Consider the following 140341-nt stretch of genomic DNA (forward strand, 5'->3'; position numbering starts at 1 on the left):
GCTTTCTGATGGTCAGACCAAGGTGCAGCTGCCTTAGCCAGTTCCTGCTTCAACTGGCAAGGCTCACTTCCTGCGAGACATCCATGAGGAGAAGCCACATGGACCTATCCTGATGCAGCCCTGGGTGCTGGAGCAGCCGTGTGGAGACCCCTGCCAGTGCTGAGATGTTTACACACTCACTGACTCAGCTTTCCTCATGCAGTTGGCATCATTGCATCTGTTTTGTGAGATGGAAGATGATTTTGTAGATTAGTGTTGGACATACGGGTTAAGGTTGGACTTGTGGGCTTCGGTAGCACTGGGTTGGGATGTTTTCTTGATATGCACTTAACCTTTATATAAAACTCTTTCTTATACATGAGTTTCTGTGGATTTGTTTCTCTAAATACCAAGACTAATACATTCTGGTACCTTGGGAGTGGGGTACTGGAGAAACAAATCATATGATGGAGAGTAGATGTCTGTTTGACCTCTCCCTCGTGGTAGTTTTTCTAGTCTAGCCAGAGGTCAGATAAAGCCACACTTTACTCGGTTGTTTTCTGGGGAAAATAGAAATTTTGTAAACCCACTTGCTTTCAGCCATTCATATGTGATCTTTAGATGGGTTTAGGCTATGCCTTCAAAGAAAGCTTTGAAAATATATGTCCCACACAGTGCTTTGGAGTACTCAGGAACCAGTAGTCTTTGTCAGAAGCTGGAAAAAGTCTGTAACCATGAAAAAAACTCTCCTCTAGGATTGAATGTTAAAGGGAGGCTGAGAGCAGGCTGAAAGGCTTGCTAGGTGACCACCTGGATCTACTTGTTGAGTGGAAGTGGGAGAAATGCAGCAATAAAGAGACGGGTTGAGTTTGGCCACTGACACCTGTGGACTTGGTTTACAGGAACAAAAGGAGAAGATGAGAGCGGGTTGACCTAGCACAAAGGGCTATGCTTGTTGAGTTGGTGAGAGCCCATGGTCTAAAGGAAAGGAGACCAATGGACACCCTGTTGAGGCTGAGTGAAGCAGCCCACATTGAGTTGACCAAAACTCGACTAGATGGAGCTTTTCGAGCCTGTGAACTGGTGCATATTTTTGCTGACTTCATGGATGATCTGTCCGGATTTGACTGTTTATGGAAGCAGACTTCACAAGGTTCCAACTGGAATGAAGACTCTTCATTTCAAAAAACATGATTGTCTTCTCAGAGCACTTGGTTGATGTAAGTGGGCAGTATATAAATTGGATACTCAAAACTGGGGGGATAAAGACATGAAGTGGTTGGCTTACAAACTTTCATAGGTGGGGGAACATATTCACAGGGTTATTGGGTTAAGGTGTAGGTGTTATTTAATTTCAATCGTGAAGCTAAAGGATTATGTACAGGTGCTAGGTTGGCAAGGGGTGGATTGAAGGTAGTTAGCTTATTGTGCCAACCTAGCCGATAACCACATGTGGGGTTAATTGAAGGGCAGAGGGATAAATGTCTCAGTGAGCCTTGCCTTTCTAGTTCTCGGGTCTCTTGCGTTCTGATGGACAGACCTGGGTGTAGCTGCCTTAGCCAGTTCCCTGCTTTAGTTGGCAAGGCTCACTTCCTGCAAGACATCTCTGAGGAGAAGCCACATGAACTTACCCCAATGCAGCCCTGGGTGCTGGAGCAGCCATGTGGAGACCCCTATCAGCACTGAGATGCTTACACATTCACTGACTCAGCTTTCCTCCTGCAGTTGGCATCATTGCGTCTGTTTCATGAGATGGAGGAGGACTTTGTGGATTGGTGTTGGATATAAGGGTTAATGGGTTAATACTGGACTTGTGGGCTTGAACAGGCCTGGGTTGGGATGTTTTCTTGATGAGCACTTAACCTTTATTTAAAACTCTCTCTTATACATGCGTTTCTGTGGATTTGTTTCTCTAAAGTATCCAGACTCACACAGTTCCCAGAGGAAGGAACTCTAGATCTAGGAACTTGCGAGGAAGTAGGTACAAATGTAAAGAAAGCACACGGGGGTGGGGGTGGGGTGGGGTGTGACGACAGAATATCCCCCTGGAAGCCTGGTCTCTATGGGCTCAAGTTAAGGTGGTTTTAGAACCTCTACAGACAGAGCAGGAGAGGAAAGAGGAACATCAATGTCAGGAAAGGCCACAAGCAAACTACCCAACATTACAGAAGCAGGCCAAAGTCATCCAAAATGAGTATCAGGCAGATGAAAGGATGTTAGACAGACCTGAGAAAACTAAGCCTGAATCAGAAGGGGATATCACAGTAAAGGTACGTGCTCCACTTCTGGAATACAGTGCAGAAAAGCCTAAGATCGTAAAACAATAAAGGAAGCCAGTGCAGGAGATAAAGATGAAAAAATTAGCACCTGCTGACCGGAGAGCCTTGACTACAACATGCCTCTCTCCTTCGGAATCTTTGCAGTATCAGACCTGGGAGAATGAACCAGCGCATGCACAAGCTCCTAGAAATACGGAGGATGGAATAGATACAAGAACTCATCAGTTGCTGCGGGATGAGAGTTGTATCACAGATGAGTCACAACTACAGCTTACTGAACTGGCATTCACACTAGGACTCAAGGTTTGCCTAAGGGCCTGGGGGGGGGGGGGCGGATAATACCATCAGGAAAGAGACGGCCTGGTTACACTGCTTTATGGCAACAGAATGATGAGTCCTATACACACTTTGTGTCCCAACTAGAGAATGCTGTGTGCAAAAGTGTTAGAAATGCACACGCAGTGAAAGATCTAGTTCACCAACTATGGTATCTTATGATTACTCTAGTGAGGACTGTGGAAATTGCCTTACAGGGAAGAGGGCACGCTTTTAGATTATCTTAGAATATGCAGAAATGTGGGGACAAATGAATACAAGGCAGAACTACTAGCTGCTGCTGCTGCTATGACCAACTACACCAGGCCTAACGCGAAATGCTTTGAGCTGCAGGAAGATAGGTCATTTTCAAAGAGAGTGCAGGCAGCGCAGGCCAATCAGCCTGGCCAAGAAAAACTAGCTGCAGCCTGCACCAGAGCACCTGCACTGGCCTGCACCTAGATGAAGTGTAAAAGAACCCGGACTTCGCCCTTACTGCAGGAAGGGTACTCCTTGGGCAAATCAATGTTGCTCAAGATTCAGCAGTAAGGGATTTCCATTACTGCAGGGAAATAGGGGACAGAACTTGCTCCAAGCCCCACCCAACAGAGCATGGGAGGCAAGGCTTCTGCCTAACTCAGTGGAGGAAACCTTAAGGAACAATCAGAGGTATCACCCAGCCTCACAACAAGAGACCACACTTAACCAAGCTTGCAAAAGCCCACCCTTCCTCCTTGCTGCAGTGAGTTTGACTAGCCAAGAACAAACTCAGGAGCCCTCACCGCAGTCTGCTGATACTTAAAAGCAGGAGCCTCTTCTCGAAAGAGTAATACAGCTTTTATCAGGGAAATTTAACTTAAGTTCTCAAGACATTCTGACTGAAACTGGAGTTATTGATCAGGATTATGCAGAAGAAATTAGGGCAGTGATTAAATCTGATGCACCATGGTTTATAAAGAAGGAAGATCGCTTAAGCCAATTTTTGCTTCTTTGCATTTCTAGTGTTTAAATTTATACCTATCAGGAATGAGCATCTTAGAAGTCTGACCATCCTATGAATCAGGGAGGGATTTGTAATGCTGTTGTGGGGAAGCAACAGCACCCCCACATGGAATTAGAAATTGAGGGGGAAAGGTTTTTCAATTCTGGATATAGGGCATTTGTGAGGGCCCAAGACCTGCCCACTAACTTCCCCTAATTCCAGTATAGAAGGAATAAGAGAAATTAACCAAGACAAAATATTGCAAGATTGTCTGTTTTATAAGTTAGTTCAAAAACAGCTAAGCAAATTTATAAGAATTTTTCAGTCTTTCAAATTATTCTGAATGTGTTAAGAAGCTTCCTCTACAGCTAATGAGCGATCTTGATTCTCTCTCCTATCCTCTGTGACTTTACTATGATCTTTATATATTTTAAGCGTACAATTGTGCCTATGGACCCTTCGGTTATTACAGGCTGACAACGCGGTTTCCTAGGACAGACTGCTCGCTGGAGGAAAGTGGCAGTGACGTCAGTGTGGCCTCTGAGCAGTTGGGTTGGTCCACCTCCAGGAGCAGCAGAGGGCTGAGGAGTGGGAGGTGCTCCTCCTTAGTAGGGGGAGATCCCCACATCCAAAGGTTGGCCTCAGAATTGGGTCCATCTCGGTCTGGATTGGGTTTTATGGCCAAAGGTATGGGTGGGGGCTCAATTATCTGGAGTCTGTATCTGACCAGTCTCTGCTCAGCAAGGGCTGGGTGCATGGTGACGGTGGCCAGGAAGCCCTCCTTCCCCCGGTCCCAGTCCAACAACCCTGGGTCCTGGCCATGGAGGCTGTCCCAGAAGTCCGGAGTGAATGCATTTCTATTTTGATTGGCCTTACTGCTCTCAAGGTCCTGCATGCAAAGAAAAGAACACTAGAATTCACCTGGTTCTCATCCGATTGTAAATACCTTTTATTACACAATTCATTGTTTCAAATGCTTGCAATACATCGTTAGGATAAATTACAATGATATCTGTGAAAGGTAATGATAGGTACACATTTCTATCAGCTGAGGTACAAAGAGGCGTCAGTGAGCTTACTAATATTTGCCCAGAGGTGCATTATACTCAAAGACAAAGACATGCATTTATACTTTTGGGGTTCAGACTCATTCCATCATACCCACTTTTCAACGCTGAAGAAGTTTCTGAAAATGTCCCTCCTGGAGGCCTAAATACAGAACAATGTTTCTTGCTGTACCCTTCTTCTCCAGACTATTAAAGAAGTTTAGCATTCAGACTTCAGCCACTCCGCTTCTCACTGCAGGTAGTGAGGTGGTGATGTGTGCATTTTTGAGAGACCACTCTGGTTGGCAACGGGAAAATGAGTTAGGACGAGGAGGGAGAGAGCTATTTGGATGCCATTGCAGTGGTGCAGGCAAAGAGGCAAAAGATGTCTGGGAGAAGGGGAAGTGGTGAGATGCAGTGACATTAGAGATGAAGATGGACAGCAGGCAGCAGTCACAGGACTTAGAAGAGGTGGGTTCAGGTGGTGTAAATGGTTTTCACTCAATTGCTGGCTTAAGATTGGGGGTTTGACCCCCAGGAAGAAAGGGCTAGAGATCTGCTTTCATACCGATGACAATCAGGGAGACCCTGTAGAGCGGAGCAATTGCGCAACACATGGGGTCCTGAGTCCCAATGGACTGGACGACAGTTGGTTTATCTACTTGTTTGCAATTGTTTGGAGATGGGCGAGGTTCGTGGTGATGGCAGAGAGTGGTGGGAAGAAGCATGTCTGGCTTGAGTAACTGGGGTGATGGGGAGGCCCGTCGCTAGGAGACAGGCAGGAAAGGAGAGGAAGTGTGAAAGTGGAAGTCCAGAGAAAATCTAGAAGTAATTTGATTTTGAAATATATTACAAAGTTCATGGGGTTGAATGAGGTATATTGTGATATGTTGATGGCAAGGGATCTTAATGGGTGAAAGGAGGTGCTTATGAGGAGGCTTCTAAATTGTTTGTGTGGGGGTGGTAAGTGGAGTTAAAGGATAATAGAAATTGTCCACAAATTTTTGAAGTTTCCTCTTATGTTGCTTGTTTCCCCATGATAGTAGAGTTTATTATTATTAGTTTTTCCCAACAGGTTTATTGACACACAATTCAATAGTTCAATTGTTCAGTCACATCAAAGGGTATTGCACAGGCATTACCACATCCATTTTTAGAGCATTCCCCAGTCCTCCCCCGACCCCATGGTTAAATCACCTTTAAAACACAGTCCCTTCTAGTGCTCCCTTCCCCTCCTTATGATTGGTTTTCCAGAAGCAGCCAGGCCTTGCTTTCATTAATTTCACTCCCCCTTCTCACCCCCCCAAAGCATGTTATTAGGAGCGAATCCAGACATCATACCATTCCACAGTTCAGTCATGTTAAGTAAGTCATGTTGTACAATTGCTGCCACAATCCGTTCCATAGGCTTTACTTTTTTAAGCAACTTCACTGTTGCTGTTGGTTCCTGTCATTGCTTGGTCCTGCGTCATCTTCATGGTCATTGGCATGGAAGTGATTGTGTCATCCATATCTCACTGAGGGGCCTTCATGTTTGTTGGTGCTTGGCTTTACCAGCCAGGAAATCCTCTCCCAGCAACTGGCCCTTTCCCGATGACTAGCTCATAAAGGCCAGCTAAAGTCTCCCCATCCCAATTTCTAAGAAATATTCGGGTCGTATGTCATCTATGGCTGATTGGTTCATTGCTCTGGCAGTCCACAGCCACATGGGAACTCTGTAAATTGTGGACAATTGTTTCTGTAAACCTAAAACTACTCTGTTGAAAACCTGTAGACAACAATAAAATAGCTTCAGGTTTTTTCCAAGCAACAAGCTACCGTGACTTCTGAATGGGAGCAACTGAGGCAGTTAAATTCAAGGCAGAGAGATCAGCAACTGATACTCTTACTAGATTCTCCCGTAGGACGTCGGATGGCCACAGGGACTGTGTTAGTCCAGGTTGACTAGAGAAACAAATCCAGAGACACTCATATGTGAGTGAGAGAACTTTATATCAAAGAACAATTACATATTAAGAAAACATCCCAGCCCAGTCCAGTTCAAGTCCATCAATCCAATATTAGCTCATATGTCCAGTCTATAAATTCCTCTTCAGACTCACTGAACACATGCAGTGATGCCGAGTGAAGGAAGATGACGGGCCGGTGTGTGGGAAGTCTTGTGGGTCCAGTGGCGGCGGGAGCATCTCAGCACTGGCGTGGGTCTCCATGCGGCTCCTCTGGCTCCAAGACTCTTGCTGCCATCAGCACAGTTCCATGTGACTTGTCGAAGAAGAGAAAGTGTGTGTCCCCCACCTCCCAGGAGGAAGAGAGGAGCTCCCCGGAATGCTCAGGAGAAGGCCATGCCCACACAGAGGTCCCATTGGCTATGACCCTATTGGCAGGCTAGATTCCACCCCTTCACAAGTTGACAGGAGATTATGTAACTGCCACAGGAACTTACTAGGAAGAAGTTGCTTGTTTTCCATTGAAAACTGCGCTGGTGAGAAAAAGGCCAGGACAATCACACTGGGGTGTTTTCCCCCATTAAAACAATGCACCTGCTCAGCTGTCTTAGGAGAATCTTACTGGGAAACTTTACTCCTTCTACGCTACAGCTCTAATCTTGCCTGTCACACTTCTTAAAGGAACATAACTTGAGTCCTTCCATGACACCCACATGGCTGTTTTGTTGTGGTATAATCAAAGAATGGAGAGTTCTTTGGGGGATGGTTGGAGAGATGAAATCACCACTTTCAGAACTATGCAGCAACATATGACACAATAATAACAATTTATGAATTATGAAGGGTTCATGAGGTAGGGGGAGTGGGGAGGGAGGGAGGAAATGAGCAGCTGATATTAAGGGCTCAAGTGGAAGGCAAATGTTTTGAGAAGGATGATGGCAACAAATGTACATATGCGCTTGACACAATGGATGGTTGGATGGATAGTGATAAGAATTGTATGAGCCCCCCCAAAAATGATTTTTTAAAAAAAGAAATATGCATAACTATATGGAGGACAGGGACCCCTGTGGTGTAGTGGTTATGCTCTGGGCTGCAGTCTGCATGGTCAGCCTTCAGGAAAAAGACTGGCCTTTCTACTCCTGTAAACAGTTCGTAATAGTCTCAGAAACCCACGGCCACTATGAGTCAGCCCTGACTCGATGGCAGTGAGTTTTGAGGGGGTTTTGGAAATGGATGATATGTTAAGAAATAATAGCTTTACACTTGGACTTTTTGTTTTAAAAGCTTCTGTTACAGTGGGAGTAGCGTTATCATTAGAGTAGGGGAATGACCGGGAAGGGGGAGCCCATCACAAGGTTGGATATATAGCCTCCCCCTGAAGGGCACAGATAACAGAAATGTGGGTGAGGGGAGACAATGGACAGTGTAAACTATGAAATAATAATAGCAATATATAATGGGTTAAGGCTTCATGAGAGTGGGAGGGTGGGGAAGGGAGGGGAAAAAAGAGGAGCTTATACCAAGGGCTCAAGTAGAAAATGTTTGGAAGTGATGATGGACGGCAACATATGTACATATATGCTTGATACAATTGATGTATGGAATGTTATAAGAGCTGTAAGAGCCCCCAATAAAACGATTCTATTATTTGTAGCAATACTTTAAAATTTATCCTAATACTTAAGGTCCACTGCTGTCCAGTTGCTTTTGACTCATGGCCATCCCACAGGACAGAGTAGAACCGTGCCACGGGATTTCCAAAGCTGGAGATCTTTAGAGAAACAGACTCACATTTTGTTCTCAGGGATCTGCTGATGGATTTGAACCACGGACTATTTGGTAGCTGCCAAGAACTTTCGCCCCGCAGGATCGGGACTCCCGTATTTATGAGAGAGGTTCCAAAAGTCTGCCGAAAAGTAGATTTAAAAGATAATCAGATTTTCCCACAAACTGTGCGAAGACCTCGCCTACAGCTCGGCGATCTTTTTCACTTACACCGGAACACTGTGAACATTTTGTGGAGCATTCAGGTTTAGGGATGCAGTTTCTGCTTCTGGGCATTGGTGCATGCTGCCATCTGGTGGGAGCCTGTGTAATTGCATTAATTTGAAGAACCCGGTCTCATCCCACCTAGCCCAGCACTAGGGAGACCCCTAGTATAGGATATATGACCACCACCCCACTCCCCCCAAATAAAATAATAACGGGATAAAACCTCTGGTGGGCGAGCGTTCAGAGAACCCATCATTCCATGTAGGTGAGCATCAAGCACCTCGCTCTGAGTTAGTGCACCCAGTGGCGTTGCCTGGGAAGATTCTCAGTGAAGGTCACAGTGAATTTTTTTCATAAATGCAGGTTTGCTCAAACCTCGTTTTGTTTGTTTGTTTGTGATGGTCAATTTAATAGAACAGCGTGTGGCTGTGAAATTTCATTTCCTGCTTGGGAAAAATGCTGCAGAAACTGTTGTGCTGTTGAACACAGCTTACAGGGACTGTGCTATGGGCCAGTGGTTGTTTACAATGAGATGCTGTTCCTTCTCTGACTTCCTGCTTTGTCGGGGAAAGCCAGCCCCTAACACATTGTTACGGGTCCGGTAGGCGATATTGTACAGCGATAATAAGTAAAGATCATAGTAAAGTTATAGAGAGCATGAGAGATAGAAGTGAAGTATTTAAATGAATGGAGTCATTCACGATTCATGGTAGCATGCTCACCTCAGCCCCACCTGATGGTCCACGTGGAGGGAGAAAGAGATATTTAATGCTAGCCCAGGCTTTTTATATTCTCTGGGGACGTGCAAGCCCCCTAATTACAGGTGAGGACAAACGTCACAGGAAGGGGTTGTGCTATAGGTAATACAGTGATGAGAGGGGGTGGTCTAGGGACATACACGCAATAGGAAGAGGAGGGATTGGGGGTATACAAGTGACAAGATTGGTGGATCCTAGTTTTAGGATGGCAGCTTAACTTTGACCTGTACTCTGGATCTCCATAGGAACCATTATCAGTAGGGTGTAAACCCCGCCTTCAGGAACCAAATAGATGACTGCAGGCGTCCATTGTCCTTAACAGCAGGGAGTGGGGCCACTGCAGCCTGGCAACTGTTCACCCTCAGGGAGGATGCCTGTGAGCATCTGACCTCCTCTCACACTGCTGTTGAGAAAGGTGTTTGACAGTAACTTTCCTCCACCTACCATATAATAATAGTTTGTTGATGGTCTCTCTCTCTCTCTCTTTTTCTTCTTCTTCATCATCTTCTTCTTCTTTAATCGTTTTATTGAGGGCTCTTACAGCTCTTACAACATTCCATACATCAATTGTATCAAGCATATTTGTACCTATGTTTCCATCATCATTTCCAAAACATTTTCTACTTGAGCCCTTGGGATAAGCTCCTCTTTTTATCCCCTCCCGACCTTGTGAATCCTTGATCAATTATATAGTGCTATTATTATTTCATAGCTTACACTGTCCATTGTCTCCCCTCACCCACATTTCTGTTATTCGTGCCCTTAGGGGAGAGGCTACATATCCAACCTTGTGATGGGTTCCCCCTTTGTCGCCTTTGTCCCCTTCTCCTCCCCATCATCTCCCTACGCTCATGGTATGCCAGCCATCTAGGAGGGAAGCAAATAAGCCCACATGGAGAAGCATACCAACCTGTGTGATCATGAGGTGTCAACATGATCAGGTATCAATTGATCCAAAACAAACAACTGTATCGATGTGAAAGAGGTGGGTTGGAGTGGAGACCCAAAACCCATCTGTAGACAACTGGAAATCTCCCCACAGAAGGCTTATAAGGAAGGGACGATTCAACCAAGATGTTTGTACACATATCATTCCTCTAGTTCCTGAATGCTTCCTCCCCCCACTACTATGACCCAGTTCTACCTTACAAATCCGACTAGACCGGAGAACACACAGTGGTCCAGGTGAGAGCTCTGGACACATGGCATTCAGGGCAGATCACCCCCTCAGGAACAGTAGGGGGCGTAGCACCTAATCTTTTCTGAGAGCAGCGTGCCAGAGATGGGGCTGAGACCATTACATGGCTTCTCTTACGGAATCCTCACAACAACCCCGAGTGGATGTTACTGTCTCCCTTGTTCAAGGTAAGGAAATAGGCTTAGAGAGGTGACGTGCCTTGCCCAAGGTGGGGGCCTTTCTTTTCATCCCCTACCTGGGAACCTTAGGAGGACAGGGATTATGGAACCCCAAAGCCTAGCACTGTGCATGACTCTGGTAATCACAAGATGCTGGATGAGGTGCATTTGAATGCCCTCCTCGTCTTTTGGCTGTTGCTTTGGTTTTGCTGTTGGTGCGTATCTTTGGAGACCCCTGGTGTTACAGAGGAGAGCTGCCCCTTTGGGTGTTCTTGGTGGTATTCCCTCCGGAAGCAGATTGCCAGGCTTGTTTCTTCCAAGGGGTTGCTGGTGGGGTTCAGACTGCCAACCCATTTCACGACCACACAAGTGCAAGCACTGGTGTTACCAGGGACCTTGCCTATGTGTGAATTTTAAAACAACTTTATCCAATCATGCAACCCCTCCACCTAAAGCGTACAACTTCGGGATTTGTTTGTTTAAGTACATTCAGATGTATTCAACATCACCACCGCTATATCTAATTGTATGACATTTTTGTCAATGCGTGTATTAGAAATCAATGCCTATTTGCCTTCTCCTGGGCAACCACTGTGGCAGTCACCTAATCTGGTGTCCATTTAAGGACTCAGAGTGTAGGGGTGGAGTCTAGGCTGTCAGTCTGGAGATAGCCAATGAGACTTCTGTGTGGGCATGGCCTTCTCCTGAGAATTCTAGGAAATCGGGTACTTTCTCCTTGGAGGCGGAAGACAGTGTTCTCTCTCTCTCTCTCTCTCTCTCTCTCTCTCTCTCTCTCTCTCTCTCTCTCTCTGCTACCCCCTGGGAGACATTGCAGAAGACAAGCCACATGGACGCAACCAGACCTCAGAAGCTGGAGAAGCCACAGAGACCCCTGCCTGTGCTGAGATGCTTATAATGCCACTGGACCCAAAGACTTTCTACCCCTGGCTTGTGATCACCCTGCATATGATTCGTTGCATGTGTTTCCTGAGTCTGAAGAGGACTTTATAGATTGGTATTGGCTATATGGGCTAATATCAGACTATGACCTTGGATTGGACTGGGTTGGGAGGTTTTCTCAATGTTCAAGTCCTCTTGTATATAAAACTCTTTCTTATACACATCTGTGTGTCCGTGGATTTGTTTCTCTAGTCTACCCAGACTAACACAGCCACCAATCTACTTTCCATCTCTGGGGATCTTCCGATTCTGGACACTGCACATCAATGAAATCACGTTTGGCTTTGTTTACCTCACGCAATGCTCCCAAGGCTCAGTCATGCATATCAACACATTATTTCTTTTTATGTAGGAATGATATTCCATTGTATGGCTGTCCTGTTTTGTGTAACAGCAGTGTTTATCATATTATTTTGCTCTCCTATGTTTCTTCTTCTTCTTTTTTTTTCATTTCACAATGTCAACCGCACAGCATATGCATCGAAAGAACCAAAGGGCTGAAAGGCAGTAGAACAAAGTACTGATAGTGGAGTGGCTATCTGTGGGTACTAGAATGAAGGACTTTTGTCTCCAAAATGTCTACAGTGGAAAGGGGAGGGGACCACTTTAGAAAAGGGGGTAAAAAAGATAGAATCAACCATTATTATTTTTAAAACCCTGTAAGTGTGGGATATGCAGAGATAAAATGGGAACTTCAAGGGAGAAGGGAGAACATGAAACGACACCACAAAGTCATACTAAGTCCAGTGCAGAGCATGCTACAGTAGAATTCACTGTCTGTCCAATAGCTAAGGGGCATGTGTAACGCCTTGGTGGTGGTGGTGGAAGAGCTGTCAAAGAGAAACTCAAGGGACAAACACACAAGTGTAATCTGTAGACGTGCAGGTCCTGGCTGTACAGTCACTGGCAAAAGGCGGGTTCAGGAGAAGGGGAGACTGAAGTTCCCTGGTTATTAGGTAATTGCTGTAGACAATCGTGGAATCGCAGCGACGTTCTGCATTTTACGTGCCCACTGTCGGGCTATTGGTTCCGACTCATAGGGGCCCGCGCCACGGAGTAGAATGGGCTCGTGACTTTCCAAGATGGCAACTCCTTACAGGGGCAGCGAGCCGCATCCTTCCCGTAAGGAGCAGCTGATGGTTTGAACCCTGACCTTAGCAGCCCACTCTTAACTGACTATATCACCAGGGCTTCTTGTATTTTGTTTGTATCATGGAACCACCTAGCAGAAAAGCAACAAGCCCACATGGAAGAAGCACAGTGGCCTGTGCGATCGTGTGGTGTCCATGGGATCGGGAAACAGGCATCAGAACAACACAAACAAACAAACAAAAACATATTGTTGAGAATGAGGAGTCGGAGCCAAGACCCCCAAACCCATCTGTGGACAATGGAACACCCCCTCACAGAAGGGCCACAAAGAAGGGATGAGTCAACTAGGGCGCAGTATAGCACTGATGAAACACACAATATTCCTGTGGTTCCTTGAGGCTTCCTCAACCCCCCCCACCCCCACTCCTCCCAGTCCTGCCTTCCACTGCGGGCTAGATTGGAGCCTGTACAGTTACAGATAAGAGCTCTCAACATACGGAATGGAGGTCAAATAAAGCCCTCAGGAACAGAAATGGGAGAAGCGATACCAGGAGGGTAGGTGTAAGAAGGAGAAAAGAGGGGAGGAAGGGGGAACTGATGGCAATGATCTACACATAACCCCACCCCATCCCCCACTCCCCAGGGGGACGGACAACAGAAACCATGGGGGAAGAGAGACAGCGGTTGATGTGAGACATGAAAATAATGATAATTTATAATTTATCAAGGGGTCATGAGGGAGAGAGGGAGGAGGGAGGGGAAAAAAGGAGTTGATACCAAGGGCTCAAATAAAAAGTAAATGTTACCTGATGCAAGGGGCTTAAGCGGAGAGCAAATGCCTTGAGAATGATTGGGGCAGGGAATGTATGGATGTGCTTTATACAATTGATGTATGTATATGTATGGATGGTGATAAGAGTTGTATGAGTCCCTAATAAAATGTAAAAAAAGAAAAGAGGAGAAAAAAATGATTAGGGCAAAGACTATACAGATGTGCTTTATACAATTGATGTATGTATATGTATGAACTGTGATAAGAATTGTATGAGCCCCTAATAAATTGTTAAAATTATTAAAAAAAATGCCATAAGATAAAATATAAAAATCTTGGTTACAAAAAAAAAGAAAAGGGAAAAAAAAGAAAAGAAAATGATTAGGGCAAAGAATGTACAGATGTGCTTTATATAATTGATGTATGTGTATGTCTGGATTGTGATAAGAGTTGTATGAGCCCCTAATAAAACGTTAAAAAATTACAAATAATATTTACAATAAAAAAGTAAATGTTTAGAATATAATGATGGCAATATATTTATAAATATGCTTGATAAAATTGATGTGTATGAATTGTTATAAGAGCTGTAAGAGCCATAGAGCCACAAACTCCTTGTAACCTTGTGTGTGTGGACCTTTACATTTGTTCAAATGATGTGGTCTGTAAATTCTGTTATTAACTTTTTTCTTTAAAAGTTCTAGAAGTTAAATAAAATAAAGTTCTACAGGTTAAGAAAAGTTGAAATGTGCAAATGTCTATTTTTATGAATTTCAGAATCGAGTCATGGAAGGGGAGGAGGAAGTGATAAGCAAAAGGCAAAGGATCTGGCTAGCTATGAAGTTTATTATTATTATTATTATTATTATAGAAAGCAGGGCAGGTCAAATCCCCAAGTACCAGGGAGAACTGACAAAGCTAACACCCTTGAAAATTCCCCACCCCCCAAAAAAGTGACAAGCCACAAAGAAAATCAGGAGGACGACTCATTTAAATGAACTCAACACAGGGAGTTACCTTACATCTATGGGAGACCAAATAATGAAAAGAATGGAAGAATATCAATACAATACTGTTAGACATGATTAGAGTTAAGGGGAAAGCATACATAAAATCTAAAAGCAAGGGAAAATGTAAGACTAAAATGAAGAACTTATTTTTAAAAAGAAATCAAACAGAAATAACGCAACTGAAAAGGATAATAACTGAAATGAGAAACACAATGAAAGGATTTATTTTATTTTTATCATTTTATTAGGGGCTCATACAACTCTTATCACAATCCATACGTACATCAGTTGTGTAAAGCACACTTGTACATTCATTGCCCTCATCATGCTCAAAATATCTGCTCTCAGCTTAAGCCCCTGGCATCAGCTCCTCATTTTCCCCCTCCCTTCCTACTCCCCCCTCCTTCATGAACCCTTGATAATTTATAAATCATTATTTTGTTACATCTTGCACTGTCCGATGTGGCCCCTCACCCACTCCTCTGCTCTCTGTCCCCCATGGAGGAGGTTATATGTAAATCCTTACAACCGGTTTCCCCTTTCCACCCCACCGTCCCTCCATCCTCTCTGTATCACCACTCTCACCCCTGGTCCTGAAGGGATCATTCATCCTGGATTGTCTGTGTTTCCAGTTCCTAGCTGTACCAGTGTACATCCTCTGGTCTAGCCAGACCCACAAGGCAGAATTAGGATCATGATAGTGGGGGAGCAGGAGAGGAAGCATTTAGGAACTAGAGGAAAGTTGTATGTATCATCGTTGCTACACTGCACCCTGACTGGCTCGTCTCCTCTCCGCAACCTTTCCTTTCCGGAAGGGGATGTCCAATTGCCTACAGATGGGCTGTGGGTCTCCACTCCATACTTCCCCTCATTCACAATGATATGATTTTTTGTTCTTTGATGCCTGATACCTGATCCCTTTGACACCTCGTGATCCCACAGGCTGGTGTACTTCTTTCTTGTAGGCTTTGTTGCTTCTCAGCTAGATGGCCGCTTGTTTACCTTCAAGCCTTTAAGACCTCAGATGCTTTATCTTTTGATAGCCCGGCACCATCGGCTTTCTTCATCATATTTGCTTATGCACCCACAATGAAAGGATTTAATGACACGTTTTAATCAGGTAGAAGAAAGAACTAGTGAGTTAGAAAATAAGATCTGCAAAAATTACAGAGGCTATAAAGCAACAAGGAGGAATGAAGATCGTATAATGCGGATCACAGGTTAATGAAATTATGGGACAAGTAACCTAGTATATACATCAGGTGAATTTCATATGAGAGAAAGGGGCAGAAAGAATTTTGAAAAACAATAGCAGATATCAACTGGGCTTAATATTAAAATAAACATGTTTTTTTTTTAGTGGCAGAAATTTCACAAGTCTGATGAAGGACTTGAATCTACAACAAGAAGCTCAAAAAATGGTTAGGTAGTTAGACGAGGGCAGAGGGTGTCCAGTACACATGCTCAGACATGTGAGCTCCAGGCCAGAAAGGGGTGGTACACCTAGGTGGATGGTACACGTGTACTGGCCCATGTAGGCCAGGTGAATTAAATTCAGTCAATGGGGTTGACCAGTACAGTTGACCACACTTCCCAATGGGCGGGGTGGGGTGGAGGTGAGGGGCTGAAAAGCCAGAAGGGTGTGTGTGTGTGTGTGTGTGTGTGTGTCCCATGCGCGTGCTATCCTAGCAGCGACACACAGCTCAGCCCAGCTGTGCCGAGGTCTCTCTGGCATGTGTTCTGTTTACTGTAACACCTGAAACTCTGCTATCCTTTATGGAACTCACTTGGATCACCAACCAGGCTTTGGCGTAAATTCTTTCTTTTGGGAAGCCAAGGACCAAGGCATTTCTCCCACGCGAGATCTAACAGAACCCCAAGCAGGATAAAGTCAAATCATCTACCCTGAGACACATCAAAATTAGGGTCTCAAAGAGGAAGAATAAAGACAGAATCCTGAAAGTAATGAGAGGAAAGCAAATGACATCCTAAGGATTCTCAACAAGTCAGCCTAAGTGTGTAAGCCTGTGTGAATCCTATGTTCCAAGCAGGAGAAAGGAGGGTTGGAATAAATAAGAATGTCCTCCTTTGGGACCAAGCTGTCTGTGGGCCAAAGCAGTGATGATCAAAGTTCTGGAAGAGATGGAATTCCATTTAGGGCGACAGCGTAAGGGATACATCTTCCCAGAGACCAAAACCAAAAGTGTCCGGTGGGGTGGGGGAGGGGTAAGAGTGGGGATGGAGGGTTGATGTCTTTTGGATCTAATCAGGGTGACTTCATGGTGCTCCTTGGGGACTCCCTGCAGCTCTGCCATTTGTGGAGGGTCCTGCAGGGAGCTGGGCTGGAGTAAAGGAATCCACCGGAGAGGTCAACAGGGAGAAGAGGGCGATGCAGGAACCAAGAAGGTGATTTCCAATGTGAGAAACCCCCTACTGGTGGTCATGGCCGCCAAGAGCTGTCCCAATCAGCCAGCTCCTGGGATGGGTAAATGGGAGCTAGTGTCCCAGGGCCAGATACTGTGGGTGCAGACAACCACCTCCTTACCCCAGTGCTGAGAGCTTTAGGCGAACGAAATCCTTCTGCTACCATGTCCTCCACTCCAAGTGCCTGGTATATCTTTTCATTTATTTAGATTTTCTTTCATGTCTTCCAGAGAGGCTTGATCAATTTTTTTCCACAAAGGGCTTACGCATGTAGTGTTAGGTTTATTTCTATTGTGTTGCAAATGGTGTATTTGTTATATTTTTGAGGTATCCAAAAGGAACACAGATCATGGACACAGCTTAGGTTTTACATATGTACATTTCTATGCAACCAACTGGCCTGTTTTTGAAGTGACATTTTCTAACTGTTGATTGTTGATAGGAGTGCAATTGATTTTGTGTGTTGATTTTTCCATATTGATTTTGTACCCAGCAACCTCGCTAAGTTCACTTATCAATTCTATCTGCATTATTTTAAGGTTGCTACATGTGCAATAAGCTGCAAACACTGGCATTCTTGTTTCTTCCCAATATTTCCATATCTGTTAATGTTTATTAAACCAGCTAAAACATCAATAACGGTATTGACTAGAATTGTTCAAAGCAGACATCGTTGCCTTTTCCCTTATTTTAAAAGAAGCGTTGTTGATATCTCACCATTATTGTGATGCTTACTGTAGAATTTGTAGAGATGTTCTTTTAAAAATATCTTTAATATCTGATGTATGTATATGTATGGATTGTGATAAGAGTTGTATGAGTCCCTAATAAAATGTAAAAAAAGAGGGCAAAGACTGTACAGATGTGCTTTATACAATTGATGTATGTATATGTATGAACTGTGATAAGAATTGTATGAGCCCCAATAAATTGTTAAAAAAATATCTTTAATATCAATGGATACTGGACAATTTAAGTGTTTTCCTTGTGCATGGAGTGAGAAGAATTCCTTGTTCTCCTCAAATGTGCTGATGAATCCCTAGTTCTCTCAATCTGACTTTGTATGTGCTTTCTTTACATCAACAGTTTAATAGCAAAGGTCATATACTTCACACTGTATCTCATTCTATTTCCCCATTCTGCTTCTCTTTTATAAAAAATCATTTTACACCAAGTCTTGACGATATTCCCGCTCAGAGCAGCCAATCCACAGAGGCCATATGGCTGGCCCCAGTATGAGACACGACATCCCTCTCTGACCCATAGCCCTACAGAGGACAACAATGGAGACACAGTGTGGGAATTGCACCTGATCTGATCCCACCACACCGAGGCAAAACACTAACAGTGTGGGAATTGTGCCCGATCCGATCCCACCACACAGAGGCAAAACACTAAGGGTGTGCAAGAGAACAGTAAGGGGAACAGAGCAATGAAGTTCCCAGGGAATACCAAAAATAGACTATGGGGCCAGGGCTTGGCACCCCATCAGACTCGACCAGAAAACACTCCTAAAGGACAACAAACAGTCCTTGAACTAACTACAAGCTTTTCTTTCTTGTTGTTGTTTTGTGGGGCTTTTTTTGTCATTGGCTTTTTGTTGTTGTTGTTTTGTTTTCTTTTGTTGTTCGGTTTTGTGCATGTTATTATCTCTGCAGGTATGTCTAAATAAGATAGGCTGGATGAACAATCTGGAGGAGAAAACAATGGGACCGACAGTTCCGGGGGACATGGGAGAGGGGAGGTGTGAGGAAAGGAAGTGGTGTTAACAAACCCAGGGACAAGGGAACAACACAAGTGATCCAAATCGGTGGTGAGGAGGGTGTAGGAGGCTTGGTAGGGTGTGATCAAGGGTAATGTAACCAAGAGGAATTACTGTAACCCAAATGAAGAATGAGCATGATAGTGGGACAAGAGGAAAGTAAAATGAAATAGAGGAAAGATCTAGGAGGCAAAGGGCATTAATAGAGGTCTAAATAAAGGCATGTACATATATAAATATATGAGGATGGGATAATAGATTTATGTGCATATATTTAAAGGTTTAGTATTAAGATGGTAGATGGACATTGGGCCTCCACTCAAGTACTCCCTTAATGCAAGAATACTTTGTTCTATTAAATTGGCATTCCATGATGCTCACCTTCCCAACATGATCGCTGAAGACAAATGGGTGCATAAGTAAATGTGGTGAAGAAAGCTGATGGAGCCCAGCTGTCAAAAGATACAGCATCTGGGGTCTTAAAGGCTTGAAGGTAAACAAGTGGCCATCTAGCTGAGAAGCAACAAAGCCCACATGGAAGAACACACTAGCCTGTGTGGTCACGAGGTGCTGAAGGGATCAGTTATCAGGCATCAAAGAACAAAAAGATCATATCATTGTGAATGAGGTGGAGTGTGGACCCAAAACCCATCTGTAGGCAATTGGACATCCTCTTACGGAAGGGTCCCGGGGAGGGCATGAGTCAGCAGGGTGCAGTATAACAACAATGAAGCATACACCTTTGTTCTACTTCCTAAACACTTCCTCTCCCAAGAGGAAAGTAAAAGGAAATAGAGGAAAGAATTAGGAGGCAAAGGACATTTATTGAGGTCTAAATAAAGGCATGTACATATGTAAATATTTTATATATGAGGATTGGGTAATAGATCTATGTGCATATATTTATAGGTTTAGTATTAAGACAGCAGATGGACATTGGACCTCCACTCAAGTACTCAATGCAAGAATACTTTGTTCTATTAAATTGGCATTCTATGATGCACACCTTCCCAACATGATCACTGAAGACAAATATGTGCATAAACAAATGTGGTGAAGAAAACTGATGGTTCCCGGCTATCAAAAGATATAACATCTAGGGTCTTAAAGGCTTGAAGATAGACAAGCAGCCATCTAGCTTAGAAGCAACGAAGCCCACATGGAAGAAGCACACCAGCCTGTGTGACCACTAGGTGTCGAAGGGATCAGGTATCAGGCATCAAAGAACAAAAAATCATATATTGTAAATGAAGGTGAGTGCAGAGTGGAGACTCAAATCACATCTGTAGGTAACTGGATACCCCCTTACTGAAGGGTTGTGGGGAGATGATCCAGCCAGTGTGCAGGGTAGCAAGATGAAATGTATAACTTTCCTCTAGTTCTTAAATGCTTCCTCCACCCCACTATCATGATCCCAATTCTACCTTACAAATCTGACTAGACCAGAGGATACACATTGTACAGATAGCAAAGGGAAACACAAGGAATCTAGGATAGATGATCCCTTCAGGATCAGTGGGGAGTGTCGATACCTGGAGGGTGGAGGAAAGGTGGGGTAGAATGGGGGAAGTGATTACAAGGATCTACATATAACCTCCTCCATGGGGGATGGACAACAGAAAAGTGGGTGAAGGGAAATAATTTATGAATTATTAAGTGTTCATGAGGGAGGAGGACAGGGGATATGAGGAGCTGATATTAAGGGCTCAAGTAAAAAGGAAATGTTTTGAGAATGATAATGGCAACAAATGTACAAATGTGTTTGACACAATGGATATATGGATTGTGATAAGAATTGTATGAACCCCCAATAAAAGGATTTAAAATAAAAACTTTCTCCCCACTATCATGATCCCAATTCTACCTTATAAATCTGGCTGGACCTGAGGAAGTACACTGGTATAGATAGGAACTGGAAACACAGAGACTCCAGGATAGATGATCCCTTCAGGACCAGGGGTCAGAGTGGCTACACCGGTAGGGTGGAGGGAGGGTGTAGTAGATAGGGGGAACCGATTACAAGGATCTACATATAACCTCCTCCCTGGGGGACGGACAACAGAAAAGTGGGTGAAGGGAGACGTCGGACATGGTAAGATACGACAAAATAATAATTTATAAATTATCAAGGGTTCATGAGGGAGGAAAGAAGAGGGGAAGGAGGGGGAATAATGAGGAGCTGATGGCAAGAAATGATTTTTTAAAATTCATTTTATTGGGGGCTCATACAATGCTTATCACAATCCATACAGACATTCATTGTATAAAGCACATTTGTGCATATGTTGCCATCGTCATTCTCAAAACATTTTCTTTCTACTTGAGCCCTTCGTATCAGCTCATTTCCCCCCTCACTGCCCCCTCTCCCTCAGGAACCCTTGATAATTTATAAATTATTGTTTTCATGTCTTACACTGTCCAATGTCTCCCTTCACCCACTTTTCTATTGTTCACCCCCCTGGGAGGGATTATATGTAGATCATTGTGATTGGATCTGCCTTTCTACCCTACCTTCCTTCCACCCTCCTGGTATCACTACTCTCATCATTGGCCCTGAGAGGTTTATCTGTCCTGGATTCCCTGTGTTTCCAGCTCTTATCTGTACCACTTTACATACTCTGGTCTAGCCAGATTTGTAAGGTAGAATTGGGGCCATGATAGTGGGGGTAAGAAGCATTAAAGAACTAAAGGAAAGTTGTATGTTTCATTGGTGCTATATTGCACCCTGACTGGCTCATCTCTTCCTTGTGAGTTGATGTCCAATTGTCAACAGATGGGCTTGGGGTCTCCATTTAGCCCTCCCTCTCATTCACATCGATATGGTTTTTTATTCTGGTTGTTTGATGCCTGACACCTGATCCCATCGACACCTCATGGTCACACAGGCTGTTGTGCTTCTTCCATGTGGGCTTTGTTGCTTCTCAGCTAGATAGCTGCTTGTCGTAGTTACTAATTTGGTGTCAATTTAAGGATTAAGAGTGCAGGGGTGGAGTCTAGACTGTCAATCAGCATATAGCCAATGAGGCCTCTGTGTGGGCATGACCTTCTCCTGAGGATTCTGGGAACTCCTGTATTCCCTCCTTGGAAGCAGGAGACACACTCTTTCTCTGTTCACTCCCTGCGAAAAATCCCTGTGGAGAAGCCACATGGAGACCCGTCAGCGCTGAGATGGTCACATCACTGGATCCAGAAGACTTTCCACTGTCTGGCCTGTGATCTTCCATCATTCCGAGTCATTGCATGTGTTTCATGAGTCTAAAGAAGACTTTATAGCTTCGTATTGGACATAAGGGCAAATACTGGACTTATGGACTTGATCTGGACTGGCCTAGGGTGTTATCTCAATGTTCAACTGCTCTTGTATATAAAGCTCTTTCTTATACACATGAGTGTCTCCGGATTTCTCTCGTCCACCCAGACGAACGCACCACTTGTTTATCTCCAGGCCTTAAGACCCCAGATGCTGTGTCTGCCCTTTGTGGCTTACGCTTCACAGCAGTCTATCCATTTCTTCTCAGGTCTCGGCACTCTCTTCTTTGCGCTCCTTCATAGGCATCCATTTGGTTGGTCTCCTGTTGGCTTTTCTGTCCATCCCTTCTCATTCTCTCACCTCAGTCTCTTGAACTTTGTAGGTTTCCTAGGATATCATAAGTGAAGTGCTGACAACAGGGTTTTCTGATAGTTTAAGTATTTTTCTGCCATCAGCCTTCTCTCCACTGGCAGGTTTGAGTTACAGTTGGGGATTAGAAGACAGGTACCTGGGGTTCTAGTCCTGCCAGTCTCCAACTGTGCACCAAGAAAATGAGATTCCTTGTGTTCCCCGCTTTTCAGTCTCGTAAATAAAACGTGCTCTGCTTACCGCAGCATGGATTGAAACATGCGTGAATCAAGGTCACTTTGCAAACTAGTATGGTACTCACATTAAGAGGTGGTTGTCTTTCTTACTAAGACCGTTAGAGACAGCACCTGGGCAGAGGGAGGCATGGACTGATTATCGTCTGGCTCTCCCCTACAAATCCACCAAGGAAAACGTGCTTAGCTTTGAGACAATATGAACTGGGGAGCAGAAGACAGCCACAGGGGATTACAGACAAGAATATGGCAGGAAAATCCTTCTCCTACCACTCCTACCCCGTGATCCAAGGAAGGGCGATGAGTACGTTGTCCTGTCATTTGGTGCTCTCATAAGAAGAGATGGGCAGAGTCCAACCTATGAATCAGGTCACAGCCTATGGAGGTCTCCTTGGGGGTGTGGCCTATTTATAAGAGACTATGGAGACCTGGTCTCTTCCTCTCTCGCCCCTCTCATTTCTTGCTTCTGGGGTCTGTAGCCCTTGTGGCCGGCTGACCCTGTAAGCTGTCGGTGCTCTGCCATCTTCCTGTTGACCTTGGATCCATGAAACTCTGTACCCACTGACCTGTGGAAATGCTTGCACAACTTGAACAATGTAATCCATGTCAGGGCATTGTATGAGAGGACTTCAAAGAGTCTGGAAAATTCTATTATCTTTTAATTCCATTTTCCCTAATAATAAAACCCCCCACTCTACCGTGTATACTTATCAACAACAATTCTATCTAGTTTATTTTTTTTAAACGGTTGTTTGAGAGAGTGGAGGGTAAGAAGGATAAGAGAAATAGTTCGGATTTAGAAGCTAGGGGAATCTAGATCCAGTTACACCAGGCTGTGTGAACTTGACCTTGTTATTTAAAAATCCTAAAGCAAAGCACTGTCATAGAGTTGATGACAGTGAGCCTATGTAGGTCTCCACGGCTCATCTTTCTCCGGCAGTCTCTGGCTAGTGAGTTTAAATCATTGACCTTGCTGCCAGCAGCACAACCTGACAGTCACTTGTCGCTTGACCTTCGTAAAATTTCATCTATGTCACAAATAATATATGCAAAGCGCATTATATGGGCTCAGCAAATTTTCTAATTAAATGATTCGGTAATTGACAAATCTAAGAAGCATCAACTCTTCCATTAAAGGAAGTAGCACTTCCCCTATCTGGACACGGTCAGCTGCAAGTTACAATGCTTAGAAAGTCCAAACCAGTTCCCCAAGGAAGGTTTGCGTCCCGCCCCCCGCCCCACCCCTGTGCAGTAGGCTGTGAAGAGGGATTTCATTCAACTCATTCACTGCCATTGAGTGGATTCCGACTCACAGTGATCCAAGAGGATTTGGTAGAATTGTCCCTGCGGTTTCCGAGACTGTAACTCTACGGGAGTGGAAAGCTTTGACTTTCCCTTGTGGAGCGGCTGGTGGTTTCGAGCAGCTGACCTTATGGGTCGCAGCCCAACGCGTACCAACAGGGCCCCATATGAGGGGGAAGCCTAGAGGAAATTCGTCGGCTTGTCAACCTTTTCCTAGCATGGCGAAGCACATCGTGCCCAAACACACGAGCCCGAAGGCTCACAGCTGCTCCCGACGGCTTTGGAGACTGGAGTCGCTGGGGGAGACTGCGGCCGCCAACGCTTATCCCACAGCGCCACCAGGCTCCTTAATCCATCCAGGGACCCTGCATTTGGTAAGAAATGCCGAAATAACTGGGGAATAAGCTGACCCACCACTCCGCTCGCGCACCGGCTCCAACCTCCACGGTCACGGCCAATTCCAATGTGGAGAAAAGTCAGGGGGTGGCACCGCCTTGCGCCCCTCGCACGGCGGTCCAGTTCCGCCTTCTCGGGGCACTTCCTATTGCAACCCCTAGGGGGCGCCCTTCTCGCCCCCTCCCCCGGAAGGAGTTCTCGTTTGCGCACGCGTGATTTCGCTCGGCCGCCGCCGCCGCCCCTCCCTCTTTTCTCCCCACCTACGCGAGTAAACGTTCCTGCCGCGTCCCTGGCGTACTGGGGCGCCTGGGAGCGGAGCGGAAGTCGAGGGCGTTTCGTGCGTGAGTGGCAGCGGCGTGAGAGAAGGAAAAGCCAGCTCCGGATCCTTGCGGGGGGCGGGGCGGGACGGTGAAACAGGAAGCAGAGGTGTTAGCTCGGTGGGTGGGGCCTTGACTGGCGGAGGGCGTTGCGATTGGTCCGCGGATGTGGCGACGCCATCGATTGGCCCCTGCGTGGCGACCGTTTGTGTTCAAAAGTGGCGGGTGTGCCCGCGGAGCTGGTGGACCCGTGAGGCCGTGTCGCCGGTGTTCTGCGTCGCGAGCGGGCGAGACAAGCTGGGTTCGCGCGCCCTGCCCTCTTCCATTGTGCCCTTCAGGCGTGTGTGAGACGGAGTCGGACATGGAACAGCAAGTGAGTAGGGGCTGGCGGAGCTCTCCCCCTCGGGAGCCGGGCCCGGCCGCGCCCTCCCGCCCGCGGGAGCGACGGCAAACGTCCGTGCCCGGCCGCGGCGCGGGGAGAGTGGAGATGGAGGGCAGCCGCTCCGAAGGCTGAGGGCGCCGTCGGCCTGTCTGCCGTGGGTCATGGAAGCCCCTGAGCCCGTCGTCGCTCTCATGTCAGGAGCTCCTAATTTCGAATGCTCAGGCCTGTCCGACACGTTTCCGTCTCCGAACTGCGCCCCACGGTTGCAGTGTGACCGCTGGGTGAGATTGAGGGGGCGTGTTCTGAGCAAACAGTGCGAGGCCACGGGCCTGCTGCTTTGTGATCTCTGGTGCCACTCCGCTGCTTTAGACGTAAGAAGGGGAGAGTGGAAGTGGAGGACGTCTGGCCTGAAGGACTCCCTTGCCCCAGGGGCTGCTGGATAGTTCCTTCTTTTATCGTTGCCTCCCTGCAACCTCAGTTACCTCTGGAGCCAGATCAAGTGCTACCTGGATCCCCTGTGACAGAGTGGCATTGCCCCTCGGGATTTCTAGGCGGTAGTCTTGGCAGGAGTGCTGTGATTGGCTAAGCGCAGTTATTCAAACCCACCAGCAGTACTTCAGGAGCAAGCGGTGGCAATCTGTCTGAGATCACAGCCTTGGGAACTGTGGGGGGCAGTTCCCTTGGGTCTTGTGGGAATTGATTTGACAGCAGCGTGTGGGTCGTCCTGTCAGACACAGACTGCCAGGTCTTTTCTTCTGCTGCATGGTTCAGACCAGGTGCTATTGGATTGGTCAGCTTTCCAGCAGCTTAACCAGTATATTACAGGGCTTCTTCGGGGTAGAGTGATGCTTTGAGAGCCTGCCTGTTGGGAATGGGTTTAGGAGATAAATTCGAAACAAATATAAATCAAACCCTCTACCATGGAGTTGATTCCAAGTCGTAGTGACCCGATAGGGCAGAGCAGAAGCGCGCCCCAGGGTGTCTGACACTGCAGATCTTTATGGGAGCAGACAGCCTATTCTTCCTTGGAGCGACTGGTTGGTTCTGACTGTTGACCTTGCAGCCAACTACGTCACCCAACTATGTCACCAGGCTCCCTCCCTCCCTTAGACATACACTCTATAGATTCCATTTTTCAGGAATGTTGCTGCTGCACAAGGTCTCAAAGAAATAGAATCACAGTGGGAAGAAATAGAAAACCCAAACTAAAAATGAAACAAAAGCTATTGTTGTGAAGCGGGTTCCACCTCAGAGCAACCCTATAGGACCGACTGTCGGGGCTGGTGGGGCCAAAAGAAGGGCTTTTTGTTGTTGTTTAGTGCCCTGAAGTTGGTTCCAGTTCATAGTGACCCAGTGTACAACCGAATGAAACACTGCCGGGTCCTGCGGCATCCTCACAATTCTGTTTGAGCCCATTGGGGCAGCCACTGTGTCCGTCCATGTCACTGGGGACCTTCCTCTTCCCCCCCCCCCCCACTTCCCTTCTACTTTACCAAGCGCGTTGTCTTTTCCTAGGGACTGGTCTCTCCTGATAACATGTCCAAAGTATGCGAGGTGAAGAATCCATCTCAGTTCTAAGGAACATTCTGGCTGTGCTTCTTCCAAGTCAGATTTGTTTGTTATCCTGGCAGTCCACGACACTTTCAATATTCTTTGCCAGCACCATAATTCAAGTGCATTCAGTGTTCCTTATTCATTGTCCAACTTTCACGCGCATACGAGGTCATCGAAAATACCATCGCTGTGGTCAGTTATACATCAGTCCTCCAAGTCAAGTGACATCCTCGCCCTTCAACCCTTTATGCAGCACATGTATCCAATCTAATGAATGGTTTGATTTCTGACTGCTGCTTCCATGAGCATTGGTTGTAAAGCCAAGTAAACTGAAATCCTTGACGCCTTCAAGCGATTCTCCACGTCTCATGCTGTTTTCTAGTGGTCCAGTCGAGGGCTTTGGTTTTCTTTACGTTGCAGTATAGTCCAAACTGAAGGCTGCAGGTGCTTAAGTCCTCCTCGCTTTCTATCAGCAAGCACGGGCCTTTTAGGTAGCAGGAAGTAATAGCATGCATTATATGTGAATGCAATGGTCCAGGAGAGAATGTCAATGGTTGGTGTTGAGAGGGGCAAATTTGTAATGTTGCTGAGGGAGTGAGAGCTAATGAATAAGCAGAAGGCACTTTTAGGAGCAAGCCAGCCATTTACGATCTTGGAGTGAAATGGACACACAAGGGGTTGGATTAATTGTTTTGAATGGAAGACTTGTTTCTCATGGTGGAAAAGTTGGAGAGGTCATTATGTCTAGCTTTATGGTTGGAAAAAACAGGAATATTGCACTTGTGGAATTGAATAAATAAACCTTGGACACATTCACTGGACCCCACATAAACTCAGAGGCAGAGATCTTTAGTAAATCCATGGAGGTAGTGCAGAGAGGAGAAAGGGCATGGGTTATAAACAAAAATATTTAGCATTTGACCTGGAAGTTCTTAAAGAAAATGTGCTTTTCAGACTACATTTGATTAAACTAAATTAAAATCTGCATTCTTTGTGTCCATTTCTGCAGGTAGCAGAAAAAGACTGCCCCTTCTATTTATTTATTAGCTTTTCTTTGGGTAGAAGTCAAGGGTGTGACTATATCACAGTATATTGAAGTATTCAGTACCCCTTCCAAAATGTGTGTTGATTCCTCCCATGTAATCGACATTGCCTTAGACCCTCTGACTACAGAGTTGTGAACACAATCACTGTGTCCTTGCGGCACTCACATTCTAGTAGAGGACAGACAATAAGCAATAAGTTCTAAAACATTTTGTAAACCACGGTGCATTAATAGAAGGTATCAGGTGGCTGAACATTGTTGCTATAATGTTGCTTTAAGAACCTCCTTGAACATAGATAGTTCTTTTTGCCGCTGGTAGCTCAAACTTACCTTCCCAAAATTGAATTTAGCATCTCTTCAAAACCAGCCCTTCGGATTCTCTGAATCTCCATATTATTTCTAACAACTGCTTGTGAATCTACTGGGATCTTTTTAAAAAGTTTAAGATAAACCAAGCCTGTCTTGTAGTCTTGGTCATCCATAGATCCATCCTTCTCACTCTCTGCCTGTCTGTCCTCAGCATTCTTTCCCCTTGACCTGCTCTTGATCGTTACATAGTCCATGTGCTCCTCTTAATCCCCACTTCCTGGTCTTATTTAGGCCCACCTAGGTGGCTCTGGGTTAGCTCTGAGCCTGTAACCATGAGGCCCACCTAGTTGGCTCTGTGGGTTAGCTATGAGCCTGTGTCTATAGGGCCCACCTAGGTGGCTCTGTGGGTTAGCTCTGAGCCTGTAACCATAGGGCCCACCTAGGTGGCTCTGGGTTAGCTATGAGCCTATAACCATAGGGCCCACCTAGGTGGCTCTGGGTTAGCTCTGAGCCTGTAACCATGAGGCCCACCTAGGTGGCTCTGGGGGTTAGCTATGAGCCTGTGTCTATAGGGCCCACCTAGGTGGCTCTGGGTTAGCTCTGAGCCTGTAACCATAGGGCCCACCTAGGTGGCTCTGGGTTAGCTATGAGCCTGTAACTATAGGGCCCACCTAGGTGGCTCTGTGGGTTAGCTCTGAGCCTGTAACCATGAGGCCCACCTAGGTGGCTCTGTGGGTTAGCTATGAGCCTGTAACTATAGGGCCCACCTAGGTGGCTCTGGGTTAGCTATGAGCCTATAACCATAGGGCCCACCTAGGTGGCTCTGTGGGTTAGCTATGAGCCTGTAACCATGAGGCCCACCTAGGTGGCTCTGGGTTAGCTATGAGCCTGTTCAAACCTCCAGGTACTCTGATGGAGACTCAGAAGTCTTATCACTGTGTTGGAATCTACTTGATAGCTGTGGGTTTGGGTTGTATCCTCAGATGGATTTTGGCTTAGTCCCAACCTCTCAACCCAGTTCCAGGAGAATTAAGCTCTAATGCCCCATAGCATCCAGCATGCTAAGAATCATGTAGCTCTCTGAGAGAGCTGCATAGATGATTTTCGGTAGGATTTAATTTCTTGCATTCTCCCAGTTTGGAAAAGCTGCCCTAGAAAATAAGCTCCGGGAGGGCGAGAGCTCTGGTAGCGTTCACTGTTCTTGCCGCAGGGCCTAGAGCACCTGCCACAGGCTAGGTCATCCACACACCTTTGTTGACTGAAGGAACGATGTCGGTTTTCTGCCTGGCGGGTGCTCTGTTGAGTTGGCTCTGACTCATAGCAACCCGACGTATAACAACAAAATGTTGCCCAGTTCTACACCTCAAGCCTCCTTTTCTGCCTTCAGTCATTCTTTATATTGCTCATGGTTCACTGTTGCTGCTTTATTGTGGTAAATATAAAACAACAAGCAATTCAACATCTTTTCCATGTACAGTTCAGTGGCTCTGATTGTATTTATCATGTTGTGCAACCTATCCATTTCCAAATCATTCCATTAACCAATTCATTAAAACTCAGTACCCCCTAAGCAATGACTCCACATTTCCTTCTCCCTCCTAGCCCAGGTTACCACTAACAATGCATTTCATATTTTCAGTACAAATCCAGTCATGTCATCCCCCTGATTAAAACACATCAAGGTCCCTCCTGCCTTCTGCAAACACCAGACACCCTATCATGGTGGACTGGCTGCCAAGATTCCTTTCTGTGTGGATTTCACCTTACTTGGCATCAGTACCTATGGAAGCTGAAGACAGCAAAGGAGTTATGCATGGGGCAAATCTGCAAACCACCTCGCAGGTGTTAAGAGCAGCGATGTCACTTCGTGGACTAAGGTGCCCTTGACTTAGCCATGGTGTTTCCAGTCACGGCATACATGTGTGAAAGCTGGAGGTGAATACGGACTCCTGAAGGATCGACGCATTTGAGCTACAGTGTTGGCGAAGAATACTGCAAGTACCATGGACCAGAAGAACCAGCAAACAGCCAGAACACTCCTTAGAAGGCAGATGATGAGACTTTGTTTTATGTACTTTGGACAAAGGGTCAAGAGGGGCCAGGCCCTGGGGAAGAACACTCTGCTTGGTAAAAAAGAAGCGAGCCTCAGGAAGATGGATGGACACAGTGGCTACAGCAATGACTTAAACGTAGCAATGATGTCATAGACCAGGGGTTCTCAACCTTCCTCATGCCCTGACCCTCTAATACAGTTCCTCATGTGGTAGGGACCCCCAACCATAACATTTTTGTTGCTACTTCATAACTAATTTTGCTACTGTTATGAATCGTCATGTTAAATATCTAATATGCAGGATGTATTTTCATTGTTACAAATTGAACATTATTAAAGCATAGTGATTAATCACAAAGATATGTAATGATATAGTGTTAAATATTTTTCTAATTAAAAATCAGTGAAATGTTGTCTTGAAGCATGGTGCAGCATGGGTAACAGTCTTCACGCCTGGTACTTGTCTGTGAGCGTATCTGCATGTGGGCGGACCCGCCTGGAGATGGATAGAGGAGCGGTGTCTCGGTTCCTAAGACCATCGGAAATATGTGTTTTCTGATGGTCTTAGGCCACCCCTGTGAAAGGATCATTTGACCCCCCAAAGGGGTCACGACCCACAGGTTGAGAACTGCTGTCATAGGCAGTGTTTCACTCTGTTATACATAGGGTCACTTTCCACTGGAACAGACTCAACAGTTCCTAGGAACTAAAACAATGAGCATTGCTCTGCATTATAGGCTCTGTATATGTCTTAGGTGATTAGTCCGAAACTAGCTGGCACTGCCTGGCATGCAGACGTAAAGCCCAAATTTTCCACAGCCTGATATCACAGGTCTAGTTATCAAAAACATAGTGTCTGGAACAAGACTATCCAGATTTTAACCCTGACTTTGCCTTTTACTAATTGATGACTTCTGAGTCTACTTTCCTTTATTTGCCAAATGGGAGTAATAATAGCCGCTGTCGTGGGCTGCTATGCAGATGAAGTACTCTGATACCAGTTGTGTTAGCTTCCATCAGAGCACCTCACCCTGGGTGGCTTCAAACAATAGAAGTGTATTGTCACCTGATACTGCAGGCCAGCCCTCCAAATTGAAGGTGTCAAGCTCTCTCTGGAGGCTTTAGGCCACAATCCTTTTATTTTTTTGACCTCTTCTTAATCTTGGGATTCCCTGGCTGGTAGCAGCATGATAGCAGATTTGCTTCTGCCTTCAAATGGCTACCTTCCCGCTGAGCCATTGTCCCTTTTCCTCTTTGTACCAACACATCAGCCGTATTGAATTAGGACTCACCTACTCCAGTGTGACCTCAAGCTAACATCAACGGTACTTTTAAACAAGAATATTCCCAAACAAGGTCACATTCACAGGTATCGGGGTTTAGGACATCCGCATATTTTCCCTTTTTCAGGACACAATCCAACCTATTCTACAGGCAGAGCACTGAAAACAGGCTCAGTAAACCTTAGCTGTTCCCAACCAGTCTTCAACCTTATTGCTCCTCAGTTCTCGCTCTGAATTTATGACCTCCGCTCCAGCTAAGCGTCTGTTGGTTTCCCCACCAGACCACGTGCACATGTGAATTCCTGTCTTCCACAAGGAGTGCCGGTTCCTGGTAGCCTGGAAGTTCGCAGAAGTCGAGCGTGTGAACAACTGCTCTCGTACAGATTGCCCATTACGTTTCACCTCACTGGTGCATTTGACTGGCACCTGATTTGTGATCCCCAGCTTTTGGCACAAGTGCACTCTGTGATATAGTTGGTGGTGATGTGGAGGATTGAGGCTGGGGCCAGGAGGGACTTGGGGCGTACTTGGGCTCCAAGATGTTGTGTTAAAGGTTTCTCTTTTCCCAGCAGAGGCCCCCACTGTTGGAAGTAAAAGGGAACAAGGCCCCTTCCCGACTGCCCGTTTCAGGAAGAAAGCTCAAGAGGGGGCCTGACCACATGGACAGTGCCCTGGAGCCTGAGAAGGTGAGAGAGAGAGAGAGAGAGAGAGAGAGAGAGAGAGAGAGAGAGAGTGTGTGTGTGTGTGTGTGTGTGTGTGTGTGTGTGTGTGTGTGTGTGTGTGTGTAACAAATGGAGGGCAGGGTTGTTATGGACCCCGTTCTTGTCTCTCCCCAGAAACGGATACGAGGCCTGGGCCCAGTGAACAAAATGATTACCATGTCCCGTTCCAAAGCACCCCCTCTGATGGCACTGCCACCGACACAAGGCCAGAGTGCAGGTTAGTAGGACCAAAGACTGGAAGTCCTCTGTGGCCCCGCTTACTCACTGCGTTCTTTCTTTCACTGTAGTCTGTTTGGAATAAGTCATACACTTCACCTGGTCGGAAGTTCAAAAGACATGGTTTGTTTTACAATGAAGTGTCCCCCTCCTACCTTCTTTCCCAACCCACGCCCCTCCCCGTTGCTCTCCCCATCTCCCCAGAAGTAATTGTACCCTAAGGTTACACTGGGCATTCTAGCAAATAGAGACCCATTCCCACCCTTGTTAGGTTTGTTTACATAGTTGGCAGCATACTTTCTCTAGGAGTCTTGCCTTTCCTCCCACCTCCTGCTTCGTTTTGGTGTAACAAATTGGCCACTTCACCCGGAAGTTGAATCTTCCAGTTGAAGTTCTGATCTTCAGGAAAGGCAACACTCCTGTTCTCGGTCCAGCCAGTGTATATGGCATCTTGAGAATGATTGTTCTACATTTCTCTCTTTCCCATCTTCCAACAGGCCAGAAAGTCCTCAAGAAAACAGTGCCACGGCATTCTACAGCTATAGCCCCAGGTAATTAATGGAATTTACAAGCTGGGCCTGAGAGGAGGGCATGAGGACTATGCGGGGCAGGGGGTGATGGCAGGAGGACTCCAATAATGCCCCATGTCAAACCCTTCCCTCCTAGTACCCAAGAGCAAGAAGCCAGTGGCAGCTGTTCCTGCCCAGAAGACTGATGGTAGGTGACAGATGTGACTATGGGGTGAGACGTTGGGCCTTAGGGAAGAGTGCCCAGGAAAATCCGTTTGGTCTTTTTCCTGTCTGGAAAGGAAGGAGATAGATGGAGGTTTAGGAGTGAGGGCCCCCAAATGCTAGGACTGTGCCCTTGTCGCTGATGTGTGTCTTTTCTACTCCCATCTTAGCATCAGCTGGCCCTCCCGTGATGGGATGGAAAAAGCCTAGCAAGCGTCCAGCCTGGGACTTAAAGGGTCAGTTAAGTGACCTAAATGTAGAGCTGAAACACTACCGTGAGAGGACTCAAACCTTGGACCAGGAGAACCAGCAGCTGCAGGCCCAGCTCAGAGAGGCCCAGCATCAGACCGCGGCCACGGGGGAAGAGTGCAGGACCCTGGCACATGAGTTAGCCAAGGTGCGAGTGCAGGCCGAGCAAGGCCAGCAGGAGCTGGGAAGCCTGCGCGCCCGTGTCCTGGAGCTGGAAGCGCAGCTGGACACACAGGAGGGCTTGGTGCAAGCGCTGCAGAAAGAACAGTTGGAGTTGCATGAAGTGCGGAGGGGACTGGCCGCCCAGCTAGAGGAGCAGGAGGTAAGGGCTGGGTTCTCACAAAATGCCAGTCCTCTTGGCAGAGGGTCTGTGCCCTGCTGTACCCCTTTCCAGATTCCCCTGAAGCCTCTTTGCGCTCAGAATCTCTGACCACCCACCTCTCCGTCTGTCTTCTGCCCACCTCTGCCCCACCCCACTCCTGGCTTTGCCTTGCTTGCTGCTCCCCCGCTCCCTGGTGTCACGCCCACCCGCGTCTGCGTCTAGCCTCGTCCTCCGTCCTCCACTTCCTTTAGGTCCCCATTTTGATCACAAGTCCCCAGGATGCTCTTCTTTCCCTCTCACTCTACCCGTTTGTCTCCTTCTTGGTGAGCACCAGCGAGACAAACTTAGGTGCAAGTCCCAGCGGTGACTGAACTCTCTCTTCTGGGCCTTTTGCATCTGGGATTCGGTCAGTCTGCAGTGTTCTCTTCTCCATCCTTCCTTGGGTTCATGCCTAACCTTTTTTTTTCCTTCACTCACATACTTTATTTTTTTTAACCATTAATGATCCTTTAATTGTTACCAGAAGATTTTAATTTCATTTTTAGTTCAGCCGCTTACAAACTATGTGAATTTAAGCAATGGATTTATCTCTCTTAGACAAAGTCTGTTTCTTAGTAATGAATTTAGAATAATTCTGCCTCCTTTATAGGCTCTCTAAAAGGATGAAATGGAATCACTCAAACCTCCTGCCGTCAAGTCGATTCCAACTTTTAGCAATCCTGCAGGGACAGGGTTGAGCCGCTTTTGTGGGTGTATGCGACTGTGAATCTCTATGGGGTTGATAGGCTCGTCTCTCTCCCATTCTACTCAGACACTGTTGAGACTGTGACTTCACTATTGATTCCTTCCATGTGCTCCTGCTGGGTCTTCCCCTGGCACTCCCCACCCTGGCACAGTCCTCTTTGTTAGCGCTTGGCCTCACTAGACTATGAGTTCACTGGGGGCAGGGGCCTGACTTCAACCTGTTTTGGCCCTGTGACTTGATCTCCTTCTTGGTCTTGTGTTCCCCCTTTCCATCGGCCCTGCTGTGGGCAGAGGAGGCTGAAGGCATCAGAAATGGCTCTGTCAAGCAGCCAGGCTGAGGTGGCATCCCTGCGCCAGGAGACTGCAGCCCAGGGGGCTTTACTGGCTGAGCGAGGAGACCGTCTTCACGGACTGGAGATGGAGCGCCGGCGACTACACAATCAGCTACAGGAACTCAAGGGCAACATCCGTGTATTTTGCCGGGTCCGCCCTGTCCTTCTGGGAGAGCCCATCCCACCTGCTGGCCTCCTCATGTTTCCCCCTGGCCCTGGAGGGCCTTCTGACCCTCCAACCCGCCTCAGCCTCTCCCGGTCTGATGAAAGGCGTGGGACCCTGAATGGGGCACCAGCCCCCTGCACCCGCCACGACTTTTCCTTTGACCGGGTGTTCCCGCCCGAGAGTGGACAGGAAGAGGTGTTTGAGGAGATTGCTATGCTTGTCCAGTCAGCCCTGGATGGCTACCCAGTGTGCATCTTTGCCTATGGCCAGACAGGCAGTGGCAAGACCTTCACAATGGAGGGTGGGCCTGGAGACCCCCAGGTAGAAGGGCTTATCCCCCGGGCTCTGCGGCACCTCTTCTCTGTGGCCCAGGAGCTGAGTGGCCAGGGCTGGATGTACAGCTTTGTGGCAAGCTATGTTGAGATCTACAACGAGACCGTCCGAGACCTACTGGCCACTGGGACCCGGAAGGGCCAGGGGACTGAATGCAAGATTCGCCGGGCCGGGCCAGGGAGCGAGGAGCTTACTGTCACCAATGCCCGCTATGTCCCCGTCTCTTGTGAGAATGAGGTAAGTGGCCCTTGGTACTGGGGGTAGGGGCGAGGTTGTGAGGCAAAGTGGCCACATTCTGTTTGGGGTGGTGGGTTCTCAGAGGTCTGCTTGAACAGGAGCAGGGGGTGGGGGGAGGGTGTGTGTGCCTCCGGCCTCCTGCCTGATGCAGATCTGACCTCACTTCCTGCTGCTCCCCATCTCCAGGTGGAGGCCCTGCTCCATCTGGCCCGCCAGAACCGGGCTGTAGCCTGCACAGCCCAGAACGAGAGATCATCCCGCAGCCACAGTGTGTTCCAGCTGCAGATCACTGGGGAGCATGCCAGCCGGGGCCTCCGGTGCGCCGCCCCCCTCAGCCTGGTAGACCTGGCCGGTAGTGAGCGGCTAGATCCCGCCTTAGCCCTTGGTGCTGAGGAGCGAGAACGACTCCGGGAAACGCAGGCCATTAACAGCAGCCTGTCCACACTGGGGCTGGTCATCATGGCCCTGAGCAATAAGGTGGGAATGTGTGGGTGTGGGCAGCTGGGGTGGGTGGGGTCAGCTCGCACTGTCCTATCAGTCCTGATCATCTGTACCCTGGCCGCCCTAGGAGGCCCACGTGCCCTACCGCAACAGCAAGCTGACCTACCTGCTGCAGAACTCTCTGGGTGGCAGTGCTAAGATGTGAGTGCAAGGGTTGACGGGAGTTGTGGGGTAGGAACTGAGACAGGCCAGGTATTTGGGGTGGGGCCGGGGGACTTGGAGGACTGTTCTAGGCTCTACCTAGCCACTGACATGGGCTTGGGCCCCCTCTTCTCACAGGCTCATGTTTGTGAACATCTCTCCCCTAGAAGAGAATTGCTCCGAGACCCTCAACTCCCTGCGCTTTGCCTCCAAGGTACGATGACTACTACACACAGGCGCTGTCAGGCCCCTGCATTCAGGCCTTCCTGTTCTCTGAGGTGGGGCGGGTACAATGTTCACCCAGTAAGGGTTTACATGTGATTCAGCCAGGTGTCTGGGACAGGCATTACCCACCTGGAGCCATGTGAATACGAGCTTTGGGGTGTTTGGGGTTGTTTTCATTAAGCTTTTAAAAGTAGGCAATTAAAAGGCTGAAATGATAGAGAAGGCTAATTAATACATAATAGATGAAATCTTACCATCACCGTTTTCATCGTTGTATTTATCCTACCAGCTTCTGGTTGCAAATACAAGCTGCTCTGTACATGTTCTTATTCTCCTTATGGAAGAGATCGCTTCCCCTCCCTCTAGTCACATGTGCGTACACTTCTCCGCCTGCTCTCTGAGCCCTGAGATGAGTCCCCTTCAGCAGAGTTCCTCAGGTCTAGCTCTCCACTGTGTGGGTGCACCAACACACTCGCCAGTTCCCCCTGCTGGACACTTGGGTTTATGCCATTCTTTTACAAACAAGACCACGCTAATGAACCCTGTATATAAGGCATTTTGTGTCTGTTAAGTTTAACACTTGAGGGAGAGAGTCCCAGAATGGAATTGCTAGACCCAAGGAGTTTTACAGGCCATGTGAATTCAGATTCTGAACTCCATGAGGGTCAGCTGGTGGCTGTCAGAGGAAGCCCGCCTCTTAACAACCAAAGGGTCACAGGCGCAATTGTACGGGTACAATCTATAAAGATTACAGTAAAGTCCTAGAGGATAGGAAAGAGAGTACAATAAAGGAGTCCGACACATTGTACAGTAGCATGCTCACCTCAGCCCCTCTTGGTGGTCCACACAGAGTGGGAGAAGAGAGCCTTTGGGGTATTTATAGGTAGCCATAAGACATGCATATTCAGTAGTTACACACATCACAAGGTGGGTGGAGTCTACAGGAAGGTCCCCGAGCTCACAGGTGAGGACACCTAATACCTGCATTGGGGGAAGGGATGAGGGGCTGGGAGACAAGGCGGAAAGAGATAGATGTCCGCTTCTGTAGGGCGATAACATCAACCATGTGCTCACCTTAAGGCAGCAGAGCTGTTAGGGGAGAATCTGGGGGACCGATATTTAATGTAGGATCATGTGCTTGGACTTTACCTCTAACTTACCAAAGCGGAGGGTTTCCTACCGTGGAACACCAGCTTTCCAGCTTATCCCTCAGTGATAAGTTAGGGAATACAGTCCTCATCATATTTCCCTGTGTTACATTCCCACGGGTGGCCATGGCAGCTGGAGACTTGTGCTCCCTCCAGCAGAGTCATATGGCACCGGACCAGAACCAGCTTCTGCTGAGCCCATATTTCCATATTTTGGAAGGGTAGCTTTTAGAGCACTGGGCTCTCATGGAAAAACAAACGAAACACAACTGTTCTTTTGGCTACTCTACAAACTTTCTCATCCCCCATCTGCCCACAGGTGAACCAGTGTGTTATTGGTACTGCCCAGGCCAACAGAAAATGAAGCTGGATCCAGAGCCTGTGGAGTGTCTGTCTGTCTATATGTGTCAACTCTTATACCGCTATCTGTTTGGGGACAGAGGGGTGTTGTATGGGGGGAGGGGGAGTAAAATAAAGATTTTTAAAGTAAAGGGATCATTCGTAGACACCCTAGGAGGAAATCATGTTTCACATTTCAAGAACTGCAGACTTGTCTACTTTGTCATATCATTGTGTTGTGGGATGAGGGCTGCCGTTTACACCGCACCCCACTGCCTGCTGAAGTCTGAAGAGGGCCTTCGGTGCTCTGGTTCTGAAGCCTGGCCCGGCCCATCCTTTGGAGGAAGTGCTCCCCTACCTAGCCACTGCTCCTCCGTGGCCGCCTTCACTGTTCACAGCCGGCCAGTCCGTCCCCCCAGTCCCTGGCAGGCGCACCCCTTTGGTGGGTGTGGGGACAGAAGCCGAGGGGCGGGGCGGGCGTGCACCGGGCCGACTGCGGGCTCTTCCCGCCCTTTCCCTGCCTTGCTGTTCGAATCGCCGGGTTCTGCCTCGCCGCCTTTCGTTGGCTGGCTGCCGGTGACGTCACGGCACGCTCCCGCCCGCGCTGGCCCGCGAAGCTCGGGGCGGCAGACCCGCGGGAGGCGGGAGCGCGCCCGCCGGTCCCTCGCCCACAGCCCACAGCCACCTCCCCGTGAGGGAGGGGCTCGGGCTTCCCAGGTGCCGCGCGCAGGCGGGGTGCACATGCGCAGAAGGGGGCGGGGGAGGGGTCAACTTGCCACGGGGAGGGCGGGGCCGGGGCAACAGCGGGAGGAGGGCGGGCCCTCGGGAGGAGGGCGGGCCGGGGCAAGGGGAAGGGTGAATGGGAGGCGGGGCCGTGAGGTCAGACGGGCGTGGGGGGCACTTTGAGTGACCTGGGGCCGGGGGCCAGTTAACGGATGTGGTATGGGGCGGGGGGCCAGACCCCAGGCGGATTGCCGAGAAGGGGGATTCCCTCCTGCCCCGGGGGCGGGTCTCCAGTCGGAGGAAGGGGCTGAGGGGATTCCCTCTCCTGGCGGGTCCAGCCGGCCGCGCGCCCCAGCCGCGCAGGAGGCGCCCTGCGCTGCGCGCCCTCCAGGATTGCCTGAGGTGCAGGAGGTGGGGTGAGGTGGTGCCAGCCCCCCCGGCTCCTCCCCCCCGTCCTCCCCCTAGTCAGTCCGTCCCTCCCCTCCCTCTTCCCGCCGCCGCCTCCTGCCGCTGCCTCGGCTTTGGCTGCTGCGTCATACGCCCCGGAGCCGCCGGGACGGAGGGGCTGGGCCTGGGGACCCCCTGGCCTTTCCCTACACGCCCTCAGACGCCCGGCCGTGCCCTCCGCGCGCGCGGGGCTCGCCCGGATTCTCCCACGGCTGCTCCTGCCCGGCGCCCGGCGGCCCCAGCTGTCAGCGGTAAGGGAGCGCCGGAGGCGCCGCCGGGGGGCGGGGGGCAGGGAGCCAGGGGTCGGCGCGCAGGGCGCGGGCTGGGGGGCCCACGCCGCCGCCGGGGTGTTGGGCTGGCCAGGCCGGCTCAGTGCCCTCTCGGACTCCCGCGTCGCCGGGAGTAGAGACCGGGATGGGACACGCCCCCCTTCGCGGGCACTCAGGGAAGTTATCTAACCCGGGGGGCTCGGAACCCCAAATTTCAGGCCACCGGGTGATAGCTCTGGATGAGGCACGAAGGCCCGGGGAGGCAGCTGTTTGTGAGAGACTCAGGGAAACCTCTCCAGCAAAGCTACCCAAACATCCCTGGACAGCCGAGCACCCCAATTGCGGTACCTTTAAACGCCATGGGAAGGCCACGGTAGAAACGGACTGTGTTAGGCCAGGTCGACGAGAGAAACAAATCCAGTGACACTCATACATGTATGTGTGAGACAGAGCTTTATAGCAAGTAGTTACATATCAGTAAAAACACGCCAGCCCAGTCTAACCTCAGGTGTCCATTAAGTCCAATACTGGTCCATAAGGATGATTGACATGCTGAATTCCACCCTTATCTTCTTACAGGTGCCATGTTGGCACCAAACCTAACAGTTACAGCCCACTCCTTGCCAACTTGGCTTTTGCACACAATTCTTTAGCCATATGTAATTTTTAAGCAAAACAATCATATTTGTACCTAACAGGATAAAACTAAAATGTATCAAGTGAAAATGTGCCACCCATTGAAATATAATAGTCTATAAATGAACAGAACAAATATTCTATGCCTAACAACTTCAGTTATGTGAATACCCACACTATAATCCTATCCGCATATTCCCCCACCCATGAAAGTTTGTAAGGCAGCCATTCCATGCTTCCCCCCCCCCCCGCAAATTTTGGGTATCCAATTTCTATACCGCCACTGAAATCATCCCACTGCTCTGAGGAGACAAGCATGTTCTTTGATGTGAAGAATCTTCATTCCAACTGGAACCCGGTAAGCCTCTATCCACGAGCAAAGTCAAATCAGATAGGCCATCCATAAAGTCGACAGCAATATGCACCGATTCACAGGCTCAAAAATCTTACCTCCATCTGGTTGGGTTATGATCAACTCAACGTGGGCTGCTTTCCTTAGCCTCAGCAGCATGCATGCCCATTGGCCACCCGCCTTTCGACTATGGGCAGGGTCCCAACTTCTCAACACCCCTAGTCCCCTTAGACTAGGTCATGCCGTGGGCTCAGGGTCCGCTCAACTCTTTACACATCAGATCAGGCAACCTGCTCTCGTCTTTTCTTCTAGTCCCTGTGAGCCAGGTCCACAGGTGTCCGTGGCCAGACTCAACCCTTGTCTCTATCGCTGCGTTTCTCCCTCTGGCACGCAACAAGTGGATCCAAGTGGTCACCCAGGGAGCATTTCAGGCTGCCCACAATTCCCTTTAACATCTAGTCTTTGGGAGGAGAGTTCTTTCTTGGCTCTGCACTTTTCCAGCTTCAGGTTCAAAATTCAAAAAGGCCAAATAGCTCCTTTTTCTTCTTCTGTCTGCCAACAGCTCTTTTAGCAAGTCATACCAAATGCAAATGGTCTAAATGGTCTAAGCGCCCCAGGCACTGGGTGGGGCTTACCTTTTCAAAGACACCTTTGTAGGCACTCCTATACCCATTTAAAGATCCAATTTAATGCTGAAGGCATACTCTTGTTTTCATACTCCCCCGTAAACATTTCTGTCACATTTTATCTGAGGATTGGCAGAAGAAAGAAGGATAACCCTAGTACAGTCATATCAACTTCATTCTTAAAACAGTCAAATTCAATCCTTAAACTTTTCCACTCATATGCAATATGGCCTTGGGCCTCTGGCTGCCTCAAGCAAGGGCCAGGCCTTCTGTCAGCCATTTTGACTAAGCTGCATCTGCTCGCAGAAGTTCAAGGGGCCTTTTAAAAACCCCAGCTCATTTATCACATTGATTTTTGCCTTTTCAGACAGAAATAACTAAAGAGAGGAATCCAAAGTAACTTCCCATGGTCTTTCCAGAAAACAACCCAGTAAACTGCAGGGCCATATGTGACCTCAGACAATCCTCTGCTCATCATGATTTGTTTCCCTTAAGGAACCATAAAGTGTTAGGCCGGATACAAATCCAGTGACACACATGTGTAAGAGAGCTTTATATCAAGAAGTAGTTACATATCGGGGAAACATCCCAGCCCAACTCAAGTTCATAAATCCAAGACTAGTCTGTAAGTCCCTCTTCAGACTCGTCAAGCCACATGCAGTGATGCAGAATGCAGGAGGATCACAGGCTGGTGGGTGCAATGTCTTGTGGTCTCCAGGGCTCTGGCATCCATCAGGGTCAGCAAACCAGAAAGTGAAAGCAGGAGGGGTAGGAGGAGGGGGTTATCAACCTGTGACTTCGTTGACAGGCTAAACCCCACCCTTATCTTCTTACAGGTGCCATGTTGGCACAAAACACTTAACTGTCACGCTGAGTAACCTTTGCTACATATAGCGGCTATGTATTTCTCCCAAAACCTGTGTACTACCACAGGGGAGCTGTAGAAATGGGGGGAACTAGAGAATTGGGTTGTAGAGCCTAATTAGGTTGTGGAGAGGTGCTAGGGAGAGAGAGGAGAGCCACACACCGGAGCTGGGAGTGCTGGAGTCAAGGCACTGGAGCTGGGTACCCAGGAGTCCTGTGACTTAGAGGCTTGGGGGCACAAAGCTGCTAGAACCCACAGCTGAGAAGTCGAGGGGGGAGGGTTTCTCAGTACTCTTAACCTTCTCTCTTCGGACTTCTGGTCAGGCCCCCACAGGATGCAATGGCGCAGCCCCCCCGGCCGAGCCGCTCTGCTGCCCCCTCACTTTGGGACCCAGCCTCCAGTGCTCCCACCTCAGGCCCCAGGCCTCGACTTTGGGAGGGTCAAGATGTACTGGCCAGATGGACGGATGGGCTACTATACTTGGGGACCATCAAAAAGGTAAGGAAGGTTTTGGTCTCGGATCTGTCACCATCTCCTCATCCCCTTTTTGTAATCCTGGTGCTCTTTTCATCCTCTGTGCGCACCGTTCCAGGTGGACAGTGCTCGGGAAGTATGTCTGGTCCAGTTTGAGGATGATTCCCAGTTTCTGGTTCTGTGGAAAGACATTAGCCCTGGTGAGACTGAAGAGGCAGCCTGTGGAAACAGAACCTTGGGGGCTGGGGTGGGAAAGGGGGCAGGAGGCCTGGCCCCCTGACACCATGTTTCCTCCCAGCCGCCCTCCCGGGGGAGGAACTCCTCTGCTGTGTCTGTCGCACTGAGACTGTGGTCCCTGGCAACAGGCTGGTCAGCTGCGAGAAGTGTCACCATGGTGAGAAGTCTGGTCCAACTTGCTTTGGGCCCCCTCGGCTGCTTTTTGCCCTTGCCTCCTGTGCTGCCTGCCCAGCCCCTAGGCCACCTGCAACCCCAGCTCACTCCTCCAGTCTCCCCAGCCCTCCTCGTTTTCCAACCCAGAAAGCCATGAGAGAGAGGAATGGGAGATGGTGTCGCTTTAAAAAATATTTTTTTTTGATGTAGCTTTTAATGTGGTTCAGCTGCACCCTTTCTGTGCCCATATGACCTTGGTCAAGTTCCTTAATCTCTGGAAACGTCTGTTCCCTTCACCTGTAAATAAAGAGAATAGCCATGTCTCTTGTCCAGCTGGACCAGGGTCAAAAGTTGAGATGGATAAGACTATTCTTATTCGGATGCCTAATCCACACCTAGTGCTGTATATTAATGGTCTGTTGCCCACATCTCTCATTATTTAGCATATCATCAGGACTGCCATGTGCCGAGGGCCCCAGCTCCTGGAGAGGGAGAGGGCCCATCTCCCTGGGTTTGCCGCCAGTGTGTCTTTGCCATCGCCACCAAGGTACTTCTTGTTACCCTTACTGAATCTTAAGGGTCAAGTTCCCTTTTTTGTGGTAGCTCCCAAAGGAAACCTGGTGGTGTAGTGGTTATGTGTTGGGCTGCTACCATAAGCTCAGCAGCTCAAAACCACCAGCAGCAGCTCCTCGGGAGAAAGGTAAAACTTCCCATTCCCATCAAGGATGCTCAGAAACTTCAGGGGCAGGCTACCCTGTCCTGTGGGGTCTCTGAGTCAGCATGGACTCGGTGGCGGGGAGTTTTGTTTTTCAGTGGGAGCTCTGGGGCCAGCAGGCTCTCCCCAGTTCTCTCCTCACTTGTCTGAAACCTCCTGCCTGTTCTGTCTGGGCAGAGAGGGGGTGCCCTGAAGAAGGGGCCCTACGCCCGGGCCATGCTGAGCATGAAGCTCTCCCTGCCATATGGACTGAAGGGGCTGGACTGGGACGCTGGCCATCTGAGCAACCGTCAGCAGAGTTATTGTTACTGTGGCGGCCCTGGGGAGTAAGTAATTCGGGAAAGGGGCTGAGCACTGAGTGAAGGGGGCAAGGGGGCAGCCCAGGGGGGAAGTAACAAGCTGCGTTTGGGGGCAGTTGGGAGGCCGGGCCGGATGGACACTTGTCTCCCATTCCCCACAGGTGGAACCTGAAAATGCTGCAGTGTGGGAGCTGCCTGCAGTGGTTTCACGAGGCCTGTACCCAGTGTCTGAGCAAGCCCCTCCTGTATGGTGACAGGTGAGATCAGGAAGGAACCGCCCAGCAGCTGAGGCGCTGACTTGATCAGTGCTCCACCTTCTCAGCTGTGCTCTTCTCTCCTCCAGCTGCTTCCAGCCCCCACCTCGTTGCCTGCTCCCTGCTGCAAGCCCTCTGCAGAACATAGTTTTCCAGCAGCAGACCCATGCTTGCTCTCTCTCTCTCTCTCTTGCCCATGCCCAGGTTCTATGAGTTTGAATGCTCTGTGTGTCGAGGGGGCTGTGAAAAGGTCCGGAGGCTCCAGCTTCGCTGGTGAGCTTGGTTCCCCCTCCCCCCCAATATTTCACCCTATGTGGGTTCAGCACTGTGCTGAGTTTATAAGGTCAGCGGTTCCAGCCAGCCAGGTTCTTGGAATGAGAGATGAGGCTGTCCGCTCCCATAAAGACTGACGGCCTTGGAACCCCTTGAGAGCAGTTCTGCTGTGTCCTAAATGGACTCCAAGGCAGTGGTCTTGGCCCCGGTTCTGTTCCCCCTCTGGTTTTGTAACGTTCTTGTGACCTTGACAGTCTTTCTGTGTTCCTCCAGGGTGGATGTGGCCCATCTTGTCCTCTATCACCTCAGTGTGTGCTGTAAGAAGAAATACTTTGATTTTGACCGGGAGATTATGCCCTTCATTTCTGAGAATTGGGACAATTTGCTCCTGGGGGAGGTAAGGGGTGGTGAAGCAAGCTGTGGAGCTTGAGCTGGGAGAGGGGGGTGGAGGAAAAGGGCGGGGAGAGCTGGTTGCTCCCCTGACCCTGTGTACCACCCCCACCCCTACTTCCAGCTGTCAGACACTCCTAAGGGAGAACGCTCTTCCAAGCTCCTCTCTGCTCTCAACAGCCACAAGGACCGGTAAGTTGGGAGAGGAGGCAGCATTAGTTGAGGCTTCCGAGAGAGCATGCTTTGGGAACCTGGGAGGGCGGGGTTGCAGCCCACCTGGAGGACCTCTCAGCAGGTGTGGGACCTTTAGCCTGGAGCACTGACCCTGTATCATTCTCCTTGCCCAGGTTCATTTCTGGGAGGGAGATTAAGAAGAGGAAATGCTTGTTTGGCCTCCATGCTCGGACCCCTCCCCCTGTGGAGCCCACTGGAGATGGAGCCCCCACCAGGTCACTGGTCCAGCGGGGATGGGGGAGTATCTGGGAGTAGTCTGGGGAATTATAGCCATAGAAAGCTGGTGGGGGTGGTCTTTGGGGTGACCGGGAGGGGGCTGGGGGGATAAGGAGGCCTCTTACAGCTTCCCTTCAGGGCAGGGCCCTGGGGGAGGGGTCTCACGGCCCCTGGGGAAACGCCGGAGGCTGGAGCCAAAGCCTCTGAATCGGAGGCAGAAGGGGAAAGTGGAGAAGCTGGGGCCCCCCTTGGCAGAGCAGGATCAGCCCGAGACCCTGGAGCAGAGGGAGCGGAGAGAGCGGGCTCGTCTGCAGAGGGCGCTGCAGGTACAGAGGTGGAACCCCTATAGGGCGAGTGGTAGGTGTCAGAAGACTCCAGGAGCCACTCAGTCTTTTGTTCCTTCGTCTAGGCCTCAGTGTCTCCACCACCCCACAGCCCTAACCAGAGTTACCAGGGCAGCAGCGGCTACAACTTCCGGCCCACAGATGCCCGCTGCCTGCCCAGGTGGGTCAACGCCTTCATCAGATGTGCTGTCTGGGAACTACTTCCTCCCATTGTTGAAATCCTCTGGACTTTCTTCCTCTTCCACATCTTCCTTCCCCCCCACCCCCCAATTCCTTGGCTATCTCCTATTTGTCTTCCAGCAGCAACCCTGGAGGGGGTGGTGTTTGAGCTGCCTTTCCTGGGGTGGGGGTCCTGTTCCCCTGCTTCAGATCCTGATGACATTCACCTTCCCAAACCCAGCAGTCCCATCCGGATGTTCGCTTCCTTCCATCCCTCTGCCAGCACTGCAGGGACCTCTGGGGATGGAGAACCCCCAGACAGGTGAGTGTCTAGCCTCCCTCTCCTGTGATCCGACCACACCTGTATGCTCACATCCGGTTCTGGTCAGCCCTTGTCTGCATCTCTTAGACTTCAAAATTGCCTTTTCTTCCCCAGGTCACCTTTGGAACTTCACATTGGTTTCCCCACAGACACCCCTAAATGTGCTCCCCACTCAATGACTGCCTCATCCTCCTCAGTCCAGGCCCTTTCCCCAGGTCTTCCTAGACGCACAGCAACCCCTTCTCCCCTCTGCCATAGTTTGTCTCCAGGGACCGGAGGAGGAGCCCGGGGTGGGGCTGGCACTGGCTACCTATCCCGAGGGGACCCTGTCCGGGTCCTTGCTAGGAGAGTAAGGCCTGATGGCTCTGTGCAGTACCTGGTTGAGTGGGGAGGCGGCAGCATCTTCTGAACACCCAGCAGCCTCTGCCCATCTCCCCATTCACACACACACACACACACACCGGCACTTTCATACCCTGACCTCACCTGCAGCTGGGATGTACCTGGGGAGGTAGAGGGGTGGGGCAGTGGGGAATTGGGGCTGGGGTGCGAGGAAGAGGCTCTCTTCGCTACCCCCCTTCATGATTCCTGATCACCACCCCTTCCCCCTTCCTTCTTCCCATTTTTTGATGTTATTTTGTTACAGCTTTTTAAATATTTTTAAAAATTATTATTTAACCCCTGGGAGTGGAGACTGAGGAGGGGAGGGGGGAAATGATAAGGGATCCCTGATTCTGTATGATTGAAATAAATCAAAACTAAACAACTCTAGCAACTGAGTCATTGGTGGGGGGAGGACGCACACTTGATTCAAATCTAATTTCTCGTCTTGCCAAACACGTTTGCACACATGACAAGAAAAGACAGTGAAAACTTGAGAGGGTTTAATAGGGGACCCAGCCGTCACCACACAATCATGGGGTCTTGGTGCTTAGGAGGGGGTCACAGTAGGGTGGTGATGGAAAGAACCTTTTGTGACCTGGTGCACCCAGTGCAGATATGGGGCGTTCCCCTGCTCCACAGGCAATGCTATCACTTCGGCGACTTCATAAGGGTGCACAGAACTGCAAACAGGTTTTGGAAGGCAAGGGTTACTCAAAGGTTTACCAGGTATCCCCCCTCCCGTTTGACACTAGCCTCAGACTGTCCAGGAAGTACTCACCGAATAAATTCTGTCAAAGCCGGAACCAAGGTACTTTGCGTTTTAATCATCTAATGGGTAAGGAGAAATAGTTGGGTCAAGAGCATGGTAGACTTCAGATCTCACGGGACAGGACGGGCAGGAAACAAGAGGGTGGTTGGGTGGGCATGTTTCTCACCATCAGCACCTCGTTGTCTTCCTCGATCTTCTTTTTCCACACGTAGCTGAAATGGTAAAGTTGTGGAGAGCACCCGGGGTACCCCATCAGCCCCAGAGTTGGGTTCACAACCCACCCCTGCTGCCCCCAACACTTGTGACTTACATGGACGTGATCTGGGGGATGAGGTTGACACACGCTGCCAGGCGCTTCTCCACCACACCCCTGAGGTCAAGAGCCCGTTGAGAGCGCCTCCTGAACTGGCAGCGCAGTCCAGAGGCAAGCGTCCAAGGGTAGAGGGACACACGGGAGGGCCCCCCCCAAGTCTTCCCCTCCCCCCCTTTCAAGCTCATCCTTCCCCACCCCCACCGAGGTTCTCACCTGGCGATCTCCTTGGCAGCCTTCTCGTTGGGGCAGGTGACAAAGGCTATAGACACGGAGCCGGGGACATATCCGGAGCCCGAAAGCGACGGGGGATGGGCCCGGGTACTTCCAGAGGCCGAAGCCATAGAAAACAGGGCTCCGGGGATCAACAGAAGGCGGGAGGCCACGGCCAGGAGCGCCGGCATCCAAAGAAGCGACAGGAGCAGAACGGCCTGAGAGCAGAGAGCGACTTCGTCTGTCCTCGAATAGCGAGGCGAGGGACACCTCCGCTTGAATAGCCATTCTGATTCTGCCCTCCCGATCCTGCTCCCCCGAAGGAATAAGGCCCCGAAGCTGGGAGACAGGCGTGGAGAGCAAGGCAAAGATCCGCTTTTGCCCCGCTCCTGAGCTATAGCAAGAGGGGCCGTGGGGGAGACTTCGAGGACCCGAGGGGACGGGACGGGGCGGGCCACTCACCACTCCGCCGAGCAGGATCCCTGGCGCCCGCCCCCCGCTCATGCACCCTCTGCTGGGAGAAGAGGATTAGACAGCCAAGGCCACACGTTTCTCGGAGAAAGGAGCCCCCCAACCCTGCAAGAGCGGCCGCCTCTTACCTGGGCTGCGGCCACGTGATAGCAGCGCACACCACGTGACAGTGGAAGCCGGAGGGGGCCCCTCCCCGGAGCCTCCACCGCCAGCCAATCTCCGCGGCCGCTGCCCGGTTTGCTCCGCCTCCTGCTGAGGGCGGAGAGACGAGCCCCGCGGCCAACGGTCGGTGGGATCCGCAGGCGGGCCGGGCAAGGGCACGCCCACTTCCGCAGAAAGCGGAAATGGCTTGTTGCTGGCCCGGCCGAGGCGCTGCGGCGTTCCACTGTCACGTGAGGGGGCCGGGCCTCCGCCGACGGTCCTTCCAGGAGGGACACCAAGAAGCCAATCGCAGCCCCGTGCTCCAGATCACGGGGAGAGGGACCTGCTGCTAAGGAATGGGGGGTGTGGGAGGGCGGGGGGCGCCGGGAGACCCCGCAGACCCGTTGCGTCAGGTTGGGGCGTGGGGAGTCATCTTTAAGCCCCGGGATGGACGCAGTAGTCCACAGCGCCTACCCTGGGTCTGGGCTCTTACGGAGGGGGCGGGTCTGAGGAGAGAAAACGTCCAGGGCGGGGAGAGCGCCCCTGTCTTCGAGGTCCCGACTGAGATGTGCCCGCGCTTGGGAGAAGACCGGTGACGGTCTGAGGAGAGGCCAGCTGGTTCTGGGCAGGGGGCCGTGGTCAGGCAGGCACAGGACAAAACCTGGCCGGGCGAAAAATGATGCACTGGCAGTGGGCAGAACGAGACCCTGTAAATGGGTTCTAGAAGAATGCAAGTGGGGCTGAGGACGCCCCACCTCTCTTGAACTCCCAAACTAGCCATAGCAGGAGGGGAGGGAGAGGGCCACCTGAAATAGTGGTGGTCGCTCTGTCCCGCTATTCCCTGCCTTTCCCACTCTCCAGGGCAGGTCCACCTCCTTCCCTTAATCCAGCCCCTTAGGAGCCAGGACCTGCCCTACATTCCCTCCCTAGGGCGCAAGCACATTCTGTGACCACCCCCCAAAAATGCAGAGAGAAGCCAATGAGAAGCAAGAGAGGTGGCAGAGAAAAGTGGTTTGGCTGCTACCCCTCTCCAGTAACCCCCTCCCACTGTGCCCATGGTCACTGGTTTGGTGGGTGGGTATGATGGAGTTTCCTTGAACTACAAAGTCAGAGTTCTATTTAGGGTCTCCTTGAGACTTCTGTTTTTCACTTCTCTAGGATGGTTCTCTGTGGGGCCTTTCAGTAGATGGGTTGGGGCGGGGCGGGGGGGGGTCTTTCCGGGGACTGAGTTTATTTTTATTCAGGGGTTTCCATTTTTCTGGATAAGTTTGGGATCTCCTGAGTTTTCCATCACTGAATTAAAGAAGTCCCTCCCCTCCCTGAGCCCGGAATTTCTGTCTCGGAGTTGTCCGTTTCGGAGCCTGCAGTTTCTTGTCGGTTCGGGGGGTCTTTGCACACTCCCTGGGCCTCAGTTCTGTGGGGTTCTTCTGAACCTGGGGTTCTTTCTGAATCCGATCATTTTCTCTGAGTCCCTGCCTTAGATCCTGGCCCCCAAATCACCACCTCAGGGTCTGGAGTGTGAGATTTCTGTGGCTTTGGGGAAGCCGTTTTTTGAGATTGGGTTCTTAGGCTTTGCTCTCTGACTCCTTCTGGGGGCTTTTCTAAAATCCGGGGTCTCTTTCCTTGAGTATTATGTATCTGTGCCTCAGATTAACCCTCTCCCCCACCCCCTCCCCCCCCATGAAGGAGTTGAAGTGCTAGATCCCGCCCCTCGCAAAGCGAGGGCTATTCCTCTGTGGGTCTGGGGTCTCTCATATTCAAGGTTTATGGTTTGCATCATCACAGTGGCTCGCCCTCTCTGGAATGATTGCCAGTTTGGGGGGACCTTCTCCTCAGGGCTCCTTGAGTAGGGGTGGGGGCTGCAGAGTCTCTCCCTCCTCCTCCTCCTCCTGCTCTCTCGCTCGCTCGCTCCCCCGCCCCCTTCTCTCTCTCTCTCTCTTGCTAGCTCCCTCGGCTGCCGCTGCTGCCGTTGGCTCCTATTCTCCTCCTCCTCCTCCTCTCTCCTCCTCTCTGCTCCTCTCCGCTCCTCTCTCCTCCTCTTTCCTCCTCCTCCTCCACCTCCTCCTCCTTCTCCCCCTCTCTCTCCCCCTCTTTCTCTCTTCTCTTTCGTACCCCGTCCCCCCCGCCCCCTCCCCCCCAGGCCTGATGAGCAGGTCTCGAGCCTCCATCCATCGGGGGAGCATCCCCGCGATGTCCTATGCCCCCTTCAGAGGTACGGTGGTGGGGGGAGGGGGAGGGCCAGATGGGGGGGCAAGAGGGGGAGGGGCAGGGGGCGGAGGTAGAGCTGGGGCTAGGGAGAGGAGCGGCTGAAATGGAGGGAGAGGGGAGGACCGGGAAGGCAGAGGTGGGAGCAATGGGGAAGGAGGGATTGGAAGCCAGGGGGTTAGAGAGAGAGAGGGGACGGAGGGGCTGGGGAACAGGCCTTGAAAGGGACTCAGGGGAAAATGATGAGCAGGGGAGAGAGCCAGAAAGGAGTGAACAGGTAGAAAGATAGGGTTGGGGGAGACCTGCAGACATAATTTTGGATGGGAGCTGAGAGGTGAGGAAAACATCAAGGAATTAGAAGGGCAGAGTCTTAGGAGAGGGGTTGGAGGAGAGGATGAAAACAGGGGTGAAAAGGGAGGCCAAGAAGGTGGGGGCAGGGTAATGGGGGGGCTCAAAGAATGGTAGGGAATAGGGAAAAAGGAGGATGGAAGGAGAGAAGAAGGGGCCAGATGGAGAGAGAGGGAGGCTGGGGAGTGGGGGAGCTGGAGGGTCCAGATGGAGGGAAGAGAGGAGAGGGAATGGGTTGGGGGATGGGACACCAGGGCAAGGGGAGGGCCAAATTATTTGTTTGTTTGGGGTGGGGGTGGGGGGTTGGAGGTTGGATACTAGTAGGATTGAATGATGGGAGTGGGGCAGATTAGTACCCTGGCCTAAACTCTGACTTTCATTAAGACTCTTGACCAATTAAACCACCTCCCCGGGGTCTTGTCTGCACCCTTCATTTGACCACTTTTATTACCACCCCACACCCCCCGCCCCCATCCTTCTTTCCATTCCCCCTCCCTCCTCTGGTGTCCATCACCTATATCTTTCCCCCCATATGGTGTCCGTTCATTATATGAGTCCCCTTGCCGTCCTTCCCCTATGTTAGTCCCCACTCTGGTATCTATTGTTCACTCCCTCTCTTCTGTATAGAAGCTCCTGCTGTGTGTACACCACCTTTCCACTCCCTCCCTCTTAACCCCCTTGTCCTAGCCCCCCTACTGGGTCCACCTCAGTGTCTATTCCCCATGCCCAGTTGGACCCTTCTGGTACATTTTCTTGCCCCTAGAGATTTCCTATCATCTCTGTCTCCTTTTTTCATAGATCCACTCCTGTTACTGTCCCCCAGCTATTCCCTACCCTGCTTATCTGGTCATCACAGACCTGTACCTACCCACTTTCTCCTAATGCCCAGTTCCTGTCACCCATTCCTCTTGGATATTTGGGGTACATCGACACTGAAGTTTTCATGGGTGAAGCCGAGAGGGGCTAAAAGATGTCTCCATTTGAACCTTGGTGGACTTTCTCATTCTACTAAATCTTTCCCTTTCTCAGCCACATTTCTCTGCTTCTTGGAATCATCCTTCCCTAAGTCCAAACAGTCTGTGTGTGAGTGTGTGTTTGTTTCTGGAGTTTGCCCCTAAGCAAAGTTGCTAGTGTCCTTCTCCGCTCCCAAGGAGAAATAAACACCAAACTCACTGGCAGTGAACTAGTGCTCCTAGTGACCCGATCGGGCAACTGCCCCTGTTGAGTTTCTGAGAGCATTACTTTTCTGTGGGAGTAGACAAGCCTTGTCTTTCTCCTACAGAGCCACTGGGGGTTTTGAACTGCTAACCTTGCAGTTAGCCAACACGTAACCTATGCCACCAGGGCTCCTCCTAAAGTCCACCTTGCCTGCCTTTGGCTGCAACCTGGACCAGCCCCTCCATAATGGATATAAATAGTAACCAGTTAGTATTCTGAATGAACAGTGTCTGAGTGCTTGTGGGCAAGCTACCTGCAGCATCTCAGAGCCTAGATACTGTGATCTCTATCAAGAAAGTATCCATTAACTCTGAGATGACACTGAGATACTGGAAGTTTCCATGTATTGCAGTTTGTAGATAATCTCTGAGTGATGTGGAGGTTGGGGAAATTGAGGGACATGTTTCAAACGGAAAGAAACCTGAATTTTAAAAGCTCGACCACTCTGGGTTATTTGGTTGGAATGAAGCCCAAAGACCGATGCTCCCACGCTGTCCATTGTTAATTTTCCCACGAAAGTGACACAGTTTGATTTTTCTTCCTTTAAACCCTCTTTGACTCTGATACCTTAAATCTGATTTCTGTCCTCATGGAGCCCATTTTCTGACACTTTGATGTCACTGATTTGACTTCTTCTCCATAGGGCTTATTCCCTGAATCCTTGTGATGATGGGCAACCATGAAATATACAGGAGAGGCAGTCTAAAGTGCCGGGGTGTGTGTGTATGTGTGTTCGTGTGGAGGCCCCTCTGAATAAGGACGACCTTAGTTTCCTGTTCTTCTAAAAGTTTTCTACCTCTCCCCACCCTCTCCCCATCCTTGCCTCTGGAAGCCTCCTCTTTGGATAGTCCATTCTTCCTCTGCTCTCATCCCCTGTACCCTCTGTGTGCCTTAAGGAGGTTGCTAACAGGTGGGGTTGACTTCTGTACAGTTTTAGGAGATTAGGGGGTGGTGGTGATGGCCTCTTGAGTTTTGTGTTTGGGGTGGGGGAGCACAGGAAAGAGACCTATCCAAACCAGGGTGTGTTTCTTACCTCCCTCATCCCATCTCTTCCCTTGCCTCACTCAGCCAGACACTGACTAGAGCCATCTTTCCATAGCCTCTGAGGAACCAGAGCATCCCTGAGGATTGAGCAGGGTTGGGCAAGGGAAGGAGGGGAGGGAGGCCCTGTCAAGTTTTGACTCTGTAATCAGGTAAGCTCCCTCATTTTGTTTCTTTTCTAGATGTTTAGTTCTCAGAATCTCATTACCCAAATTATCCAGTCCTCCCCTTCCCCCCCCCCCCCCGCCTACTTTTCTTGCTCAGTTGTGTAGCTTTTCCTCTGTTTCCCTTACAGATGGGTGGTGTCCCTTCCCGGGTCCTTGTCATCTGTTATTTGGATGCCCTCCCTCTTCCCAGACACCTGCCACAAATCTCTCTTTTCACTTCTGATAAATGTGCTGCACGTCTAACGTTTTTATTTTCCCAAGGTGGCTGGAGAGCTCATTTGTCTTTCTCTGCCCCCCAATGTACACTCTCTGACATTTTTCAGCTCCATTCCCTGACCACCCTCTGTCTTCCTTCTTCCAACACTGTGATGCACTGCCTCTCCCCACTCTTGCCAGTTGTGTCGACTTTTCTTCTGGTCCATTAGAGGTGCCAGTTACCTCACCTTCACCTGTGATCTCGGGGTGGGGTCCCTTCCCCCACTTTTTGTCATCTTGCCACTTTAGGCCCCCCTCTCTCAAATGCATAGTGTCTCCCTTACTGTTTGTGTCTCTGCCCCCGCCAGATGTACGGGGACCCCCTATGCACCGAACCCAATACGTTCATTCCCCGTACGATCGTCCTGGTTGGAACCCTCGGTTCTGCATCATCTCTGGGAACCAGCTGCTCATGCTGGATGAGGACGAGGTGAGCAGGGTGAGAAGGCTGGGGAAGGAGCGCTGGGTAGCACGGGAGAATGGAGAGAGACAATGTAACATTGTAGCGAATCCGAGTTAGGAGTAAAGAGAAGGCAGACAAAGACAAGTAACCTGGGGAAGCACTGAGAGGAGATGACCGCTCAGGGGAACTGGAGTGTGATGAAAGGGGCTTGCATTTTCTCACCTTGACCAGGAGGGCTCTGAGGACCGTGTTCAGTATTGGGGAGAAAATGTGGTTCTGGAGGTTTGGGGACCACATACTGTTTCCTTCTGCCATGTATACGTTAAATGGGGAGGATATCGAAGGCCTTGCAGAAGGCCTCACTGCCTAAGAGATCTATGGTAGCCCTCTCCCTTTTGCCCATCGATGGAACAGAATGCAGAGAGGGGATTGGGGGGCCTGGGGGACCCAAAAAACTAAGGATAGAGGCATGTGATTGGGGGAGGGCTGGAAGCCACTGGGTGAGACGATGGCAGTAGGCAGATTGTGCAATGGATGCAGGGGGGGGTGTTCAGAGAGCTACTGAGGAGGCTTCACCAGGGACTGGTTGGACATCAGAAGAGAATGTAAGTGGGGGGGGCGCAGGGGATGAGGAGTACTGGGAGTGTGAGTAATAGTTTAGAGAAGTAAGTAAGGGTTGGGGAGGGGACCTAACATGAATTGGGTCCTTTTGGAATGTGGTGGCCATGCAGAGTGATTGGACAACTCCCAGAGAGTAGATTCTGATGGGGCAGCAGTAGAAGATGGATCTGAGAAAACAGGGGTGCAAATGTGAAAGGTGGACACCTCAGGGATGTGGTTCAAAGAGTAGGGGCAGTTTAGGGCCCATCGAGGTGTCCAGGGGCTTGGGGCAACAGATGAGAATGTGGTGAAGTGGCTGGGGAGGGCTTCAGCCAAGAGGAGGGTCTGGTGACTGAGCGACGGAGGTGATGGTGGTAATGGGGGCTAAGATTTGGACTTTGGAGGGCATTTTAGCGATTTACCTGTGGTCGTTTGGCCTTGACCAGGGATTTGGAGTCTGTAGGATACCCTGGGGAAACTGGAACCCATAGGCATGGTTACTGTTGGGAAGACGGACGGCCAGGGAGGATGGATGAAGGGGCAATGCAGGACTGGCACAGAGGGATCATTCCAGGGGGCCTGTGAAGTGGGCACAGTGGCCAGAGCCTGGAGGTAGGCTACGGTGGGGTGAGGAAGTGGTGTGGACGACAGGGAAAGGTGAGCAGTTTTCCATAGGTCGTTGGAATTGGATTGGTGATGGAGGTGGAGAGGGCAAGTGAGGGGGGTGTCCCTGTTAGGGATAGAGTAAGGGGAGGGGGGCTTAGAGAGGTGTGGAGGTTGGGAAGAAAGTGGTGGTGAGAGCGAGTTGGGGACAAGGCTTAGAGAAAGATCATGGGTGCAGGAGAGACTAAATAGGCATGGTGGAAGGAAATGAAGGGTGGGGGGAGGTGACCAGGCCCTCTTGGGGGAGGGGAGATTGGGTCCCAGGCTGGCCGAAAGCCGGGCGTGGGAGGGAGACAAGCTGTGGGTCCTGATTATAAATGCAGCTTTTGGTCCCCCGTGACAGGCAAGGAGGGGGAGAAGGGGGCTGAGGGAGGTGGGAGGGTGGAAGGGAAGGAGGACTAGAGGAAGTCAAGGTCAAGGGGAAGCTGGGTTCCTGGGGGCTTATGGGGAGAGCTTAGCAGGGCTTGGGAGAATTCCCCCCAGGGTGTTTCAAGAGGAAGGGTGGGGGAGAAGGAGAGCACAGAAGGAATGAGATAGGGTGGGGGGAGGGTCCGCGGGGCAGGGGATGAGAAACCCACTCAACTAGACACATACGCCCTCTCCAAGTGAAGAGGGCACGTGGCACCAGGTGGGCATGGTGGGGGGAAAAAAAAGGGTACCCGTCCTTCCTGGAGGAGGGGAGGGGTTAGAGGAGGAAAGTTTTCTGCCCGGGAGGCCTGACACATCCCCCCATCCCTAGATCCACCCCCTTCTGATCCGGGACCGGAGGAGCGAGTCCAGTCGCAACAAACTGCTGAGACGCACGGTCTCCGTGCCTGTGGAAGGGCGGCCCCACGGCGAGCATGGTACGGCGGCCGAGCAGGCTCCCGTGCCCCGGACAGTCTCAGTCTCCGGGAGAGGGCTGAAGGTGGACCGGGCTGGCCAAGGGAAGGGGGGAGGGCCTGGCAGGGGAAGGAAGACTCTCGGGGAACCGGAGCTGTCAGGGGGTGGGAAGGGGTGGAGACCAAGTCTCACAACTTGAGTGTGGGAGCCGGGAAGGCGCCCGCCCGCCTGCCTCTGGGATCTGGAGCCGGGCAGGGGCGGTGGGTGAGAGGTCCCAGCGGGTCTCTCAGCTCCGCCTCGCACCCTGTTCCACTCCAGCAGCGAAGTTTGACCGTTTTCTTGTAAAAATAGTCTCTTTAGATCTCGAGCTTCCTGGCCAAGTGTTCCTGTCGTCGCCGCTCCTCTCAACCCTTGGTCTGGGATCTTGGGGAGACTGACCCAGTTCCTGCCCTGCCCCCGCCCTCCATCCGCCCAATGCCGCTACCCATCTCTACTTTCCTGGTGGTTCTTCATCCAGACCTTGTCATGTGGCTCCCCTACCTCTTTTCTTGCCCGCTTTTCCTCTTCTCATCGTAACCGTTTCTATTTTCTGCAATTCTGTCACCCCTTTCCTTGTTCCTCCCCTATTTCTCTGACTTTCTTTGCCCCCTAGCGTCCCCCAACCCCTCTGCTTGCGAGAGAACTCCATCAGACCCCCATCTCATCTCCTTGCTGTCTGTAGTTATCTGCTCAGTCTGTCTCTCCAACTCTCTCCCTCTCTCCATCTGTCTCTTCCCTTTTCTCCCTCTTTCTGCCCCCCCCTCCACCCCCCGCTTTAGTCATTTAAAAAAAGATTTTTGTCTTCCTGAGAAGTTCGCTTAAAAGGTTTCCATGGGAACGGTGAGGGGAGATGAAGGCAGAGAACAGAGATCTGCAGCCAAGGTGCAGAGAGACGCCCTCAGCGCCCCCCCCCCCAAAAAAAAACCCTCACCACTACCCCCTTGCACTGCATTCCCCCTTCCAGGACTAGGGATCCAGGCCTCATGTCCTGACTCCCTGGGTGGGCCCTTCCTCCCACCAGCTCCCCTGCCCCGCAGGGATCTGGACTTCTGAGTGGCTCTCCTGCAAGGAGAACCATGGCCTGTCCGCAACTCTTGCCTCCCTCCACCCCTCTTCTGATAGGCTGGGGCCTCACTGCCTGGGGGTCCAGCTCTGGGACCCAGGAGGGTGGCTGGCTAGGGATGTGTCATTGTCATGGAAACCTCTGACCATGATGTATGTAGGTAGCACATGTCTGTGAGCAAAACCAGGAGGTGGTGGTGGAGTGTGTATAGAACATGTGTATGATGTCTGCCACATCTGTGTGTGCTTGTGTGTGTGTGTGTGTGAGAGGGAGAGGTCGGTCTATATCTGGTAAAGGCATGTGTGTTTATGTACACACGTGCATACCTGTGTGCCCAGGCCAGGATGCTCACATGGTCACGGAGCATGGTTGTCATGTGTCCCTGGGTCTGGCACTTCAGCCCATATAGTCCTATCTATTTCTGGGATCCCTGGCCTGCCCCCCTGTGTGTGGCCAGTAGGGATACCAGTGCATGTTGGGAGTTGACAGTACTATATGGAAATCGCCGTGTTGGAGTCCCACAGAGGCTGAGGGGTCGGCCAGTGGGGCGTCATGTAATCTGAGGAGGGGTTCGTGAAAGAGTTCGTTGAGAGTGAACCTTTAAGGTTCAGGGAGACGAGACGGTCAGGGATTTGTAAAGAAATGAGGGGGTTTGCAGGGACATCGAGGTCACCGGGGCCTTGGGGATCGGTCTGGAGAGGTGTGTGCTTAAGTAGTGGATGCTGGAGCCAGAGGAGATCCCTGTATCTTTGAGGGGTACTGGATCCAGGACTCCTCCCCCTTGGGGTGGAATCCGCAGCCTCCCCGTATGCGCTCTTCTGTTTTGGGCGGTGGTCCTGCTCAGGGGGCGATGGTGGGAGGCCGGGTTTGTTTTGGGGGGTCCCCTCGGCCCCCTCCCCCGTCTCTCTCGCGCTGTCTCCGGGCGACGGGGCTCGTGACAGAGGCGGCCACGGCAGCAGCGGTCGCCTAGCAACGGCGGCGGGGCCCGGGCAACGGCGGGAGCGGCGGGAGCGGCGGCGGAGGAAGCCGTTTCCGCGGCCGTCACCGCGCGGCCGTCCGGGCCGTCCCGGCCTTCCCGGGCCCCGCCGCCGCCCCCGCCGCGCCGGGCGGCGCGAGCCGGGCCGGGCCGCGCCGCCTCCTCTCCCTCGGCTCCCCGGCCCCCACTCCACGCTGGGGCGGGGCCCCTCCCCCACCGGGGACACCCCCGCCCCTCCCGGTTCTCCTGGGGGCGGTGCGAGGTAAGGGCGGGGCCGGGCGGACGGAGAGCGCGGGTGGGGGCGGGGAGCTCCGGGCGCGCGCGGGGGGCGGGGGCGCGCGTGTGCGTGGGCGCGGGCAGGGGGGCTGGGGAGGCCGCGGCGGCGGTGGCGGCGGCAGCTGCTCCCTCCGCATGTTCTCGCTGCATCTTCCGAGTGGGGGGAGTTATGGTAACCGAAGGGGGGCTGTGGAGGTCGGGGGCGGGTTTCGGGGGTCGTTCTCGTGGAGGCAAGGGTCTCGATCGCGCGGGGGTGGCTGGTGGGGAGGGTCTTGGAGCGCCTCCGTGGAAGGGGCAACCCATGTGCCCGCCTCTGTGTGTGTGTGTATGTCTGTGTCCATGACTGTGTCCCCTCTGTGTCAGTGTCATGTGCACACTCAGGAGCCTGAGTTCTCGTGCACACATGTGCAGTCAACCGAGTGTAAATGTGCCTTGCCATGTCCTGTCTGCCAGGTTGCTGTCTAGGGGCTGCGGAGCTGGCCACTGGCTCGGGCAATCCGAGGCCATGGTTGGACCATGTCACCCCTGACCCTGAGCAGGCATGCCTTTGACCAGGGCTCACCTCCTGCATATGGGGATGTGTGGCTGCATGAGCAAGATTTTCTGTGTCCCTGCTGGCAGGTGTGTGTCTTTGCATGCATGTACCACCATTGGCCCGAGTATCTGTGTCAATCCCAGCATGGGTGTCCAGGGCGTGTCTGGATGTGGGTGGTGTGTGAGTGGTGGTTGTGGGGGAAAGAGTGTGTGTTCTTGGAATCCTGCCTTGCATGAAATACCCTTGGGCGAGGCACTGGTGAACCTCTGCTTGGTCGGGGAGTAGGAGCAGAGAAGCCAAGAAGGACAGGAGTATGGTTAAGAGGAAAAGTGAGGAGAAGCATTGAGAGGGCGCAGAGAGTGAGCCAGGGAGACAGACTGGGGCTGGATTTAGTGGAGAGCAGAGGGGCTAACAAAGTCTATAGTGGGGAACTGGATCGAGATTATGGTAGAAGAAGGGGCCTGGGGAGGCCTTTTCTTTGTACAAGATTGAAGGGAGCAGTGGGTTCATGTAGGCCCTATGGGGTCAAGCTTGGCTGGATATGGAAGGCCACTCAGACCCACAGGCTGCTTCACAGTGGACCCTGTCATGGCAGGGACCATCATTTGAGCTTTGCCCCATATTCCAACTCTGTGCACTCCTGTACCTTAGCCCTCTCTCAGCCTGCCCCTGCCCCTGCCCCTTGCCCCCTTGAGGAGATGCTAGCGGGTGTGGAGAAAAAGAAGGGCCAGAAGGAAGATTAGGGATTTGTGGGGTTTGGGAGGCGGAGAGAGATTCTTTGGGTGAAGATAAGATTAGAGAGGTTGGAGAGGCGGGAGTCAAAGCCCTAGCTCTGTGTGTGTGTGTGTGCAATTGTGTGTGTACACAGGGTGTGTACTTGTGTGGGTGTATGCATAATGCCTGTTACGGGGCTGTGTAGGTGGCTGCTATGTGTGTGCATGCGTGTATACATTGTGGAGGCATGGACTCTAGAGACCTAGGATCACAGTGCATGGCTAATCAGGTTTGCTCTGTGTGTGTCCATGGGCATGCTATGTGTTTTTTGTACATGTCACTGCAGGCAGCACTAATAACAGGATGTCTTGTGTTTCTGTCACTCTGCGCCCCCCCCTCCCTCAGTTCCTTAGTGTTTCTGCTATTTTCCTTGCGGCAGTGAGAGTCTTTGTAAGCATGTGCGTGTGGCCCCCGTGTACCTGTGACTTAGGCGTGAGTTCATGGTTCTTAGTCCCTGAGCCAGGCAAACCATTAGCACACTCGTGCTCCTTTTGTCAATTCCCTAGTTCCAAAGCAAACCGGAATGGCTCTGAAGTCAGACTTGGTCAGAGACGCTTGCATGTGAAAATCATGGCTGAGCTAGGTTCCCTGCAATGAGATGGAGGCAGCCATACCTGAGAAATACAGATAAGTGTGACTAGGAAAGAGATGACCTGGAACCCTTAGAAGCAGCTGTCAGTGTCACAGAAGGGTCGTTAGCATATTCTCCTTGTGCTTTTCTTTGGTGGCAGTCACTCTCAGGTAGTACCTGGGTTGGGAATCTGGGGAAGGATGGGGAAGCAGATAGGATTGTCCCTAGTCAGGGTGGATGTGGTAGAATTCTTGGTATGACTGGAGGATCCTTGTGCTTTCGGGGCCTGAGGTACTCGGGTGTGTCAGTCGGGCTGACAGTGTACCCCAGCATGCACTGCAGGGGTTAAACTGACATCCTCCTGGTGTTGGGGCTAGATGAGGGGGCTTTAGAAAGCTCATGGAAAAGTTCCATTATCTTTTCATTCCATATCGCCACAAACTTTCTGAAGTCTTGCGCCTCCCTCCCCTTGAACTTCCCTTCCCCCGCGTGTGTGTGTGTGTGTGTGTGTGTGTCAAGGTTAATGTCCATTTCCATCCTGTGCTGCCTAGAGACTTGGGCCACACGTCCACACTGGCAGTTCTCATGTGGGTGTCTGGGTCCAAGGGTGTACCCCTTGTTGCGATGTTCACATATGTCCAAGCCCCTATCCTGCAGGGTGTGCAGCTCTGCCCCTGCTGCACTCACCTTGTCTGTATGTCTCCTAAGCACACATCAGTTAAACCCATGGCCATGGAGGGGCGTCAGCTCATGGTGACCCCAGGCGTGTCGGAGTAGAACTGTGTCCCATAGCGTTCTCAAAGGCGGTTATTTTTTTTCTGGCATTCAATCACCAGGCCTTTCTTCTGAGGCACCAATGGTTGGGTTAGCAGCCAAACACATTAACCATGTGTACCGTTCGGGGACCCATAAGTACCAAGCTCCTCATTTACTTATTTTAAGCTCCCTCCTGCTCTCTGGTATTGTCCCTCTCATACCCGTGCGTCCCCCATGGCTCAGTGTATGTGTCTGTGCTCCACCGGTGTGTTCCTGGGGAAGTGATGGGAGTTCCTGCGTTGTGGAAATCCACACTTTTGTGGGCGAATCTCCTGACCCTTGGGTTTTGTAGGTTAAAAGAGGCTAATTCTAGGGCAGTTTGCAATTCTGGAAGCAGACTGAAAATGAAACTGGTCCTCCCTTGTACCGGCACTTAGAGGGTTAACAGGCAGCTCTTCCGGTCCACCACCATTCAACTCCCCCACCCCCAAGCCTGTAGCTTCTTGTTGCCGTGGAGATGGTGGCCCCGCCCCTGATGCAGCACCTGCCCCCCAATTGGCTGCAGTGGTGACTGTGGGGCTGAAGGGGGAGCCCAGGCCTGGGCAGCCATTCTGGAGCTGGAACCGGAGCTTGGCATCCCCCCACACATTCAGTCTCCTGGAGCCCCTCAGCCTCTCTAAATCCGCTAGCTGCAGAGCTTCTGCCTCCCTCCTAGCCGTCACCGCTCCAGACTCAAGCCAGGCTGAGCTTCATCCGCATTCACCTTCCAGCCTCCTCAGCCCCCACCATCACTTGGGAGTCCCCAGAGCCCCGTCGCCAGGCCCCCCACTCCTTGGCATTCTCTCTCCCCTTCCCTCTTCCCTTCGGAGTGCCGGCCACTGCATTGCATGTGGAACTGGCCCCTTCCTGCTGCCCTCTCCTTGGGTTTCCTGAAGGCTACCTCTCCAAGCCCCTTTTAGGACTTCCCCTCCATTCTCGGGAGGGGGTCATGAAACAGCCTTGGCACCCTGGACTGAAAGGGGATCCCGGAAGGTGGGGACAGGTCGAAGATGTCTCTAGCTGGGAATAGAGGCTAGCCTCCCTGTGGGCAATGACCTTTGACCCATCATTCCCACCCCACCCCCAGCTAGCCCCTTCTTGGCAGGGGCATCAGGGAGCTAGTTTCCCTGCATCTTTGGCCCTTTATTACTAGGGTTTTACTAACCCTCCCAGTCATGTCCCCCTGCTGACTGCCCAGCCTAGAGTCATGGGCCTAAGGCCTCCCACCCCCTCCCCTTCGGGGGGCTCCGGCTCGGGTTCCTTGCCCCCTCCTACCCGTCGCCACCAGCCTCTCCACCGCCGCTGCTCTTCTTGCTGTTTTCCGGGGGGTAGGTGAGGCCAGAGCTTTGGGGCAGAGGGCGGTGGGGAGGATGTGCTGGGCCAAGGGTGAAACCTCCCCACCCTCCCCACCCCCCATATCCAGACAACTTCCCCTCTGACCCTTTTCCTCCCCTCCAGAATACCACTTGGGTCGCTCGAGGAGGAAGAGCGTCCCAGGGGGGAAGCAGTACAGCATGGAGGCCGCCCCCGCTGCACCCTTCCGTCCCTCGGTGAGTGAGTGCAGGCGCCTGCCAGATGTGGCTCAGCTGGTTCCCCTCCTCTCCAGCCCCCGTGGACTCTGAGAAGGGCAGGAGGAGAGGGAGAGAGAGAGAGAATAGAATGTGTGCCTTCCCACCCCTTCAGTGTTCCCCTTCTGGGCTCTGCCCCCCCTTCTCCAGGCTGGTGCGTGTGTTTGTGTGTGCGCTCGCACCCGTGGGAGAGAAGGAAGACAAACTGGTAGCTGGGCTCACAAACCCCTTGCCTTGCCTCTGGCAGCTTCCCTTTATTTCCCAGTCCCACCTCCATCCAGGGACTCTCCACCAAGGAGGGGTGAATAGGTAGAACTGACCTGGCCCCAACCCACTCCATCCCCATCTCCCTCCCAGCAAGGCTTCCTGAGCCGCCGGCTAAAAAGCTCCATCAAACGTACGAAGTCACAACCCAAACTTGACCGGACCAGCAGCTTCCGCCAGATCCTGCCTCGCTTCCGAAGTGCTGACCATGACCGGTAACTGGGGCTGGAGCGTGTGAAGTCACGGGGTGGGGGGCTTAGACGTGAGATGGGGAGGGTGAAAGGACTCAGGTGGGTGGAGAGATGTTATGGGGCAGTGGACAGAATAGGACAAAGGAGGAGCCGGAGCCGGCCAGATCTGTAACCAGCAGGACAGGGGTGCCTGGGATGGGGGATAGAAGTGGTGTGGGGGTAGGGGTTGGATGGACCGGGAAGCACTAAGGGAATGAAGGTGAAGCCAAGGAAGGGTTCTCTGAGCTGATGGAGGATGGGCCCCAGCCCAGGGGTAGAGGAGCAGGAGTGAGGAAGCCCCCTAGGAGGAAGGAGGACTGTGTGAGGGATCTGGAAGAGTGGTGGTGGTGGGGGAGGGGGGGCTGGTTCTGGAAGGGGTAATTTGATCCAGGTGGAAGGTTGCTGGAAAGGGCTGGGGTCCAGGGGAGCAGGTTGGGGTTAGGCTGGGTATTAAGGGATGGAGGCTCAGGCTAGAGAAGGGACTGTACAGAGGGCAACAGAGGTGGCGTAGAGGAGGGCAGGGGCCTCAGGAGCAGGAGGGTGTGGGGTCAACCAGGATTGAGGCTTGAGGAAGTAGTCAGAGGGCCCCCAGACCTGCAGCTGGGGCTGAAGGAGACCTGACAATTGCCAGTGTTAACTGCTTCTTGGGGGTCCCTCGCAGGCCTCCCTCTTATCCAGTCACTCCCCAGGGAGAACCCCATCTTCCCTTTCCCCTATGTCTGGCCGCCCCCAGGATTGGGCAGGTAGGGAGGTTGGGGTAAGGTGAGTCACACCTTCCTTTGCCCCCCCTCCCATGTCGCCAGAGCTGGATTTGGGGCCGGCGCGGAGGGGGGGTGGGTAAGGGCATGGTATTCCTGGCCGCGGGGGCGGGGGGGCCGGGGGAGCGTCGCGCTGACGGCAGCCGGAGCAATGACGGGGCTGCTATAAATAGCTTCGGGGAGGCTCCCACACCCAGCTCCCTTCCCGCTTTCTACTGCTCTCTACTCTTAGGCCCTTACCATCCCCTGATTCCACCGGCCACCAGCCACTCAGTCCCTGGGTCTGGGGCTCGCTCCCCTGCAGTGGTTTTCAATGTTTCATTCCCCTCCTCTCTCTAGCGGCCCCTCTGGTCTTCTCCGGTCTTTCCCCAGCCTCCTCCTCCCTGCCAGTAGCTGTCTTCCTCATTGCTGCTGCTTGCCCATCTCCTCGCTCCCCCACCCACCCCCACCCCCACCACCCACCCCCGTCCTCCTCAGTCTTCATTCTTTTTTCCCTGCCCATAGCTGGCTCCCGTTTCTTCGGGGTTTGCCCTCCCTGCCTTCACGGAAGTGGATGTCCTCCTATTGCATGCACTCATTCATTCACTTATCCCTCTCATCCTTTGCTATCTGTCGGTCGGTGGTCCCAGCTGCACACCAGCCCCAGGCCGGGCCTTCCCATCTCTGCTGCACTTTGGGTTTCCAATGCCGTTTCTTTTGCTCTTATGGAGCTTGTTGGTGCAGCGGGTTCCACATGGGACTGCAGTGACCACAAGGTCAGCAGAGCGAGCCGGAGGGAGAACGATGAGCCTGTCTACTCCGGGGCAGTGCTCTTCTGGCCTGCAGAGTCCCCGGGAGTCGGAACCTCGTGGATGGCAGTGGGTTTGGTGTTTCCATTTTCCCTTTCCGTTGATAGTCTCCATGAAGTCCCCCTGGCTCACTTCTTTCTATTTTCTGCCACTGACCATCCCGGCACCCCCAGTCCTCACAACCTCTTGGCTCTGCACTGGGGAGGGCTCTTTAACAAGGGTCTGTGGTTCTCCCTGCCCCAGGGAGAAGTTGCATTTCTGTCACTGTCTGTATGAGAAGGGGCATCCAGAAATCCCATCTCCACGCCTCCGTCCCAGAGACTGCGGATGCAGGGCAGCCCCTGTGTTGTGTGTAAGCGTGAGAGGGGGTGGGGTGGGAGTGGGGGTGGAGCCTGACCATTGTTCCGGAACCTTCTCCCTGCCAGGGCCCGGCTGATGCAGAGCTTTAAGGAGTCACACTCCCATGAGTCCTTGCTGAGCCCTAGCAGTGCGGCCGAGGCCTTGGAGCTCAACTTGGATGAAGATTCTATCATTAAGCCTGTGCACAGCTCCATCCTGGGGCAGGAGTTCTGTTTTGAGGTACTGGGCCCTGTAGACCGGGGAGGGCCCCAAGGCAGGGGTAGGTGGAGGCAGAGAAGCCTGGAGCAAGTGCCACAGGTCGGGATGGCAAGGAGACAGAAACTCCAGCGACTCGGAGGAAGGAGAAGCCAGACCCCGGAGGAAGCGATGGTGGTGGAGCCTCTAGTTCCTAGGAGTCAGCTCCCCTCTGGAGCCTCGTCTCTCAGCTCGACCCCGTGTCCTCTTCTAGGTAACGACATCCTCAGGAACAAAATGCTTTGCCTGTCGGTCTGCAGCCGAAAGGGACAAATGGATCGAGAACCTGCAGCGGGCAGTCAAGCCCAACAAGGTATTGAGATGTGAAGGGGCCACGGCGGTGTGACCTGGGGAAACAGGGAGCCACCCACCAGGGAAGCCAGGGCCCTAGAGAGGAGTGGGGCAGAGGTGGGGAAGACTTGGAGGGGCAAGGGGTGCCCCTGTTTTTCGCTGAACCCTTGCTTTTTTTTTTTTTACTTTTTCCATTGCTGTCTTCTGGGCTGGTTTTGGTACCATAGAGTCATACTTAAGCTGAGAGGATTCTGGAAGTCCCCTGATCTAGCTTCCCTCTGGGCAAGAAGGCCTCCCTAGCACCCCAACAGGGGGCCCGCCAGTTTCTGTGTGAGAGCTTTTAGTGGATACAGGAACTGCAGCGAACCAGGTCCCTGGGCCTTGGCTGCCCTTCTGTGACACTGGTGGGAGTGGGTTGAACGCGATGATCTAAGGCCCCTCTTGGTTCAGAAATTCCACATGTCTGTGTCCACCTCAAGATTCTTTAGTTCCCAAGAGAAATGCTCCCAACTTGGCCAGGGAGGCTCTCTATCAAGTCCCTTGCAAGCTCCGTGTCCCGGGCGCCCTCCTCTGGGGGGCCTTTAGTTTCTCAGCGACCTCCTTCAAGAACTAGTGCCGGATGCCATCTAACCCAAATAGTGCGCCCCACCTGCTCTTTGTAACTCATTGCAGCAGCCCCTGAGCCTCACCATGAGCCTGTGGCCAATTGTCTCCCCCGGGCCTTTTCATGCCAACTGCCAGGCCTCACCCAGTACAGTGCAATTTTGTTTCTTCTTTTTTCACAATTTCCGATTGGTTTCTCATTCTAGCTCTTAAGCTCCTTTCCAATATGGATTCTGTCGTGTATTATGCGAGCTACTTTTCTTTCTGTTTATGTCTTCTGTCCCACGTTCTCCCGTCTCACTGTCCCTCTGCTTTTGGTCTCTCTCTCCCTCTCTCTGTCGTTTTGATCCACTGTGGCCACCTCCCCGCCCCCTGCCAGGACAACAGCCGCCGGGTGGACAATGTGCTCAAGCTGTGGATCATAGAGGCCCGGGAACTGCCCCCCAAGAAGCGGTACTACTGTGAGCTCTGCCTGGATGACATGCTGTATGCGCGCACCACCTCCAAACCCCGCTCCGCCTCAGGGGACACAGTCTTCTGGGGTGAGCACTTTGAGTTTAACAACCTGCCGGCCGTCCGGGCCCTCCGGCTGCATCTGTACCGGGACTCGGACAAGAAGCGCAAGAAGGACAAGGCGGGCTATGTTGGTCTGGTGACTGTGCCTGTGGCCACCCTGGCTGGGCGCCACTTCACCGAGCAATGGTACCCAGTAACGCTGCCAACTGGCAGTGGTGGGTCCGGGGGTGTGGGGGCAGGAGGGGGAGGTGGCTCTGGGGGAGGCTCAGGGGGCAAGGGCAAAGGAGGGTGCCCAGCGGTGAGACTTAAAGCACGTTACCAAACAATGAGCATCCTGCCCATGGAGCTATATAAAGAGTTTGCGGAGTATGTCACCAACCATTATCGGATGCTGTGTGCTGTACTGGAGCCTGCCCTGAATGTCAAGGGCAAGGAGGAGGTCGCCAGTGCCCTAGTTCACATCCTGCAGAGCACAGGCAAGGCCAAGGTGAGTGCAGGGTCCTCGGGAGGAGTGCCCACTTGCTTGAGGGGCAGCGGGGACAGGACACTGTCTTCCTGAGCTTGGGCTGTGCACAGGCCAACCCTGGCATTCCCCTGGGCCGCAGGATTTCCTTTCAGACATGGCCATGTCTGAAGTGGACCGATTCATGGAGCGGGAGCACCTCATATTCCGAGAGAACACGCTCGCCACTAAAGCCATAGAAGAGTACATGCGATTGATTGGTCAGAAATACCTCAAGGATGCTATTGGTACGACCTCACGTTCAGGTCCTCCTCCTCTTTGAAAACCCACCAAAGCCCCGGGACTCCAGCCTTCACCCCCCCCCCCCACACACACACACCCACGTCCACAGTGCCCGCACATCAGGCAGCCCCCCTGCCCCTGCCCTTGGAAAGCACGCTCCCCTCTGTTGTGCCCCGCCCCCAGGGGAGTTCATCCGTGCTCTGTATGAGTCTGAGGAGAACTGTGAGGTGGATCCCATCAAGTGCACGGCGTCCAGTCTGGCAGAGCACCAGGCCAACCTGCGAATGTGCTGTGAGTTGGCCCTGTGCAAGGTGGTCAACTCCCATTGGTGAGACTGGGAACGCTGGGCTAGGGGGCTGGGGGTGGGGTGGGGGAGTCGTGTGTTCATCTGTTCATCCATCTGTCCGTCCCCAAAGAGGACTGGGTTTGGGATGAAGGGTTGCGGCTGGGCGTCAGAGAACAGGAAAGGCTGGAGGACGGCTAGCCCTAGCCGCCACTGCAGAGAGCAGCCGGCTGCTCAGGTAGCTGGAGAGCAGCTATGGTAAGGCGCTAAGCGCCGGGTGAGGGGGCCTCCATGCAGCAGAAGGTCAGAGGAGGCAGCACTGCATCAGTTTAAGCCAGAAAGACTTTGTGGAAGCGGTCTCCCTTGGGCTGGGCTTTGAAGACAGGTTCTGAAGCAAGGACATGGTAGGCAAGAAAGGTGTTTCAGAAGGTGCATGCGGACAGTTGGGATGGCCCAGGGGCTCTGGGGAGCAGCGATGAGGGCAGGTTGAATACAGTATATGGTGGGAGAGGTGTAGACAGGTAGAGTAGTTAGAATCTGCAGGGTTGGGTTGAAGGGTTGGAGCTTTATCAGTCGGTCATGGGATCCGCTAAAGGCGCCAGTCCAGGAACCATTATGGATGTGGAGATTGCTCCGTAAGCAACAAGCTCAGGGGGGGGAACTAGAGGAGCAAGCATGAAGTCCAGGCCAACCCGGGGCTGCTGTTAATGGGTGCAGGTGGATGGAGCTCAGATGCTGAGTCGGGACGGTGGTGGGGACACAGGCACGGCATGTACAAAGGGGCTGCTGTGCACATCCTGGGGGCCAGGGAGCAGGCGCAAGCTTTTCAGCTGGTCGGAAAGGAGGGGGTTTGCCTGTGGGAAGGAGATGACTCAAGAGGCCATGGGGTTGGTAGTTGGGAGACTGGTAGCCTCATTGACGGGACCAGGGGAGTCGGGGAGGAGGAGGAGCCAGTTGGAGGTGTGGGGGCGATGGTGAGCTCCATTTTACACAAGTCAAGTTTAAGGTGTCAGTGGGACGGGAAGGCGGGGGAGTGAGCTGTGAGCCGCTCCAGGGACTGGGGATCATGCCTGGGTTACCTTCATCCCCATTTTCCTGGAATCCAGAAGAGTTGGGGGGTCCGAGCTCCCTGTACCTCAAGTGACCTTCCATCTCTCTCCCATCTCTGTCTCTCCCTGGTGTCTGTCTTTCTTCTCCTCCTCTCCTTGTCTCTCTCACACACACCCTCTGTCGCTCTCCCACGTGTCTCTCTCCCTCCCTCTCTCTGCCCCCTCCGTTTCTCTCTCCTTACTCTGTCTGTCCCCTTGGCCATGGCCCTCTTCCTCCTGCTGTCCCTTCCTCCAGGTCTCTCTCACCTGTTTCCACACCCTCACTTCCTACCACCCCCCTCAGCATGTTCCCTGGAAGCTGAGGGTCTCTGGGGCTCAGTCCCGGTCTCTCTTTCTTTCTCTCTCTCTCTGTCTCCCCATCCCTTTCCCTCAGCGTCTTCCCGAGGGAGCTGAAAGAGGTGTTTGCTTCTTGGCGGCTGCGCTGCGCAGAGCGAGGCCGGGAGGACATCGCTGACAGGCTGATCAGCGCCTCGCTCTTTCTGCGCTTCCTCTGCCCAGCCATCATGTCGCCCAGTCTCTTTGGGCTCATGCAGGAGTACCCAGACGAGCAGACCTCACGAACCCTCACACTCATCGCCAAGGTCATCCAGAACCTGGCCAACTTTTCCAAGTGAGGGGGGCCTCAGGCCAGGGCTGGGGGCCGCGTTGTGAGACCTGGAGGTGGGTGGGCAGTGGTGTTTCCCCTGTGTGTGATGGGGCCTTGCCTTTGTCTTGCAGGTTCACCTCCAAGGAGGACTCGCTGGCGTTCATGAACGAGTTTCTGGAGCTGGAGTGGGGCTCCATGCAGCAGTTCCTGTACGAGATCTCTAACCTGGACACGCTGACCAACAGCAGCAGCTTTGAGGGCTACATTGACTTGGGCCGAGAGCTCTCCACACTGCATGCCCTGCTCTGGGAGGTGCTGCCTCAGCTCAGCAAGGTCAGCTAGTGCCCCTCTACCCCATCCCCAAGTGTCTGCAGAGGCTCCTGGGGCCTCAGGTAACACCCTCCCCCTTCCAGGAAGCCCTTTTGAAGCTGGGGCCCCTGCCCCGGCTCCTCAACGACATCAGCACCGCTCTGAGGAACCCCAACATCCAACGGCAGCCGAGCCGCCAGAGCGAGCGGGCCCGGCCTCAGCCTGTGGTGCTGCGGGGGCCGTCAGCTGAGATGCAGGGCTACATGATGCGGGACCTCAACAGGTGAGCGCCTGCCTGTCCCAGAGACCCACCTGGGGCCCTCTTCCCACCCCACCCCCCGCTTGTCTTTCTTGGGCTAGAAGGAACAGGACAAGAGGCGGTTGTTCAGAGAAGAATGGGAAGGAGCAGTACAGTCAGTGGTAGGCGGGGAGCCCTGTAGTCACAGAGCTGGGCAATCAGAGCCCCAGCAGAAGGCTGAGGCTTCCAGCTAGGGGGACCCCCCACTGTCTGGGGCTCTAGTTCAGCAAGCATGTGTTGGTTCAGTCAGGTGGGCATGGTAGTCAGATACCTCTGGCCCTAGTTGGTAATTAAGCACCGCTCAGCCCACGACCAGGGCCTCCCGAGCCTTCCCTGGGCCAGCACTTAGGGAGGCAGTCCTGGGAGCAGAGCCTGCTCCATAGCAGGGCAGCCCTTGGGCTGGCCCGGTGCCCAAGTCCCCGGCTGCTGCTGCTGTGACGGTTGCCCAGCTGATTCCCCTGCCTGTGTCTCCTTCCCCATCCCACTGTCCTCCCCTCGCCTCTATTCATTCATGTCTCGCCTGCCTACCTCTCTCCCGCTCTTGGTCTGTGCTTGCCCCTCTTTCCATCTCTCTCCAGCTCCATCGACCTTCAGTCCTTCATGGCTCGAGGCCTCAACAGGTGAGGGGCTTTCCTCTCCTCTCTCCTCTCTCCTCTGTTCTCCTCTGCGCCTCTCCCCTCCCCCCTCCTCAATTCTCCTAGGTGCACCCTCATCTCCTCCATATCCACCCGGAAGCTGCCCCTCATCCCTCTTCTTGCTAGTCCCACCCCCTTTAGGCCTCACTCCCTTCCTTGGGGGCCTACCCCCACCCTTCTTCCCAGGCACCTCCTCCCATCCTCCCTGCCAGCTCTTAGCCTCCCACCGCCCGTGGGTCCCCACTTTGCATCCCCACGCCTGGGTCGGACCACAGCAGACTCCGTGGCCTGGAAACCTGGTCTTAGCCCCCGTTGCCTGCCCCTTGTCTTCCAACAGCTCCATGGACATGGCTCGCCTCCCCTCCCCAACCAAGGAGAAGCCACCGCCGCCACCGCCAGGCGGGGGTAAAGACCTGTTCTATGTGAGCCGCCCGCCCCTGGCCCGCTCCTCACCGGCATACTGCACGAGCAGCTCGGACATCACGGAGCCGGAGCAGAAGATGCTGAGTGTCAACAAGAGCGTGTCCATGCTGGACCTGCAGGGCGACGGGCCCGGCGGCCGTCTCAACAGCAGCAGTGTTTCCAACCTGGCAGCTGTGGGGGACCTGCTGCACTCAAGCCAGGCCTCGCTGACAGCAGCCTTGGGGCTGCGGCCCGCGCCCGCTGGGCGTCTCTCCCAGGGGAGTGGCTCGTCCATCACGGCCGCCGGCATGCGCCTCAGCCAGATGGGTGTCACCACGGACGGTGTCCCTGCCCAACAGCTTCGCATCCCCCTGTCCTTCCAGAACCCTCTCTTCCACATGGCGGCTGATGGGCCCGGCCCCCCAGGGGTCCACGGAGGGGGCGGTGGCCACGGCCCACCTTCCTCCCATCACCACCACCACCACCATCACCACCACCGAGGCGGAGAGCCCCCCGGGGACACCTTTGCCCCATTCCATGGCTATAGCAAGAGTGAGGACCTCTCCTCAGGGGTCCCCAAGCCCCCTGCTGCCTCCATCCTTCACAGCCACAGCTACAGTGACGAGTTTGGACCCTCTGGCACTGACTTCACCCGTCGGCAGCTCTCACTCCAGGACAACCTGCAGCACATGTTGTCCCCTCCCCAGATCACCATCGGCCCCCAGAGGCCAGCCCCCTCAGGGCCTGGAGGTGGGAGTGGTGGTGGGGGCAGCGGTGGGAGCGGCGGAGGCCAGCCGCCGCCATTACAGAGGGGCAAGTCTCAGCAGTTGACGGTCAGCGCTGCCCAGAAACCCCGGCCTTCCAGCGGGAATCTGTTGCAGTCACCGGAGCCGAGTTACGGCCCCGCTCGTCCTCGACAACAGAGCCTCAGCAAGGAGGGCAGCATCGGGGGCAGCGGGGGCAGCGGGGGCGGAGGAGGGGGTGGGGGCCTCAAGCCCTCCATCACGAAGCAGGTAAGGGACCAGATGGATACAGAGAGAGCAGGGAGGGCACCAGGAGATGGGGCAGGGAATGGGGGTGGGCTAGAGGCTGTGGTCTACAAGTTAGAATTTGTTCGTGGGTGCCCTGGTGGTGCAGTGGTTAAAGTGCTCGCCTGCTAACCTAAAGGTCAGCGGTTGGACTTAACTCACCAGCTGCTCTGAGGGAGCTAGCTGTGGCAGCCAGCTTCCCCAACGATGCGTGTCCTTGGAAACCCTGTGGGGCAGGTCTTCTCTGCCCTGTAGGGTTGCTAGGAGTTGAAATCAACTCAATGGATGCGTAGCTAGAGCACCTACCGTGTCCCATGAGCTGTTCTAGGCACTATGGGTAAGGAAGTGTACAACACACAAGGACAATTCCAGCCCTTGGGGCACCCACATTCCAGCTAAGGCTCCGAGAGCGCTCAGCAGTGGGCAGATGCGTGTAGAGCAGGGGGCGAGTCGGTGCCAGCATCACCTTGGCTGTACTCTCTCTAAATGCACCCTGTCTTTTCCCACCTTCTTCTGTTTGCCCCTGCCACTTGCTGTATCCCAGCATTCTCAGACACCATCCACGCTGAACCCCACAATGCCAGCCTCTGAACGAACAGTGGCCTGGGTCTCCAATATGCCTCACCTGTCGGCCGACATCGAGAGCGCCCACATCGAGCGGGAAGAGTACAAACTTAAGGAGTACTCTAAATCGATGGATGAGAGCCGGCTGGATAGGGTACGTGGGGCCCTGCCAAACCTACACCCCCCCCCCCCCACCTTCCCTTTACCCACAGCAAAGCCTTCAAGGTCGAGTCTTGAAAGTTGAGTGGAAAGCAAAGAGGGCTGTCCATCTGGGAGGGGACACCAACTAGAAGCCACCGTCAGTTCTTTTGCAGGCCGTTGTACCCATTGTCGACATGAACTAGATTAGGCCTCCCCCCACACCCTTTCCCAGGGAGAACAGAGAACAGAGTGCCCTGCCTTCTTGGGACAGCTCAAGAGAAGAGACATACCTTTACTGGCAGCTTGAGCTAATCTGTAAATTGGGCAGGGAGAGGGGCTTGGGGTGCACTACAAGGTGTGGTTTTCGCAGTCTCATGGGGGTTAGGTAACAGAGGGTCACAAGACTCCCTCGGCTTCTGAGGGCTCCAAAGCACTCCCACGTGGTGGGGGAGCCACGAGGGAAGCCCTGGTTCTAAGGACACTGAGGAAGAGCGCGGCGGCATGATAGAGTGACCTCCCACCCCGCCAACATGGGGGTGCTGAAGTGAGGTTTATGGAAGTGGGTGTTGCAGCAGAGGCATACGTTAGGACTGATCGGGGAAGACTGGGTTCCGCAGCCTCTGCCCCTCAAGTTCTGTGAGAGAACTAAGCCCTAATGCCCCGAGGAGTCCCTCGCTGGCAGTCAACAAGCGGCTCTCCTTTGCATGTCGATTGGAGTGGGGTTTGTGGATGGACCCTCTTCAGAGGCTGCAGAAACAGTCTCCGACTGCGTCTTCTCTGCAGATGTGGAATCCTTGAGCAAGGCCCGGGACTAGCACTGTCCAGTAGAGCTGTGCCTCACAGAGTGACGAGAATGAGCTGTAGTTAGTAGCAGTGAGCACCAATCACACGTGGCTGGAAAAATGGAGGAATTGAACGGTCAGCTTTAGCAACACTGACTGTTCAATAGCCACCCATCCCTGGCAGCACACTCTAGACTCCAGACTCAATAGGGCCGGATGGAATGGTTCTCCCAAGCCCTTCGAAGGTGGGGATTTCGAGTTACTACGACGAGAGAGGCGTTCCAAGATGACTCCGTCGGGGCATTACTCGATTCCCAGGCCCCGGCTGGAGACAGAGGCTAGGAGAGAGTCACACGTAGGACAGCCAGGATCATGTCTTTGCGAGTATACGCAGTTGTCCCTACACGTCTCTAGGTTGCTGGTAGGCACCTCCTGTCTGAGTGTCCACGTGAGGGGCTGTAAGCATGCCTCTTGGGGTGTGGGAGTCTCTGACCCTGCTCCAGCTCCATAGGAAGGACCTTCTCCAAAGCTGGTGGGGTGCTTGGCCTGCAGGATAAGGGCTGGCTGGGGGGACCAGGGTGCCGGCCCCTCACAGTGCGGGGTCGTGTGCCCGGCGGGCAGGTGAAGGAGTACGAGGAGGAGATCCACTCACTGAAGGAACGGCTGCACATGTCCAACCGGAAGCTGGAAGAATATGAGCGGAGGCTGCTGTCCCAAGAAGAACAGACCAGCAAGATCCTGATGCAGTACCAGGCCCGGCTGGAGCAGAGCGAGAAGAGGCTGAGGCAGCAGCAGGTGGAGAAGGACTCACAGATCAAGAGCATCATTGGCAGGTGAGGGGCGGCCTGGGGAGGGGTGGGGCGAGGGAGAGCCTGCGGCTGAAGAGAGCAAGAGAGCTCCGCCTCCTTCCCTACCCCCTATCTCGGCGACCATCAGGAGAGCCCACCAGCCCACTCCCCGGGTGGCAACCCCAGAGGGGGAGGAACTGCTCAATGCGCGAAATGCCCTCTTACTAAACCCTGATCTCTCTCCTGATAGAGTTACTTGTGAAGTAAGTAAGGTTCTTCCTGGCCACCCATCACTGTTTCTGGATCCAGCCTAGGCCAGGACTCCCATTGGCCATTCTCAACCCAGGCTGTGATGTTCCTTCCAACCTAAGCAGAGATCCTCAGCTGCTTCCAACCTGGGCAGACCTTCCCCCTCGTGCCTGGGGAAAGGTGTCCCAATAGAGAGAGGATGACCCTGTGAATAGCCTGGTTTTCAACTGCACCGCCAAACCCGGAGCGCCAAGGAGGTGTCTCATCAAAGGCGTCAGATACCCTGAGAGCTGAGGCGGGGTGACCCTAGGCCCCGCACCAGCCAGTCCCTTTGGATCCATTCTGAATGTCCTCTTGGCTGAGGGCTTTTTGACTTGGAAGCCCTTTTGGAAACCACGGCTCTAATTGAGGTTCTGTAACTCTCGTGGAGTCCCTAAATTAGTCTGAGCAAGGTCAGCAGAGACAAACGAGTGCTGGGACCCCTCTTGGGTTCGGGGTCCCCCGGGGGTGGTCAGGGACAGAGGACAGAGAATCCAGGTCATGAGCCATAGAGGGCCTAGGGGAGGGGTACGGTTGTCTAAAGATGGGTGTGTAGGTCGTAGAGGTCTTAGAGACATGAGGGATCCAGAAGAGCAAGGGGAGGAGCATGTTCCTTATAATAGAGGGTCTCTGGGGGTCTTGGCAGTGGAGGGACTCGAAGGGAGGGAGAGGATACCTAGGATTTCCCCGGGGAGCCGTGGGGGTTCCCCAGGATCAGGCGTTCCAGGGGCGGGCTCTGAGCCTGTGCCCGCCACTAACCCCACTGAAGCCCGTCCCTTCAGGCTGATGCTGGTGGAGGAGGAGCTGCGCCGGGACCACCCCGCCATGGCTGAGCCGCTGCCTGAACCCAAGAAGAGGCTGCTCGACGCTCAGGTGGAAATTACAATGTCATTTATCTTCTCCGTGTCCCATCCCCATCCATCCCACTGTCCTTCGTGCTCTCACCACACCCACCACCCCAGTCCCATTGCCATCTGTCTCTCCCACTGTCCCCGCAGCCCCAGTGACGTCCATCTTCATCCCACTGTCTGCCTGTGTCACTCCCAGCAGTGTCGGCCACCCCCTCTCTGCCTTCCGACCCTGTCTTCCCCGTACCTTTCTGCGTCTCAGTGCCTTTGCGGAGACGTCATTGCCCCTCCTGGTCCAGGCAAGGGGGCAGCCTCTTCCCAGCTCTTCTTGGGCCTGGGCAGGTTAGAAGCTGCAGTGTGTTATGACTGGAGCACAGGGGGGAGCATGACCTCTAGTCTCCCTAGTCTCTGGAGGGCACCCTGGGGACTTGGGGTTCCCTCACCTCTGTTCTATTGGCTTTCCGAGTTCCCTGGCCCTTACCAGCTCCTGGGTCGCTTCCTCCAGCTTTCTAGGCCACCTCTTCCCTCTCCTGGTTTAAGTGTGGCCTGCCTGGGGCCTTCCTGCCCCTCTGGTCCTCACATCTGACGTGTTCTCCAGCTCCTGCTGCCCTCACCGGCCAGTTTTCAGGGCCTCCCTTGCGCCCCCACCCCTGTTGTCCTCAAATTCTGCTCTTTCCTGCCACGCTCCTCCTCGCTCAGACCACCAGGCTGCCTCTCAGCAGAACCGCCAAGGCCCTGACCCCTGACCCCACTCTCTCCCCCTGCAGCTCCTCATCAGGTAATTCTCCTGGTTCCGCTTTGGCCACGGGCGGAGGACACAGGGGGAGGTGACTCCGGACCACTGCAGGTTGGTCATGAAGCCCACTCCCCTCCACCCTCCGGAGCCTCTCCCCTCTCACCACTGTCCTCTGTAGCCAGAGAACCTCACAGCCCCTACTTTCCTGGCAGCTGCACAGATCTGCTCAAAGCACACTTCTCCCCGCGCCCCCTCCCCGCTCCCCCAGTGCTGCCACTGAGGACCCTCCACCGACACCTTACCAGTACATAGAAGTGTTTGACCCTAGACAGGCCCGGCCCAGTCCCAGACCACATTCCCAGATACCCCATCCTACCAACCCACCCCGCCCAGCCTCCTCCTGACCGAACTCTCCTCCTCTTCTACCTCTCCAGTGTGCGTCTGTCACCCCCCATTTCACCAGAGCGTCCTGGGGGGTGGGTGTTGGGGGGCTTGTTTGAGGGGTAGAGGTGATGCTGGGATAGGGGACCCTCGCTCTAGGGGCTGTGCCGACTGCAGCAGGTAGGTTGAGGTTTCCTCTCCCCCCTCCCCCATCCCTAACTTTGGTTTTCTACCCCTTGTTTCCATCCCTCACCGTTCTCTCTCTCTTCCTCCTCCCCTGTAACTGAGGTAGACAACATCCTGGGTATAGGTGAGACCCTGTTGGGTGGAACTGAGGCGTGGGTAGGTAACTCAGAGACTTGGGGGCGGGTAGGGCTGGAAATATGCTGTCTGCTGTCCTGATTGTAGACAACCTTAGGGGTTGTCCAGGCAAGAAAGGAAGCTTGGGCAGCTGTTAGGACGTGGGCTTGCCCATGTGGCGTGGGAGTGGACAGTGGGGTGAGACATCATCTTTCTAGATAGGATCACGGGCTCAGTGGCCATGTTGATCCCGGGCCTAGAGGCCAGGAAAAGCATGTTAAATAATGTCTCTATTCTTGTCACAGCTCAGTCCCCCTCTCCCGCCACCCAGTGGCCTGGCCAGACATATAACCCTACCTAAAAAGCCAGTAAATGGGAGCCTGTCGGTGACTGACACCACTCTGAGAAGCTTGCTTTTCTGTAGGCTCCACAGTGGGCAGCGTGGCTCCCCACACTGTGATTTTAACTCTGCCTGCCTCGCCTGTCAGAGTGGTTAGTGATCTGTAAGCAGATGCTCAAAGGCACCAGGGGACCTCGCCACGTAAAGGACTCCTGCGGTGAATTGTTTTGTAAAATGAATAATGCACCCTAATTTATCCGCTTCTAAATTTGGGTCCATGGGGGTGTAGGGGGCATGCCTATGTGCTGTCACCACAGAGGAGCGAGAAGAGAGTCTGAGGTTCCCTTCCCCAGCCCACTCTTCGCTGGGCTCGGGACACCCTACATGATTTGCTCTCACTGACTCCCGGAAGCTTGCTCATGGCTTGGGTTTTGGTGACCATCTGAGAGATGAGCTCTTTGATCCTGGGATGGAAGGGAGGATAGCTGACTTGGGGGCCTGGGGTGTCTTTGTGTCCTCAGGAGATACGGTCAGATAGAGCTACTTTGCCTGGCCTCAATTCCCTGTGACCCAGGAAACCATTTCTGGGTATCCGTCGCTCTGCGATTGAGTGATTCATCTCAAAATTCATCTCGACTTTCTACTTTTGAAACAGCCAGGTGAAGAGGATAGATGGCGTCCTTCTCTTTCGGCCAGTTTAGGGCTAGGGCAGAAGGACCCACAGACTGGCCCAGGATTTGTAGGAGGAGCTGAGCTAGGAGCAGGGGTGGGAATGAGTAGGGTTGGATACCTCACTCTGGGGATGTGTGGGGGGGGGGGGAGGCAAGGAGTGAAGCTTCCTGCGGTTGCAGAGAATGGAGCATGCCGTGTCTCCTCACTGGTTTCTAGTCATTGTAGCCCTCAGTGCAAGAGAGGCAACCCCTCCCACAATAGAGTCCCCTTCCTCCCCCGCCCAGTACAGTTAAACCTCTCTAATTTGGAATGTTATATTTGAGAAGATGGCCACTGTGAATAAGTGACAAAACTGCATGACTGTCTATTTAATGAAATGCATGGCTTCAAAATACATAGAGGAAGTCCCACTCCACAAACAAGGCTTTTTCCTCCCCAGGCCCTCTGGGAGCATGCCGTTAATGAACAGATAGGATTGAAAAGTCTGTTTTCTGGTCTAGGTTCAATCTCCCCTCCTACGACACATTTCCACCATTAATTTGCTTAGCACACCCTTTCTACAGAGAGAAAGGAAAACTCAAGCCCGTTTTTTGTTCAAATTATGAAAAACCTCCAAATCCATGGGGGTTTGGACTAATGAGGTTTCGCTGTACTGCCTCCCCTTGTACCCACGCAGGGTTCCTACCTTGGGCTAGGGATGGGTTGGGGGTGGGTGGCTCGGGGGGTGGGACTGGGCAGGGAGTATGTGGGTGAAGCAGAGGGCTGAGGTCGGGGACAGGTACCAATGAGCTTATCTGAAGCCGGTTTCCTGGTGTGACTCCCTGGGTCCAAGGCCCTGGGGTGAGATCCCAGAGGACACACAGTACTGCAGGTGAGGAAAGACCTAGCAAGGTGGGGAGTGGCCTGGGTGGGGAGGGCGCGGGCCTAGGCTGGGGGAGGGGTCTGGCTAGTGGGGAGGTCATGTTAGGGGGCTGGCACCCAGGCCCCCGCGAAGCGTCTCAATAAGTCCGCGCTCTCCTCTTTGGTATCTTACAGGAGAGGCAGCTTCCCCCCTTGGGTCCAACAAACCCGCGTGTGACGCTGGCCCCACCTTGGAACGGCCTGGCCCCCCCAGCCCCGCCCCCCCCACCCCGGCTACAGATCACCGAGAACGGCGAGTTCCGAAACACCGCAGCCCACTAGCCCTCCCAGCATCGCCAACCCGCCCGCCTTCTGTCCCATCATGCACCCCACCCCGGAACAGCACCAACCTCCAGGACTGGACTTCGCCGAGGGACAGCGGTAGTGCCTCCCAGGATGGGACGCCTCCTTGGGGGCGCCGATCCCACGCCACCACTGCACCGTTCCCAGGAGGGAGTGGGGACCCTAAGCTGCCCGCCTTTTCCTACATGCCGGGGTGCTGTCCCCTCTGTGACCCCCCCAGGGACCCTTGCCCCAGGACACCGCCTACCCCACACAGACCCCTCACTCCTTCGGGGTGCTATCCCCATCCTCTGCCTCACCTTCCCCTGAGCACTGGGGGACAGACTTCACCCCCACCCTGGGGGTGTGGCACCTCCAAACTTTCAACTTCAGGGTGATTTTTTTAGCAGTAACCAGAGCTGACAATCTAACTCCCCTCCACCGCCCCATTTTGGCCTCCCCTGCCCCCCTTGTTATGGGGAGGGGACCCCGGGTGAGGGGGCCCTATTACCCCTTGATTTCTCAGGAGCGTCTGGGGGGGCTCAGCACGCACAAACTCCTTCTCCTCCCACCACTCTTAAATTTACTCCCTCCCCACCCAGAACCCAGATGGGGTGGAGGGGGCCACCGGGGCAGGGAGGGGGCGGCAAGGGAGGAATGGGAGTTCTCTCCCTTCTTCCTACACCTGATCTGCTCTCGGCTGGTCCCAGAGCGGGGTGAGGGGGCTTATGCCCCCCCCTCCCCCAGTGTGTTGGGTGGGGTGGAATTGAGGTTAGAGTGAGGGGTTGGGGTTTAGGAGGGGTGTGTATGTGGGGATGGGGACAGAATTGTTTATCTGCCAAACCCTCACATACAGTCCCCCTACCCCTCTCCTCCCTCTTCTTGGTCTCTACTCCCAGGGGGAGGGGGGAATTTACTCTAGGAAAAGCCATGTCTCTCTCCCCCAGGGTGGGGGGACCTGTGTTGGAGGAGGGGTGTGTGTGTGGGGGTCTTCTTCCATGACTCTGTCCCCTGGGGGAGGTAGGACAGGGCTGGGCTTCCCTCTCATCCTCCCCACGCCCTCCTTCCCCCCCTCCCCCCCAATCTCCCTCCTCCTCCCTCCCTCCCGCCAGCTCCACAATTTTTCGGTGTTTCTCTGTACATAGCTCTCTGGCGGGATAGGGGAAGTAGGATGGATGGGGTTTGGGGTGGGTAAGCCATGGGAGGGGAGTAGCCCCCCAGGCACCCCCTCTTACCTGACTGCTGCCCCCTCCCTAGCCTTGCCTCCTCATCCCTTCTTGCGTTTGGTATTGAGACTCTTTCCACACTCTACCTTCTTTCTTTTGTAGGGACAGTTCCCCTCCAGTCCCTTTCCCATGCACACATCCACCCAGCCGGGGCCAAGTTTATACTTATATAAAAGTTGTAAATATGTGAAATTTTATCCCTGTGCCCTTTCCTCTGCTTTCCCACTTCAGGCCCCATTCCTGGACCCCCTTCCTCCTCTCCTCTTTGGCTGTTGTAATTATCTGGGGTTTGTACTGTACATATCTGGGGTGTGTGTGTGTGGGCTGGGGTCCCTCTGTACAGAGCTTCCTGGCCCCCCCCAGTCCATAATTCCCTCCCCACCGACCATCCTAGGGGTAGGGGACTCTTCCTACCAGTTTTATTTTGTTTTCTCGTTCTCCCTCCCCCTATGGCCCCCAGCCTTCTCTATTTCTCCCCCTCCCCTCACCGGCCCCTTTTTTCTCCACTCCCAGCCCTTTTTCCTTTTTTTCTGGAGTGTGTGGTGAAACAGAAAAATGTTTAATAAACAGATATTGTTCTTTTATTGCTGCGCTGACTTTCCTAGGCAAGGCCCTTAAGATCCACCAGTACGGTGGTAACACCTGCTTTTTGAGGGGCCTACAGCCATAGAGAATGAGTCCACAAGCCTCTTAGAAGGACTTTCGTTTCCAGGGGAGATTTGTTCCGTGCTGTGATCCAGAGTATGGGTTTTACAGGGACTGGTCCAACCTCCCAATGTACTTGTCTTCTCATCTACTGTTCCACTTGATAGGAAAAAGTCAAGATGGGAGAGGGGTTAGAAGTGGCATTATCGGATAAGATTCCATATATGTGTGTGTATATATACACACACATACATATGAAATGATAATCAGTATCTTAAGATATATAATTTGTTTTTTAAAAAATGTCTGGTAGCACCTCGCCCCCATGTACAACATGCTGCCTGGCCCTGCACCAGCTACAAGATTGGTTGTGGATCCGACATTTGGTGACAGTCACAGAAACTCTGCATAGGGTCGTAATGAGTCAGGATCAGCTTGAAGGCATTATGTGAGGGGGGTGGGGGAAGGAGGGGCGCAGGTTCCATTGGTTGGTTTATGATAGATCACCACGCCTTTCTTCTGAGGCCGTTTTAGCCTGGTAGCGCCTCTGAAACCTACTCAATATTAAAGCAAAATGCAAGCCGCCTCCACTGCTTAGGAAACAGTGCACCCAGGTTTCACATGGAAGGCGAGCATTCTACCAGAACCAGCACTGCCCACTTGTTAAGAGCACACCCAGGAATGAGGTTTGCTCCCTTGCTGGTGTGAAGACGCGCCGGTGTGACATGGAGGAAATGTAATGCCAGTCTCTGGACCATCTCTGTTAGCTGACCTTTTAAACCTTGGCTTCTCCTACATGGAAACGGAAGTTAACACCATTAACCAGAGAGGGCTAGTGGGAGGATACATGGTACTAAACGCCTAGCTCCCACTAGGTACCCAACTACTCTCATCCTACTCAGCAACTGGAGCCCAGGTGGTGCAATGATGAAAGCGCCTGGCTGCTAAGAGGTCGCTGGTCCCACCAGGCCATCTGCCGGAGAAAAATGTGATGGTCTGCTGCCTCGGAAACCCCATGGGGGTAGTTCTAGTCGCCCCTACAGAGCCGATCCGAATCAATCGATTCCAGGGCAACGGGTGTGGTTTCAGCACTTGTGGGGGCCAGGCGCTACATTTAATCATCAGGAAATGCCGCCTTCCGGGGCGACACAATTCGTCCCCCTCCATTGCGAGGAACGTGCACCGGAGCCAGAGTCCCCCCCACCGCAATGGGGGCGTGGAAGCCGGCCGAGGCCCTACGACTCCGACTCTTGGGGCCACCAGCTCCACCCCCTCACCCGCGTAACCAATCAACACAAGGCTTGTAGGCTGCCGCCTTACGATTGGCTGTCGCCCTGGCCCCGCCCCTCGCACGCGGCGTCGGCGTCCGGCCGCGGGCGGTGGCTTCCGGCCTCGGGCGGCGTTGTAGCTGCAGATGTGCTGGGAGGGCCGCACCGCGTGTGTACCGGCGGGGGCGTGTCGGCGCGAAAGGCACGCGGGACGGTCCCTGCGGTCCCCTGGTGGCCGTGGGCCCCTCAGAGCCGGCCTCTGGGGCCCCGGGAAGGTGAACGGAGCGGCGGGGCAGGAGCGCTCCCGGGCCGGCGCCGTCGGACTCGTGGCTCAGGTACTTCCTCCTCTTCTGAGCCCACAGGCCCTGGAAGTTAGAACCCCGGTTAGTGTTTGCTTGCTGTTGTCGCGGAGTTGTTGCTTTCTTTGCGGGAGCGGGCACGGGACTGCGCTGCCCAAACGGCCCCAGCGTGCAAAGTGTGCAAAGGTTGGTGGCTGGGGCTTCCGTAACCACCGTCTCTCTCGTCCACAGCTTTCATCCTGCGTGGGCTCTCTCCCTGGCCCCTTTACGCTTACCGACCCTCTGGATCTTCCCCTCTCCGTGGACGCCATGAGTCACACCACGACGTCTTTGCCCCCTGTGGCCCCCTCCCCGGCCTGCGCCCCAGCGCCACGGACAATCCAGATAGAGTTTCCTCAGCATAGCTCGTCCGTGCTGGAAACCCTGAACCGCCACAGGCTAGAGGGCAAGTTCTGTGATGTGTCTCTCCTGGTGCAGGGTCGGGAACTTAAGGCTCACAAAGCCGTGTTGGCTGCTGCCTCGCCTTACTTCCACGACAAGCTGCTTCTGGGAGATGCTCCGCGGCTCACCCTGCCGAGTGTCATTGAAGCAGATGCCTTCGAAGGGCTACTACAGCTCATTTACTCAGGACGCCTCCGCCTGCCACTAGATTCTCTGCCAGCTCACCTCCTTGTGGCCAGTGGCCTCCAAATGTGGCACGTCGTTGATCAGTGCTCAGAGATTCTTAAAGAACTAGAAGTCTCTGGGGGTGGGATTTCAGGTGGTGGAGCAACCTCCTACCACACACTGCTTTCCACTACATCCTCCCCAGGGGGCTGGTGCGTTCGGTCTCCTCCTTTTCAGACGCCAGTGCAGTCATCGCCCTCTACAGAGACCCCTGTTGTAGGAGAGGGCAGTGACCTGGGGGAGGTATTACAGATCCAGGTAGAGGAAGATGAGGAAGAAGATGAAGAGGAGGTGGACCAAGGGTCAGAGGCACTCTCTCAGACCCCGCAGCCTCAGAGTGTGTCAGGAAGTTTCCCCGGCCTTCCTGGATCCCAGCCCTCCCCAAAAGCAGCTACTCCCTGCAAGCTTCCAGAGGGTGAGAGTGCGCCACCAGCGCCTCTGAGCACTCCTACAGCACTCCCCCGTAAAATCTTCTATGTAAAGCAGGAACCCCCGGAGCTTGAGGACAGACCAGGAGGAGGAACTCAGTCTAGAAGAACAAAGGAGGAGGCCAAAGTGTTGCCTGCGGGGGACACTGAAAGGGATGGGGAGCTAGTATTCTTGATGCCCTCAGGAACTGGAGCGCCATCTGAGGGAGGAGGCCCGTCTTGGAAACCAGTGGATCTTCATGGGAACGAAATCCTCTCAGGAGGTGGAGGACCTGGGGGAGCAGGACAAGCTGTGCATGGACCTGTGAAACTAGGAGAAGCACCACCCCCTGCGGATGGGAAGCGTTTTGGTTGCCTGTGTGGGAAGCGGTTTGCAGTGAAGCCAAAGCGTGACAGGCACATCATGCTGACCTTTAGCCTTCGGCCCTTTGGCTGTGGCGTCTGCAACAAGCGTTTCAAGCTGAAGCACCATCTGACAGAGCACATGAAAACCCACGCTGGAGCCCTGCATGCCTGTCCCCACTGTGGCCGTCGGTTCAGAGTGCATGCCTGCTACCTCCGCCACCGGGACCTTTGTAAAGGCCAGGGCTGGGCCACTGCTCATTGGACTTACAAGTGATTGCTGAGGCGGGACACTGACTTTCAGGACAAGAGAGCCATGCTCCTGATGGGTACTTTCTCCTTAGTACCATGGCACTTCAGTCCTGCATCTTGTAATCATTCCAAGAGGATAGATACATTAGGGGGTCTGTGTGTGACTTCTTAGGTATGGACTTTAGCTTGGTGCTTTGGAAACTCAGATTTCTCTTTTCCAGGTTTTTGCTAATTACTACTAGACCCACTGCCATCAATGCAATTCTAGCTCATTGTGATCCTATATAGGGTTTCTAAGACTTAATCTTTACCGGAGCACGTAATCTAAACTCTTGTCCACAGAGCAGTTAGTGGGTTTGGACCACCAACCTTGCAGTTAGTATCTAACACTTAAAGCAACAGTGGTTTACGGGTCATATTTAAACCGATCACTTGCCCACACTGGGCTCCACTTTCCTAGGGTGACATCCATTGGGTCCACAAGGATCCACATTTCAGAACAGCAGGTTATTTGGCAAGAGAGGAGTTAGAGCAAAAAGACAAGTGATAAGATTCATTCAGTCTGAAGAGTTAAAGGAACCAGCCTCACTAGGATAATTCAACAACTAAGCGTCTATCATCACTGCTGGAATGATGTGAACAGAGGTCGTCTTCTGTACCTTACTTTGTTGTATCTTTCCAGAAGCCCCATCGATTGTAACTTACTAGTAGATACTTTCCCAACTTTTATGTTGTCCGTTGTAGTTGAGCACTTTAACAAATCAAACATTCCATGTGTCATTCCTTGCACACCCTCCAAGAGTAACCTGTGCCTCTTTTCTACCTTTCACCACCACTGATCACTTCTGTATTAATCACAGTGACCAAAATGTGCTTTAACTCAGGAGATGCCGCTGACCCAAGACTGTCGGGGTAGCACTAATGCTCCCTGAACAAGTTGCTATGGGCAGAACTCAGGGCTGAGTTAGCACATGTTGAAGCCTAGAGAGTGACTGCATACTGGGACCAAACTCTCTCCCACCTATACACCTAGCCATGTTGAAGGGTGAGAGGTAGACATTGAGATGTTGCAAGTTACTTAATTTCTTCAAATAAATTTTACCCTGAAATCTAAACTGACAGACTGGACTGAATAATATGTGGGAGACAGAACAGCTGCATGTACTTGGGTGTGTGCATTTTGTGCCTGGGTTATTTTTGATTCAGGAAGCCTGGTATGCTGCAGCAAACACTCCTGGACTTCAGACCCTGCCAACTGAACAACCGTGGGTAAGTTACCTTTAGAGTATGAACTGTGTGTGAGTGTGCTCCCCAACTGGTTCTTTTTTGAAAGGAATTGCTTCACATAACCCTTACTGATTATGTTTCTGACTTCGTATATTATGCACAATGCTCAAGGGCTGTTTGGTCGTCTACTTAGTGCAAAGCACTGCACTAGACCTGAGACGCCTTTCCATTGAGTCAGTTTCAACTCATAGCAACCCTGCTATAGGGCAGTGTTGGTTCCAAGGCTAAAAATCTTGACAGAAGTAGACTAGCATCTTTTTCCTCTGGAGCTGTGAGTGGGTTGGAACCACTGAACTTGCAGTTTTCAGGGAAGTGCTGTAACCACTGTGCCACCAGGACCCTGATTAACTGAAAGCATTCACAGTTGGTACAATAAGTAGACAATTACAATATGGTCTGATAAGCCCATGATACAAAGTAGTACAACTAATTGGCACAAAGGAAACAAAGTCCTTTCATAGGTCAGTAGTGGTCTCACAAAGGAATTCCTTGAAATGTAATGTGACCATGTGCCATTGTGACCATGTAGTGGGTAGCTGAATCGATGAACTCTTAAACACTGGTGTGATAGTCAAAACTATAGAGCAAAGGGTGATGACCTTCCCCAAAGTATGTTAATCAACAACTGTTAGGTATTAATATAGGAAAATTTTCATAATGACAGATTGTGGCTTAATAAAATTTAAACCTCCTGACTCTTGTAAGAAGTTGTCCCTCTTATTGTCCAAGGTTAGTTCCCTTTCCAGAGCCTTTGCTCGCATCGTACCCACTATAGTTCCTCATTAATAGTTAATCCTGCTCCTAGGGTTATAACAGTTTAATGCATTTTAAATGCTTAGAACCAGTGCCTTGCCCATAGTAGTCCCCAATAAGTTTCCCACCTTTACTCAGATCAGTTTTCTCAGGGAGGGACCTACATTCAAAATGACCTTTCGACAGCAGCACAAATTACTTCACCATTCTCTGGCTTAAAACCTTTTCTTGTATGGGGAAAACAAATTTATAAATTATCAAGGGTTCACGAGGAAGGGAAGTTGGGGGAGGGGGGAAAATGAGCTGATATCAAGGGCTCAAGTAGAAAGAAAATGTTTTGAAAATGATGGCAGCATATATACAAATGTATATATGCTTGACACAATGGAAGCATGTATGGATTGTGGTAAGAGTTGTAAGACACACACACACACACACACACACATACCTGAATAAAATGATTTAAAAAACAAAAAAAAAAACAAAAAACTTTTTTGGTTGCTTGCTCTTCTCATGAAGTCCACATGATCTGGACCCAGTTACTGCAGTCTTGTCACCACTGTTTCCTGTAGGCCTCTGCTCTTTCTGCTTCTCATGTACCTCTACATAGTTTCCCTTGTTCCTACTTTCTTCAGTTGTTAGCTTAAATATCACTTCCTCTTGAAATCTGTAACCACTAGGCCAGACTAGAACCTCTTCTGTGTTCCCCAGAAGTCCTCCTCCATCATATCATAAGTTGTTTGGTTTTGCCTTTTCCATTATTTGATGAATATTTGTCAACTTATATATGGGCACTGTGCTAGGCCCAAGGGGCATTGCCGGTCCCTGTACACATCATTGCTGTAGAAGTCAGAAGAACATACTGTGCACATTGGCCTAATAGCCAAAGGAAACAAGAGACATGCAAGTCTGGGAGGAAGATGGCTCAAAGTAGTGTTGAGCTGATACAAAGGTCTAGGTCACCCTGTGAGTCGCCACCTCTTTGGGGGTTAAATGACTTTCACAGGGGTTGCCTGGTTTATGACAGCAAAATTAGTTATGAAGTAGCAACGAAAATTTTATGGTTAGGGGTCAGCACAACATGAGGAACTGTATTAAAGGGCCGCAGCATTAGGAAGGTTGAGAACGACTGATAATAGGGAAAAAGTGATGTTCAATTTGGAGACCAGTGGGGAGAGACTAATGAAATATGATTTAAAAGAGCTGAGTTATATAAAACCATTCAGATCCTTATAAGAAACTTAGGTTTTATCCTAAGTGCCAAAGGAGGCAATAGCGTGTTGTAGGGAGGGCAGTGGCCTTTGTAACAGCTGGAAGAGGTTTCTCTAGCAACAGGGTGACTAGGGATCATTAAGGAGCAAGGAAGTAGGAGGACAATTAACACTCAGTATAGACAAAAGGTAGGTGAAGGGAGCAGACAAGAGAAGTAGATGGATTAAAACTAGTTGGCACAGTAGGTTAGGTATTGAACCAGACATATCTACCAGCTAAAGACCTCGTTTATTCCTGTAAGGACTTACAGGCTTAGAAACCTGAAATAAAGCCACTGAGAGTCAAAGTAAAACTATGGCAGTGGGTTTGGTTTTGGCCAGGACACTCTATGAATAAATAGGGAAAATAAGATCAAGGAAGTGTGTAGCATTTTGGCTTAAACAGTTGAGCTAATTTAGTGAGTTGGGGACAGGAACAAAACTTGAGTGGATCAAGGATTTTTGTTCTCATAGTTTAGGAGGCTAGAAGTGAGGGCCGGAGGTTGGTTATTGGTTCTTAGCTTGTAGTCCTAGGCAGGCTTCAGTGGGCTGTGCATCACTCATCCCCCCCCTCCCAATCTCTCTGGATCAAGAATTTTGCGTGATTATAAACTACCTAAGTAGGCAGCTAGATTTACTTGTTCAGCGAAGACTAGTCATTGGCAAACTTACTCTATAAAGGAGCACCAAACCAAAGCCACATGCACCGCCAATGAGTCGATTCTGACTCAATGGCTGTAGGACGGTAGAACTGCCTCTTTGGGTTTATTTTCCTGTACCATAGCTTTAGTGTTGGCATTCCATATTCAAGTGATTCCAATCCACTTTAAAAAGTAAGGTCCCCGAAAAGCTTCGCTGTGGGTCTCTTGTTAGCTGCACCCCTAGGGCTGCCCACAGCACCTGTCTGCCCGCCTTCCCAGCTGCCCCGGCTATCCCTGTCCAAAGAGCCCATCCTTGGGCAGCTGGGTCAGAGGCTCACAAATGGATTGGGTTGGGTGCTGTGCCCCTCAAGCTGTCTTCGTCGGCCAGGAGGTCAAGGTCACACGATGCTGAAGACCATGGACAGGCACTACTCGTAGGACACCTACATCCAACCATCCTGGTCCGGGTCATAGCATCGGAATATGTCTGTCAGCCTCTGCAGGATGATGCAGCCCTGCATGAAGTGGAAGACAATCTGGTCCTATCTGTCCAACTTCCGAGTGAGAATGTCGTGGAACTGCTCCAAGAAGCTGTACCCGAAATCTGAGGGTACCTGCTTGAGCTCGTTCTTGTCGAGCATGCATGCCCCAGTTGTCCCCGTCGCAGGTGGGGAAGATGTTCTGCTTCCAGTCCGTGATGTACTTCCAGACGCCTGTGAACTCGCGGAAGTTCACGCTGGCCTGTTCACTCGGCCCAACATGGATATGATTGACCTCACAGTCACGGGATTAAATGATGTCCTTGTCCTGTTGGAGAGTGCCTGCTGGAGCTCGTCTGAGGTCACGCCGCTCCTCGTCGACCCTGTGAAATCTCTGGCCCAGCAGCACAGCGCCCAGCCCTGGCGGTAGGAGGCCATGGCCCAGCGGCAGGGTGGACTGGCCGGCGGGGCCCAGAGGGTGGCTTCTGAGACTTTGGCAATTATTTTTCTTTTTCAAAATCATCTTATTGGGGTCTTGTATAACTTGTATCACAATCCGTCCATCCATCCATTGTGCCAAGCACATTTGTATATTTGTTGCCATCATCAGATACTTTAGTTCTTAATGGGAGTGGAGTCTCATCTTTTCCCTCAGAAAGACTGGCCTTGTAGTTAGCAGCCTACTACCCTACCAGGGCTACCTCCTCTAAGAGACCAGATAGTAAATATTTTAAGCTTTCACTGACAAAAAGCAACATGAAGGATATCATGGAATTACTTATAAATTAAAATAAATGTGTGTTTTTATTGACAAAAGATTTAATAACCGAATACAGTTTTTAATATGTTTATCTTAAGGTGCTCAAAGTTGGCAGTGTGAACCCACATGACCTAGTAGTTACGAGTTGGACTACTAACTTCAAGGTCAGCTGTTTCTGAAACTCCTAAGTTCTACTCTGTCCTGTAGAGTCTCAGTCAGGGATATACTCAATGGCAGTGAGAAAGGCTGCACCTTTGAAAGCCCTAGGGAGCAGTTTTCCTCTCCACATGGTGGCACGAGGAGTGGGACCTGATTGATGGTAACAAGAGCCATCACCAGAGCCAACTGCAAATGTTCATCTGTTATTGCTGATCTGTTGTGAAGTCTTCACATGTTTCGTTTGGTTGCTAAAAGCCCGTCATCATCTAGTTGATTCTAACTCCTGGTCACCCTGTGTATATCAGAACTGTGCTCCATAGAAGTTTTAATGACGGGTTTTTTTGAAGAACATCAACAGAACTTACTTCCAAGGAGCAGTTGGAAGGACTCGAACTGCCAACTTTTCCGTTAGAGGCCAAGTGCATTATCTGTTTGCACAGTCTAGGGCAGAGGTCCTCAAACTACAGCCCGTGGGCCACATGCGGCCTGCTGAGGACATTTATCCAGCCCGCCGGGTGTTTTTGCCCCATTTGGTTTTTTTTACTTCAAAATACGATGTGTAGTGTGCATAGGAATTTGCTCATAGTTTTTTTTTTTTTTTTTAGTTATAGTCTGGCCCTCCAATGGGTCTGAGGGACAGTGAACTGGCCCCCTGTTTAAAAAGTGTGAGGACCCCTGATCTAGGGGCTAACAAATAACTACTGCCCAATAGTGATAGCAGTCCACAAGCATGTGATTTTAATTTAACTCTTCATCACGTGGAAGGCATTTGTAGAATTTTATTGTATTCACTTGTTATTTGTCTTTTAGCATGTTATCACCTTATAGATTAATCTTCAATTGAAAGCTCCTCAACTGCCCTGTTAAATGAAATGTGGAAAATCTCTTTGTACTTATATTGAAGTCTGTAAACCCCTGCTGGAGCTGTAGTTTGAGTTTGGGAAATATATCAGCTTATGAATTTGTGTGGAAATGCTGTGTTTACTGCTTGTTTTAATGCTGACAACTCAAGAAGTATATAAAGCAGTTTTGCATTACCTGTGATTCAAGCAACCTTAATAACAAGCCCAGTATAATTTTGCATAACAATGGTGCTTTGCTTTATAAATTTATTTTTATATTTTTATTATTATATACTTCACATATTAATTTTACATATAACAATTCAGTTATATTAAGATATCACAATAAGTTTCAGAACATTTTCTTCTTGTACTCATTGTCCTTAGCTCCCCACTTACCCCCATCATCCTCTGCCATGCCCTTAGATTGTTATTAATCCAGTAACTATATAGATCTACCTATCTTGGACTTCATATGCAGAAAATCATGAAATACAAACAGGAAGCAACAATGACTCAACAATGACGACAAAAAAAGAAAAACCTCATAAAAAAGCAGAAAATATGAACTGAAACAAGTTTACATTTTGATCTGCTATAATCGACTTTACAATGATCTGATTGTAAGGCTGTTCCCATCCCTACGCTGTGGTCAGAGGGATTCACTGGAGGCTTAATCTGTGTGGGCATCCTGCAAAGGGATGTTGCGCTTCTGCACTCACCCAGCCTTCTGCAAACTAGGTGTTCACATTATCATGCCCTCTTTCAGATTTGGATTTTGTTATTTATAATCCTTGAATCACACAAGCTACTGTGCTTCTCCCATGTGGACTTGGTTGATACCTCATTTAGATGGCTGCTTGTTTTAAGACAACCTTTTAAAACCCCAGACACCAGTTAAAGAGTGCTCCTTAGAGAGTTACATAATCTTCTGTCAATTTACGAAGGGGTGGAATCTTGCCTGTCAATCAGGTCTCAGCTTGATGACCTCATTTGGAGGCACAACGGAGATAAGTAGCTCAACACACGGACTCTCTGCTTTGTCTTCCTGTTGACAAGACACATGGAGCTAGGCTGATGGTACCACGTGGAGACCCACACCAGCGCTGAGATGCTTCCACCGCCACTGGGTCCACAAGACTTCCCACCCACTGGCCTGTGATCTTCCATTGCATGTGTTGTGTGAATCTGAAGAGGAATTTATAGACTCGTATCGGACATAGGGGTTAATATCAGACTTATGGGCTTGATCTGGACTGGGCTGGGATGTTTTCTTAATATACAATTACTCTTTGATATAAAGTTCTCTTTTATACACACACAGACAAAACCCCAGACACAATCCTTTCTGATAGCCAGGCACCATCGGGCTTCTTCACCAGACTTTGCTCTGGCGCCCATAGCTTCCGTGATCTCTTCATAAGGGTGGATATTAAGCCAGCCATGTCATAGAACTGATTGTTCTTAGGTTGGGGCTAGAATTAAGTGCAAGCTCCAAGTGCCATATATATAAAACATTCATATATGTACCATATATGTACCACATGTGTATATGTACCATATATGTGGTACATTCGTGTCCTTTCATTTTAGAGATATCATTTTATTTATGATAGAGGACATTATCAATCATTCTCCCTGGAGCATAAGATCGTTCTACTGATAGTGCCATTAATTTAGGCAATGTAGAGAATTTAAAACTTTGTTGAGAAAAGGAAATTATACAAGTATAGACCAGTTTCAGACCGAAATTAATTGTTGACTTGTACAGATTAATTGGTTAAGTGGCTGGACACTACACAAATATTGCGGGTTGATAACGGGGAAACTTTTCCCTCAACAGTTTTATTGGCATATAATTCACATATACATTTCAATAGTGCACTCACATCAAAAGAGTTGTACAATCATCACCATAATCATTTTCCTTAATTCTTGTATTAGTTATTAGCTCCTCATTTCAAACCTTCAATAACACTCATTGACAAAGGCCTAACCATGCCGCCCAGGTTAATACTTATCATAAGGAAGTGACGAGGGTATTAAAATAGTAAATATATGGAAGTTTCAGGCTACCCTGAAACCTGGGCACCCTGAAAGCAAGAGGTTATACCGAAAATCCAGCAACCACTTAATTCCACACCCTTGGTCTAGCAGTCATCTGCCTCTCACACTAGAGCAGTGGCTCTCAACCTCGGGGGTGGGGGGGAAGGTATTGTGATTCCTTTCCCAGGGTTCATCTAAGACCATATTTCTGATGGTCTTATGAACCGAGACACCCTCCTCTATCCCTCTCCAGGCGGGTCCGCCCACGTGCAGATATGCCCACATACGGGGTCACCACAACGTGAGGAACTGTGTTAAAGGGTCGCAACATTAGGAAGCATTGCAGCCTTCAGTTCGAGGGAGTAGAGCATTTCCTTCAATCTGCTACAGGTGAGTTTGAGGTGGAGCTTAGTACACTTGGTGGGATTTCCCCATGAAATCCTAGGGTGGCCCGTGAAGGGTGTGTGCACGTCTAACAGACAAAATGTAGTTATCTACCTTATTCACTGACAACTATGTACTCATCTCCCTTTGGTGACCATTCCGCTGTGTGAGCATGCTGTTTTATGTTTTGTATGAATGCTGACCTGCCCACAAGACTCCATGTTCTTGACGTCTTCTCTGCACCGACAGACAGGGCCGTAAGATAGCTCTCTCCCAACTTGGCACGGCCTGTTAGTGGAACCATCCCCAGTGAGAAAAGCAGGTCTGCTGTCACATTTCCCTCCGAGCCTGCCCTTGCTGCGGCGGGAGCTGAAGCATTTGTGTGGCTTTTTTACTGTGATCCTCTAATGTGCCTCTGTGAATTTAAAGCTCACGAAAACAGGTGGAGAGACACCTCCGTTTTGACATTTCAGAGCGTCAGGCGATGGGTTCCTCAGAATGTGGGAGCTTAACCAGGATGAGAAAATTCCCCCCATCTCTGCTCTGGGAAGTGAGCACTAAAGCCAGGCTGACCCGCCTTGTGGGGAGTGCAGTTGGACAGCGTGACACAGAAAAAGGAAAGCCTTGCTCGGGTGTCAGAGCTTTCTGTAAGCAAAGCGGAGCTGTCTAAGACCAGCCCGGAGGAGCTTGGTGATAAGTAGTGCAAGAAAGAAGAAAAGTGGTCAAAGCCACAGGCGAAGAAAAGGGGTTCGACTGGAGACCTTGACAAACCAAAGAGAAAATCCTCTAGGGTCGTCCAGGAAGAGGAAAATGACCAAAGTGTTGGAAAAGAAGAAGAAAATATAAGAGATGGAACAAATTTCAGCTTTCTCCTAAAAGAATGTTTTTTCTATTTTTTCACTCCCTGGGTAAAATTGGAGAAAGTGTACAGCTTTGAAAATTACTAAAGGCCAACAAACTATCCTTGGACTAACTACAAGCTTTTCTTTCTTGATGTGTTTTGTTTTGTTCTTTGTCAGTGGTTTGCTGTTGTTGTTTTGTTGCATACTGTTGCTTGGTTTTGCTCTGTCTTGTTTTTCTGCATGTTATTATCTCCGCAGGTCTGTCTAAATAAGACAGGCTGGATGAACTATCTGGAGGAAAAACATTGGGACCAACAGTTCCAGGGAGACATAGGATAGGGGGAAGTGGGGGATAAGGAAGTGGTGTTAACAAACCCAGGGACAAAGGAACAACAAGGGATCCAAATTGGTGGTGAGGTGGGTGTGGCAGGCCTGGTAGGAAATGATCAAGGGTAAGGTAACGAAGAGGTATAGCTGAAGCCCAGGTGGGGACGGAGCATGATAGTGGGACAGGAGGAACGTCAAGGGAAATAGAGGAAAGAGCTGGGAGGCAAAGGGGCATTTATAGAGGTCTAGACAAAGACATGTTCATATGCAAATATATATATGAGGATGGGGAAATAGATCTATGTGTCTATATTTATAGGTTTAGTATTAAGGTGATGGAAGGACCTTGGGCCTCTACTCAAGTACTCCCTCAATGCATGAATACTTTTGTCTATTAAATTGGCATTCTATGATGTTCACTCTCCCAACACAACCGCTGAAGACAAAGCGGGTGAACAAGCAAATGTGGTGAAGAAAGCTGATGGTGCCCGGCTAGCCAAAGAGATAGTGTCTGGGGTCTTAAAGGCTTGAAGGTAAACAAGCAGCCATCTAGCTCAGAAGCAACAAAGCCCACATGGAAGAAGCATACCAGCCTGTGCGATCATGAGGTGTTGAAGGGATCAGGTATAAGGCATCATCAGAAAAAAAAAAACCTTACCATAGTGAATGAAGGGGAAAGTGCAGAGTGGAGACCCAAGGCCCATTTGTCGGCCACTGAAGATCCCCTTGCAGAAGGGTCTAGGGGAGAAGATGAGTCAGTCAGGGTGCGATGCAGCACCGATGAAGAATACAGCTTTCCTCCATTTCCTAAATGCTTCCTCCCCCCAACCATCATGATCCGAATTCTACCTTGCAAGTCTGGATAGAGCAGAGGTTGTACACTGGTGCAGATAGGAGCTGGAGGCACAGGGAATCCAGGGCGGATGATACCTTCAGGACCAGGGGTGTGAGGGGCAATACTGGGAGAGTAGAGGGTGAGAGCGTTGGAAAGGGAACGGATTACAAGGATCTACATGTGACCTCCTCCCTGGGGGATGGACAACAGAAAAGGGGGTAAAGGGAGACGTCGGACAGGGCAAGATATAATGAAATAATAATTTATAAATTATTAAGGGCTCATGAGGGAGGGAGGAGTGGGGAGGGAGGGGGAAAAAAGAGGACCTGATGCAAAGGGCTTAAGTGGAGAGCAAATGCTTTGAAAATGATGAGGGCAAAGAATGTACAGATGTGCTTTACACAGTTGATGTATGTGTGGATTGTGATAAGAGCTGTTTGAGTCCCTAATAAAATGTTTTTTTTTAAAAGAAAAAAGCAAAGGCAAAATATAATAACTATATTTGAACACACACACAAAAATTACTTTTAGGTGTGTTTTCTGAAGCAGAGATAAAATAATTTTGGCAGACAACATTGCATTATATATCATGATTATATACTAAATTTTTTATACTAACTTGTAATATAAGATTTTTACTATGTGTTAACATAATAATTGGGAAGAAAAAGATTTTTTTTAAAAAAAAGACAGAATGTAAAGTCCCAGTAATCTATAGGACCCAGCATGGATCATGTGCTTTATGATTTTAGATTGAATGATTTAACAGACATGTTAAATAATAGACATGTATCATAAAAGCAAATTTCCAAAGCTATTCAATGTTTGATAATACAAGTTGAGGACAGTTCTTGCTGCAGTGTGATTGTGTATAACAGGGTACACAACTTCTATTTCTGACAATCAGTGCAATTGCCAGCAGCTAAGATGACCGGAGTGAACAAATTCCATCATTTACCAGGGGCTTCCAAAGTTCATGGGGAAAATATAAAGATAACGGGATTTTTCTATTATCTTGGATAATAGAACATTGGAAATAGCATGATCCATCCATACATTTTTCTACAAGGTATTTGCCAGTGAAGAACGCAATATTGCTAGGTTTTAAATGTGGCCTGTTTACAAGCTTTGAGGATTTGCCCAAGTAAAGCCTTTGTTTTATGCCAACAGCTGAAACACATCTTAGCGAGTTTCCCGTCAGGTTAGACCGAATCAGCGGTGTTTTGTTCTTTGTTTTTTCCCTCATACAGTCTTTGAAAACTGTAATTTCCCCACACATACTGCTGATAAAGGGCTCCCTCTTGGGTCGTTTCAAGCTTGTCACGGATTCCTTAAATCAAGAACCACTGAACAGTATGAGTAGCAGCTGTCGGCTTCACCAAGAGCCAAAGCAAACCACTTGAAAGTATTTGCCGTGCTTTTGAGTCCACTAGCGATGCTTTCCCAATGTGCCCAACTGCTCAAGCAGCTACTCTGGCCGAAAGGCTAGCGGTCTCGACTAAGTTTATGTTCTCTTGGCACACGTCTTTGGCTTCTGCCAGCAAACATAATTTAATCAACTCACCATCGAGAAGCAGCTTGCTTTCTCGGGATAATACACGAGACACTTGCAACTCGACTCATTTTTGTGAAGAAATTGTTTTTTTTCTTACCCACCCCTCAGTGCAAGAGAAAAGCGTTTTTTGTTTTTTTTTATATATATAGGATATTCCTTGGAAATGTTTCTCATCTTTCTGACTGCTGCTTTCCTGTAAGTTACTGTGATGCGTCCTAAGCCTCTAATGTCATATATATATATATATATATATATATATATATATATATATACACACACACACACATACATATACATACACACATACATACATATACACATACATACACACACACACATATATATACATACATACATATATACCGTGTGATTGCCTAAGTAACAAAATGCTTTGGCATCTCAGTCAATAGCTAACATACACTCCTCAGGGCCTTAACAGCGTGACATTCAAAGTCGACTTTTTTCTTGTGTGGGTAAGTATGCCCTGGTAGTGAAGGTAAATAAAAGGTGGCACAGCCATCTGTGTGTTAAGTCATAGCTGCACGCAGCAGTGTTGAGTGTGAAGAAGCACACAGCGACCATAATAAATGCATTGCCCCCCAGTCAGTCCTAACTCCTAGCGACCCTGCAGGACAGGGTAGAACTGCCCCGTGGGTTTCCAAGACTGTTCCTGTTTATGGGAGTAGAAAGCCTCATCTTTTTCCTGCAGAGTCGCTGGTGGTTTCGAAGTGCTGACCTCTACTCCACCAGATGGCAACCATAGACACTACACAAATGATCCTATGTTGAATAAAACCTTGCTTATGAACCATGAAATTTGACTTTTGTGCTATTTTCACGTCAAAAAATATCCTGTTAGACACGAAATAGCAACAATAGTATATAATTAATTCAGGATGGCGGGAGGGTGGCAGAGGGAGGGGGAAAAAGAGGAACTGATACCAAGGGCTCAAGGAGAAAGAAAATGTTTTGGAAATGTTGGTGGCAATATATATACAAGTGTGTTTAATACCATTGAATGATGCATTGTTCTAAGATTTGTTAGAGGCCCCCCCCAAGAAAATTATTAATTAAAATAGCTTATTTTAAACCTTTTCTAATCATTTTAAAACATAAAAGCATTTTTTTTGTTTTGCCTTGGCACCATACAGAGTCCATCCGCCAAATTTGACTCGGATAATAGTTTGCCTACACTTGCTCTAGATTAGAAGCTCAATAAGGAAAATTACTTCTTTATATACCTTAGCCCTGACCATGCAGACCAGCATGTGGTAGGTGTTTTAAGTAGTGTCGAGTCACATTCGACCCATAGTGCCCTGTACACAACAGAGCGAAACCCCACCTGGTACTACACACCTCACAGTTGTTATGTTTGCACTCATTGTTGCAGCCACTGTGTCGGTCCATCCTGTTGAAGGTAGTGCTCTTTTTTCCTGTCCCTCTCCTTTCCTAAGCATGGTTGCCTTTCCCAGGGACTGGTCTTCCTCATAACATGTCCACAGCATGGGAGACAAATTCTCAGCTTGTTTCTAAGGAGCATCCGGCTATCCTTGTTCCAAGACAAATCTGTTTGTTCTTTTGGCAGTCCGTGTTACTTTAAATATTCTTGGCCAGCAACATAATTCAAACAAATCTATTCCTTTTTCAGTCTTCTTCAGTGTCCGACTTTCATATACATACAAGGCGATTGAAAAGACCATGGCTTGGGTCAGGCACCCCTTGGTCCCCCAAGTAACTCAAGGTTGCTTTTCAGCACTTTAAAGATGTCTTGTGCAACGGACTTACCCGGTGCAATGCATTACCTGTTCTCTTGACTGCTTTGACTGCTGCTTTCATGAGCATTGCTGGTGGACCCAAGCAAGATGAAATCCTTGACAACTTCAAGCTGTTCTCCATTTATTTTGATCTTATCTATTGGCCCAGTTGAGAAGATTTTATTTATTTATTTTATATCGAGTTGTAATTCATACCGAAGGCTGCAATCCCTGATCTTTATCAGCAAGTGCTTCCAGTCCTCCATTTCTGCATCTCTCAAGTTGTTATTAAGCCTTCCCCTGACCCTGCTGCTGAATTCTTCTTCATGCAGTTCAGCTTCTCGGATTATTTGCTCAGCATACTGATTGGATAAGTATGGTGTGAGGATGCAGCCCTGACACACACCTTTCTTGATTTTAAACCTGGCCTTATTTCCTTATTCTGTTTGCATGACTGTCTCTTGATCCACGTGCAGGTTCCACAGGAGCACAATTAAATAAACTCTGGGATTCCCATTTTTCTCAGGGGTATTTGTTACAGTCCACACAGTCAAATGCCTTGGCATAGTCAGTAAAATATAGGTAAACGTCTTTTGATAGTCTTTGCTGTCAGCCAAGATCCATCAGACGTCAATAGTGATATCCCTTATTCCACATCCTCTACTGAATTGGCCTGAATTTCTGGCAGCTCTCTGTCAATGTACAGCTGCACCCATTGTTGGATGCTCTTCGGCAACAGTTTACTGGCATGTGATATCAGTGATATTAGCCATCTTTTTTTGGAATGGGTGCAAATATGGATCACTTCCAGATAGCTTCTCAACTTCTTGGCATCGACAAGTGAGCGCTTCCAGTGCTTCATCCACTTGTGGAAGCATTCCAATTGGTATTTCATCAATCCCTGGAACCTTTATCCTTAGCTAATACTTTCATTAGAGCTTGAACTTCTTTCAGAACACCTGGTTCTTGTTCATCTATTACCTCTTGAAATGGCTGAATGCCAACTAGTTCTTTTTGGTACCATGGCTGTATTTTTTTAATGTACACTTGTTTTATTCATAATTTGTAAATGTTCTGGGATACCAAAAGTATTTCTAATGTCGAATTTAACACACACAAAATTTAACCTCATCTTAAAACATCCACTGATCCATCTCGTTCAAAAGCAGTATCAAATGCCAAAAGGAACATAAAGCAAACATGCACACAGCTGCACAGTTTTCATAAAGGTCTATTTCATTCTTGGTGGATAGCACATTTAACAATTAAATACATTTAAATGACGTATCGGTGACTGCACGACCGCAGCATTGGTAACTAGATAACCAATTGAACCAGAGACCAGCTAACAAGTAACTGTCGAAATGTTTAAAACACAGCTTTTAGACCATCCTTTGTTTTTTGATCACCTCTGGGTGGGGTGACGTGGGGTTGGATGGTGGGGGGAGCCTGTTGGTCACAATGGAAATATATTAAGGCCAAATCTTCTGATACCCATTCCCAGAGGTCTCTTCGGCTGGATTAAGCCTCCAACTCAAGGGTGAGTCCAAGTTTGTGGCCTCCAGCATTAATGCTCTTGCCGTCCACCAGCGCAGACAGTGTGAGCTTCACACCAGGCCTCAGAGTCTGAGTATAGCCCACTCCAATTAAACTAGAGTTGTTGACTTTTGCAGAAATGGAAGCTGTGGGATCCAACTGGTATTTAGCAGCAATGCCAAAACGAGTACAGTTGGTACCCGATGTCCAAGCCAAGTTTACTGATGTGTCAAGATCTTCACAGACTTTTTGATAAATTGATCCTCCAAATTCTGTCCCATCATTGACATTAGTGTATAGCTGGAAGTCCCCAGTCCTGTAGCCCACTGCAAAGTTATTCCTTGTCAGCTTTGACTTGGCACTGTCAAAGGTCATCTGATAACCAGCAAGCCAGCCCTCATAATGGCTGTATTTTTTACATCTTTTGTTGCTTCTGCATCGTTCAGTATTTTGCCCACAGACTCTTTCAAGATTGCAATCGAAGGCTTGAATTTACTTTTGCTCTTTCAGTTTGTGTATGATAAGTGTGTTCTTACTTTGTGGTTTTCTAACTCTTTGCACATTTCCTTAGAGTATTTTACTTCGTCTTCTGCCTTTTAAAAGTTTCTGTCCAGTTCTTGGACTTCATCGTGGCTTCCATTTGTCTTAGCTAATCTCTGGTTAAGCATAAGTTTCAGAGCTTCTTCTGACATCCACTTTGAACTTTTCTTCCTTTCCCGTCTTTTTTTTTTTTTTTGAGACCGGTCAAGTGAAGCAGTGGAGGTAGAGACGGGACAAAGGAACCTGTAACTGGCTGTGATCATTAGTTGTGACCCCACTGCACTTGGACCAGCCTCTTTCCTGTCTTTTTAATGACTTTTGCTCTCTTTGTGTATTATGTTCTTTCTGTGGGCATAGCTCATCGGGTCTTCTGTCTTAGTGTTCAATGCACCAAATCTGCTCTGAAGATGTTTCTAAATTCAAATGGTACATACTCGTTTGAGTATTGTATTTTGAGGTTGTATTTTGGCTCTTGTGGACTTGCTTTAATTTTCTTCAGCTTCAACCTGAACTTACATATGAGCAATTTATGGTCTGCTCCACAGTCATTCCCTGGCCTGGTTTTAGCTGCTGATATTGAGCTTCTCCATTGTCTCTTCCCACAGATATAATCAGTTTGATTTCTGTGTATTCCATCTAGAGAAGTCCCCCCAAACGCCCTTTCTGTTATTGAAAAAAAGGTCTTTGTTATGAACAAGTTATTGGTCTTGCGAAATTCTTTCATGTGATCTCTAGATTAATTTTATTACCATGGCCACATTTTTATGGCCGTGCTTTTCCATCCTCTTTGTTTCCAATTGCCAATAATTAACAATGCATGTTTCCCTCATATCATACAATTTGATCATTTGGTCAATTAAGTAGAGTTGTGAGATCATAACAATAATTAATTTAGAACACTTTCTTCATGTACTCATTATTGTTTGCTCCCCCTCTACCACACCTCCAACCTCCCCTACTATGCCCCTAGGTTTTCATTTCAATTTTACTTTCCCCTGTCTTTGTTTTTGGGTTTTTTTTAAGCCCTAAAGGATTGAGGGTTAAGGAATTTGGAGAGATTTGTTTTGCTTTGTTTTTAAAGAAACACATTACATATATATATATATATATATAAATTCTCAAGAAATGAAAATAAAAATCAACCACATAAGTGTTTGTTTTGCCCCACCATAACCCCTCCCCTCTTTCTTCCTGTCCCCCTACCCCCCGCCTCCACAGACTTATTATTTCCAGTTAGTGTCTATATAGATTTACCTATCCTGGATTTCTTCCCCCCCCCCCCGGATTTCATATACAGAAAATCATACAAAATAAACAAAACACAAACCACCAACAATGGCAAAACAAAGAAAAACCATTGAAAAGAAAGAAAATACTAAAAACTATAACAACTTCAAAATGAGTCAAAAGGGAGATCAAATCATCAGGTGTTACGTTTTACCCTAACTGCATGTGCCATAATTGACTTTGAAATGCTCTCTGTCTGATAGCAAGGGTATCCACATCCCTAGACTATTGTCAGAGGAAATTCACTGGAGGCCCTGCAAATGAATTTGAGCTTTCCACACTAACCTAAACCCTTCAGCAAACCAGGTGTTCACAATTTAAGCTCTGTAACAGTTACCTCCTGTCAACTTGCTAAGGGGTGGAGTCTAGCCTGTCAATCAGGTCACAGCTTGATGACCTCATTTGGAGGTGCAAAGGACATAAATAGCTCGCTGGAGGCGGAACACAGACACTCCCTGCTAGACATTCCTGTTGACAAGCCACATGGAGCTACACTGATAGAGCCAGAGCCCAGAGCTGGAGGAGCCACATGGAAACTCATGCCAGTGCTGAGATTCTTCTTCCTCCACTGGATCCACAACACTTCACACTCACTGGCATGTGATCTTCCTGCATTCCACATCATTGCATGGCTATGTGAGTGTAAAGAGGAATTTATGGACTAGTATCAACATATGGGGTAATATTGGACTTAAGGATTTGATCTGGACTGGGCTAGGATGTTTTCTCAATATTCAATTGCTCTTGTATATAAAGCTCTTATATACACATGAGTGTTGATAAATTTGTTTCTCTAGTCTACCCGGACTAACACAAGTTCTGACACCATTTCCTCCTTTGAATTTGCAGTTTATTCCTTACAATTCTTGGATCACACAGGCTGGTTTGCTTCTTCCATGTGGACTTAGCTCAGTGGTTCTCAACCTTCTTAATGCCGTGACCCTTTAATACAGTTCCTCATGTTGTAGGGACCGCCCCCCTCCCAGCCATGAAATTATATTTGTTGCTCCTTCTTAACTGTCATTTTGCTACTGTTGTGAATTGGACGACCCCTGTGAAAGGGTCATTCGACCCTCAAAGGGGTCATGACCCACAGGTTGAGAACCACTGACTTAGCTGATGCCTCACTTATATTGCTGCTTTTAAAAGACAAGCCTTTAAGACCTCAGACGCTATTCTTTATGATAGCCAGGCACCATCTGGATTCTTCACCACACTTTGCAATAACACTAGTATCTTCAGTGAGCTCTTCATGAGGGTGAGCATTACGCAGGGCCATGTCATGAGAACTCCTTGTTTTCAGACTGGGGTTAGAATTAGGTACAGGTCTAATATACAATCACGCATCTATAGTTTATATATGTCTCTGGTTTATTTTAGAGACAACATTATTATTTTATGTTAGAGAACATTACAAGTCATCCCCCTGGAGCATAAGGTGATTCTATTGATAGTGTAATTCATTTAGTCAATGGTATAGAACTTAAAACACTGCCGAGCAAAGGAAATTACCCACATAGGCCAGCTTTTCAGACTGCAATGTAGGAATTATTGACCTATACAGATGAAGCTCAAGTGACTGGACACTACTGACACAAACAACAGGGGTTAATGATAACGCTCATTCACCGAGGCAGAACCTTGCCCACTAGACTAATACACAGCATAAGAAAGCACGAAAAACTTCAAAATAGTCCATATGTGGTCGTCAGGCCACCATTCTTTGGGCACCCTCAAAGTGAGATGGGAACCCAAGTCTAATGACCACAACTTCCATAACGTTGGGATAGTAGTCATCTGTTTCTTTTCACACTATGGCATTTCAGCCCTAAGTCCCAGGGAGGATGGCAACCCCTTTAGTCTGCTACAGGTGAATTTGAGGTCAAGCCCATTTGCATATTGGGGTTTCCACATCCTCCTTGTGTGGCCTAGGACAGATGTCTCAAACTGACAGGGTTTAAAGTCCCAGTGGTCTATATAACAAGGACTGGATGGAAACTAGATCAAAATTGTTCCATTGAGAACATAGTACCGGGTCTGTTCTCCCCTTGGGTTCTATGAAATCATTGTTAAGGTTTTGTTTTTGTTTTTCTATAGGAGCTTGCTTCACCCAATCTGTCAACTAACAAAGATGCAAACGACTTCTCTGAGACATACACGCTGCCCTCCCCATCAAGATTGAATTTCCAGTAAGGTTTGCTTATCACGCTTGTAGGAGTGCCTGTTGATTTGGGGTGGCCTTAGCACAATGTCGGATGGGAGCACCTGAATGGTCTTCCCCTTCTCCCTTCATCTCGAGACACTGACCCCAGCTGTGTTAGCCCGAGTAGACTAGAGAAACACATTCATAGACACTCATATGCATACAAGAAAGAGTTTTATATAAAAGAGTAATTGTATAGGAAGAAAACATTCCAGTCCAGTCCAGATCAAGTCCATAGTCTGACATTAGCCAATATGTTCGATATCAGTCTTCAGACTCACATAACACATGCAATGATGCAGAATGCAGGAAGATCACAGGCCAGTGGGTGGAAAGTCTTGTGGATCCAGTGGTGATAGAAGCATCCCAGTGGTGATAGAAGCATCTCAGTGCTGACGTGGGTCTCCAGGTGGCTCCTCCAGCTCCAGGGCTCAGCTCCAGGTGCTTGTCAGCAGGAAGATGAAGCAGAGTGTGGGTCTGGCCTCCAGTGAGCTGTTTATCTCCATAGCACCTCCAAATGAGGTCACCAAGCTGTGACCTGATTGACAGGCTAACCTCCACCCCTTCACTCTTAATAGTCTCAAGTTGACACCAGATTATGTAACTGTCACACCAGCTAAGGTTAGGTGTCTGTCAAAGTAGTTTTATTGTGTGTATATATATTAATAAGGTGATACATGGCTCCCAGGCACTAGGCAGACTTCTTGCCTCATTGCTTGGGAGGTCAGACTAGGAGATTACATGCTTTGAGAGCAGAAGTGTCAGATCTCTCTGGAGATAGAGTTGTACCTCGGTCCTTGGCTCTGCGAGAGAAAGAATTCATGCTGAAGCCTGGTTCGTGATCCAAGTGAGTTTTATGAGAGTTAGAAGAAATTTCAGGTTTACACGGCACCCATAGGACTCCTCCCGACCATGCAGCCTGGCGGAGGCTGCTCAGCGTCACGCAGACAAAGTCACTGACTCTGGGCTCCTGCCTTTTCAAGGATTCCACAGGGCGGCATGGTGAATGACCCCTGATCGCCCTCATTGGCTGAATTGAATTCACCTGGCCTGGGTGGGCCAATCCAGGTTTAGCGCCCACCCATGCCTACCGGTGGGAAACCCAAACCTCTGAGCATGTGCAGTGCGCCACTCCTTGTTCCCGTGTTTGGCTCTCTTGGGCATGCGTTAACGGACATTCCCCATCCCTACACTAGAATTACCTAACAGAAGTATTGATCTTATAGAGGTGGGCACATGCAAAACTTGCCCTTTTGTGATTGACTAACTTCACTCAGCATAATGGTTTCCAGATCCATCCATTTCACGAGGAGTTTCATGGTATGGGATGCATAGTATTTCATTGTATGGATGTACCGTAGTTTCTTTATCCATTCAGTCTGTTTCCAGCTTCTTGCAACTGTGAATTGTGCTGCAATGAACAAGGGAGAGCATATTGTGGGATACAGAAAGGTTATTCCCCATGTCGTCCCCCCATGTTATATGCCAAACCTAAGGTGCTGCTTGCTGACACATAGTCAAGGGCTATGCACTTGGAGGTCAACTGCTTAGAGGTTAGCTCCCTGAGGGTGATCAGCCATCTATAGTAATTAGACCTGTAGTCTGTCCCACCCTCAGTAGGGCCCACTCCCTTCTTGTAAGGCTAGTGGATTGTTGCCCTGAAGGAGAACCCAAAGACAAGGTCAAACCAACTCAGGGAGGACCAAGGTTAGGCTGCCATCTTGAATCTAGGGTCTGCCCATCTTTACACATGTGTATCCCTAGTGCCCCCTTCCTATTGCGTGTCTACCCCTAGCTCATCCTCTTCCTGTCTTATGCCTATTGTATAACCCCTTCCTGTTACGCATGTGGTTACCTGTAATTAGGGGGTGCTTGCATGCCCCCTAAGTGTAAGTAGCTGTGATTGGAAATATATTTGCTCTCTCTGCGTGCTTCTGGCTGCTGAGATCATGGCTGTCCGGAAGGTGAGTGATTGTATGCCTTATCTTAAATTTTACCCCTCCATTACACAACCACTCCTTGGACCTGTTTGATTGTGGAGGCTGGTACCTCACAGCATATGTCTGTGTTCTGTCTCTTCTTTGGGGTATATGCCCAGCAAAGGTACTGCTGGGTCATATGGTATCTCTATTCCCAGTTGTTTTAGGAGGCACCATGTCACTTTCCACCATGGCTGTATTCTGTACATCTTGATTCCATGTTTGATCATTTTTTGCCTGAAAGCTTTAGTAAAATTCTTCAATATCTTCATCACTAGCTTTAATAGTTGGTGCGTAAATTTGAATCATAGTTGTAGTGACTGGATTTCCTTGTATTCTGATAGATATTATCTGAGTTAGTTTATTGTGCCAACCTGGCTGATAAACACATGTGGGATTAATTGAAGGACGGAGAGATAAATGGCTCAGTGAGCCTCACCTTTCTAGTTCTTGGGTCTCTTGCTTTGTGATAGTTGGACCAGGGTGCAACTGCCTTAGCCGGTTCCCTGCTTCAGCTGGCAAGGCTCACTTCCTGCAAGATATCCCCAAAGAGAAGCCACATGGACCTACCCCAGTGCAGCCCTGGGTGCTGGAGCAGCCGGGTGGAGACCCCTGCCAGCGCTGAGATGCTTACACATTCACTGACTTGGCTTTCCTCCTGCAGTCGGTGTCATTGCGTGTGTTTTCTGAAATGGAGGAGGACTTTGTGGATTGGTGTTGGACATATGGGCTAATGTTGGACTTGTGGACTTGGGCAGCAGTAGGTTGGGATGTTTTCTTGATGTGTGCTTACCCTTTATATAAAACTCTCTCTCATACATGAGTTTCTGTGGATTTGTTTCTCTAAAGTCCCCAGACGAACACACCTAGCATTGTAAACCATATGATTTTCTGATTCAGAACAGTCAATTCCAGTCCATTTCAGTTCACTAACACCAAGGATATTGATCTTCATTCCTTCCATCTCATTTATGATAACTTCCGATTTTACTAGATTCATACTTTGTTCATTCCAAGTGTAAATTATCAATAGATGTTTGCACCTGTTTCTTCTCATTTTGAATCATGCCCCATCAGCGCATGGGGGTCCCAAGGCTTTACTCCATCCTCATCATTATGGCTGAGTCTACTTTGAGAAGGCAGCTCTTCCTCGGTCATATTTTGAGCACCTTCTGACCCGTGGGGCTCATCTTCCGACACCGTCTCTGACAATAATCTGCTGCCATTCACAAGGCTCTCAGTTTCTGCTGGTGGTCTGCTGCTCACCACCCAGAGTGTGTAGGTTTTCAGTATCTGTTAGCGCTCTCCATGAGGCTTCCATGGGCTTGTTCATCCGGAGTGGACAGTCTATTCCTTCTTCAGAGTCTGTTCTTAGTCTGGAAGCTCTGCCGAAACCTGTGCTGGCATTTGAAAACGCCAGTGATGTAGCTTCCAGCAACATACACGCCACCATAATAAGACAAATTGACAGACAGCTGGTGAATGTGGTAGGTACTAATATTTACTGAATGAGTAAATGGAAGGTGGGGGGGGGGCAATTTACTGTCTTATAGGGACTAGGATTCGAGTTTGGGGGATTTTTTTTTCTGACTTGAATGAAAGGGAGATGTGGGAAAATAGAGTCAGATGTTCATGGAATGAAAAGACAGTGGGATTTTCCATGAACTTTTTGAAGCCCTCTCAAACTTATTATTCCATTCTATGACATGCCTCCATTTCTTAGCAATCTTTGGTAAATCACTATGCGTCTTAATTTTGGCTATCTAAACTGAAAAAGTGGATAAGAATCCCTTTCTCCAACGTGATTAGGAGCATCCAATGAGGCAGGGCATGCATCTTAGTCATGTTCGAATTTATAAAATGAAACATGACGTTCTTAGGTGTGTCTCATGTGTAAATATGTGTTTTTCTATGGTACATACCCAGGGGTTGAGCTGCCGGGTCTACCTGGTGCACCTTTCCCGTGGTGTGGAGTTGCTGGTGAGAAGCAGCTTCCCGGCATGCTCCAGATTCCCTAATATCTCAACGGGACTACATGAGTAGTTCTAGCTGGTACAACTGACCTCTGAGTGACCTTCAACGCGAAGGTGACCCAGCACCCAGAATGCCTTTCCACTTCTCCTTCCATAAGTGGTTTCGAGTCTACACGACAAAGATGATATTGTCACAAAATGGAATAATCCAGGATTTCTTTAAAAAGAACAATTTCCGTTTTATTTCCTTTCCGGCCTGTTTTCCCTCAGCTTCATATGTTTACATAGCCTTTGGAGGAGGTGGTAGGGCAGCACCTGCGGGTCTAAATCAGGGTGGGGGTCTTTGGTCTTCTCTGGCGCTAAGTGACTGGTTCCTGACCAGCTTGCTGCGAATGGCGCAGCTCACCCAGTAATGTGGCTTCGCGCACAGCTTGGGGGACACGTATGCATCAGCGAAACATGCTCCGGAAATGTCTGGCGGCTGCGGCCCCAATAGGTTTCCTATTCGAAAGTCTTAATGGCCTTATCTTTCGGCATGCGGGGGCGCCTATTGTGTAGCGATTAGGCAGCATATGGCTGCGGTATTGTTTGCTTTTACTTTGTTATTTCAGAAGCGAAGATACGAGAGCTTTGGGGGGCAGTGGGGGTTGGGGTATCTTTTAAAAGAAAAATCATTGTGTTTTCAGTGAAATTGATGCACCAAATACGGTTCCCATTTGATGAATTCTCCACAATTGGTCAATAACATCAATTACATAATATGCCACCATTGTCTTTAATTCTGTTTGGATTGTTCCATGTCATGTGGTGAGAAAACTATTATTATTATTATTAGTAGTAGTAGTAGTTGAGAATATACACAGCAGAATGTATACCAATTCACTAGTGCCCACATATATAAATGAGTGACATTAATTACAACTTTGCAGTTAATTATTTGACCACCAGGGTAAATTCACTTCTAGACCTGAAGGGTGAGGGTGACTAAGGGCCCAAATCTTTTTTTTTTAATCGTTTTATTAGGGGCTCATACAACTCTTATCACAATCCATACATACATCAATTGTGTAAAGCACATCTGTGCATTCATTGCCCTCATCGTTCTCAAAACATTTGCTCTCCACTTAAGCCCTTGGTATCAGGTCCTCATTTTTTCCCCTACCTCCCCACTTCCTTTTCCCTCATGAGCCCTTGATAATTTACAAATTATTATTTTGTCATACCTTTCCCTGTCCTACGTCTCCCTTCACCCCCCTTTCTGTGGTCCGTCCCCCAGGGAGGAGGTCACATGTAGATCTTTGTAATCGGTTCCCTCTCTCCAACCCACTCTCCCTCCACCCTCCCAGTATCGCCACTCACACAACTGGTCCTGAAGGGATCATCTGTCCTGGATTCCCTGTGTTTCCAGTTCCTATCTGCACCAGTGTACATATTTGGGTCTAGTCGGACTTTCAAGGTAGAATTCGGATCATGATAGTGGTGGGGGGAGAAGAAAGCATTTAAGAACTAGAGGAAAGTTGTATTTTTCATCGGTGCTACATCGCACCTTGACTGGCTCATCTCCTCCCCTAGACCCCTCTTCAAGGGGATCTCCAGTGGCTGACAAATGGGTTTTGGGTCTCCACTCTGCACTCCACCATTAATTCACTATGGTAAGATTTTTTTTGTTCTGATGATGCTTTATACCTGATCCCTTTGGTACCTTGTGATTGCACAGGCTGGTGTGCTTCTTCCATGTCGGCTTTGTTGCTTCTGAGCTAGATGGCCGCTTGTTTACCTTCAAGCCTTTAAGATCCCAGATGCTACCTTTTGATAGCCAGGTACCACCAGCTTTCTTCACCACATTTGCTTATGCACCCACTTTGTCTTCAGTGGTTGTGTTGGGAAGGTTGTGTTGGGTTGTGTTGGCATCATAGAAAGCCAATTTAATAGAAGAAAATATTCTTGTATTGAGGGAGTACTTGAGTGGAGACCCAATGTCCTTCTGCTACCTTAATACTAAACCTATAAATATAGGCACATAGATCTATTTCCCCATCCTCATTTATAAATATATTTGCATATGTACATGTCTTTGTCTAGACCTCTATAAATGCCCTTTGCCTCCCAGCTCGTTCCTCTATTTCCCTTGACGTTCCTCCTGTCCCACTATCATGCTCAGTCCCCACCTGGGTTTCAGCTATACCTCTTCATTACATTACCCTTGATCTTGAAGGGCCCAAATCTTGGTGGGGTCCTACCAACCTCTATCCACCCAGTAAGCCTGGTCTCTTTTATGATGTTAATTCTGTTCCACGTTTTCATCCTACTCTGTTTAGGACCCTCAAATGTGATTCTTTTCAGAGCAGTCGGTAGCAATAGCTGGGCACCATCCAGTTCTTCTGGTCCCAGGATTGTAGAGACTGATGTTTGTGGGGCCCATTAGTCCACTGGACTACTTGTTTCTGTATGTCCTTAGATTTTCTTCCACATGGCCAGAGGGCAGTAGTTATATTGCACTTCATGTGTGATGGCACAGTCATTGTTGGTGGCGACGCTGAGACAAGGGTTTTATGACAGCACTTGCTTCCTAGGCAATGTTACGAACTTCAGTGGCAGCTTCAGCCAGTAGTCGTACTTTAGATGGATGCCCACAAGCTTCAAAGTTTCCAGTCATTCCCCACCGCAGTCGGATGTAAAAGATTGTCTTTGTGAACTATGCCATGCCAATAGATCTTAGTGTCTCTTGAGACTATGTCTTAAGTCTACCTCCATGCCCAGTGACTTACTTATTCCTTGAGAGTGTTTAATTATCTCTCAGGAGTTTTTGTAACCTTGCCCGCCCCGTACAACGAACCACATTCATGGGCTTATTTACAGTCCAGGTAAATATCTTCTACCAAACACATTTGTCCTTGGATGTAGCTCCATTCTCCTTCCACACCTGTTCAACCTGCGTGTCTATCCAAGGGCCTGCTCATAATATCCTCACTGCTGCAGGACTGTGTATAGAACAGTATTCAGCTATGTTGCCTTTAATACTTGCAAACCACTCAGTGTCTCCCCCTTGCTGCCATCATGCTGTACCAACTTCCTTTCTTACTTTCTATTAATATTGCCTGCCCCTTCCCAAGCTTACATTTGTCCATCCTCCAGCCTTGGAGTCTGCAGACTGCGGCTCTTGAGCCATCTGTGGCTTCTGGTTTGTACATGCAGCTCCGAAGTGAAATTGAAAACGAAACCAAAACTATTGTGGTTTCATTTAAAGGATAGCATTCACATCGTGGTGATTTCATTTGTGAAAACATATTTCTGACTCTGAAATAATTTTTAAGTTGTTGTGAGGGACGGCATTGGCTTTTCTGTCTCCGAAGTTTGCCAACCCCGGCTGTGGCCCGTGACTTCTCCTCCCTCCTTCACTCTCCTACTCCTGGTAACCATCCAGTAACTTTTTCTTTTAGCGTGAACATCTTTTCTTGCCTTTGGTTTGAGATAATATCGGTTCTGTTGTGACTGACTCGTTCAGCTCAGCATTATACTGTCTTCCGGGCTCATCCATGTTGAGATGCTCGGCAGATTCATCGTATTCTCTAATCTTGCCCACTATTCCATGGTGTGCATGTGCCAGAGTTTATGCATCCATTCCTCCATGGATGGACATTTAGATTGTTTCTCTCTTTTTGCTACTGTGACTCGTGCTGCGATGAGCATGGGTTTCTGTGCATCTATTCACGCCCAGGCTCTTCGTGCAAGTGAAAAGATCCGTGGGTCATGTGGTACTGCTAGTCCCCGCTTCTCGCGGGAGTGCCATCCTGCTTTCCACGGAGGTCGTTTTGTTTTACGGTCTCACCAGCAATGCTTGAGGGTGCTAGTCTCTCGGTACCCACCCGCACCAGCATTTGTTGTTTTCGGTTTTTATTTTTTTAACTCTCAAGCACCGCTTCTTAAGCAGTTCATAATGAAAAAATAAATATACGTGTAACAAGGCCTTTGCCAGTTCGACAGTGTTCACGTCTGTGATTCAGGAACATTGATTATAGACATCATGTTGCATAGCCATTGACACTGCCCTTGTGCAGATGATTCCACAACCTATGAACAGAAACTCAGTATCAGGTAAGCAGTTGACTCCTCCCCCGACAGCTTCCCTTGGCAACCACTCAGTTCATCGTTGTCATTATTGATTATCTGTGGCACTTGTTTTATGTCGCAGATCTCCAAATATGCATGAATTTAATTCTGGGCGCTGTATTTTGTTCCTTTGGTTTATATGTCTCTTGCTGTAATGCCATACATCTTATTTACAATCATTTTATATGTTTTCTATAAGCAACATGATTTTATTTATAAAATTTAGTATACTGTTTATTATTTGTCCACTTACATATCACTTAGTTGCAGCTCTTTGTTTTTCAACATAAAGATCCTTACTATGTACTCAGAGAAAAGCATGGTACTGAATATTTTACTAAGTTGATATCACATAGACTCACTGCCTTTAAGTCAATTCTGACTCATATTGACCCCATAGGACAGGGTAGAACTACCCCAATGAGTTTCCAAATTGTAACTCTTTATGGGAGTAGAAAGCCCCTTATTTCTCCTGGATGAGGAAAAAGTTAAGTATAAAACAATATAAAGGTGTTACAAACAAAACCTTATCACTGCAGTGCCCGGCTATTAAAAGGTACAGAGTCTGGGGTCTTAAAGGCTTGAAGATAAACAAAGGGTCATCTAGCTGGGAATCAACAAAGCCCACATGGGAGAAGCACACCAGCCTGTGTGATGGGATCAGCTATCAGGCATCAGAAGACCCCAAACAATCATATCAATCTGAATGAGGGGGTGCACAGTGGAGACCTAAAGTCCATCTGTAGACAATTAGACATCCCCTCACAGAAGCGTCACAAGGAAGGGATGAGCCAGTCAGGGTGCAGTGTGGCACAGATGAAACATACAACCTTCCTCTAGTTCTTTAATGTTTCCTTCCCCCTCACTATCATGACCCCAGTTCTACCTAAACAATCCGGCTAACCCAGAGCATGTACACTGGTACAGTTAAGAACTTTTGACATCCAGGACGGGTAAACTGCTCAGGAACAATAATGGGAGTAGTGATACCAGGATGGCAGGGAGGATGTGGGAGGAGAAAGGGGGAACCGATCACAACAATAAATGTATAACTTCCCGCCCCCCAACCCACACCCCTCCCCACCCAGGGTGATGAACAGCAGAAACATGGATGAGGGAGACAGTGGACAGTGTAAAATGTGAAAAAATAATGATTTATACTATATCATGAGTTCATGAGGGTGGGAGGGTGGGGGAGAGAGGGGGTGCCATAGTCTGTTGTGCCAGCCTGGCCGATAAACACAAGTAGGATTAACTGAAGGGCAGAGGGATAAATGGCTTGGTGAGCCTCGCCTTGCTTGTTCTGTGCCTCAGTTTAAAGGGGTACACTACCTGTGGGATGCCTAGCCTGTGGACTGTGTCGCTGTAAGTTGAGGTCCCTTTAAGCCCACACGATTGGAATGTTCGTCTCTGGAGCTGGGGACCGACAGTTGGGGACAGTTGGTGACCTGCCTTGCTGTTTGCTGCCTGGGTATATATAGCCCAGCTCTCTCTACAGAAAGGGACAGGCAACTGGCGGCTCTCAAGCCTTAAAGGACTGCTAGTGTCTCACTGGTTCATAATTTAACTGTTAATTTCTTGTATTATCTATCTGTATATAATTTAACGGTTCATTTCTTGTATTATATATCTATCTTTATAAATATATTTTTATATAATTACTAGCAATCTGGTTTGTCTCTCTAGAGAACCCTGTCCAACACAGGGGGAAAATCAATTAGAAGCAGATACCAAGAGATCAAGTAGAAAGAAAGTGTTTTTTGAAAAGGATGGTGGAAACATATGTACAAATGTTGATACAATGTATGCATGGATTGTTCTAAGAGCTGTAAGAGCCCCCAATAGAATGATTCAAAACCAAAAACCTTATCAATGCTATCTTCATTCCATTAATGGAGTTTTCTTATGTGGAAACCTTTATTTGTGAAATGAGTTCATTCATCATACTGTTTTGCTATCATCTTAGCTTTCGGCGGTTGTAACTTTGTTGCGATATCTTCAGACACTTCCGTCAAGCGCCCTTTCTTCGCCTTGGACAGAACTTCCTGAATCATTTTTCACCTTGCTCACTGGCTAGATCAGCATTTGCTTGCTGCTGCTTCTGGTTCAGCGTCTTCCTGAGAGTTGCCAATATTGTGAAACTTCTCCAGGTGCAAGAATTTTGCCGCTCACACTAAGCCGTGGGAACTTAGCAAGTCAGACTTTGACCACAATATCTTCTTCACTTGATAAAGCAGAGTGCAAGTCTTCAAGTCTTTTCCTGGACAATTGATTGTGGTGATGATTATACAACTCCTCTAATAGGATTGGACTATTGGATTGTATGATGTGTGACTTATAGGCCGATAAAACTATTTAAAAGGGAAGGGGGGGGGATAAAAAATCTCTTCAGTAGTCAGTGTGCTGTGGCGTATAAATTATTGATAGTTGGTATCTAACTGGCCGAGACAGTTAAGTTCATGAACATGGGTTGCAGACATGTGACCGGCACCAATCTTTGTGGCAATGTACTCTGCTAAAGCCCGTGCCACCCAAGCCGATCACAGCTAGCAGTTCCTCTCCCCACGCCAGCTGTGACTGTAGGGAGTCTTGGGTCACAGCCATTTCTAGCATTTCAGCTTGGGAAATGGAAACGCCCTTCAGTTGGCTGCCACGAGCCAAGGCCAAGATGTAGTCGACAGTGGCTGTGTGTGCCCACTCAGCTGACATAAACACCCTGCCTGGGTCATGAAACAGGTATCACCCTAGAGTGAGGCATCTGTGCTGATTTACCTCCCATCCCTGCGCCAGTCATGGTGGGTGTGGAATATCTGCGCATCTTTTTCAAAGGGGACATCCATGGGAATGCATGGACTGTCACTTCTTCTTGACCCTCAACACAAGTGCATTGGGGGGCTTTCAACATAATTTCCCCTTGTCCTTCCACCAAAATGAGCAGCCACACACATGAGACGGGCTCCCTTCGACACATGGGCAACGCTGATGACAGTACCAAGCTAGGCTAAAATATCCTTAAGTATTAGCCTTAGTTCTTCAGAGCCTGGAGAGAGGTTGACAATAGTTTTAAACAGTGCCATTCTGAGTTTCATCCGACCCAATTGGATTTTGATGTACTCCTTATTGAGAGAAGTCAATTTGCTGTTGGTAAACCCAACACCATTTCTTCTGGACATCCAACACGGCAAAGCTTTTACTGTTACCAAGGACCTTTCTTCCTTACACCTTACTTTAAAGGGATAGCTAAACTCCCAGAATCCAGCTTCATCTTTTTGCTAGCTTTCAAGCAGAGATTAGGATTGAAAGAGGATTTTACAAAGAATTGTGATTTTCCACAGTTCAAGATGCTGCAATTCAAATTCATGGCACCAGCTCTAGGGAAAACTTCGTCTGTGTTGGCTTACAGTGTAGAAAAAGGCTCTTGTTTCCTTTCAGCATTGGTAGGCTAAGCCTTCCTTAAAAATCTCCAAGTGTCTTAGCATCTAGCACAGCGGTTCTCAATCTGTGGGTCATAACCCCTTTGGGGGTCGAACAACCTGCTCACAGGGGTCACCTAAGACTATCGGAAAACATAAATATTTTACAACATATAATTATATATTGTTTTGTAATTAATCACTATGATTTAATTATGTTCAATTTGTAACATTGAAAATACATGCTGCATATCAAATATTTACATAACAATTCATAACAGTAGCAAAATTACAGTTATGAAGTAGCAATGAAAATAGTTTTAGGGTTGGGGGTCACCACAACATGAGGAATTGTATTAAAGGGTCCCGGCATTAGGAAGGTTGAGAACCACTGCTCTAGGACCTTCAAGGTAGAGGAATAAATTCACTGCTACTCAGTCCATTCTGACTCATGGCGACCTCATACAACTGTGATAGGTAGGCTGATTGTGCTACCCTGGCCAATGAACACATGTGGGATTAATTGAAGGGCAGAGAGAGAAATGGCTCGGTGAACCTCGCCTTTCTTGTCTCTTGCTCTGTAATGATCGGACCAGTGTGCAGCTGCTGGTTCTCTGCCTCAACTTGCAAGCTACACTACCTGTGGGACACCTAACCTGTGGACTGTCGCTGTAGTTCGAGGTTCCTTCAAGACCTGCGTTGCCACACTACTGGAGATTACATCGCTTGAGCTGGGGACTGTCAGACCCTGTCATCTGGCTGACTGTTGGTGACCTGCCTTGCTGTTTGCTGCTGGTGGCCAGATTGCCTGAATTGCTCTACAGAGGACTCAGCTGTCTGCTTCCTTGACTTGCACCCAGTGGCCCTCAAGACTTGAAGGACTGCCAGTGTATTAGCTGTCTCACAGAAGTGAGTTGCACTGAGCCATTTGTACTTCTCTATAGACTAATTAGCTTTTTATATCTTATGTTGTATATAGCTACCTATATAAATAAATATAAAATTATGTGTCCTGGTTTTGTTTCTCTAGAGAACCCTATCTAATATGTACAACAGAGTAGAACTCCTCCTGTGGGTTTCTGAGACTATGACTCTTTAAGAGAGTAGAAAGGCCCATCTTTCTCCCGAGGAGGGCCTGGTGGTTTTGAACAGCCGACTTTGTGGCTTGCAGCCCAATTCATAACCCTAGGTCACCAGGTCCAAAGGACATGTCCCACTTTTGGGTCTTCTTTCTTAGTGGTAGTAGATCCCTACATAGAGTTTTATATTAAGCTTTCATATTTGGTAGGGTAGGATTCTGGATCTTGTATGGATAGTATACCATCTCTTGTTTTAAAAGGGAAGGGGATAAGGATATATATATTTGATTATACATGCAAGACTAAATTGTGAAAGGATACATTAGATGTCACTCTGACGACTAAGGTGCACTTGACCCACACCATGGTATCTTCATCACCTCATATGCCTGTGAAAGCTGGACGGTGAACAAGGAAGACCAGAGGAGAGCTGATGCCTGGACATTGTGATGTTGGCAAAGAATATACCGTGGACTGAAAAAAAATAGCAAGTCTGCCATGGAAAACATGCAGCTAAAGTGTTCCGTGGAGCGAGGATGGCAAGACTTCACTTCACATCCTTTGAGCATGGCATCAGGTGGGACCAGTCCCTGGAAAAGGATCTATCTCACGCTTCACACAGAAGAATGTCCGTGAGAAAGAGGAAGACTCTGAACACGATTATCACCATGACTACAACAATGGGCCCAAATATAATCTCAATTGTGAGGATAACCGAGGACCAGGCCATGTTTTATTCTGTTATACATAAGTTGCTGTATCAGCAGAAACAGACTCAATGGGACCTAACAGCAATAAAATATTAGAAAATAATATTCGCATTTACTGTGTGTGTGTGTGAAGGTAATTGGCGCCAAAGTTGGGTGGAAAATTTTCATTGTATATCCTTAGTGTGTGTGTATTTATATATGCTATTTTACTTAATTAAAAGTTACATTAGGGAACAAGAAATAAAGAATGAAATGCTATTTTAATTAGCTTAATAATAATAACTAATTCTCAAATTTGTTGGCATCTCAAGGTGTGTTTTTAAAAATCATTTTATTGGAGGCTCATACAATTCTTATCACTATCCATACATACATCCACTGTGTCAAGCACATATGTACATTTGTTGCCATCATCATTCTCAAAACATTTGCCTTCTACTTGAGCCCTTAATATCTGCTGTTCATTTCCCCCCTCCCTCCCCACTTCCCCTTACCTATGAATCCTTCATAATTCATAAATTATTATTATTTTGTTATATGTTACACTGTTCGACATCTCCCCCCGCCCTCTTCTCTGTTGTCCATCCCCCAGGGAGGAGGCTATACGTAGATTCTTGTAATCGGTTCCCCCTTTCCACCCCACATTCTCTCCACCCTCCAGGCATTGCCACTCTCACCACTGGTCCTAAAGGAGTCATCTGTCCAGGATTCCCTGTGCTTCCAGTTGCTATCTGTGCCAATGTACACCCTCTGGTCTAGTCAGATTTGTGAGTGATCATGATAGTGGGGGGGGGGGAGGAAGTATTTAAGAACTCGAGTAAAGTTATATGTTTCATCGTTGCTACCCTGCACCCTGACTGGCTCATCTCCTCCCCACAACCCTTCAGTAAGGGGTGTCCGGTTGGCTAACAATGGGCTTTGAGTCTCCACTCTGCACTCACCCACATTATAATGATATGATTTTTTGTTCCTTGATGCTTGATATCTGGTCCCTTCGACAGCTCGTGGTCACAAAGGCTGGTGTGTTTCTTCCATGTGGGCTTTGTTGCTTCTGAGCTAGATGGCCACTTGTTTATCTTCGAGTCTTTAAGACCCCAGATGCTATATCTTTTGATAACCGGGCACCATCAACTTTCTTCACCACATTTGCTTATGCACACGTTTGTCTTCATTGATCGTATCAGGAAGGTGGGCATCCACTGATATGATTTTTAGTTCTTTGATCTCAAGTTTTTAATGGCATAAGTCATCTTTAACTCATGTTTTCAGTTATACTTAATATATAGGATATGACTTAAATTTCTAAAAGGATTTCTTAAAACTATAAATAAAGTTAAGCCTGTTAAAAACACTATGGGAGAAGTCAATTCTGTTGTAGCATGGAATGGAAAAGACATCTTCAAACCTACAGTCAAATGTCCTCTAGTGCACGAGGTGTCCTCCCAGCAACTGGACGATCTGAACAAAACAATTTTTAAAGTGTCTGTAAAGTTTAGTTGAGTGTGAGAATGCACTGACATGGCAGCAGGAGAAAAGACCTGGTCACCTGCATAAATACTGCCCAACGGGAAGGGAAGGGAAGGAAGCTGAGCCCCTTTTCCTTGTTTTAAAATAGCTTCCTGAATCACTTTTATCACTGCCTGCTCATTTTAATCATACAAAAGGCTGAAAGTAAAGTGTCTTACACTCAAGTTCCACTTCTTTTCAGGGTGGTAAGAAAACATTTGTTAATTGATTTTAAGGAAGAAATGAATGTATCAAAAAACAAATCAAAACATATGTCTAAAGAGAAAAGACTTGGAAATAAGGTAGTATTTGCTTTATCAAGACAACACATTTCTGATATTCACTGCCCAAAGTTTCACGTGTCCTTCTTAGTTTTAAGTTTATGCTCAGGTAGCCTTTAAAATAAAATGAGACCGTACTTAAAATAAATGAATCCCTCATAAGCTAATGGATCAAAGTATTGAGCTTCCGTAGGTGCTTGTTAGTGATGTTTCACATGAAAAAGAGATGAGCAGACCTCATATGCCTTTTATGGAAAATACTGCTACCACCACCTATGAATAAGTCTTGCCAAAGATCCAACATGAATCTGGTCAAGCCTTAAGACCTAACAACTAATTTCCAGAAAATGTAGACGGCAGGTCGATAATTTGTTGAACTCTTCACCGTGGTAGGACTCAAATAATTTAACAACCATTCGCTGCCCTAATGACCATATGAAGTGCCCCCCAAAAATCAAAAAGTAGTTTATTATTTCATATAGTTAATACTTAAATAAGAACAATGGAAGAGGTAGGTACACATAACTTGGTTATGTTATCAGAGTTATAAAAATATTAATGAAAAATATTAATACCTGACAAAAACAGTAAGACTACTATTTAGGGCATTTCCATGTTGCACTAATCTTCACTTTTAGCCAAGCATCGCTGGCCGTGTGATTTATGTTTACTCATCTTTTCACTGTAGGAAGAGAACCCCTTTCCTTTAGTAGGCCCATTAGACAACAGTCATTGTCTTTGATAATTGGAAACAGGAGACCTCTCCAAACACAGGTTTGTCTTTGAAAATCCCCTTTCCACTTGTGCTGACCTTCTAACGATCATCACGACAATATCTTTAAATCTTTGGACACTTGCTGGAAGTGCATAATTCACTCATCATATCTTGTGGGCATCTGGGGTGTAACACGAAGCTGGAACAAATGACAGCTTGTCACCCTCTGCTTGGCGCTTGCCCACTTTCTGTCGGATGTTTGTGTGCGGAAGTCACAAATGCAAGGGGATTAAGATGTAGTACGTCATCAAAAGTCACGAGTTTCAGAATCCAGGGTGGAGGGTCCCTTCAGGACCAGGGGTGTGAGTGGCGATGCTGGGAGGGTGGAGGGAGGCTGAGTTGGAAAGGGGGAACCGATTACAAGGATCTACATGTGACCTCCTCCCTGGGGGACAGACAATGGAAAAGTGGGTGAGGGGAGACGTCAGACAGTGCAAGATATGAAAAAATAATAATTTATAAATTATCAAAGGTTCATGAGGGGAGGGGGAGCTGGGAGGGAGGGGAAAAATGAGCTGATGCCAGGGGCTTAGGTGGAGAGCAAATGTTTTGAGAATGATGAGGGCAATGAATGTACAAATGTGCTTTATACAATTGATGTATATATGGATCATGATAAGAGTTTCATGAGCTTCCCCCCAAAAAAGTTTCATGATCCCCTAATAAAATGATATTTTTTAAAGTCTGCTGAGTTTTATGTAGTGAATAAATATTACGAGCATAGTTCCATCTAATGTTTATACCTACAGACAGAAATGAACCTTACTATGGAGCGTAGAATACACCGTTCCGCAGATGAATGTGAAAAAAGAGTACCCAAACCGAATTTACTGCCACGGAGTCAATTCTGTGCCTGTGAGTTTCTGAGACCCTAATTCTTCGTGGGAGTAGAAAGCCCCATCTTTCTCCTGCACAGCCGGCTCGTGGTTTAGCACTGCTGGTCATGGGATTAGCAGCCCAATGCATAACTCCTACACCACCAGGGAGCCTCAACAAAGAAGAAGTGGTGTAAATGTGTGATTTTCACCTTAGAACCCTGTTTATGAGGGCAATTTCACAACTGGTTCTCTGAACTCAATAAAAAATCAGCTCTCTGTTCTTCCAAACCATTGTGAACCGGCTCAGTCTCGCCACGGTTAATGCAGTGAGCAAAACTCAAACTCTGAGAAGCTCTGCCAGCAAGCTCCTTTTCTTAGCACACACAGAAGCAAGAGAGGATGCGGTGTCAGGACACCTGCATTTAAAGTATATTCTAGAAGATGCATTTACAAGTCATAATGTGTACACTTAACTTGGGTTGTAGCTATTTTAAGTCATAAATATGATATCCATGAGATCATTGGAATCTGGTGACACTGTTAGCTAAGTAGCAGGTCAAACCCACCGGCTAGTCTGCAGGAGAAAGACGGAGCTCCTGGAAAGAGTGACCGTGTCAGAAACCCTACACGGAGTCATGGGTTCGAATCGACCCTCTGGCAGCGGGAGCCATTGACTAGACATTGCATGTTATGGAATGGTTGTTAAATATTTTAGTTGTCATCTCATAGTGACCCTATAGGACAGAGGAGAACTGCCCCGGAGGGTTTCCAAGACTAAATCTTTACAGGAGTAGAAAGCCTCATCTTTCTCCCGTGGAGTGCTGGTGGTTTCAGACAGGTGACCTTGCGGTTAGCAGCCCAATGTGTAAGTCACGACACCTCAGGAGCGGTGAGTTTCTTGGTATTTTAGTTCTGATGTTATTGGGTTGTTTTTTTATTTTTAAGGGGCCTTGTCATTTTGTGGTGTGCTCTCTGCTTTTCCTGTACTCCGCTTTTTCTCTAGGTTCTAAAATTCATTGTAATGACCACACCGAACTCATAGGCAATGCTGGTGATTCCAATGCTCATTAAGGAAGTGAATAAGAAGGGGGAACTGATGATAGGGATCTATATATATAACCTCTTCCCTGGAGGACAGACAACAGAAAAGTGGGTGAAGGGAGGCACTGGACAGTGTAAGACATGACAAAAAATAATAATTTATAAATTATGAAGGGTTCATGAGGGAGGGGGGAAGGGGGAAGGAAGGAGAAATATGAGCTGATGCCAGGGGCTTAAGTGGAGAACAAATGTTTTGAGAATGATGAGGGCAACGGATGTACAAATGTGCTTGACACAACTGATGTATGTATGAATTGTGATAAGAGTTGTATGAGCCCCCCAATAAAATAATTTTAAAATTTTTTATTTAAAAAGGAAGTGAATAAGTTACAATGCAGGTGAGCCATGCTCAGGATACAGGTGCTCAGTCAGGACTTGTTACAAAGTTCTTTCAGGGCTGCTAATGCATGCCCAAAGGACATGCCACTCCACCGGAAGCCTCAACCCTAAGGCACTTAGCTCAAGCTCCTTGGGTCAATGACGCCAGCCCCACGAATTCAGTGTCCAGAGGCACACCAGTCTACAAGCCAGCCTCGTGCCCCCAAACACTTAGCTTTCCGTGCACCATGGGCTGGGAAGCTCCTGGTTGGTCTGCAGCTCTTCTGTCCGGAAAGCAGTCTTCTGGATCAAGGAGCTTCCCTGCACAGGAAGCTTGCTCTTGGGGGCTGGGGGAGGAGCTGCACCCCTGGCTCTTGCTGGTAGTGAGATCTCCACCCCTTGCTTCTCAAAGGGCTCTGTTATAGCCCAGCAGGGTGGCAATCTCAAAGGAATCCCATTAGCAGTTCCTCGGCCTTCTTACTCAGACCCAGCAGGAAAAGGTCATGTGGTAGGAGTTCCAGGGACGCGGGCTCGAAAAGCCACATGAGATCAGTCACTGCCCCTGCAGATGGCATTAGTTATTTGTGGATAGACGCATTTACCCATACGTAAGGGATTGTATTAAAATGTCAACTGAACATATGTACACATACATAAGCTCTAAGTAATCACATCATTTATACTATGATTTATGTGTCTATAGTCAAAGAAAAACAGAAAATTGGAAATCGCTATTGTATAATTTATCTAATAAAAAAATTTATATTACAGACAGTTCTAATCCATGTTAATAAAACTGCTTCGTCCTTGGCCCTAAAAATAAAATAATCAGTTCTCCTACTTATCAATGTAGAAAGAGTCCCCGTATATATTGCAGTGTGAAAAGGCAAACTGCAGAATAACATAGCGTGCTATGTTTAGTCTGAGACAGGGTGGGGGTGGGGAGGAAATGAAGGTGTAACATTTTCTTATAGTTGCAAAGGAAGCAATGGTGGAATAAAGATAAAAACAGAGGAGGAGCGCGTCAGAGGAAACCAGCCGCCAACAACCAACGGGCCAGAAGGCGCAATGTATGGCGATAATAAATAAAGATTACAGTCACGTCCTGGAGGATAGGAAAGATAGGGGAGAGGGTAAAATAACGGAGTCAGACACATTCTATGGTAGCAGGCTCACCTCAGCTCCTCTTGGGGGACCACGTGGAACTGGGAGAAGTGAGAGAAACTTTACTCTCTCGGGACATTGATAGGTAGCCATAGGACATGCATATTCAGTAGTTACGTGGGTCACAAGGTGGGTGGTATCTACATTCACGTCCCTGAGCTCACAGGTGAGGAAACCTAATACCTGGCTTGGGGGAAGGTACAGGGGGTGGGGGTGGGGGCTGGATGTCACAGCCGGATGAGAGAGCAAAGAGATAGTGTCTGCTTCTATAGGAGGCTATAATCAACCATGTGCTCATGTTAAGGCAGCATAGCTGTTAGGGGAGAATCTGGGGGAATGATATTTAAAGCAGGATAATATACTTGGATTTTACCTCTAACTTACCAAAGTGGAGGCTTTCCTACCGTGGGACACCAGCTTTCCAGATTCCCTCTGTGATAAGTTAGGGAATAGAGTCCGTGTCAGATTTCCCTCAGAGTTAGATTCCCACAGAGAGGAAGCAAGAACAGAAAGTACTCTATATGAAGGAGGAGGACTCCTCTTTAAGGAGCCCCGGTGGCTCTGTGGGGTAGGTGTTGGGCCACTAACAGTAAGACAGTGTTTCAAACCCCCAGCCGCTGCACAGGAGAAAGATGAGGCTCACCGCTCCCATGAAGAATGTACAATCTCTTGGACTTGTGCTTAAATCCTGCCCCAGTCCAAGAATGGTTTGTTCTCCTAATGTGGCACTGTGTGAGATTCACCTTCCCGACACGATCACTGAAGACAAAATGGGTGCATAAGCAAATGTGGTGAAGAAAGCCGATGGTGCCCGGCTATCAAAAGATATCGTGTCTGGGGTCTTAAAGGCTTGTAATTAAACAAGCGGCCATCAAGCAGGGAAGTAACAAAACCCACATGGAAGAGGCACACAGGCCTGTGTGATCATGAGGTGTCAATGGGAATAGGTATTGGAAATTGAAAAACACGTAACCAACTCGATATGAAGGGGCATGGAGGCAATAGAGAACTAAAACTCACCTGCAAGGTAATTGGACAGTCACAGAAATTGGCCACACAGAAAGGATGATAAATCCAGGGTGTTGTATGATACTGATGAACCACATAAATATCCACTAGTTTTTAATATTTCCTTCCCTTATTATTAAGGCTGTTGTTTGTTTCACCTCATTAATCATGTCAGCTTTGTGTATGTTCATTTGCATGTTTGAGATTGAAAGTCAGGATAAAGAACCCTGCAGAAATAGTAACAGGAGTAAAGGTTCTGTGGCGGAGAGGGATTGTGTCAGTCTGGGTTGACTAGAGAAACAAATTCATAGACACTCATATGTATATAAGAAAGAGCTTTATATAAAAGAGCAATTGTATATTGAAAAACCAGCCCAGCCCAGTCCAGATCAAGTTCTTAAGTCTGATATTCGCCCATATGTCCGATACCAATCTGCAATTCCTCTTTAGACTCATGCAGCACATTTAATGACACAGAATGCAGGAAGATCACAGGCTAGTGGGTGGAATGTCTTGTGGATCCAGTGGTGGTGGAAGCATCTCAGTGCTTGTGTGGGTCTCCACATGGCTCCTTCAGCTCCAGGGCTCTGGCTCCATCAGCTTAGCTCCACGTGGCTTGTCAACAGGAATGTCTTGCAGGTAGAGAGTGTGTGTCTGGCCTCCAGTGAGCTATTTATCTCTGTCATGCCTCCAAATGAGGTCATCAAGCTGTGACCTGATTGACAGGCTAGACTCCCCCCATTTACTCTTAATAGTCTCAAGTTGACACCAGTTTATGTAACTACCACAATGATGGTATAACTTCACTTGATGGGATTGAGCAACAGAATTGTATGTGAATGGATATATTGGATTGTGTAAGATATGTCAAAAACTATTATTAAAATTTTGTTAATGAAGGAGATTTAAAAAAATTAGTCTTGAATGGTTGGAAACTGATTGTGGTAGCAATTGTGCAATTCTATTTGATCAGATTGAAATATGGAATGCTACATTATATGTATTAAATTCCACCTAATAAAAAAATTACAGTCTTGATCTGCATGTAAACCCCTCCTAGCGGGATGGACAACACAAAAGTGGGTGAAGGGAGACATCGGTCAGTGTAAGACATGAAAAAAAAATTATAAAGTATCAAGGGTTCATGAGGCAGGGAGGATGGGGAAGGGAGGTGGGTGAGGAGCTGATACCAAGGGCTCAAGTAGAAAGAAAATATTTTGAAAATGATGATGATAACAAATGTACAAATGTGCTTGACACAATGGATGGATGGATGGATTGTGATAAGAGCTGTAAGGAGCCCCCAATAAAATGATTTTAAAAGCAAAACAAAACAAAAACCCATTCCTTCACACTAATACTCAGAATAAGAGCAAGCGAAGGAATATCGTTTGCTACCATTTGAAGCAATTATTAAAACAATTGCTTATTTTACAAATGGTAATTCAAGAGAAAATATTAAGCGTTTAATTTGCTCTTCCCACAGAAAAAGTATTTGAAGATAACCAAATAGCCCCAATTAATGAGGAAAAGCTTCACAGAATAATCATAGTTAATAAACATGGAAGGACTAACATAATTAAAAAAAAACAATTTTACATACTCAGTAACTACTGATCCAGGCAACTAGTGTAACAACCAGTGGAAGACAGTTGGAGAACTAGACATTCCCAGAGCACCAAGTGACACCACCCATTACTTTCTAGTCTCCGGGGGGGAAACATGTTAAATGTAAGTAGGGAGACCGAATTGCCCCCATCCTAATCTTGAGGTCACCCTTGGCAACACTCCACACTCGTGGTTAAAAACCGAGATCATACCTGCCTTCTAGTGGGATCCAAAGTGATGTCGGTACACAGCTCTTTGTAGTAGTTTGGCTCGTAGTTCAAAAGCATACCTTAGATCCTTACTCCATTCCCAAAAGCAAGTCCGAGAGTGGGTTTTCAGATGATGGGAGACTGTATGTCATTATTTTCAATGGAAAAAATAATCATGTATTTCAAGCCCATCTAAAAACCCTAACCAATTTCCCTAAGTACAGCTTGAAGCACTTCTAAAAGCATCATCTAACCATCAACGAGGTTTTTCCGCGTAATACAAAGCCTTTAAAACCCCAATTACCTACATGTTTAACACTTAATGAAGTCATTAATGAGTTTACTTGTGCAGCAGCATTGTAGGATACAAATGATATTTCCCTTTCAATGGCAGCAAATGCGTACTGTAATGTAAATGAGCAGTGAAGTCATGTGTTTAAGACAGGCCACGAAGGCAAATAGCACTCAGCAATAATGAAATATGGGCGGCAGGTTTTAAAACATGGTTCCTGGTGAGGCTTGGAAATGAGACGAGAGGAAGGAAGGTTTAGTTATGGTTGCTGCTTAGGAAAGAGGAAGGCCCACCAGAGCGAGCTGTGGGTGAGCCTGTGGCTGGGGCTCCTGTAAGAAGCTGGGGGGCTGCCTGCTTTTCTTGAGTCTTCAGAAGTAGGGAGCTGTGAGTTATCTTCTGAAACTATCGACAAAGCATCACACACACACACACACACACACACACCCTGCCCCAAACCCTAAGGAAATAAGTCAACAAAAACTCCCTACCACACTCTAACATCGAGAGTCTAATGGAGGACAGTTGTATCCCGTTAGCTTATGATATATAGCTCCCGATAACCCCACACTGCTGAATTCTGCATTTTTGCATGTGATTTTTTTATTCTGTTCTTGCCAGGATGATGCTTTCTTGTAGGTAACAGCTGTCATTCTGTCTGCGTGCTCTAAAACCCCCTGTAAGGATTTATTGTCAAGCACTCACAACGCCTTTTCTTCCGCCAAGGTAACTCCTTCCGACATTATTCCTTCCAATTGAGCCAGTTTCTTGAAAGGAACACAGTCAAACTTTTCAGAACCAACGCCATTTTGATAATTTATTGTGTCCATGGTAAGTGGAGATGGGTGCATGGCCAAGCATACAATTATCGACATAATTTTATATTTGCATCTCCATATTTTATCCCTTGCCTCCTAACTGCTTCTGGGGTATCTTAAACCCACCTGCTTTCTTCACAGATTTTTGTTTTTCGCTTTCTCAGAACTAATTTTCATGTTCTGATGTGGAGAATTGACAAATGCATAACATTATTTATCTGCCATTGCACCAATAACACACCACCCCAGTTATCACAGCTTTATAATAACTCCTGGTACCTGGTAGTGTATGACTTCCTTCTTTTTCTCCAAGATTGTTTGAGGATGTGATGCAGGGAATTACTTGCTAGAACTTTTTGAGCCATAGTCCTTGCATCTGAGGCTCTTGATGGAGTGCAGGGCCTTTTGGGCATTTATCAGCAGAACTTTGTAACATCGCGTGAGCAGGGCAGAGCCCAAGGAACTGCCTGGCTGAGAAACTGAGGACCAGTGAGCAGCATGCCTGTGGACAAGGCTGAGAGAGACCGTCTTTTTTTTTTTTTAACATTTTATTAGGGGCTCATACAACTCTTATCACAATCCATACATATATATACATCAATTGTGTAAAGCACATCTGTACATTCTTTGCCCTCATCATTTTCAAAGCATTTGCTCTCCACTTAAGCCCTTTGCATCAGGTCCTCTTTTTTTTCCCTCCCTACCTGCTTCCCCCTCCCTCATGAACCCTTGATAATTTATAAATTATTATTTTGTCATATCTTGCCCTATCCGGCGTCTCCCTTCACCCCCTTTTCTGTTGTCCATCCCCCAGGGAGGAGGTCACATGTAGATCCTTGTAATCGGTTCCCCCTTTCCAACGCTCTCACCCTCCGCTCTCCCAACATCGCCCCTCACACCCCTGGTCCTGAAGGTATCATCCGCCCTGGATTCCCTGTGCCTCCAGCTCCCATATGCACCAGTGTACAACCTCTGCTCTATCCAGACTTGCAAGGTAGAATTCGGATCATGGTAGTTGGGGGGGAGGAAGCATTTAGGATCTGGGGGAAAGCTGTGTTCTTCAAGAGAGAGACCGTCTTGACTGAAAAGCCATCTCTTGGTCATTTCGGATCTTGAATGGTAGCATGATAAGTTCCCTAATAAATCCCTTAATGGTGAGCTTGGCCCGTGAGCTCTGTGCGACCATTGCAACCGATTATTAAGCTGAGCAGAGGACTGAAGAGTGCAGGGAAGGGATCGTTGTATTACAGGGGATCAGAGGTTGGACGATGGAGGCATGTCTGACTGCCACTTCGTAAGAACTGACTTGGAGTGGTTTTGCGTCTCTTCCCCTCCTTACATCCAAGGAGGTCCGATGCCACCCCCACGCTATTGTTACAGAGGACATCAAAAGCACTAAGGCTCCTGGTCACACGCACACGGGTTTACTAGAAACATCTGGTTCACATTCCTCAATAACATCGCGTTGACGTACCTGTTTTAAAAGTGGGGGAAAGCAAAACTTTCAAATGGCCAGTGAAATCCAAGGCAAAGAGATAGGCTCAAAAGGTAATGGCCACTGTTCTCTGGGATTCCAAAGAAGTGATATTGATACATTTTCTCAGAGAACACAGGACAATCATGAGGCCATATTATGAAGTTTTAAGAATATTGACAACTGCATTGGTAAGAAAAGACCATTAAAGCTGTACTGAAAATAATAATAATAATAATAATAAAGATAGCCCCAGGAATGAGTTTGGGGCTCACACGGAATCCTAGCTCCAACTTAAGAACAATTAGTTCTTGATTAGGGCAAAGAATGTACAGATGTGCTTTGTACAATTGATGTATGTATCTGTATGGATTGTGATAAGAGTTGTATGCACCCCTAATAAAATGTTTTTTTAAAAAAAAAGAGCAATTAGTTCTTACATCATGGCCCAGCTTGGTGCTCACCTTCATGAAATGATCACTCAAGATGAGGGAGCTACAGCAAAGTGTGGTGAAGACAGCAGGTGGTGCCCGGCTATCAACAGGAATGGTGTCTGGGGTCTTCAAGGCTTGTATTCAAACAAGCAGACATCTAAGCAAGGAGTCAACTAAGTCCACACCGAAGAAGCACACCAGGTTGTGTGATCCAAAGATGTCAATTAACAAAATTTAATTAGGGTGAAAAGCAACAGAGCTAAAATTATGAACACACCATTTGTAGAAGGCTCCGGAGGACAGGGAGAGCCCAAACCCATCCGCAGATTCTCTACTCAGACTGAGCCCCTGGCAGATCCGCGCTAGCTGAAGGCAAGCGTTCTGAACAGCCTTGCTACCAGGCAGATACCATTGTAGTCTTGATTATACTGGATTGAACTTGGTAGTTGGCCAGTGAACCTCAACATAGACACGACCTGAATTTATTCTATGTGTAAGCATGTTCCATGACAGAAATTTCTTCCCTGGCTTCTTGAATGTTGATGGGTTGCTTTCCCCCCTCTATGCATTATTTCTATTTTTGTATTTATACTAAAATGATCTTATTCTTACCACCTTAGTATGCTTTGTTTTTCTTTTCAAAAATCATTTTATTCAGGGCTCATACAACTCTTATCACAATACATCCATCAATTGTGTAAAGCACATTTGCACATTCGTTGCCCTCAACACTCTCAAAACATTTGCTCTTCGCTTAAGCCCTTGGTATTAGCTCCTCATTTCCCCCATCCTTCCCCACTCCCCCCTCCCTCATGAACCCTTGATAATTTATAAATTATTGTCTTGTCATATCTTACACTGTCAGATGTCTCCCTTCACCCACTTTTCTGTTGTCCGTCCCCCAGGGAGGAGGTCACATGTAGATCCTTGTAATTGGTTCCCCCTTTCCATCCCACCCTCCCTCTACCCTCCCAGTATCGCCACTCTCACCACTGGTCCTGAAGGGATCATTTGTCCAGGATTTCCTGTGTTCCCAGTTCCTATCTGTACCAGTGCACATCCTCTAGCCAGATTTGTAAAGTAGGATTGGAATCATGATAGTTGGGGGTGGGGGGGGAAGGAGGCATTTGGGAACTAGAGGAAAGTTGTATGTTTCATCGTTGCTATACTGCACCCTGACTGGCTCATCTCTTCCCCTCAACCCTTCTGTAAGGGGATGTCCAGTTGCCTACAGAAGGGCTTTGGGTCTCCACTCCATACTCCCCCTCATGCACAATGATATGATTTTTCGTTCTGGTTCTTTGATACATGATCCTATCATACCTATTATATCTTTTAATAGCTGGGCAGCATCAGCTTTCTTTACCACATTTCCTTGTGCACCCGTTTGTCTTCAGCGATCATGTTGGGAAGGTGAGTGCTATAGTTTATCATGCCAGCCTGGCCGATAAACACAAGCAGGATTAACTGAAGGGCAGAGGGATAAATGGCTTAGTGAGCCTCACCTTGCTTGTTCTGTGCCTCAGTTTAAAGGGGTACACTACCTGTTGGATGCCTAGCCTGTGGACTGTGTCGCTGTAAGTTGAGGTCCCTTTAAGCCCACATGATTGGAATGTTCATCTCTGGAGCTGGGGACTGACAGTTGATGACAGTTGGGACCTGCCCTGCAGTTTGCTGCCTGGGTATATATAGCCCAGCTCTCTCTACAGAAGGGGACTGGCAACTGGCAGCTCTCAAAACTTGAAGGACTGCTAGTGTCTCACTGCTTTATAATTTAACTGTTAATATCTTGTATTATCTATCTGTATATTATTTAACTGTTTATTTCTTGAATTATATATCTATCTTTATAAATATATTGATATATAATTACTAGCAATCTGGTTTGTCTCTTTAGAGAACCCTGTCCAATACAGTGAGCATCATGGAATGCCAGTTTAATAGAGCAAAGTGTTCTTGCATTGAGGGAGAACTTGAGTGGAGGCCCAAAGTTCATCTGCTACCTTAATATTAAACCTATAAATATATGCACATAGATCTATTTCCCCATCCTCGTACATAAATATAGTCACATATGTACATGCCTTTATTCAGGCCTCTATAAGTGCCCTTTGCCTCCTAGCTCTTTCCTCAGTATGCTTTGTTTGTCACTGCCTTCTGTTGGGCTTCACAGCGGTGAAGCGCAGTAGGAATGGATGCATCATGATAATAACGGATACAAGGTGTTATAGGGAATGCAGAGTGGGGGCTGGTGATCGGGAGGGCAAGGGGACTTCAGGAGTAAATAATGAGCGCGTGAGTGGGGAGGGAGCACTAGAGTTGATAGTAATTGCGCAACTCCTTTAAAAGGGGCTTTAACCATGGGGGGCGGGATGCTCTTGGATAGATGTGGGGCTGATTGTGCGATTCCCCTTGATATGATTTAATGAATGAAATATTCAATCGTATGATATGTAAATTACGTGCCAACAAAAATGTTGGGGGGGAGGGGCTGAGGAACTTTGTTTTCATCGCAACAACGCACCTGCTCATTCTTAGTCAGGACTGTCCCAGGAAGGTCATTGGGAAACCTTACCCCAGCCACCCTACAGCCCAGCTGTTGGCCTTTTGGACTTCTTAGTTCCCAAACTCAGAAGACATGGGAAAGGAACACACTCTGGGTGCCGCTGGGATGCCCAAACTGCCATTTGACACGGTGTACATTGAAGGGCACGCAGTTCTTTGGCAGAAGGGCTGGAGAGATGGAAACTCCACCTTCAGAAGTGAATAAATCCAGACGGAAGGTATGCCGCGAAATAATACTTTCACATTTTGATATTTTCATTTAATAAAGATTTCTAAAATTTTGCAGTAGACCTTTTAAACCTAACCTCCAATTTGCTATTCTTGGCCTTTTGGAATTTCATATATGAGAGGGCTTCAAACAATTAATGGAAAGTGGAATGAAAAGATAATGGAGATGTCTCCACAAACGTTTTGAAGCCCGTTTGTACGTCTTGGGAGAAAGACAAGGTTTTCTACTCCTTGTAAAGAGTTACAGATGCAGAAGCCCACAGGGGCAGTTCCGCCCTGTCCTCTAGGGTCGCCACGAGGCGCTATGGGCTTGATGGGTTTGTACATCTTAGAACCATTTTTGTCCATTTCTACAAACCACCTGCTGGAGGCTTTTACTGGGATTACATTGACTCTCTTGATCAATTTTGGAGGATTGATATCTTTATCATACTGAGTTTTGCACCCTATTAGTACGATATTGCCTTTCCTTAAGCTGTCTTTACTCTTACCTGTCCATGATGCTTTGAACTTTTCATTGGGAAGGCCTCACACATCTTGTGTTAGATGTTTGTTTTGTTTGGTTTTTTTCTTCCTGGATACTTGATGTCTTTGATGCAATGTAGAGGATATTGCTTTTTAATATCTCACTTCCTAATTGAAAATTGCTGTTCATTTAGAAACGTAATTTAAAAGATACTCTTCCTGGGATCATGCTAAATTCACTTATTGACTGGTAATTTCTCACATGAATTCTGTTGGCTGTTCTCTGTCACCTGTGAGTAATGATGGACTGACTTTTCGCCTTTCCAGTTCTTAGACTCTACTTCTTTATCTCCCCTTGTTAAGGCAGTCAGGACCTCTTTACTCCGGTGGTCAGCTGCTGTCGTGTGGACTCCAGCGCCCCGGGACTTTCTACAGAGAAGAACGAACTGTTGTCCACTCTGGTGACGCTGGTTTCGATCCATCTCCTGGAAGGCTTCTTTCATTTCCAAAGCCCGTCCAGCACACATGATGTCATTTTCTAGGTTTGGGTCTTTCTGGATGACTTGTCGGAAATAAGTGAAGCCTCACTAGCCTTACTTCATATTTTTTGTTTTAAAATCATTTTATTGGCGGCTCGTACAACTCTTATCACAATCCATACATCCATCCATTGTGTCAAGCACATTTGTACATTTGTTGCCATCATCATTCTCAAAACATTTGCTTTCTAATTGAGCCCTTGGTATCAGCTCCTCATTTTCCCCTCCCTCCCTTCCCCCATTCCCTTATGAACCCTTGATAATTTATAAATTAATATTATTTTGTCATCTCTTACACTGTCAGATGTCTCCCTTCACCCACTTTTCTGTTGTTCAGGGAGGAACTTATATGTAGATCCTTATGACTGTTTCCCCCTTTCTGCCCCACCTTCCCCTTCCCCTCCTGATAGCATAACTCTCAATATTAGTCCTGAGGGGTTTATCTGTCCTGGATTCCCTGTGTTTCCAGCTCTTATCTGTACCAGTGCACATGCTCTGGTCTAGCTGGATGTGTAAGGTAGAATTGGGATCATGGTAGTAGCGGGGAGGAAGCATTTAGGAACTAGAGGAAAATGGTATGTTTCATCGTTGCTATACTGCACCCTGACTGGCTCATCTCCTCCCTGCAACCCTGCTGTGAGGGGATATCCAGTTGCCCACAGATGGGCTTTGGGTCCCCACTCCACACTCCCCTCTATCCTCACTTCCAAGGAGCACCCGGCTGAATTTCCATTGATTCTCATGCAGCTGTTCTTCTGCAAGTATGTCGTATATTCAATAGTCTTTGCCCCAAATCACAGTTTCCCTGCATCCATTCTTCTGTCTCTCTTTAGTGCCCACCCTTCTCAGGGGCAGGAGGTGCGTAAAAGATTCTGGCTTTGGTCAGGCCTCAAGGTGACATCTTTGGTTTTAAAACTTTAAAGAAGTTTTTTGGTTCGGCCACAGATTTGCCTCGTGAAATACATCATGAGAATTTTTAAACAATGCGTTTTATTTTTCTTGTTGAAAATATGCCCGGAAGAACCCAGACCAATCTAACAGTGTCTACTCGTACAGTGCCAGTTACGTTCTCTGCCTGTGCAACCCGTCTCGCCCTCCTGCGGAGTCATCCTTTCCCGGCAAACGTAAGGGCCCTGCTTCCAAGGTTGGCTGCCTACCTTTTTCAGTTGGAATTGTCAACTGGTTTTCTTTTCTTTTGGGGGATCAATTATATGCACGGTTAATTCGTCTGTCGACTCACATTGAGCACTTGTATGTCACACGGGATGCCCCACAATGGGATCACAAAGGTGCTTCAGGTACACCCCCCAAACAAATAATACATACATGAACATGCATGAGCTGCTTGTCCTTCATCTCCCTCTCCCCAACACCTAACACATGTTGTTGTTGTTGTTGCTAGGTGCCATCAAATAGGTTAGAACTCACAGCAGTGCAATGTCTAATAAACAAAGTCTAGCCCTGTCCTGCACACCCCACCCCATTACTGTGCTCGAATATCAACTGGTTTTCATGTAGACCTCCTTGACTAGGTCAGCTAGACTCTTGGTTGTTTTTGAGAAGACTTCAGGGGAGACTTTTAACTTAAGGTCTAAAGATGATATCTCAGGGCAAGAGTTTGGGGGCTTTTTCCAGCTTCCAGGGCTGCAGGAAATCTGGATTCCAAGAGAATTTGAAATTCTGCTCTGCCTTTCACCTCTTTGATCAGGATTCTTCAATAGAAACTTTGATGGACGTGGCCAGTCATGGTCGCTGGACACCATCCAGTTCTGCTGACCCCACCGCAAAGGAGACAGTGGTTGTGGGAAGCAATGGGAATGCATTTTATTTCTTCCTCCTGCATATGAGTGCTTCTTAAATGAGCATAGTGCTCCAGGTGGACATTCTTTACTGGCTAAGCTAGACTACTGTTTGGGGGAGATTTTTGGTGTACGTTTGAGAGAGCATCTCAGGGCATTCACTTCAGGGCTTCATCCAGCCTCTCTACAGCTCCAGAACTTCTGGATTCCATGACAGTTTGAAATTTGAGTCTGTGCATTCTCTCTTTTGATCAACATTTTCCTAACCCCCTGCTCGTTATTATAGGGCTTTATTCGGGAAGTGAACAGGTTACAATTCCAGATCAGGAATGTTCAGGATACAGTTCTTCAGTTAGAAGTGCTTCTTCTCAGCTGTGCCCGGGCATGTCTCTCTCTAGTCATTAACCACTTCAGCCCCTTAGCCTCTGCCCTGCGATGTTACAAAGCTCTTTCAGTGTTGCCAATAAATGCCCCAAAGGCTCTCCTCTCTACCGCACGTCTCAGCCCACAGCACGCAGCGCTGGCTCTGTGGTCACTTATCCTAGCTTCCCCAGTTAAGTGCCTGGAGTGAAGGTCGCCAGGAGGCAACCTACTTCTCAATCCAGTGTCCAAAGGCCCTTCGCTTTCTTGCTCCTTGGGCCAGGAAGCTCATTTGTGCTCTTTTCTGAGAAATGGTGTTGCACTCCATCCTACTCGTACTCAGTGATTGATGGTGATTACACTGTATTAGATCAGGTCATGGGGGGTTACTAGGTATTAACAGCCACAATACTGAGAATTCTGGCCCTGCCAAGGTGACACACAACCTTAACTGTCACAGACAGCAATTACATTCATCAGCTGTCGGACTTAATGTTCGTTTCCATCGCCGTGAATCTGAACTCAGCACTCTGCCATCATCCCCTCCCTCCTCGATCCTCCCTCTCTCTCACTCCTAGCAACCACGAATAAACCTGGGTTTCTATACCTTTGCCTCTCCTTGTCTGTTTATCTAGGCGAGGGCTTCCAATATCGGTCCTTTGATTTCACTCGGCATAATAGCTCCCGGCTCTCTTCATGCTGTGGCATGTATCAAGATGCCGTTTTCCTCCCGGCTAAGCACTCTGCCACGCATGTGCCCTGCTTTGTTCTTTCCTTCTTTGGCGGGCATTTAAGACGCTCCCACCTTTGGGCTGCAGTGAATGGACCTGGGTGTACATGTCCGTCTGTGCTGCTGCTTGCCAGTTCCCTGAGTAGATTCTGCACTAGTGGACTCGCTGGATCAGTGGTAGGTCTAGTTTCACTCTTTCTGCGGAACCACCATGCTGTTCTCGTGGCGGGCCATTTGACATCCCCATCAGCAACGAACAAACTTGCCAACTTTTATTATTTACTTGGTTTTTATTTTTTATTTTTGCTGCTGTTGTTTTTAACTTGGCCATGCACTTGTGAATCAGCTAGTATCTCTCTGATGCCATTGGTCATTTTATATCATTTGGGTAGCCATCTGATTGTTCTCTATGGTGACATGTCTACTGAGGTTTTTAGCTCATTTACAATCGAATTGTCTTTCTCTTGGTAAGATGCTGAAATTCCCACATGGAAGAAGCACATCAGCCTGTGTGATCAGGAGATGTCAATGGGATCAGGTATCAGGCATCAGAAGACCCCAAACAATCGTATCCATGTGGATGAGGGGGCTTGGAGTGATGACCCAACGCCCATCTGTAGACAATTGGACATCCTGTCAGAGAAGGATCACAAAAAATAGAGGAGGCAGCCAGCGTGCAGAATGGCACCGATGAAACGCACAATAGTCCTCCGGTTCTTTGAGGCTTCCTCACCTCCCCCCCCCCCCCCCACACACACACACTATCATGACCCTGTTAGATCTCTCTGGAGATAGAGTTGTACCTCGGTCCTTGGCTTCGCACGAGAGAGAATTCACGCCGAAGCCTGGTTCGTGATCCAAGTGAGTTTTATGAGAGTTAGAAGAAGTTTCAGGTTTACACGGCACCCACAGGACTCCTCCCAACCATGCAGCGTGGTGGAGGCTGCTCAGCTTCGTGCAGACAAAAGTTCTCTCTCTCCAGACTCTCGGCTCCTTGCCTTTTCTAGGATTCCACAGTGAGGCATGGTGGACGACCCCTGATTGACCCCATTGGCTGAATTGAATTCACCTGGCCTAGGTGGGCCAATCCAGGTTCAGCGCCCACCCACGCCTACCAACAGGAAACCTGAACCTCTGAGCATGTGCAGCGCACGGCTCCTTTGTTTCCATGGCTTGGCTCTCTGGGCATGCGTTAACGGACATTCCCCAACCCTGTACTAGCCTACCTAACAACCCCACTTCTACCTTACAAATCTGGCTATACCGGACCATGTACACTGGTTCAGATAAGAGCTCTTGACACACAGAATCCAGGACAGATAAACCCCTCAAGAACAGTAATAGGTGTAGGGTAGGGGGAGGCGGGGAAAGAAGGGGGAGAAAGGGGGAAGTGGTCTCAATGATCGAAACATAACATAGCCCCCCACTAGAGGGATGAGCCACAGAAATGTGGGTGAAGGGAGACAGCAGACAGTGTAAGATATGAAAATAATAATAACCTATAATTTATCAAGGGTTCACGTGGGTGGGAGGGGAGGGGAGGGAGGGTAAAGAGGAGCTGCTACCAAGGGCTCAAGTAGAAAGAAAATGTTTAGAAAATGATGATGGCAACATATGTACAAATGTGCTTGATACAATTGATGTATGGGTTGTTATAAGAGCTGCAAGAGTCCCCAATAAAATGATTTATATTAAAAAATTAAGATGCTGAAATTATATATATCAGGGTAAGTAAAAAATTTTTTTCATATACACCAGGGTAAATTAAAAAATGTTTTATATGTACCAGGGAGAGTTAAACATATATATAGTTCAATTTGTTTATGCCAAACAAACTGTGCTTAGCTATGTCTCTGTGATCAGTGGGTGGCTGCAGACAGTCCTCTCAGTAATACTCTGGTCTTAGTATTGCGAGGGTACTTGAAAGAATAGTGACTTCCCGGGGGGAACCTGCTGGGCCCATTAAATTCAAGGCAGAGAGGGCAGCTTGGACGTTTATGGCGGCTGTTTTGGGGGGATCTGAATAATCTTGACATGTTTTCTCAAAGGACACAGGACTATCACGTGAGCTTATTGTGAAGGTTTCAGGACATTGAAAACTCGCTTGGTGAGAGAAAGACCAGGAAAGTGGTGCTGAAGCATTATTTTCCATCACGACCTTCTTCCCGGGTAGCAGGGGCTGTCCTATGAGGATTTCATTGGGAACCTGACTCCATTCTCTCCACAGCCCTGACGGGACCCTTTTAGGCTGCTTTTAGTTCTCTAAACGCAAGGAACCTGGGAAAGGCACGCAGTGTGGGTCCCTCAGGATGGCCACACTGCCGTCTTGATGTGGCATCAACGCAAGGGCACAGCATTCTTGAGGGGAGAGGCGAGCGTGATGGAAATATGGCCGAGAGACGTGTGCACACAGAGAGGGGATCTGTGGAGAAGCGATAGCTTCTGATTTTGAAATCTCTGTTTCATAAAGATTTCTATGGTTTTATAGCAATACTTTTTTTGACATAGCCTCTTAGTTTAGTTACTGGATTCTTATAGGATATATGGTTTCTTTTAAAAATCATTTTATTGGGGGCTCATACAACTCTTATCACAATCTATGCATATATCAATTGTGTCAAACATATTTGTACTTTCATTGCCCTCATCATTCTCAAAACATTTGCTTTCCACTTAAGCCCCTGGCATCAGCTCCTCATTTCACCCCCTCCCGACATCTCCCTTCACTGACTTTCTGTTGTCTTTCCCCCAGGGAGGAGGGTACATGTAGAGCCTTATAATCGGTTCCCCCTCTCTACTCCACTTTCCCTCTAATCTCCCAGTATCGCCACTCTCACCACTGGTCCTGAAGGGATCATCTGCCCTGGATTCCCTGTGTTTCCATTTCCTATCTGTACCAGTGTACATCCTCTAGTCTAGCCCGATTTGTAAGGTAGAATCGGGATCATGACGGTGAGTAGGGAGGAAGCATTTAGGAGCTAGAGGAAAGTTGTATGTTTCATCGTTCCTACACTGCACCCTGACTGGCTCCTCTCCTCCCTGTGACCCTTCAGTAAGGGGATGTGCAGTTGCCCACAGGTGGGCTTTGGGTCCCCACTCTGCACTCCCCCTCATTCACAATGATATGACTTTTTGTTCTTTGATGCCTGATACCTGATCCCTTCGACACCTCATGATAGCTCAGGCTGGTGTGCTTCTTCCATGTAGGTTTTGTTGCTTTTGAGCTAGATGGCTGCTTGTTTACCTTAAAGTCCTTAAGACCCCAGATGTTATATCTTTTGACAGCCGGGCTCCATCAGCTTTCTTCACCACATTTGCTTATGGACCCGCTTTGTCTTCAGAGATCGTGTCGGGAAAGTGAGCATCATAGAATGCCGGTTTAATAAAATATTCTTACATTGAGGGAGTACTTGAGTGGAGGCCCAATGTCCTTCTGCTACCTTAATACTAAGCCTATACATATATGCACATAAATCTATTTCCCCATACTCATATATAAATATATTTGCTTATGTACATGCCTTTACTTAGACCTCTATAAATGCCCTTTGCCTCCTAGTTCTTTCCTCTATTTCCTTTGACTTTCCTCTTGTCCCACTATCGTACGCAGCCTTCATTAGGGTTTCAGTAATTCTTCTCAGTTGCATTACCCTTGGTCACTCCCAACCAGGCCTCCCACATCCTCCTCACCACCAATTTGGATCACTTGTTGTTCTCTTGTCCCTGGGTTTGTTAACATTATTTCCTTTCCCCCACCTCCCTCTCTCCCATGTCCCTCTGGAATTGTTGGTCCGGTTGTATTCTCCTCCAAATTGTTCGGATATATGGTTTCTGAAGAATTTTCACAGCTGTTAACCTGTGTTTCCACTTTTAAGTAAAGTCTTTGATCAACATGGAGTTTTAACCTAATTTTTTATGAGGTTCCATGTATCTCTTTTTTTCCTTTCATTTCTGTGGTTTTGTTATGATATTACATAGTCCATTGTTAAAAACTAGCCCCAACAACCTTGAATTTTTTCCTAAGAATTTTATGCTTTAATTTTCACACGTAGGTTTTTAATCCACTTTTAAAACTGTTTATTGTGAAGTAGGTGCTGGTTGACAGACCAGACCATAGTTTTACATTCAACATTTCCTACACTCTCTGATCCAGCTCATCCATTGCAGTCCCCTCAATGTGCTAACATTTGCCTCACGTCCTCTCTAGGTCTCCCTTTCCCACTGCTCCCTTCCTAACCCTCTGCACTTTGTCCTTGGATAAAGAATGCCTTTGGATCTGATCCCGCCACACTGAGGCAAAACACTAAGGGGTGCAACAGAACAGCAAGGGAATGGAGCAGTGAGGTCCCCAAGGAATGCCAAAGGTGAACTTTGGGGTCAGGGCGTGGTGCCCCAACAGACTGGACTGGAAAACACTCCTAAAGGTCAACAAACAGTCCTTGAACTAACTACAAGCTCTTCTTTCTTGTTGTGTTTTGTATTTTGTCATTGTTTTGTTGTATGTTGTTGCTTGGTTTTGCTCTGTCTTGTTTTTGTGCATGTTATCATCTTTGCAGGTCTGTCTAAATAAGGCTGGATGAACCATCTGGAGGAGAAAACAATGGGACGGACAGTTCTGTGGGACATGGGAGAGGAGGATGGGAGAGGTAGTGGTGTTCACAAATCCAGGGGCAAGGGAACAACAAGTGATCCAAATTGGTGGTGAGGAGAGTGTAGGGGGCCTGGTAGGGCATGATCAAGGGTAATGTAATCAGGAGGAATTACTGAAACCCAAATAAAGACTGAGCATGATAGTGGGACAAGAGGAAAGTAAAAGGAAATAGAGGAAAGAGCTAGGAGGCAAAGGACATTTATAGAGGTCTAAATAAAGGCATGTACATATACAAATATATTTATATATGAGGGTGGGGAAATAGATCTGTGTGCATATACTTATAGGTTTAGTATTAAGGTAGCAGAAGGACATTGGGCCTCCACTCAAGTACTCCCTCAATGCAAGAATACTTTCTATTAAATTGGCATTCTATTATGCTCACCTTCGCAACACATTTGCTGAAGACAAAGTGGGTGCATAAGCAAATGTGGTGAAGAAAGCTCATTAAAAAAAAAAAAAGAAAGAAAGAAAGAAGAAGGCTGATGGTGCCCGGCTATCAAAAGATATAGTGTCTGGGGTCTTAAAAGCTTGAAGGTAAACAAGTGGCCATCTAGCTCAGAAGCAACAAAGCCCACATGGAAGAAGCACACCAGCCTGTGTGATCACGAGGTGCCGAAGGAATCAGTTATGGATATATTTTCAGGAAAAGTAAACCACCATGTATAAATATCTTCTGTTGAACCTGTGTCTATTCTTC

General features: G+C 48.9%; 5 protein-coding genes and 1 pseudogene across 12 annotated transcripts; 4 read left to right on the top strand and 2 right to left on the bottom strand.

Moving 5' to 3' along the window:
* The first annotated feature begins 24729 nt into the window (after nt 1-24729).
* Nucleotides 24730-37688, top strand: KIFC1 (kinesin family member C1). The gene is made up of 11 exons (XM_075555464.1): nt 24730-24916; nt 31739-31855; nt 32006-32108; nt 32605-32658; nt 32774-32824; nt 33009-33409; nt 34445-35221; nt 35408-35698; nt 35790-35863; nt 36002-36077; nt 37556-37688. Exons 1-11 carry the CDS (start codon nt 24905-24907, stop codon nt 37598-37600), a joined length of 2001 nt encoding a protein of 666 aa, XP_075411579.1. The 5' UTR covers nt 24730-24904; the 3' UTR covers nt 37601-37688.
* An 870-nt stretch (nt 37689-38558) lies between these two features.
* On the top strand, nt 38559-46629 carry PHF1 (PHD finger protein 1). Of its 2 annotated transcripts, none has more exons than XM_075555466.1 (15): nt 38559-38996; nt 41817-41991; nt 42086-42167; nt 42266-42361; nt 42801-42904; nt 43250-43398; nt 43533-43628; nt 43830-43898; nt 44172-44295; nt 44413-44480; nt 44636-44737; nt 44866-45064; nt 45148-45242; nt 45486-45563; nt 45678-46629. In XM_075555466.1, exons 2-15 carry the CDS (start codon nt 41833-41835, stop codon nt 45970-45972), a joined length of 1716 nt encoding a protein of 571 aa, XP_075411581.1. In that variant the 5' UTR covers nt 38559-38996; nt 41817-41832; the 3' UTR covers nt 45973-46629. The 2 variants fall into 2 exon arrangements, with proteins under 2 accessions (XP_075411581.1, XP_075411580.1); XM_075555465.1 differs by having other exon boundaries at nt 38560-38996; nt 45483-45563.
* On the bottom strand, nt 46433-47950 carry CUTA (cutA divalent cation tolerance homolog). 2 transcript variants are annotated; one of them, XM_075555467.1, is made up of 7 exons: nt 47839-47904; nt 47702-47750; nt 47243-47457; nt 47027-47086; nt 46883-46928; nt 46726-46775; nt 46433-46627 (listed from the first exon to the last, which is right to left on the bottom strand). In XM_075555467.1, exons 2-7 carry the CDS (start codon nt 47741-47743, stop codon nt 46495-46497), a joined length of 546 nt encoding a protein of 181 aa, XP_075411582.1. In that variant the 5' UTR covers nt 47744-47750; nt 47839-47904; the 3' UTR covers nt 46433-46494. The 2 variants fall into 2 exon arrangements, with proteins under 2 accessions (XP_075411582.1, XP_075411584.1); XM_075555469.1 differs by lacking the exon at nt 47702-47750 and having other exon boundaries at nt 47839-47950.
* Nucleotides 47951-49664: 1714 nt separating this feature from the next.
* SYNGAP1 (synaptic Ras GTPase activating protein 1) lies at nt 49665-80430 on the top strand. Of its 5 annotated transcripts, none has more exons than XR_012785416.1 (19): nt 49666-50063; nt 53394-53515; nt 55491-55596; nt 62061-62152; nt 62528-62649; nt 64636-64789; nt 65019-65117; nt 66078-66701; nt 66820-66964; nt 67143-67287; nt 68725-68961; nt 69069-69270; nt 69351-69529; nt 70517-71594; nt 72154-72327; nt 73718-73929; nt 74955-75045; nt 75788-75867; nt 78485-78621. XR_012785416.1 is itself a non-coding variant. In XM_075555470.1 (18 exons), exons 1-18 carry the CDS (start codon nt 49997-49999, stop codon nt 78629-78631), a joined length of 3996 nt encoding a protein of 1331 aa, XP_075411585.1. In that variant the 5' UTR covers nt 49665-49996; the 3' UTR covers nt 78632-80430. The 5 variants fall into 5 exon arrangements, 3 of the variants coding, with proteins under 3 accessions (XP_075411585.1, XP_075411586.1, XP_075411587.1); XR_012785417.1 differs by having other exon boundaries at nt 74942-75045; nt 78485-78540; XM_075555470.1 differs by lacking the exon at nt 75788-75867 and having other exon boundaries at nt 49665-50063; nt 78485-80430.
* A 1446-nt stretch (nt 80431-81876) lies between these two features.
* Nucleotides 81877-90072, top strand: ZBTB9 (zinc finger and BTB domain containing 9). Of its 2 annotated transcripts, none has more exons than XM_075555473.1 (2): nt 81877-82153; nt 82301-90072. In XM_075555473.1, exons 1-2 carry the CDS (start codon nt 81917-81919, stop codon nt 83780-83782), a joined length of 1719 nt encoding a protein of 572 aa, XP_075411588.1. In that variant the 5' UTR covers nt 81877-81916; the 3' UTR covers nt 83783-90072. The 2 variants fall into 2 exon arrangements, with proteins under 2 accessions (XP_075411588.1, XP_075411589.1); XM_075555474.1 differs by having other exon boundaries at nt 81877-82105.
* LOC142452599 (programmed cell death protein 6 pseudogene) lies at nt 88087-88605 on the bottom strand (annotated as a pseudogene).
* Nucleotides 90073-140341: the final 50269 nt, after the last annotated feature.

The sequence above is a fragment of the Tenrec ecaudatus genome, chromosome 7 (assembly GCF_050624435.1).
Source record: "Tenrec ecaudatus isolate mTenEca1 chromosome 7, mTenEca1.hap1, whole genome shotgun sequence".
In the NCBI taxonomy this organism is placed as follows: Eukaryota; Metazoa; Chordata; class Mammalia; order Afrosoricida; family Tenrecidae; genus Tenrec; species Tenrec ecaudatus.

What these genes read in the sequence shown, in the direction of transcription:
- KIFC1 (XM_075555464.1), top strand. An exon ending in TCCTGCCCAGAAGACTGATG is followed by an intron (nt 32,825 to 33,008) that starts GTAGGTGACAGA and finishes CTCCCATCTTAG; the next exon opens with CATCAGCTGGCCCTCCCGTG. An exon ending in CCGTCTCTTGTGAGAATGAG is followed by an intron (nt 35,222 to 35,407) that starts GTAAGTGGCCCT and finishes CCCCATCTCCAG; the next exon opens with GTGGAGGCCCTGCTCCATCT.
- PHF1 (XM_075555465.1), top strand. Translation starts at nt 41,833, where the DNA reads ATGGCGCAGCCCCCCCGGCCGAGCCGCTCTGCTGCCCCCTCACTTTGG. An exon ending in ACAATTTGCTCCTGGGGGAG is followed by an intron (nt 44,296 to 44,412) that starts GTAAGGGGTGGT and finishes CCCTACTTCCAG; the next exon opens with CTGTCAGACACTCCTAAGGG. An exon ending in GTCTGCAGAGGGCGCTGCAG is followed by an intron (nt 45,065 to 45,147) that starts GTACAGAGGTGG and finishes TCCTTCGTCTAG; the next exon opens with GCCTCAGTGTCTCCACCACC.
- CUTA (XM_075555467.1), bottom strand. Translation starts at nt 47,743, where the DNA reads ATGAGCGGGGGGCGGGCGCCAGGGATCCTGCTCGGCGGAGTG. An exon ending in GCTGCCAAGGAGATCGCCAG is followed by an intron (nt 47,087 to 47,242) that starts GTGAGAACCTCG and finishes TCTTGACCTCAG; the next exon opens with GGGTGTGGTGGAGAAGCGCC. An exon ending in AAGACAACGAGGTGCTGATG is followed by an intron (nt 46,776 to 46,882) that starts GTGAGAAACATG and finishes CTTACCCATTAG; the next exon opens with ATGATTAAAACGCAAAGTAC.
- SYNGAP1 (XM_075555470.1), top strand. Translation starts at nt 49,997, where the DNA reads ATGAGCAGGTCTCGAGCCTCCATCCATCGGGGGAGCATCCCCGCGATG. An exon ending in TCATGCTGGATGAGGACGAG is followed by an intron (nt 53,516 to 55,490) that starts GTGAGCAGGGTG and finishes CCCCATCCCTAG; the next exon opens with ATCCACCCCCTTCTGATCCG. An exon ending in ATCAAGAGCATCATTGGCAG is followed by an intron (nt 73,930 to 74,954) that starts GTGAGGGGCGGC and finishes CCGTCCCTTCAG; the next exon opens with GCTGATGCTGGTGGAGGAGG.
- ZBTB9 (XM_075555473.1), top strand. Translation starts at nt 81,917, where the DNA reads ATGTGCTGGGAGGGCCGCACCGCGTGTGTACCGGCGGGGGCGTGTCGG. An exon ending in CCCTGGAAGTTAGAACCCCG is followed by an intron (nt 82,154 to 82,300) that starts GTTAGTGTTTGC and finishes TCTCGTCCACAG; the next exon opens with CTTTCATCCTGCGTGGGCTC.